Source organism: Patiria miniata, unplaced genomic scaffold (genome assembly GCF_015706575.1).
Source record: "Patiria miniata isolate m_02_andy unplaced genomic scaffold, ASM1570657v1 HiC_scaffold_7, whole genome shotgun sequence".
Classification (NCBI taxonomy): Eukaryota; Metazoa; Echinodermata; class Asteroidea; order Valvatida; family Asterinidae; genus Patiria; species Patiria miniata.
The window spans coordinates 36977809-37121987 of NW_024037074.1; the positions used below are offsets into that span (position 1 = coordinate 36977809).

General features: G+C 40.2%; 4 protein-coding genes and 1 long non-coding RNA gene across 6 annotated transcripts in view; 4 read left to right on the forward strand and 1 right to left on the reverse strand.

The window, feature by feature from the left end:
* The first annotated feature begins 246 nt into the window (after window positions 1–246).
* On the forward strand, window positions 247–88900 carry LOC119744270 (C-myc promoter-binding protein-like). The gene is made up of 30 exons (XM_038220131.1): window positions 247–514; window positions 26589–26782; window positions 27508–27644; window positions 30973–31171; window positions 31977–32106; window positions 35811–35980; window positions 38069–38310; window positions 44725–44791; window positions 46154–46354; window positions 46986–47161; window positions 48333–48375; window positions 49125–49265; window positions 50039–50180; window positions 50864–51009; window positions 51847–51968; window positions 52651–52860; window positions 53557–53701; window positions 55226–55354; window positions 56203–56476; window positions 58944–59189; window positions 60938–61162; window positions 62180–63484; window positions 63884–64058; window positions 67189–67478; window positions 67614–67824; window positions 73818–74106; window positions 74412–74495; window positions 75161–75336; window positions 82133–82305; window positions 84328–88900. Exons 2-30 carry the CDS (start codon window positions 26612–26614, stop codon window positions 84471–84473), a joined length of 6165 nt encoding a protein of 2054 aa, XP_038076059.1. The 5' UTR covers window positions 247–514; window positions 26589–26611; the 3' UTR covers window positions 84474–88900.
* A 6146-nt stretch (window positions 88901–95046) lies between these two features.
* On the forward strand, window positions 95047–109852 carry LOC119745672. Its single transcript, XM_038222201.1, has 5 exons — window positions 95047–95616; window positions 100405–100479; window positions 105314–105367; window positions 106615–106727; window positions 107317–109852. The coding sequence occupies exons 1-5, from the start codon at window positions 95523–95525 to the stop codon at window positions 107326–107328; spliced, it is 348 nt and encodes a 115-aa protein (XP_038078129.1). The 5' UTR covers window positions 95047–95522; the 3' UTR covers window positions 107329–109852.
* A 1905-nt stretch (window positions 109853–111757) lies between these two features.
* On the forward strand, window positions 111758–117345 carry LOC119745673. 2 transcript variants are annotated; one of them, XM_038222202.1, is made up of 4 exons: window positions 111758–111912; window positions 112155–112217; window positions 113369–113566; window positions 115638–117345. In XM_038222202.1, exons 1-4 carry the CDS (start codon window positions 111906–111908, stop codon window positions 115916–115918), a joined length of 549 nt encoding a protein of 182 aa, XP_038078130.1. In that variant the 5' UTR covers window positions 111758–111905; the 3' UTR covers window positions 115919–117345. The 2 variants fall into 2 exon arrangements, with proteins under 2 accessions (XP_038078130.1, XP_038078131.1); XM_038222203.1 differs by lacking the exons at window positions 111758–111912; window positions 112155–112217 and adding an exon at window positions 112258–112400.
* A 970-nt stretch (window positions 117346–118315) lies between these two features.
* LOC119745674 lies at window positions 118316–129649 on the reverse strand. Its single transcript, XR_005273644.1, has 3 exons — window positions 129636–129649; window positions 128907–128909; window positions 118316–118405 (listed from the first exon to the last, which is right to left on the reverse strand). It is a non-coding gene; the product is annotated as an uncharacterized LOC119745674 (long non-coding RNA).
* Window positions 129650–134238: 4589 nt separating this feature from the next.
* LOC119745265 overlaps window positions 134239–144179 on the forward strand; it is an 11776-nt gene continuing 1835 nt past the window's right edge. Inside the window, exons 1-2 of the mRNA XM_038221501.1 lie at window positions 134239–134621; window positions 140532–144179. The exon at window positions 140532–144179 is cut by the window's right edge and continues 1835 nt beyond it. Of these exons, the coding sequence (XP_038077429.1) occupies window positions 140926–144179 (3254 nt within the window). The 5' untranslated portion in view covers window positions 134239–134621; window positions 140532–140925. The remainder of the gene's footprint in view (window positions 134622–140531) is intronic.

The window sequence follows — 144179 nt, forward strand, 5'->3', positions numbered from 1 at the left end:
TCATAAACAGCGACCTCTCTAGACCACAAATAGCCAGTTCAAAATGCGGATTGATATCAGATTTTCTAATTAATTAAACAAAATGAGAGAAATAATCTCACTAGTATTAAAAATATACATTTGCAAGTGAAACATTTTCATCAAATACTTATTAGAAAATTGAATTTATTATTTAAATGATACAAAGCTGGATTCCAGAATTTAGCGATGTTTTGGAAGTGACATAGTCGGGCTCAGCTAGGGCGTGATTGTTGGGTGTGATTCGTCCTGTTGATTTCCAACGTGATATCGACATGCATGATCGATTTCCCAACCTACGTTATGTGTAATACGGATATGCATGGATAAATGTCATTAGAAAATGTACACAAATGGATGACTGAACTAAAGTGGTCATTACGGAGAAATTGCTGCAGCCGAAAATGTGCATTGCGATAGAGTAACACGTGTGAACAACATTTTGCTTCGAGAGCCATCGGAAAATAGAGAGAAAATTTCGACGAGAGCCCAAAACGTGAGTTAATGATGAAATTTGTGTGGTGAATTTGTCAATGTTTTTGTTTAAAAATGAGTCGGCGATCATAATCGTGACAATGTAATGTGTGTATACTCCGTAAGTAGGATGCCAACGTTGACTAACTTAGGACAACTCGCCCCTGCTATAGACACGAGTTCACAAGCATAATGAAGCATGCCTAGTCGAAAAGCATTCTTAATCTTATTGCCTGGATCGTAATTCGTATGCAGTGCAGTGGCGAGCATGGTGAGAGGCGGAATTTTCTTCTCGAGTTCACGCCTTGACAAAAATACTAGCGAGTAGGGCCTAGCTAGCTTGAGTAACTCCAGCTGACATGCTCCATATTCATTCACATGTAAATGAATATGGAGCATGTCAGCTGGAGTTACTCAAGCTAGCGAGTAGCGGGGTCATGCATTTTAATTTTTATCAAGAATATTAAAGGCCTGTGTACACGTGTACGTGTATTAGAATGCAGCCCACTGCACTGGGGAGGGGGGGGGGGGAATGATTATAGGCCAATAACATGATTATGACTATAGGGCCTACATGTTGTATCTGTCTAATAACATAATGATGGCCTATAATTTCATTTGGTGGTAGCTGCCGCCAAGCACATCAATTTTCACCTCACCTTGTGATTTCATTGAAGACAAATCCATGAGGCTTCGGCAATGCGAATTCCTGTTTTATGAAAAATGTGTTTTTAGACACATTTTATATCTTAGAGCTCATTTTAAGTGCACACATCTGTGTTATTATATCTTAGAGCTCATTTTAAGTGCACACATCTGTTCGGACAGCAGACGGTCTAGGCAGCCATTTTTACAATGACTGAATAGTTTGGAAGTCTGCGGTGCACATGACAACGCACAAACCAATAACACTGCAATACGTCATGTGGAATATGTGGAAAATTTATTTAGTTTATTAAATATTCAATAGTCTTATTTCAATGGATACATGTATCCAAAGACAATCTACACCAACAAGCGCTCGTGCGGCCTAGCGGTTAAGGCTGGTGTGTTTATAATGAACACAGTCCGAGGTTCAATTCCCCATGGATCTCTGTGAAGTAAGCAAGTGATTAACCCTAACATCCCTAAATCCATCAAAATCCATATCCCTGTTTTGGAGTAAAAACACGAGTTGCCAGACGCGACCGCAAATTGGAATGAAAGCAGGACGACTTGGAAGCGCAAAAGTTTTTGATTGACGTGTGTTCTCAGCAACGCGTGTTCTTTTTGCCCTGTGAACACGATGGCGCATATTACCGTGAAAGTGCTAATTTATATCGAGTGATGCATGGAATTTGAAAAGGGCTTACTTTTTTTGCCAATATAAAAGTGCTTGTTAATGTTACACTTGACTTTTTTCATTAGTCTGCTGTTGTGGCATTAGTAATTTTGTTGGGAATATTTTCAGTCCACAAGTAAAAATATATACAAAGTGGCCTAAATAAAAAAAATTGAAAATTTTAAGTATTGTTTTTTTCATTGTACTATTTATTATTATTTGTAAGGTGATCATCAGTGTGGCTTCGAACTGGTGAAATGAGAATTAAGACTGCAGCCTTAATTTATTATTTATTATATTTAGTTGTTATGATTTATTATTCTTTTTCCCAGTGGCCATAACATTTTTCCTGCTTTTTGGAAGACAAAACGTCACCAAAACGCTGTTTTTTTTAAGGACAGAATATTGGTACCTGAAGCCACTTTTTTACTTCATATCATCTCAATAAAGGTCAGTCATTGCAAAAATGTTGAAAAGACATGAATCTGGGACTGAGAAACATTTCCAATTTTGTTAGGAAGTACTTAAAAAAAAATTCTTGACTCTCCATAAACTCTTTCCATTCTTTATGTCAAACCTTATTATTTTGGGAAAATTCATTCATAGTCTTTATTAGTCTTTATTAGAGTAACCAGAAGTTACAACTGTATTCAACCTGCATATTGTTGGGAAGCATTGTAAATTACAAGGAAATCTGCAAATTTGTCTTTTTATTATTGCCAACTTTTAATTTGCCGAAGTCCTCAGGCACAGTGCGGCGTGTGCTGTTAATTTCATTGCTTCTTTGCTCTCTGTAATTTTGTGTAGCATGTGTTTTTCGGTACCTGCAGATTCACTACACAAACACACTGCTCTCAACTACCTGTGGATATTTTCTCTCTTGAATTAGGTAAAAAAGAGAGAAACTGTTTAAGACATGCAGTGTTCCCCTTCAGGGCATTCGGAGAGATAATACAATCAACCGTCCAGTCCGGATGCAGTTGGCGCTTAATTCAACACGGTGAAGAATTTAACACAAAAACACTTCGTGTGCCATTATCCATTTTCTGTTCAGTCGGTATTGTGTTAAAGTCTTAAAATCTTGGTTTGGCTCCAGTTTCTGCGTGGTTCTCCCGTTGTGAATGTAAAAAAATTGGTGAAGTCTTTTTTCTAAGGTGATTTTAATGATTCACAGTAAATTTAATGTCCAGTTTGCACCAATTTCATGGAGATCTGTTTAGCACTATACATTTGCAAAGCACAAAAAAATTCAAATTAATCAGTCAACATTTCATGAGATTTATATTGCATGTGACTGGTTCGCCGCCAATTTTTGATTCGCATATGAATTTGCTATAAAAGCGATATATTTCTTGCTTGGTACATGTACATTAGCTCCACGAAATTGGGACCTGATCAGTTTAAGGATGCCCAATATTCTTGCAGTTGTTGCAAAAGCATTGCACATTGCCTTTCAAATGATACACGTGTACATTTTTGCGTCAATGGATACCATTTTGTGCATGTTGTCATCATATGACAAAGGGTTCGTATTTCCCCCTAATAGATGACTGTCACCCATTATATTGATGAGGACACCAGCTCAACAGTGACTCATCTAATTCTGAGTGACCTTTGACCTTTGCTGACACCCCCCCCCCCCAGCTTAATGCGTGCAACTACATGTAGACTGTAATTACATGTGGGTGGATATAACTAAATCAATTAAACACACAAAGGTGTATAATCCTATGCATGAGTTGGCCCGGCCAATTGGCCTGGGTCGGACAGATGTTGGTACAATGGGGAACAAAAGGGTCACAATTCTTTCTTGGTCTAGCTTTTTCTGGTTAAGCCTTTGTGTCTTGATGAATGTTGGTTTTTGAAACATTGTGTTTGTCAGCTGTTGAGTTGAATGGGAAATTCACAGTCAAAAGATTTTTACACCTGTCATCAATTATAATAATTGTTTCCTGTTGTCACATACAAATTGTATGTTGGTGAAGACTACCAGTAGATATGAAACAGAGATGCCACTTTTCAGGTTTTAACCTGAATTCAGGTTTTTTTTCATAAAATGTGACAAATTAAAAGTGCTTGATTTGGTCTGAAACATCCAGAAAACACATTTTTGAAAGGGGGCAAGGGTAGTTTCAGGTTTTTTAGTAGTGTTTCAGGCTTTTTATTGATATATTGGTGGCATCTCTGATGAAAAGACATTGGATATTTTAAGTAACATCCAAACCACACAATTGGAGCTTTCAGACATTGGATCAGTTTGATTGTTATCACATTCCCAACCCTTCATCCAAGACAATTATCATTTTTCCTTGTAAGTTGTGCCTTTTTTTACCCTTTAGAATCTTCCCATCCTTCAAAATACACCTGGAGCTTGTGAGAGATTTTCTTGAATTTGAGAGGGTAAAAGCCGAGTCATTGATAATGATACGTTCTCTTACGTGTGGGGATTGATGCTCATTGAAAGTTGGTTTCCTAGCTGCACAGAAGAAGCCAAGTGAACTCGCCAAGCTTACTTAGGCATGGTGCCTCCCCTCACCAAACTGTGGCTGTAAATATTGAGAAATCTCCCAATTTGACAAAAAAAATGATGCAACTCTCTTTAAATTTTGTATGCCATACAAAAAAGTATTCATTGTAGCTTTCCCCACCCTTATACTTATAGAAAGATCCTCTGTCATTAACTTTGTCTAAAAACCATCAATTTAAATTTCTCCCATCATGAATGAAAATCCATGTGAGACCTCAGACTATACAGAATTGTGCTGGATTCGGGACATTCTGTAGGCACATATTTCCGGAGTTATGTATAATGTACTGGTAACGTTAATATGTGAATTTTTTGCAGATTATAAGTGAAATTCCATAGACTGTACATGTACACTGGTACATGCAGTACATAACAGTTGTTATTGACCTTGTCCTCACAGGACGGCTACAGATAGCCAGCTCCAGATCTGTACACAGGTGATGTCTTTCCCAAACACCAGACCATGGAGCTACGAACAGACCAGACCAAAACAAAATGTGTTTTTTTGATTGCATGCACCTCCATAGTTTAACACTAGCAGCGGTGACTCCATGGGAACACTGTGGTGACTGTATGCCTTGGCATGGCCATGATGTACATTACATGTGTATGTGACCCTGTTATTGTGACTGACCTACATCCAACCTAGAGATTGTCACCTACATTGCACGTGTAAGGTCAGGGCATGTTCCCATACCTTGGAATTTTGGGATCTTCTATCCCAGACCCTGAACCTAAAATGTTGAAATAAGGAGGAGGGGGGGGGGGAGGGAGGAATTGGAGTTTGGACATTTCTAACCTTTTATCATGTTTGTAATTCCCAGAGTTACTTAGGCAAATTGGCATTATTTTGAAAAAAAAATTACAAATAAAATCCTTCATCATTTTAATCCATTGTAACCGCAAAATACCGTGTCTGCCTTTTACCGTGTCAGCAGAATTTAAAGTGTCCATGAATGATTTTTTCTTAGGAACACATTTGTGCAACTTTTCTACTCCTCTTAAATGTTTGAAAACTATTTGACATGTCCTTTTTGGTTAATTTTATTCAAAAGTGAACTTCTTTAAACATTTTAAATTTTCCATACTTCTCAGGACAACTGAGGGCGCTGTTGCTGTGATGTCATTTCAGGAAGACAAGTACTGTTCAGTTTAGGGCTTTTCTGTTCTAATGTGAACCCAAAAATCTGCTCATTGAAAACATTTGTGAGTAAAGTTTGCTCATTGGCTTACTGCCGTGTACTAACACAACAACGAATCACCAAAGAAAAGAAACTTTACACACAGCAAAATATCAAAAATTCTGGTACCTTTTTTTGCTGATATACAGCGGTTTCTGCCGGAAATGACATCACACTTTTGCTCATGAATATGGAAACCATTAGCATAAAAACCAAAAAGGCACCAAAATACAATACCCTTGAAAATGGCAAAATGAAAATTGAAAATAAGGTTAAATGTGACACAGAGGTACATTTTCAAGGATTGCATTAAAAAAATTATGCATTGCATGGGCCCTTTAAGAGTTAGTGAGCAAAGTCCTTAAGACACGAAGATTGTGATTGGCAGGAAACTGCATTTGTCTAAATTCATGCATTTTCAACATTTTAGAATTGAAATACTTGTATTTATGTAAATAAATAGATTCAGTTTGTACAGGTCATGGGAAGTCCCACATATCTAAATGTAGACTTGGCATTGATCGATTGAGTTGTTTACAAAAATATATGTATAGAACTCGTGGAGATACACCTGAGCAGAAAATACAACCCTGCTATTGATTAATTCACAGTAAGGGAAAATCCGCAAAACACGTCACCGTGTATGACGTGGACATGATACTGGACAATAACGCGCACTGCTATGGTCTCCCACCATTGCTTTTTAATCATGACACATCATTTCACTTCGTTGGGTCTAGCCTCACTTAAAACTCAAACTCTTTAATTCTCATTGGCAGAAGGGGCCTTGAATCAGGTCAAATGCCCTTGTGAGGGACTCTGTGTGTCGGTGACCTCCGAATTGAGCCTCAGAATCGGGTCACTGATTCTTTTGTAGTTTGGACAAAATTCAGAGAAAATTGAATTAAGGTCAGTGTTTTGATGAGACAACCACAGGTTTATCAGCTACCACTTGCAAGTCCCGGCGGTGGGATAATATTGGAAATATAAAGGCCGGTTTACAGTAAACCTGAAAGCAAAAGCAATGCAAATTTTCATGACGTCAACATTTGAACTTTCATTTTGACGTCTGCCGTTATGTACCTAAGGACTTTGCTTTTGGCTGAAATTTGTGTGAAGTATGAACAAGATTTAAGTCTCGATTACAGCCTGCACTTTGTCCTTTCATAAATACCTCATGAAGTTTTAATGCAAAGAATATACAGTTGTGACTGTTTATTTACATACGTGTATGTATGCAGTGTTACCATCAACCTTGGGCTACCAGTACCAGCAGAATTAAAACAAAAATCGTAAAAATATTCCTTGAAATACAGGTAGAGTGTGTAAATATTGCGACTTAACGTTCTTTTTTATGTGAATTTCTGCGATGGACTTATCTTGGAAGCTTTATTTATCTTGGAAATAAAGTCACAATGTCATCAACATTTTCCAAGTTTTTTTTCCGCAAATGTATGCTGAGCCCAACCAGAGTACAAAATACACACACGTGTAAATGCACTTCCAAAATAAATGACAGAAAAAATGAAATAAATAAATAAATGAAATAAAATAATGCGCTGCACAATTCATGCATGGTGTAGACGCTACAGAGCTGAAAAATTTCTGATGTGGCTGGAAGTTCTGAATTCTCACAAAAAATTTACATTTTTGCGAGAATCTTACATTTTTTGGTGTGTGTTGGTTTTTATCTTTTTCAGTCGAAGGGCACTTTATGTTGTACATAAGTCAAAAAATGTTACATGCATGTGAATGGATGAAATCTTCAACAATTTTCACACTTCTCCTCAACATCCATATTTTACAAATGATCAGGCGAACGCGCATAATATGCACAACTCCCCAAAAGCAAGTTTATTTTTACCCGTTTTCATCAGAAGGCCCTGTTTCCGAGCCATCATGTGAGCTTGACGAGCTACCTTGTTCAAATGTCCCCCGGGTGCTTTAAGCTAGCGCAAGTACAGTGTACCGCCAGGCCAGGGTAGCGCTTGATGGCCGACGATAGGCCTAATATTAGATGCATCGGTTTCCCCTGGGGTAACCTTACACCTGTGATGGTGGTTTATAAGGACCCCAAGCCAGCGTCTCGTACCCTGGCGCATGTTGACACTGCACTCGGGCGGACCGTCGGCGTCATGTCGAGGCAATTATCATGCGTTCCCCTCTAAAAACAGCTAGCAAATGTCTTATTTATGTACGTGTACTTCTGCGTATGCATGCACATCTAGGCGTACGTGTGTCAGAATACGCACACGTACATTTGCATTTGAGGACTGCTCACATGTTCCTATGTCAGAATACATGTATAAGTACATGTACTAATATGAATTTTGCATTAGAGGACTGCTTACATACATGTACATACATGTAGGTCATTTGCCTTTGCAGGGCATGCAGTGCACAGCATGTGGCTTTTGAGTTCCCAGGGACGCTTTATTTTGCATAATAAATGTACATGTACATGTACATGTAGTTATGCATGCACCGACTTGCCCCATACTGGCTCTTGTGAAGAAGTACAGAGTGTTTGTTGGATCAGTGTACAAAATGACATTCATGTGTACAGGAGTTGTAATATTACACCATTTCAATTTGTGCGCTGTTAAAGAGTTAGTGTTGCTGGTCATGGGGAATGTGCAATAAACATACACATGCGCATTTACGTACATACACAATGTAGTACTGAAGTACATGTAGTGTAAACATGCACTCACAGGTAAGTGTGTACAACACACAAATTAAGTTTGTCTACATTTGTGAGTACATTACTCATTTACTGTACATTATGTACAAGGGTACATTCATGTACAAATATGCTATCATTAATTTTGAATGCTCATTCACCTAATTAAGTTTGTGGGATGTACATGTATGTATCCGTGTCTGTCATGCACATAGCATCACACATGGAATGCATATAGAGTAGTGAATACATACATGTACATGTACGGTACATGAGTGGTTGTAGAGGAAGTCGTAAAAAGCTGAAGAAATTCACTGAAAAGAGTTTTAAATTTCGCTTTTGTTTTGATACCATGTACATGCACAGTACTTTTCACAAGTACGGTACATTTTTTATATGTATTGTCGGGTTTGTTACTTACGCATTGTATATTATGAAAATTTATTTGTGATAACAAAGTAAAACACAGGTTTGTATGATAGAGAAGTGTGTGTCGATGCATACCACACAGTAGAACGCCACTATAACGAACACGGGTGGGGTCCATAAAAATGTTCCTTATACTATAGTGGTCGTTCGTTATAGTGATTGTGCATTATAATAGAATTTACTTTTTCGGGAGCCAAAGGGAATGTTCCTTATAGCCAGATGTTCGTTATAGTGGTGTTCGTTATAGTGGCATTTCACTGTATATTGATTAAAGTATTTAAAGCATGGGTTCTACCATCGTCCATGTATATTTGTACACCAACGATTGACTAATAACTCCAGACTCCTCTATTGTGCAGTTTACAATGGTGTCTCATGTGAATGTAAATGTTATTGTTGGGCTTTGCCTGGAAGACTGTCAATGATAATTTCCAGTCAGCATTAACTGTCAGTGACCCGCAACCAGAATGACTCATTTTGGCAGCGATATCATCGGGCATTCAGGGGTCCTTGGCCATGTTGGCACATTATGTGTAAGTTCAGCACACCGACCTACATACATGTACATGTACGTATATGCTCAAAATTCATCATATGTACATGTACATACAATTTGTACTTCATACATTTTTGGTTTCTGATTATTGTACATGTCTGATGTACCGGTAGATAGTACTGAGCCAAATTCTCATTATGTGGACTCTTGAACTGTAGCCTATGTTAACAATTAGAGGTTTATATTTGGATAACCAGCATTGCGTACGTACGTTGTACACATGTATGTATGTACCGGTACATTATAAGTTATCCCGCAAGCGTGAGTGGAACATGGAATAATACACAGTGGGACACAGACACACTACATTTTCCGTGTTCCACGAACGGGAACGGGATAACGAATTTATCTTCAAGCAAACTTGACGCACAGTAAAGATGGAACACGCATGCTGTACACAAACTTTTCAGCGGTTATCCTATTGCACGTGCGTGTTGTACGGAATGGTGCTCTTAGAATAGCGCAATACGTGAAGTGCGGTATTGACTGAGGCCGTGCTACATGGTTATATGTAGCACGGCTTGTTGCCATGGATCGACCAATCAGGATCGAGGATTCAAGTTTACTTGAAGATAATGACATACATTACCCACACTGTGCTTGTACATGTACTAATGCATGGTTCGCTGAATTGCCCTGAGATTGTTGGAATTTTTTTAGAGTTTTTTCTTTGCAAGTCAACCAAAACAATTCAAGCGCTGTGACTACAGTCCGTGTACAATGTACGTATTAGCACCTACTGATTCCAAGTAAAGCATAGTGGGCGAATTCTATCACTGTATGCCCTGGCATGGGGGGACAAATTTTGGCCAATTGTGTCGCACACTGGGTCGCTAACTTCTAAAGACTCTTTTGTGTCGTGGGTGGGAGTAAAGTGGACTCATTCAAAAACGAAAACTACTCGGGGGATTATCCTGGAAACACACCTTCACAATCGTTATTGATTTCTCATTGCCATCTGATTGAATGTACACAAAATAATCCTGATTTTTTTTTTAATCGGGGATTTATATTCATGTCGGCGCAGGGTAAATAGTGAGGAATAGAGTTCACAAGGTTGTCTGGGGCAGTGCCTGTGAGGAAGATTGCTAATGTGTATTTTGCACAGTTGATGTTGGTTTTCTATCGGGTAAATGCGAATGGGGAGTTGACGTGCACAGTTGCGTAAACTGGAGTACATGTATTATGTGTATACAGCCATGGAGCTATAAAGTTATAGCTCCATGATACAGCATAGATAGGCCTGTCATTGTAATATCAGTGCATATGGTTTGCATCGTGTACAATCATTTTCAGTACGGAGGTACCGGGTATGTATGCCAAACTCTGCAGAGATACCAGTTCTTAGTTTCTTATAAGTAAATGAGCAAGGTATATAGTATCATAGTTGTCAGTTTATGCCTGTTTAGACTGGCTTTCCACAGTTGTGCCCAATTTTTTTTTTGAATGACTTCGGTCGACCCAAATATTGGTATCAAACAGCTAGGGAAACTTTCTGTATGAATTTATTTTTATAAGACTCTGGAGTTGTTCCCAGTGACTGCAACAGTCAATCTTTTGCTTCTTGTGATGACTTGGCTTGAACTTGATGAACTTTAAAATATTGAAATTAATTGAGAATAATTGGAATAATTGTGTTCAGCACAACTCCGGCATGCCTGGCTGAAACAGGTGCACATGTAGATGTACAATGTACCGGTCGCTCCACGGTTTGTAGCATTTCCTGTGTGCATCCTGCCTTACTGTTACCAGGAAAATCTGATAATTAATTCTAAGGACCCATATATGTCATGGTTGATTCCATTATCTGGAGTTCACTGGTTCCAAAAAGTACACATGTGCATGTAATGGCCATATATGTACATCTTATTGATAGAAATTAGGAAAGGGATACTTCATTGTTAACCCTAACTCCCAAGCATAATTTACTAGGAACCTATAGGGCAAATTCCAACACCATGGCATGCACACACATATTTCTGACTTCGATTCTGGAGGTGTGCCAACCCAATGTAAAAGACTGTCAGTTTACGGGTACTAGTACCCATCCTGACAGATTCCAACAAAACATGCCGTTGGGGTTTGATTAATTTAGGGTTAATGCTTTTAGTGTTTGAAGGTTTAATTACGAAAAGAAAACAGGTAGTGAACAGATGTCCTGTGGGCATGTACATTTAATGTACATACATGTACATTACATGCACATACACAAAAAAATACAAAAATGTTTGCACACCTTCACACAGTGTTAATGACATAAGTACATTGTACACGTTGTACATGTAATTTTACATGTAGTAAATTCACATTAAATATTTTTAATGAAACAAATTTATGGCGGCTGCTGAGCCTGACAATAATTTAAAACATGTAAGAAAAATTTGCTTAACAGCAGTACCTCCAGAAAATGGCAATTTTTCAACTAAAAACACAAACACTGCATTGTAGTGTGACAATGCAAAGTTGCAAATTTACGGCCATACACGTAATATTAACAGACTGTCACAAATGTGTATTTCCCCCAGAAATTGTGTTGTCAGTGGACATGTACATGTAAGTGCACTATTCATGTAAAAAAATCCTCTTGGAAAAACCCTAAACTAGTCTAATTAATTTTACATATTTAAGAAATACATGTATGTGCACTGTACAATGTCCACATTGTACACGTGTTCAGGTACTTGTATGTTTAATTGTTCACAATTTATAAACAAAAACAATACAAACAGGAAATACCCCACGAGACGTAACTGAGTCATTCTAAATTTCAGGGAAATTCCAACGTGTTCGAAGCAGCTGCTTGGATCCCCGGGGCAAAGTCACAATTTCACAACAACCACTGAGTGCATTTTGTCCACCATTCCCTATCTGATTTGTCTGGATTTGTCTGGATTTGTCAAGTGCTATTTAACCTCTCACACGCATCATAAACAAACGAACGCATGCCATGTATGCTGTTTTACGGGGTATCTCGAAGAATGGAGTACGTACAATGTACGTAAAATTGTAAATGTTGTGAAATGACCATGAGTAATGTATTCACGTTTTTAGGAATTTGTGCTGTTTTGATAATGTAGGTCACAATCAAATACTATCTATCAGGAGACTGATTTTAATCTACATGTACAAGGTGGTATGAGTGGATTTTGCAACATTTTAGAAATTGAGATTAAAGGTCATTTTTATACAAATTGATTTGTGCAGTGCGATGTCTATAAGAGCAAATACATGTATTAAATTTTGGCACAATTTGATCGCTGGTGGGTACATGTATGATAGTTCATCATTTAAAAAGCTATCCAAGGATTGGATTATTAGTGTGTATGATAGTGAAAATAGAAGGCTACATCAGGTTAGAGTGCAAACAGTAGCGATATCATCAGCGAAAAGAAATAACAGCATTTCTGTGAGTATTCATATTTGTTGTCAAAATGCTAGCATTTTGCAAAATGCGAGACAAATTTTGCAAAATGCAAGACAAATTTTTAAGTTTTCACTTTTCAAACATTTCAGAGATAACTGATTAATTACAGATGTGTTTCTTTTGCTTTCAAAATGAAAAGCTCATGGCCGTTTGCTGCGCATTTTTATTAAAGCTGAACAAAATTCTTGTCTGAACACCCATTAAAAAGAGGGTTTGTGCTTGGCCATGAACATGACACAGCTCTGTAAAAATAATGTACATGATATTTATGTGTACTACTTCTATTACTGATATAATTTGTCATCGGCATCTCTGGAGGGGGGTGGCACGGTTAATAAATTCCCGGGCCGGAAATGAGGACGGCAGAAAATAGCATCTGCTCAGAATGCCCTTGAGGGCAGAACCTTCGGAAGTTGAGCATGAGTGAGTGCATGCAGTCTGCTTCAAGACATCCGTGAAATCCCAGAATGACTGCTGCAGAAATTGTTGCAATGCAGCTGCCTTGTCTGGCTGGTTCATTACCAAGGTCGTCTGGGGTACGAGTTCAGAGGTCAACACAGTCATGTGCTCTGGGGTTGGTTTTGTTGTTGGTTTGCTGTAGGAGGTTGAAATGAAGACCAAGCGATTTCATCATCTTGCTGTTGGGTTTTGCCCCTCACAAATGTAATTTTCAACCGTACTGTACGTGTATATATACTCGGTGCTGCCTGAGAGCCTGTCAGAGAAAATTCACAAGCTGGCTTGGACGGGATTCGAACCTGGGACCTCTTGCTTACTACATGTAGTGCAGACATCTAAACTGCTCGACATCCTAACTCCCTGGAGTGTGTGGTTGGCTTGCCATTTCAAATCTAAAGTACATGTACAATGTAGTTGGTTCTGCGTTTGAAACTCGAAATTACTTACAAGACTTTAAAAGAATTTTACAGGTAAGGTTGTTGGAGGTTAAATTATTGTCAGATATTGGACATTTACTAACTACATAATGATTTTGCTCTAAGCGTGTCTGATTTATTGAAAATTGATCGTGAGATGGCAAAAGAAGGTCCATTTTGTCCATGCATTTTTTATTGTGTCAAATTTTACCCACTGGTTTTACATGAGGATAACATGACCAAATCTCCAGATCTCCCGGTACTGTACATGTACATGTGTACAATGTAAGTTGAAATCTGTTTTTCCATATAGTACATGGTAATGACATTACATGTACATTGACAAGTACATGTTTTGACGGCTGATGTTTTCATCCCATTGGTACCCGAAGACCTGTCTTGCGCATCCTTGCAGCAGCTCAATCAAGTGCTTCACGGACTCATCACAGGATGCCCATCCCTGTCCCGTTAATGGAGTCTTGGCAAAGACAAGAAGTCTTGAAGGAGATTTGTACCGGAGTGTAATCTGATACTGCAACGAATGCGAGAGGATGATTTTTTTCCATCCTCGAAATCTCCCGCAGACAGTAACAGCCGGTTGGCCTCGGTCGATTTGTTTGGTTCGTGGTCTTTTGACTTGTGGAGGCGGCCCGGTGACATCCATCGTATGTTTTGGTATGTGGTCCTGCAGTGAGACTCTGTGTTAATTTCCAGGAGAGCAGATCTTCTTGGGATGAAAAACACGTACATAAACATTCCCCCGGATTACTAGGAATAGGATCCATAATGTGCATGTAAATGCTTGTACCCTAGTAATGCGGTTTGGATTTGGCAAGATGCCACAGTCTTATTATACACAGTTCTTTTTTTGGTTCAGTATACAATTTCTTGAGTTGAATATTTTGAGTTGTCTTATAAAACTTTTATCCAAATAATTCACCATCACTTGGAATTAGCAAGATGTACCAGTACTCTACACTCGTAGATTGAACATTGCTTTTGTGTTGTGATTTTTAATTCATAGGTGTACATTTTGAGTTGACGCATTGATTTACATGTATATCGGAAGAATATGCCATCAAACTTTTTTTTAAATTTCAATCCTTGGCCTTTTTTCCCCTTTGTGATTTTTTTCTTTCTTTCAGATTTTCAGTATGTGCCTTGCATTGTTACCTATTGCACGTTTGTATTTTGTGAGTGAATAGAAGTGTACACACACACACACGAGCAAACTTTATGTGCAGAGACATCTTTTATTTTATTGATATACAGGTCCCCAGTTATGCTAATAATTGTACTAAATCTGGATGTCTTCACAAGGACAGCAAATTTCAATAAAATTTGCCATGGGAAAACAGCAAAGGAATCCACCAGCCATCAGAAGTCAAAATTTAAAATGACTAATAGTCACAGCCTGGCACAGGCAGAGCTAAGCACAGTATTAAGAGGGAAAGTGTAAAATCCTGCATGCATCATTATGGGATGTACATGTACATGTACATGTGCAATGTACATGTAGGGGCCTTACATTTACAATGTACATGTACAATGTTGCACATGTTCATGTGGAAAGCTATTTATAACTTTATTTCCAGAGAGTCATTTCCTCTGTGGCTAGAATTGTTCCACAATAACTTCCTCGTTTTGTAAACTCAGGGAAAAAATAGTGAAAGTATCTGCAGATGGTGTCGTTCGTGAACTTTGACACTTCCCAGATCCGTAAAAATGTAAAAATTCAGGAAGAGGTTTTTTGAGTATTTCGCAGGATTGAGGAAGGTAAAGGGGCAATTGAGTATTAGTTTACATGTTTTTTGATGCCCCTTGAAGGTTTTAGTGAAAAGAAAGTGCCACTGGTTTCCGGCGCAGTCGAGGGTTTAGGATGGTTGAGGAAGATTTTCAGAGGAAGATTTTCAGAGGAAGATTTCATATCATAAATACCCCGGGAGTGTTTGTGTGCTCACTGTGCTGTGTTCGGTAATAAAGAAAAAAGTGGTTTTATTACCTGTGTATTTTTTTTTTAATTTGCCAACTTTTTAGGAAATCTCCCAGAAACAAGATCAAGCATAGTACATACATGTACATGCACATATATCTATAGACACAATATTGTAGAAAAAGTTGGCTTTACTACTACGTGTACATGTACTTGTATGTAATTATTCATTGATGACAAGTTGTCATTGATAAACAGTATGACAAGGACACTGTACACTGGTCTAAATTCCTCTTTATCTACAGGACAGTGAATCTAAACACTGTGTTGAACAATGTTGTGGAATGCAAGTGTTGTCACACCTTGTCACTGCAATGTTATGGGTATTTGCTTGTGAACAAGTGTTGTGTACATGTACAGGGTTTCAACTGATGTACACAGTATGTAAGTTTTGCAAAAGAACACAGTACTGTACACAGTATGTCTTTCTGTCATAATTAGTACAAGGACAGTGATTACCCAACATCTCCATACAGGAACCTGGTGCAATACTGACATTTTGGGCACTACTGTCACACTCCTTTCAGAATCCAACACAGGTGTGGCACTCTATGGGTAAAATCTAACTCTCGTCTGAACCAAGGCAGCGGCTTAGCTAAGGGGGGGGGGGGGGGTGGACACACGCCCCCTACAAATAAAAAATCGCCCCCCTCCCCCCGGCCTTGCAGTTGTTGCCCCCACTGGAAATTTGCTAGTCCTTTTTCACGAGTGCACTTTTTTCACAAGTGCCTCTTTTTTCAGTGCCCCTTCTTATAACGTGCGAACGTCTTCAGTTGTGCCGGCATGAAGAGCGCCACCTATTGTCCGAGAGTGCCCGCTTTGAAGGGCGCTCCTATAGAAAGATGGTGTCCAGAAATTGCCCCCCCCCCCCCCCCTGTAACATCATAGCCCCCCACTCACTCCCCTATGGTGAGAACGCTTCTTACGATGCTGGACCAGGGTTGAGAAGCTCTACCAGGGTAAAAAATCCAAGTCCATGGTTAAAACTAGTGTTCAAATTGGTGTGAGTGTGAACGGTATGCCCTGTCAATCCTGTTTGATTGGACCTGGTTCCACTCATGGTGGACCCATGTTGAATTCAATGGGGGTCAAGCGAGTGGTAGGCCATTATGTACAGTCTATCCCTTAGTTCAACCACAGCACCATATAATTTACCTGGTTCTCACCTGTCTTGTTTACATTGGTGACCCAACAGGCACCTCACAGTATCACATTCTTGGTGGCTAACACCAGGTAAGAACCACAACAATACAGTAACCTGAGTGGCTTTTTGTGAAACCCAAACTTACTTTAAATTACGTTGTGATAACAGGCAAGCTACAGTCCCGTTTCACACCTTGCGGGTGCAGCTCAGTAAACTTTTTGGTCCTTTACTAAAGAAAAACGTATTATTTCTGTCATTGTTTGTGGGACAGTTTGGTCCCATTTGGACCTTCCATTATTCGGCAGTGAAGTTCTAGGTGTTGGGGTCGAAAGAGCATTGTGTCCTGTGACTTTGAATTTTTGTTCCAATTGTCCATGTATTCAGAGGGCATTTAACAATTTCTAGTGTACATTCAATTCTTGAGTTTAAATAAATAGGTAAGTGAGAATTACCGTAAAGCTGTGTTCACATTGGACTTTTTTGGGGTAAAACTTATAGATGTAAATATGTGATTGAATGTGTGACTTCACGAAACTTTTTGTATGTGTGCAATGTCATCAAAACCCCACTTGCACCGCATTTTATTGCATAATTATAAAGTCGGACAACATTTTACATTGCGCAACATTTCAATTATGATACAGTTGTTGTATCTTTTATCTCGTTGCAAGCAAGCAACATATATACAAAAAAATGCACAATACATTTGCTGCATAAATCTAAAGCATAAAAAAACATGTAGTATTTATGCAACGTTTCATGAAGTCGTCTGTACCAGTGCGTAGAGTACCAGTTGTTATTCAGTTTTTTTTTCAAAAGTCTCTTGCAAAAGGCTTTCACAAATTTAGGCAGACCGTATGGGCTGAAATACAGACAACTGTATGCCTATGCGTGTGATACAAATCAGCATGACAAATCTATTTAAAAGCCCACGTGTAGGTGGAAACGCTTGCAAACATGAAACCATTGAATCACCAGACACTGTGGAAATGCAAACACGATTTTTCCGTTTGTTGTGTTTGCATAAAGAGTGAATGCCTCGCGTTCAACACAACGTGTGCGTGCACTCGTCATAATACCCCCTCACAAACCCAACCCATAACCCATTGTACTTCAGAAGTACAAGTACAACTGCTAGGTCACTTGTCTAACCTTGATTTTTTTTGTCACAAGACTTTTGGCGGGCTTTGTGATAAAGAAAGCACGTGTGGACCGAAGTGTCGCCAGTACAATTATACAGGAAAGGTTGATAATTTTTATACCATGTGCTTAACCAGGAACAAATGGCAAATAGCCACATCTAAGTTCTTATACTCTGAAACAAAGTGTTTGCTGTATCCTGTATCCATATACGGTACGCCTGGTGTACGATGTACATGTAATTTGTGTACTTTGTTCTAGAGTATTAAAATTGAAAAAGTGCATTTTATTGCTAATTTTGAATCCGTACATGTAAGCCTGTTCGATATCCATTTATTTTTAAATCGGCAAATCGTGAAAAAAATATCGGATATCGCGATATTATCGTGATGACGTCATTTTTCCATTCGTGGAACAATGGAATAACAAAAAAAACAAAAACAAAAAAAACACACGACCGAAGTCACGATCCACTGCCGCGAAAAAACCCCAATATGTCCTGAACAAAATCGTCAATTTTATTTGACTAGAGTCTCATTTACTTTGCCAATTTAGGTAGAAAACAAATTCCACATTCAAATATCGAAAACAAAATTACCTTGAAATGTTGGATAAAAATGTGCAAATAGAAATCCATATCGAGGAAAGAACGAAGCACTAGCACGCAATGCACGCCGCACTGATCCCCACGTGCAGACCGTGTACAGCCCACACCATTTGCAGTCAAGGGTGTGCTTCCTTGAAAACAATTTACCAGTATTTCCACTTTTTCAGAATTACAAATATTTTTTTTAATGGAGTCCGAAATATTTCCTGGTTCAGAAAAAGTTCTTCATCGTTACAAACTAACAAAATATTTTTTTTTCTAAAGATTTATTTCGAAAAACGATGTTAACTCCAAAATGAGGGTGAAGCACCCCTTTACAAAAATTAATGGATCAGTCCAATTTCTTGCGACGCATTTTCTGCTCTGTGAACGAAATAAAAGGCACGACTGAACAGTTGGTTTTCGATGTTTTTTGTTGCTAAAAATATGAACAGATTTCATAAGTTTGGGACAGTTTTGGCAGTAAGCAAGTGTACATAGTAAGTGCCCAGGCACAACCACGGAAGAGAAGGAACGAGTCAGGAAAATACGTGCAGGAAAATTTCATCTAGTTCGCCTACGCGGAGTCGGCCCAGCCCAGCGGCGATTTTTTCTCTCCCTAACGATATCCGCAAATACTCTATGGCGTTTTGGACTATACTTTTCTAAAAACATGAGAAGAAAATCACAAATATAAATATATGAAATTCGGGCTTTAATTCCCTTTTTAAAAAAAATCCTCCCAAGCCTTAGGTTAGAAAATAAAAAATATAACATGCACTACCGTGATTCGAACCCGCGACCTCGCGGTTCTAAATCCAATGTACTATCAACTGAGCTGTCACACTGCTCGCTTCAAAGTTGGAAAACTAATGAATATAATGTCCCCGTGTCATAAAAGTATCGTAGAGGGTGCTTAACATGCGTATGCGGATGTCATTTGGGCTGGAAAGAGAAAATTTGCGGGCACGGCGTGGTCTCCTCTGGCCGCGTGCCGAAACGAAACATCACTTCTCAACATCGTAATCTACAATTCAAGTACATGTATTTGTGGTGTTTTGTCTGTACAACTTCACATTTCCGTCAGAACAAAACAGGCACCGTATTTTCTTTGCAAAATGTCAGAGACTTTGTTTCCCTTCGGTTAACTCCACGCACGTGATTACGATTTTGGCACTTGGTATGTGGGGTGAAACTGGGTGTTTGTACTGCCACGTGCAGCGTGCGTGGAAGACGCAAAATAGTCAGTTGGTTCCGCCCCTGAATAGGGAAGACCTCGCGGTACAATGCCATAACAGTGAATTTGTGGTTAGCGGTTTTTCATGGGAGCGCTTTAGCGACAGTTTCAAGCCTTAAGGGATTGACTTTGGTTACAAAAGCGGTACCTCAAAAGAATATCGCGATATTTTTCGGCATATCGAATTTCACGATGTGCCGATTTTTTTTTATGAGATCGATACGATTTCCGATATGAAAATTTAATCGAAATATCGTGAAATATCGTCATACCGAACAGGCTTGCGTACATGTTATGTACATGTACATGTACATGTACATGTACATGTACATTTTGTACATGTACATACGTACAAACAAACAAACAAAGCAAAACAAACAAACAAACATGTACAAACAAACAAACAAAGCAAAACAAAACAAAACAATCCAAAACAAAACAAAGCAAAGCAAAGCAAAGCAAAGCAAAACAAAACAAAACAAAACAAAACAAAACAAAACAAAACAAAACAAAACAAAACAAAACAAAACAAAACAAAACTAATCAAAACAAAACAAAACAAAACAAAACAAAACAAAACAAAACAAAACAAAACAAAAAACACCAAAAAACAAACAAAAAAAACAAAACCAAAAAAAACCCCCAAAAAACAAAAACAAATACAAAACAAAACAACAACGGATAATGTACAACTACAGGTGCACATTCGTGTACAAATTTATATTCTTTTTCAGATGTAGCAATAATTTCCCAAATAGCAATGCAAGTTGTGATAAAAACTAATATTTTTGGCAAAATAGAGTAGATGGTTTCATTTCATTGGACGTACATTTGTATACGTACCAGTACCTGTACATGTATAGTACATGACAGTACATGTACATGTACATGTATGTACATGTACATTTTGTACATGTCTGTAGTGATGAAACTAAAAGTTGTACTCACTGACTCTGACACGCAATGTTTGCCAAATTTGTAATAGGACATTGGTGTGAAAATGGATAGATTCCTATTATAAGAGTGATTTTTTTCAACTTTCACTCGGGAGGTAACACACTGAGTATACAGTGTTTAAAACGTCGGTGAAGGGCAAAACCTAATTTGATGGATAGATTCCTGTAAATAATTAATGTACTACTACATAGTACATGTACTCACATGCAAATGTATGTACCGGGTATTGCTTACTATTTGAGTACAGAATTAATTACCTTTTAATATTAGATTAAATCAAACCATGTGCTATAATGTCATAATGGACATACTGTAGGTCACTGTGTCCAGTGGGTGATATTTTGAGCTGATCAGATATTTGTCTTTCGGCAAAGAATTTTGCTAAAAAAAAGGAAAAACAAAAAGCATTTTAGGAAACAAACTCATTCATTAAGTACTTGTACAGTACCAAAAGTTCAAAATCAATGGCATACTGGTGCCCCGTGACACTGGTGTCCAAGGCTTTGTGGCACGCAGTCTCTGTAGCTTGTTAGATTGTCTGCCGTCATTAAGACGAAATTCACGATTAAATTGCCATTGGTTGGGCAGATGGACTCCAGGGAATCATTTACCATTATTGAGATGGAATCGTTGATTAAAAAATGGTCAATCTCCTGGGTCCAATGAAGTAAGCTGGAAATCTAGCGACTGCAGGTATCTTGTTCTGTGTAGAGTGTTTATAGATGTCTAGGTTGATGGATGAGGGATTGTCCTGAGGAGAGCAGCCTCCGCCAGGAATGATGAGAGGGATTGTTCAGAGCACAGACATTGCGACAGGTACTGATTGGGATTTGTGCTTGCTGTACTTGCTTCATGTGTTGCACTGCAATGACACTCAACCAAAACGCTCAAGACGAAAACGCTCAAGACGTTTCTCATTGCAACCTTCTGCTTCCGGAATCTTTCAAAATCCACTATTATGTAGGAGCTCAGTGGCAGAGTATTTGCCCTGGAACTTTCAAAGGAGCATCATGCACAACGTAATAGTAGCTGAGCTCAACAATCCTGCAAAACCTGGGTTAAATCACGGACCAGTTACAAAACTCAACCCTGCTCCAGACCAGGATTGAGATTTTCAACCTGGGTTGAAACTCTCGCCAGGGTTCAAAACAGTAGTAACTCAGCGAAACAATACTTGGTTTGCACGAAACAAGTGTGAACAGGGATGAATGCAGGGTTGAAAAATACAAAAACTCAACCTGCGGCGGCACTGGGTTCGCCCAGGGTTAAGTTCAACCTGGGTTGAGTGGCTCTAGTGTGAAAAGGCCTGTAGATTCTGGACACTACATGTATATGCACCATAATACATGTACATTGTACATGTGTGCATAGATCCCTTGCTTTATGTTAACATAAATTTGTAATGGGGCAAGCTGTCCCAATTCTGTTGCAACCTGACGTGCATACAGTATACATGTACATGTATGTACATGAACATGTACTTGTACAGTGGGTACAATATACATGTACATGTTATTAACACCTGAGTACCGTAGTTAGTTGTAAAGACCTCACTAGTTAGTTGATTACCTAGTTACTCAAATAGCTCGTAACTAACTGGAGGTTCGGTGTGAACGACCATGTACTGTATGCACATGTACATGTACATGTACTGTAGGCTTTGCTGAGCAGACTGTCCCCAGCATTCATTATAATCATGTAAACCCTGGCAATAACATCAATCTTACTGAGCAATCAAATCCAGAATCAAATTTATGATTTTCCGAATTCAATGCATCATGCCCCCTGGTGGTACACAATGCACGTGTAGGGGGTCTTCCCACATCTAAACGATGAGACTGTGGAATGGAGGCTACGTGTAGTTCAACACCAAACCGCTGAATTAAAATAAGGAAAATTGAATGTACAAAGTACTGCAGCTGCTGTTGTTCACGCCTTGCTGGTTCTGTATTGAGCCGTACATGCCGTGCCACCGGGCAGCGATTAAAAGTGCAGATGCTGTCTGGCGCATGATCAGATTTGCAGGTTGTTCTTCTGGTTTGATGGTTCAGCCATGAGGGAGGCCAAGTGGGAATTCTGACAAACAACGCAAGCAAATCGTTGGGAAAACCATGTCTTTTGGTGTATTTTTTTTCAATGTTTTTTTTATGTACATTTGTGAATTTTGCTCTCATGCGTGCGTGCAGGATTCATGTGTGATGCTTGACGCGCGTCCAAATCCACCAACTGCACGCAAATCGTGACCTTTCTGGGATTGACATTTTTCTTGAGTTGACTCTTAACATTCAGTTACTTTCCAGCTTGATGCGTTGCGCTGGCGATCGTTGAAGTGTTTTCCTTTTCTTGAAAGTACTTTTATTTCCCGAGAAGTCTTTCAAGTCATTTGAAATGAAACAGTCTTTAAAAACATACACAGGCTCTCAGTGTTTTAGCCAATGCTTTTTTTGTTTGAAAGTGTCTGTTTCGTTGTTTCAAATGTATCTGTAACCACACAAGTTGCACAAATGTCATGTCATGTGGAACGGATACAAATGACTCATAGGCACAAGTACAGTACATCTAATGTTTTGTATAATTTACAGCTTTTTATAAATTGGACATTTATCCTGTGAGCCAGAAATTGTTCTACTGGTATTTTCCTAGTGTACAGGTACATGTACACATCTGATATGGATACATGTGCCATATTTGCAGTACAACTTACAAATCAGTAGTATGAATGTCAACCCAATAGTCATTGAAGCGTTTACACTCGTATTGATTAATGAACAGTCGTTTTATTTAAACTACAACAAGTGTTATTGATGAGCACTGTAGTGCATTTGTAATTATCTCAGTACAGGTGCATGTACATGTACATGGATATATGTACTGTCCATGCAATTAAATACGGGTATTGCACACTTATACAATATTATGTTACTTAATTAATACAAAGCAAGCCAAATTTTATGAGTGATTTTACAGAAGCTGTAGTATACCGGTACATGTATGTGCGTGTAGACAGTGCGTGACGATAGATACATTTTCAAATGTACATGTACATGTACCCGGTACATGTTCATGGATATTACAATACATACATGTATGAATGCACCGTGTCAGAATATGTGCATGTACGTACATGTATACGTGATCTGTTACACGGTATCCTGTTGAGACATGGGTTTAATATGGAACAAAAGAATGAATACGTCTCCACAGCAATTTCTATAGGTGAATACATCTCCACAAGGTTGTCACAAAATATGGATTTTACTCAAAAACTAGGAATTTCCAAGGTGTGTTGATCTGTCGCAAATTGGAGTATTTTAGGGATATTAATTCCGAATTTCAGCCCAGGAAAGTAATTCTGGTTATAAAAATAGGAGCATTTTGAAACTTTCAGAACTTTCAAACTCGAAAACGTAGTACACGAGAACAAAGATATGACTCCTCAAGGATACAAATTCCAGTATACCAACTTGTAATCAGTTGATAACTTGATAGCAATTCTTGCATCATCTTGTTGCGTGATTTCATTAATAGTTCATAGAAACAATGACAGGTGCATAATATTGCATCATCATCATAATGTAACTACTGGTAGGCATGTACCATTGACACTGCCCCAGAATAGTTGTTTTGAAATAAGTGGCAACATTTTACTTTGGAATAAATGCATTTATTGGACATAATTAAAACAGTGTGCTGTAGCTTGTCTTCACAGTTGGCACCATTTAGAGCTGATGGTATATTGGCTTGCTGTACAAACAGAGTTCAACATCAAAATAGCGCATCTGAATTGTAGACGTGTACACACTGTTCTTTTTCCACACTTACATTGCAGTCTTATCTGTGTAAGTTTAAAAAAGGGCTCTTGTTGTGTGCGTTGCGTTTCATTATGAGTTCAAAATTTTACACATTTATTGTGCATCATCATTGTCACATCAATCTTTTATGGTCTTATCGTCATGTTAATTCTCACCATTATTTTCACGCTTGTCTGCTGTCAAGCTGTTTAACAAAACCATCCAGCCGTTGATATAATTAGAAAGCGCACTCCTGATTCTCACAGAGCACATATTTTAGGTCCTGAGCGTCTGAATTTATCATTCACATGTACGTATATCATGCCAATTAGGAGTGCAGTTTCCCAGTCTTTAACTAATCACCTTCTAGAGGTTCCTTCCTCCCTTGTGCTTCCGAAAAACATCTCCCCCTCGCCTCTTGAAATATTTATCATCGTCTTTACGACCGACTGTCTCTGAAAGCAAGTCCAGACTTGACAGCTGATAATTGAGAACTCTCAGTAATGTGTAAATTGCTGGAGAAAAACGTCTCTCTGCTTCTACTGTAAGGGGCTTCCCTATCAATACTGAGATCAGATGGGGGGGGGGGGGGGAGCACGTACAAAAAATAAATTTTAAAAACCTTCCAATATGTCCCTTGTGTTTTTTTCTGATTTATAAAATTGCTCTTCACATCGTTCATTGTGACTGGCTGTCAATTCCCTAAATCATAAACCTAGTCCTCCAAAATCAAGCAGGCGGTTTTGGAGGATTTTGGAGGTTTTTGGAGGATTGAGGTTGTATGATGTTGCTTGATTGTGTAGGATGTATTGTCTCATGGTCTTAAGCTGTACCCTGCATTACGTTAACAATGAACATTGTATGTTCAGCCATATGGAATTGAGGCCGAGATTATACTGGACATCATCTGAACTGCTTCTGGATATCAACTGCACTGCCTCAGTGATTGTTGGAGGATTTTATAGGATTGAGGCAGTGGTCTCCCTTCCACGGAACAAATTCAAGAAATAGGGAAATGATTTGCGGGGATCGATACTGTATTCAATCTTTACATGGTGGCAGTTGGCCTAAGTGCTTGGGGTTTAAAACCATTTTTTGTAACGTATAGTTTGCATTGAAAATTGTCTTCTGTGCTGGAACCTGGCGATGAAATTACTGCTCATGGTCAAGTTAACCACAAGCTGAGATATACAGAACGATAACCATAAATCCTTTCTTTCTGACCTCCATTTTGTTATAATATACACGTGTAGCGCAAAGATAAAAAAATGTACTGCGCAATGTCGTTTGCAGTGTTTTTGTTAATCAGATAAATGTCATCTGACTTTACCAAATGTCAGGGACTCAAAGGCCAAAAAAATTGATGACCTTTTTCTTTTGTTGACATTTTCAAAGTTTATCTTAAAATTATTTAGACTGTGGGGAATGTGGACAGAACGCCTTGACCTGCATGTAGGACATTTATGTTATTAATAAACATTAATATTAAGATAAAATTTGTCCATGAAGTGACCTTTCTCCAGATTCCCAAAAACCCTAAGCCGTGATACCATGATACCATACATGTATCAGTTTTTTGGTGACTCTCATTGTATTTAAACTATGCGTGCATACTGCATAATTCCACAAATTAACTTGATGGCAAGTGCATTGTACCTTGATGCCACATTACAATTCAGCTTAGTTTATGCAGCTCCTGGTGTGATTGCACTGCAAGGTGCCAGACTACAGCAGTAGTGATATACCGTTTCAATATTACGCAAAATACTGCAGTTTTCCACATCAGTGATACTATTATGCGATGCTGAAGACTTAATGATCCTAATAGAGTAAGCTGAGATATTTAATATCTGATATTGGCTGTAATAGCTGACAGGTTGAATAGCCATCCTTACTGACTAAATCAAATTTTATTCTCATTATTGGAGATTGAATTTGTCTCTGTTAGTGCAAGTGTCGCATGGTGTCTCTGCAGGCTTCTGCTCAATCCTGGCTTTCAAGTAACGAATATTTTCTTTGCAGAGCGTGAAATAAATCGCAAAAGAAACTTAGACAAAATGAATTAACACTTTTGAATTTAACCTACCTGTATCAAAGCTAGAGACTCCCATTCCATTGCTAACTTCCAATGCACTTACAAAATCATTTGAGCCCGTGAGTCTTTAGTTCAGACATAACGGGGTAAGGTATAAAACATGTCCAATGTCCGACAAAATTTTCAAAGTTTCCTTGTTTTTATTTTGGTTACCCAGAATCCTTAGCAAGGCAGCCAGTCATGGAGGACCATGGCGGTCCGCGAGTGGCCAACTATTTCGTGGTGGCTGGCATGACCAAGGACTCCCGCCCTCTAGAGGAGGAGATTCAGAGTGAGGGCCAGCGCAAGCCGCCGCGATCGTTGGCGCCGATCACGGACGTGGCTATCATCATCCGGGGCCAAGGAGAAAAGGTGATACACTACACAGGTTACACTAAAAAAAAGAAAATGTTCTTGACAGGCTTTCCAAACCTGAACACAAGAACCGTTTTTTTCCTCAAGATTTGAAAGATATAAAGAATTTGAGGTCTGAAACAGTTTGGAGTGACTGCATTGAGAGATCGAATGTTGCAGTTGTTCAGAGTCTGGTCAATGCAACTATACATTCTTGCCTTTCTTAAACTAAAAATCTATTTGGGTAAAACTGGGGCACAATTCTGAAACACCAGACTGAAATGTGTCAGGTTTGTGTCCTATATATGTACATGCAAAAAAGTCCAGCACAGCTGAAAGGAGAACCCTGCTGACACAAACACAATGAGTTTTGTACACAGCTCTTGGCAGTCATGAAAATGTTATTCTGCTGGTGACTATGGCACAGCTAGAAAGGAATGTTTCGGCTGGCAGAGGGACTACGAAAGTCTCGTTAAATTACCAACACACAAAAATCCTCGTACCTAATTTCTCATGTTTTCATCCTTTTTTTGGAACCATTTGTATTTTGTTATCAAATTTAAATTTTGGTAAAACTTTAACAGGATAAATGAAGGATCCTTAGCAAAATGCCTTGAGAGTTTGGGTTAAAACTTCATTTTGCCTATGGGTTGCAACCAAAGTCAAAGTAGAGATTGGTTCCCTAGGATATATCCGTTCATTTACACTAATGTATTTTCTCTTCCTATTTGTGGTTTTTCCAGCCCCCGCCAGGCTTCACAGTCATAGAGAACACACCCTCTGGCTTTGTAGCCGATCTCAACCATGGCAGTATTGGCAGCTCCTCCATCTTCCTGTGCTACAAGCGGGGATTTGACAAGCTTCCTCTCACCGACATAGGGTAGGCATTTGCAATTATTCAGATTTTTTTTCAAAAAGGGAAAGGTACTATTACCATTTGAATCAGTGTACGATTGAACCTAGAAAATGACAAGTGTAATTTTAACCTACAACCTCCAAACTGTTGTGCTGTGGTGCACTGTTGTTCAATGGCTACGATATCCAACTCATGTGCAACATGCGCAGTGGTGCATGGGTTCGAACCCTGATGGGGAACATAGTGTTTGTGTTCTTGGGCTGGACACTTTACTATCATTGCCTCTCACTGCCCAAGAGTAGAATTGTGCACATGTGATGTAAAGACCAGATTACGCTGACCGAATTGCGCTGATTGAGCTGCTGCATAAAAGTCCTCTAATATATTGAAGAAAGGGGATAGTTATTGTGAAGCACAAAGTCTACATTAGTATTTAAAGCAATACGTAAAAATCCCATAATGTACCCATGCTCTGCAAAGTGAACTGTTCAGTGCTGGTTTACTCTCAAAATAGGTCCAACAAATTCAGGGGTCCTGAAGAAAACCAAAAATCATCCGTGGGCAATATTTGCTTTTCAACTCTTATAATCTGTCAAGTTTAAGGCCCATACATGTTCAAGCATAATACAAGAATTTCAGGTATTGTGGTAACTTCTCAAGTGTCAAGAAAACATGTCCTACTTACGATCCTAAACAACTCTGTTGTTTACCGATGGATTCAACCAAGATTTTCGATCACGTAAACAAGGATGACAAATTTTATGGAGCGAGTATCATCAGGAGGTCGTGGGTTCGAGTCCCATCCGAGTGATTTTTTCCAACTTTCACTCGGGAGGTAACACACTGAGTATACAGTGTTTAAACGTCGGTGAAGGGCAAAAACCTAATTTGATTTATATCACCCCGACGCAAAATTCCATCTTATAAGAGTATCATCAGCTTTGTGCAAGAGGTCGAAATTTAAACGCCAAAAAACCCCCAAATTCTCACTTTCGGAATGTCCATATATAGCTAGTGGAAGGTGCGTGCTGCTGCTGAAAGCATCTGAAGGAATGCAGCATCACCCCTGATGTCATTGCACCCCTCTTCGATCGTATAATGCTCCAAACGATCAAGAAGGTGTGCAATGACATCAGGGTGGATCCTGCATTCCTTCAGAAGCTATTGGCCGCATCAAACACCTTCTGCCACCGTCTCCAGCACTGTATCTACATCAGAGGACACCCAGACAAAAGTAGCAGATTCTGAGAGTGAGTATTGTTTTTCGTATGGCGTTTACACACTCCCGCCTTACACAAAGCTGATGAAAATCGCTTCATAGAATTTGTCATGCTCTGTTTTCATGATCTGAAATTTTGGTTTAATTCCATTGGTAAACAACAGAGTTATTTAAGATCAAAAGTAGGACATGTTTTTTTTTATTTGACATGTAGTACACGTGTATATCCTCAAGGCTACAGGCCTGACAACAGAATTGGACTTCTGCTTCTTTTACCCCAATGATCAAGGGGAGGAAATCCTGGCCTTTCCTGTCCGGAATAACCCTCGGCTAGGCAGGCCGCCGCGTTTTTGTTGTGGTCAATTGACTGACTGTTCAGAGTCAAGGGAAGAATGGCTTGATACACTTGCATATTTGCACATCAGATAAGCATAGGATCATGAGCGTATCCATTACCCATAGAAACTGGACTGCCAGGTGCAACTTAAGCCTTTCTTAAAGAGCGGAAAGATTTTTTCGACATGTAATTTTGTCATTCCCTGGCCCAAGTATGTATGCTACTTGATTTTAATCCATTTTTGCTTTTTGGAACGCACGATTTCCGAAAATCCTCAAGCATTCTTCAGAATGGAAATCCTGATTTGTGAAATTCCTAGAATTTTTTTGCAATCTGGAAGTCTCCTGGCTACGTAGTCACTCAATTCCGCTGTTTGAATTTTTTTGGGAGCAGTTAGTGACTGTTACGATCTGACCATGTTTCATGTACAGTAGCAGGATGTGGGTTTCTGTATCTGTCGGTGCCAACTTCTGGTCAAAAATGATTTGTTTAGCCTGTTTCCCTGAGGGTGCTGATCTATTTATAGATCAATGGTGATAATTAAGGCAGTTGTCTTTATTTTGTTGTTATTAAGATATCTTCAATCCACTTTGCCCCAACCCAGCACCCTCTGTAAAACAACCTTACATTTTCCACAAAATCTGAAATTTTCATTACATTTTCTTGTTAGTATTCAAAATGAAACCCAGGTATTACAAATGCTTTTATAAAGTTTTACAGTCAAATCGTGGAAAATTAGTCAGGCCCCTTCCCCCCTGCAATGGTAAATTGCAACAAAATTACTTGCTTTTACCTTTAATTTGAAAAAAAAAAATTCCGAAATGACTCTTAACCCTTACATCTTACAAGTATAGGTCTCTCTCGAATGACGTCATTTCCTACAGACCAGCCATGTGCATTGGCATTTTGAGCGTCAACTTGCATAACGCGCATCGGCTGCGTCGTATTTTGAATGCATTTCGAGCAACAAGCGCGCGTGTTTGAAACATTTTCAACACTGCACAATGCGTGCAATGCGTGCAGCTATGTTCTTCTTTGAGAGAGACCTACATGTATAATGTACCGGTATATGAATACATCCCTTCTGAATTGAAAGTGACCTTGGATCTCTAAGTGCTGGTTGTCATTGTGATCAATAGACCATTAGGGTAGAGGCCATAATTGAAATGGTAAATTGACTTGAGTCATTTACTAAGTGGGGCCATTCTGGGAAAACAGATCACTCAACACAGATATGACTTTGAGAAAAAGGGATCTGTGTGTCATAAGCACATCTGATATTGTATTCTTCTGTTCCATTGTGTGCATTTATTTCTTTATTTATTGTTTTATTACATGTAGATAGTATTTCAGGCAACATTAAAATACATGTACATGACAATTAAAATATACAATATTACAAACATTACATTAAAATTACAAATCACATCAATGCAACTGAGCAAAAGGACAAGCTTATATAAAGGGCTAAGATTCATGTACAAGAAACTAAAATACAAGAAACATAAAATTGTACCATAGCAGGCCTGCAGGATTGCCTAAAAGCTATAAAAAATAACAATTATTAATGTGTTTGAATGTCTTTCCAAGTTGTCTCCCCCAACTCTCCTTTCCTTACCGTTGAAGGGGTACTTGTACACAATACCCATTGAGGACAGGAAGTGATGATCTGCCAATTTGTGGTGCATTGAAAATACGCTGTCTGTCACTTTTTGATGCGTTGAAACCATCACTTCTTTCAAAAAGTCTCAACCCTAAAATTTCAGACTTATATTATTTTTCTTCTCCCCTCTCAGTATCCTCCACGAAGGGAAGGAGAGAGTCATGCCAGGCTGTGAGATAGTCAGCACCACGCCTAACGGCAACCCGGCCAACGTGAACACTAGGATAGGCGTCGGCAGCCAGAGGGCCTATCTGACCTACCGGCGAGCCTCAGAGACATCCCCCCACAACTCACTGGCCGTTATCGACATCTGTGTCATCCTCACAAACAAGGTCAGAATTTGTTATTAGATATTAGGTTTTGCCAATCACCAATTTTTATAAGCACTGAACACATCGGTAAAGGGCAAAACCAATTAATAACCAGACTTGTCTTGCATAGCCAAGCTGGACCTGAGAGTTTCAGTGCAGGATATTGTTTATACTCAGTGACTCAGTCGGTCAGTCAATCAGTCAGTAAGAAGACAGTAGGCTCGCTCTTCGGGTCCAGCAAAAATGTACATCCTACCGAAATAAATATGCCCTCCAACAAGTGGTTAAGACATCTGCACTAGTAAGCAAGAGGTCCTGAGCTTGAGTCCCACCCCAGTAGTCTTGTTAAGATTTTCTCGCCAACTCTCGGACTGCACTGTGTATATAGACATTACAAAAATGAATGTTGATGAATGACAAAACCCACGATTAAATATGCACTGTATTCTTAGTGTTGTCAGAGAGCTTGCGATAAATATTTGAAAGCCTGCTTACTAGTGCAAACATCTTGGCTTGCCTGACTGGCCTATTCCAATCCAATTTGACATTGAGTATTGCATCGTTGGTTTTTAATAGAATTTATCATGTCTGTCACAAAGAAAATGTAAGTTTAATATTGGGCTTTGCCCTTCCCTGACAAAATTGCTTTCTGGGGGCTTGTGTGGAAAACTTCACAAGATTACATGAGCGCTGCTCAAACAAACCCAAAACCTGTGGCTTACTAGTGTAGTGTGGATGATGCTCAGCGATTGATTCTGGAAAGGACCATAAAGTCGTTTTGCATTAGCATCATCAATAATAGAAGTTAATTTTGTTTCTCATGAAGGGGGAGACGCCGCCTCATGCCTTCTGCCTGATCAACAAGAACCTGAACAAAGGTAGCATGGTGGGCTCGGACGTCTACCTCTGCTACAAGAAGTCTGCAGTGAGAGGCAACTCGTTGGCCTACCAGTCAGGTATGCTCTAAGGATTGTGACTAGGGAGTTTAGGAAAACCCTGGCTTCAGTTTCATCTCTAGCTTAAGATTCAGAAGAATCCTGCCACATGGAAAAGTTTTATGATTTGGTGTCTTTGCAGCAGAGAATGGACCAATATTGCTGTGGTGTCCATCTAGTTGGGAGGCTTAAATCACAAAGCCAGAGACTGAAGCCAAGATTTTGTAAACTGCTAGGCAGCATGATTGCTGTGAACCTTGCTGAACCGAAGCGCGTGCCAGCGTTGACACGACACACACGCGCGCGTAGTTGCTTTAATTTGTCGGATCATGCGTGACATCTGATCGCGTAGCTGCAATCGGCTCATTGAGAACGTGTCTCGGATGCTGAATTCAGGTTCAAATCAAAACATGATTCAGCAACTTTTGATTTGAAATTGAGATCCTAGAATGTTGTTTTTCTTGAATATACTTCTTCAGGTTAGTTGTTCAGCACCTTTCTTTAGATTTTGAGCACTTTTGTTGCTTCAAAGGAACAAAATACACAAATTACAAATGATGGACTATACCTTTAAAGGTGCGTAGCACAAACAGATTGGCTTTGCAAGCAGAACGACTCCCAGTCGGTACATTACTGATGCTGGCGAGAACCAGCCTACCCTGCAAAAAATGCAATCATTGTCTGGCAGCCAATAATTCAAAATTGTAAAGTAATAATTCAATAACTAGATATGGGCCGATTTTTGTTGGTCGATATCTCATTAAAAAGTGAAAAACTGCTGTATTGCTAGAAAAATAGCAATTTAGAAAAGGAATCTATTTTTCGGGATGAAAGTCGAAAATAGCACGGGGAACTCAACTTTAATGTGTTCTTTCAAAGGCTTTAATTTGAACATGTGTTTGATACTCTTGCAAACATTGAGATGGCTTCTGAAATAAACACATGATATCTTTTAAGTTGTTTTCTTTCCCTGAGGGCCCAGCAATATAAACGGTGTCATTATCGGAGAGCCCTGTTTATCTGTCCTAATGGCCTAAGGGTTCATGGTTCCAGTGAGATAATGCAATATCTAAATGCCATATCAACTTGTTAAAGGACCATGCAGTAGGATTTTTTTCAAAATGAAGAGTTGCATTAAACCTTTTTGTCCTGTTCATTTAAATTTTTGGTCTTTTTGGTTTTTATGCAGATGTAAATTTCTTATATTCATAAAAATAATTATGCCATCTTAAGCAGAAGTTTATTTTGTTAAAGAATGGGATCCAAATTTGAGCTTTCTTTGTTTATTTCTGCAATAAGCCATTTGTGAGTAACCTATACCCTTTGGGATTTACATTTGAAAAACATCTAGTACACTGACTTGCTCAGAATGCTTGGCACATTTTAACTTTGAACCAAAGACACTCTTGCTAAAGACACTCTTGCTAATCACATGATTCGGGGCAAGCTCCTGCATAGTTACGTAAGAGATGCTCAGCACCAAGACATTGTTCACAATGGGTGAGAATGGCACAAAGACACCAAACCATGCCGGAGCTGATGGTTGCTTGCCCCGAATCACGTGATATAGTAACAGTCTTTTTGGTCAGGAGAATGCAAAGTTAAAACGTGTAAAGCATTGGATTAAGTCGGCATTCCAGATTTTATTCAAATTTCACTCGCAAATGGCTTATTCCAGCGTTATGTACATGTAATGTCCGTGACAGAGCTTTTAAGAGCTCAGTGAATAAACCTAAAAATGCATTTTTTCAAATCTAATACATCCATCATCTAGTGATGGTCAAGGAGATTACAGACTAGGAGTTTTGGATCATTTCTCTAAATCATTCATTAGATATCATGGTTAATCGGCTCTGGCATGGACATTACACTGCCTTTCATAACATTGGAATTGCTTAATCAAGGTTTTGTAGTAGATTACCAAGTCTGGTGAGCAACATTTCAGATCATTTTAGCCTCCTAATCTCTTGAAACAGGAATGGTTTAAAAATGTTGACATTACTACTTATACTGGTTAATGTGGACCAAGTAACATGCAAAAGATGCTTCCATGTTTGGGTTGGGTCTAGATACGTGCAGCAGTGTCAGATGTCAGGGAGTAGCTTGGACACTGTATCAGTAAATAAGGGGGAAAATACACTTAAAAAAAGAAGAAGTTTAAACTGAAAAATTGCCCTGTTTATATTTCATACTGGCACAGTTGTATATTTGCGCAGATTGTGGTTTAGTGTGAAATTAATCTCATAGCCCCTTTAAGCTTTGTACGTTGCACTACCGCTTTCACTGATAACAGCACAGACACCAGCAAGGTCTTGCCAGTACATAGTTTCTGTTCCAGTTAGAGTTTGCATTGCGTGATTTGTGTATTTCCTTGTGCCACGCGCATGTATTTTTAGCAGTTTTATTTATTGTTGAAACTTGTCCTGGGACATCTTCTTCCTCATTGATGTCACTACTTATGTCGCATCCTGCTGATAAGGGTGGCAATAGAAAAAAAATAATACTGAATTGGTTCTGATTAGAAAAGAAATGGCTTTGATTGATTGAGATAGGAAAGGGATTAGCATTGAACGATTCTGTTTGGGAAATGGATACCATTTAAATGGGGTTGATATTAGCATCCAGTTTATCAAAGATAGAACTGGGAAATTGTATTGATTTCTCCTGAGATAATGGCAAAGTGTCTTTAGTCGGCAGAATATATGAGTATTACAAATTAAAAATGCAGGTACATGTGTACGTATGTAATTTGTAATAATTTACATTGCAGATTGGGAAAAAGGTGTAATGGCCTTGACACCTATAAATTACCCTGATGGAGAAAGAAATATGGTACATGTATGTGATAGGACTTGATGAATTGGTTTCATGACGAAACGTTACATCTAGTCAGGCTCTTGTTTCAGATCACAACATGAAAAGTAACCACATTTGAAATCTTTCATGAAATAAACAAGTGCTTGCGATTTTGAAAAGATTCGCTAAAGGACTCTAAATGACCCCAAAGTTGATGGGTTAATGTTAAAAAGGACATTAAAAAAAATGACAGTGCATACAAGGAGTTCACTTCTAGAGATTGAAGGCAAATGTTTGGTGGCCCATGCTACATATAATTATTGCCAATAGCACTAATTAAGAACACATGTATACCCTTAGCTGTAATTTCACCTCTCCGATTGGCATTAGCACCAAAATACAAGAAGACCCCACAACAGGACCATCTTCTTTGGCAGTATACTGGGTATCACAAAGGCCAATAAATACATGTACGTGTACCTGTTCTGACAAATTACGTTTTTCTGAAAAAACAGTCTGTGCAATTATTTTACTTTCCTCATATTGATTTGTGTTTTACACTAACCCCTCCCTCTCTGGCCGGCAAATTCAGCTTCACCATCACAGCAGTCAAAATCGTTCAAGCGACTGTTTTTATCAGTTTAGGAATTGCCTTGTTAATTTGATAGTGCCATGCTTTGACTGCAGGTGATTGATATGCCAGCTGTACATGTACCAACCAGTTACCTCTTTTGTCTGTTGATGGAATTTGACGGGTCACAGAATGTGATCTGACTGTTTTTTTTTTACTAGCCTGTACACAAATGCATGGCAGAGGAAGTGGAAGATAGGTTTGACTGTCTGTGACTGATCAAACAATACGAATAGTCACTAAGTACCAACGAACCCTTATCCAACTGTTTACATCTACTGCTTGTCACTACCCTCAGGTATCCTAAATCGCTACCCCTTGGTAGACGATGAGGAGTTTCCCCTTCCAGAGTCCATCGCGCGTTTCTGCATGCCGCTGGGTGCCACCATCGAGTGCTGGTCCACCGCCCGCCACCACCCGCTGCCGGTCTTCTCCACGTTTGTCTTGACGGACAGCACCGGAGGAAAGGTAGGCTACCCTCCCAAGTCTTTTTATAAGAACGTCGATATTACAGTATAAGACTTTCGTGGGGAAAGGAATATCATTGGTTGAAGCTTATTTGAAGTGCTGATCACTTGTCTTGAGACTTGATAACTAGTGACTTGACAATGGACTTTGTGCATCAGTAGATGCTTTGGAGGGCTCTACATGCGCACACTGGTGTATGTGCATAAGCGTGGAGTACGCCTGACATATTTGATTGTAAAAGAGCACAAAGCAGCAGTGTCTTTGCGTGAGTGTCAGTCGGCAATGCATTAATGACTTTCCCTTCATTTTTCTTTGTTACGGCTGAAAGTGAAAGGGTAATTGTGCACTGAGTCTAACCATCAAAGATATCAATTAAGTGCACATAATTGATACGCTTAAAGGGAAAATACAACATTTGCAAACATCAAAAAATAAAACTACCAAATCATTTTGAAATACCTTGCTGGACTGTTAGTGAATGACAGTGTAAAGCATCCTGTAAAATCATGGCACCTGGTATACTGTCATTTTCTAGAAAAGTGGTATTTTTGTATCAATTTCCAACGCTGGTCGGCCGACCAGCGTTGGAAAACACTGTTTTTTTTCCAAATACTGGCCCCAATTGACCATCGCACTTGTTTGCAATCGATTACACACCTATGAACGGGTACAAGCCAGCTAGACTGGTTCCCTGACCTTACAATTCCCCAGTGTATGTAAACTGCTCTGTTTCTTCTTATATGGAGTCAGGGAACCAGTCTACAGGAAAATGATTGTTTTTCTTGGTTTTTATAGCATTTTCGAGCCCAACACCTAAAAAAAGTCAGTGTAACTATATTTGCTATATATTTCCAACCCCCCAATTCCATCCATTTCTGAAAATTACAGCAAAAGCAAATGATGTATATTCCCTTTAAGCAGTGTTGTAGTTGGTTCCATAACAGTTCTATCACAAGTCCATCGCAAGTCCATCCCAAGTCCATCACAAGTCCTTTACAAGTCCATCACAAGTCCATAACAAGTCCATAACAAGCCCATAACAAGTCCTTTACAAATCCATCACAAGTCCATCACAAGTCCATCACAAGTCCATCACAAGTCCATCACAAGTCCATCACAAGTCCTTCATAAGTCCATTACAAGTCCATGACAAGTCCTTCACAAGTCCTTCACAAGTCCTTCACAAGTTCATGACAAGTCCTTCACAAGTCCTTCACAAGTCCATCACAAGTCCATCACAAGTCCATCACAAGTCCATCACAAGTCCATCACAAGTCCATCACAAGTCCATCACAAGTCCTTCACAAGTCCATCACAAGTCCTTCATAAGTCCATTACAAGTCCATGACAAGTCCTTCACAAGTCCTTCACAAGTCCTTCACAAGTTCATGACAAGTCCTTCACAAGTCCTTCACAAGTCCATCACAAGTCCATCACAAGTCCATCACAAGTCCATCACAAGTCCATCACAAGTCCATCACAAGTCCATCACAAGTCCATCACAAGTCCATCACAAGTCCATTACAAGTCCATCACAAGTCCATCACAAGTCCATCACAAGTCCATCACAAGTCCATCACAAGTCCTTCACAAGTCCTTCACAAGTCCATTACAAGTCCATCACAAGTCCATCTGGTACCAAGTCAAGTTGGAAGCTGTTCTCAAAAAACTGACGAAAGCATTCCTTTGTTATTGTTGATCTAAAGCCGGCCTCCTGCGATTTGCTTGCACCGTGACAGAACAAGGCTTGGTCAAGGCATTCATCGTTACTGTCCCTGATGGCATCTACAAAATGCTTTTCGTTCTTTGCCAGCAAGTGATGAATGCCTTGAGCAAGGGTAGCTCCGTCACGGTGCAAGCAAATTGCAGGTCGACATGAGGCTGGCTGAAATGCACAAGTCCTCACAAGTCAATCACAAGTCATCCATTCAGAAACTCTTCAAATGAACTGTTTCAAAGGCATTCCTTTGTTATTGTTCATCACCTGTTACTTCGAGACCAGACTTTCAGTGGACAGTTTGACTACAACACTGTGATAAAGTGATTCTCGCTAGCAAAGGTTAATTATTTTGAATTCCTGCCCGACAGTTTTACGGCGCCGCGGTCGCCTTCTACGAAGGCTACCCTGAGGAGAAACTTACCCCTCAACAACAAAAGGACCTGGGCCTCAAGCCGTTCAAGAAGAATAACACCAAGCTGACCTACAGCGTCCACACCAACAAGTGCGTCTGCCTCCTGTCCAGGTGGCCCTTCTTTGATGCCTTCAAGAAGTTCCTGACATTCATCTACAGGTTGTCGCTCTCCGGCCCACACACGATACCCATAGAACGGTAAGTTTTGGGTTGTTACTTGGTCTCATTTTTAGCTGTGGAAAGCAGCTCAACAAATGCTCATGTCTCTCTAAACGTCAGCCACAGCCTTGCAATGCGATCAATCACCTCGTCACTCAGGCCCTTAAAGGGAAAATACAACATTTGCAAACATCAAAAAATAAAACTACCAAATCATTTTGAAATACCTTGCTGGACTGTTAGTGAATGACAGTGTAAAGCATCCTGTAAAATCATGGCACCTGGTATACTGTCATTTTCAAGAAAAGTGGTATTTTTGTATCAATTTCCAACGCTGATCGGCCGATCAGCGTTGGAAAAAACTGGCTTTTTTTCAAATACTGGCCCTAGTTGACCATCGCACTTGTTTACAATCAATTACACACCTATGAACGAGTACAAACCAGCTAGACTGGTTCCCTGACCTTACAATTCCCCAATATATGTAAACTGCTCTGTTTCTTCTTAAATGGAGTCTGGGAACCAGACTACAGGAAAATGATTGTTTTTCTTGGTTTTTATAGCATTTTTGAACCCAAAACCTTAAAAAAGTCAGTGTAACTATGTTTGCTATATATTTCCAACCCCCCAATTCCATCCATTTCTGAAAATTACAGCAAAAGCAAATGATGTATATTCCCTTTAATGGGTCTGCACTGACTGCCTACCAATTCATGCAGTACTGGAAAAGCGGGTCACTAGGGTCCAAATCCTGATGTTTATACTGAAAACACTACTCCTTCCAGAAATTACATGGCACATCACGTCACACATGCACGAACACAAATGCATTGGCCCGCAGCTTCCGAGAACATTTCGAGATGGAGAAAAAGAAAAAAGAAATACGGAAATAAGAAAATCGTGATTAATGACTAGAGTAATATTTCAGTGATTGAACACTTGACAGTAACCTTTGATAATCTGTTGCATTTTTGTGGCAAAACTGTCTCGTTGAGGCAGTACTTTAATTTTATGTTTTTTTTCAGGATCTGACAGAATGGGGAACCTCTGTTGTTGAAATTGTTGAACAATGTTCAAGGCTGTGTCCGAATTACTTGGTTTCGGCTTGAAATCACACAAGCGCCTATGGTAGTGGCTGCAGCCACTTCCCATAGATCTGTGTGTTATTTCCAGCCGCATCCAAGTAATTTGGACACAGTCTAATACACAAAATGTATGAAAATACATGGAATATGTCAGTGTACTCAATTTCCTGAAGCTGCTAAGCAGAAAATAACTGCTTAACAAATTAGTGTGCTAAGCAAAAATCAGCAGAGAACCAGTCACAGGCAATATTTACAGCAGCACATTTTGGTCGGTTGCCCGTTTTGGCTAAGCAGATATTTTCCATGCTTAGCAAGTTTCTGTGCTTAACGATTCTGTGAAATTGTCCCCTGCTGGCCTTGGACCACACTTTCACAATCTACAGTAATATTTTTTTTCGTAGCACATACCACACCTGCATGTACATGTCAGGCATGCAACTTTTCCTTGGGTCTGCTGAATTCCTCGTTTTTGACTACCCAAGTATGCCATTACAAATGGAAAAACACTGTACAAAGTCTGGTGTGGTTTGGAATTTCCTTGGTTTTTTCCTCTTGATTCCCAGTTGCATGCCTGACATGTACATGTGTACATAAGGAACGTGACAAGATCACGGTTTGTCAGTGTTGGTCTCGGAGCAAAACAATGTTTAGACAAGGTTATTTGGCAACATCGCCAAGAGAGCTCGACTCATCGTCGTGTAGAACTTGGCAATCTTCCAGGCCAACAGACATTCTCCCTCCTAGCTTAAAGATGTATACCCGGTGCTCTTCAAAGAACTGATTTTTTTTTCTCCTTATAAAATTTAAATTTGTAGGCCTATATTTTGTTTCAACCAAAAAAACCCCAAGTGTATTAAGATTTTTGGCATCTACAGCCCGCTGCAAAGGGCTTTCATTTTGCACACAAATGAACCCGCCTTGCGAGAGCAACTATTGTCTGGCCGCCAGTAATTCCAAGAAATAATTGAAGAAATAATTTAAAGAAATGATTCAATAACTAAACCTCGGTGGATTCTTTCGTTCGATATCTCATTCAAAATTTACAAACTTATATATTTCTAGGAATATAGCAATTGAAAAAAAACAAATGTATTTTTTTAATGTGAAACTTGAAAAAAGCATGGGGGAACGCGTCTTTAAAGGGAAAATACAACAATTGCAAACATCAAAAAATAAAACTACCAAATCATCTTGAAATACCTTGCTGGACTGTTAGTGAATGACAGTGTAAAGCATCCTGTAAAATCATGGCACCTGGTATACTGTCATTTTCAAGAAAAGTGGTATTTTTGTATCAATTTCCAACGCTGATCGGCCGACCAGCGTTGGAAAAAACTGGCTTTTTTTCAAATACTGGCCCCAATTGACCATCGCACTTGTTTGCAATCGATTACACACCTATGAACGGGTACAAGCCAGCTAGACTGGTTCCCTGACCTTACAATTCCCCAATGTATATAAACTGCTCTGTTTCTTCTTAAATGGAGTCTGGGAACCAGACTACAGGAAAATGATTGTTTTCCCGGTTTTTATAGCATTTTTGAACCCAAAACCTCAAAAAAGTCAGTGTAACTATATTTGCTATATATTTCCAACCCCCCAATTCCATCCATTTCTGAAAATTACAGCAAAAGCAAATGATGTACACGTATATTCCCTTTAATACACATCAGCTCTACATGTATTTTTACAAGCCTGGTCTTGTTAGCCAAAGATCCTTCAGAAAGCCACTCCAGGGAATGGTTGGTGTATCGTACCTCGCTGATTGCAAACACTAGTTTGGAGGACATCCATATGCATGCGTATCTCTCGGACCCAAATTGCCAATCCAAACACATTGTCAATGTTGATTGAGATCCATCGCGCCTGATGGGTAGGCCGTGGGATGTGGATATTACATGGGCTGATACTGGCGACAGCTTAAGGGGAATTTCAGCAAATCAAAAAAAAGAAGAAGACAACTTAAGAAAAAACAACAACTTAAAACATTCATATCATATGCAAACTACTTAACCCTCAAGATGGAACAATCTCGGCACACAGTATTTCCAAGATTGACATCTGTGGCGCTTTTTCATTGGTTTCAACGGGCGACTGATACTTGGCTGCGCAGGTTAGGCGAAAAAAAAAAAGTCTCCGGTTTCTGGTATGCGCGCACGTCGCCGTAACCATGCGCGTCGGCAAAATGAAAAAGTTTTTTTTCAATGAAAGATGATGTCTCAAAACCACCAAACTCACTGATTTGACTGGAATCCTGCTGCTTCACAATTTTAACGTATGTTTAGATGGGGTGATGATCGAGAATAAGCTTTATGTGGCCTCTCTGGACTCCCGTATATTTGCGCTAATAAAAAAAGCCGCGTCGCCGCACCACTTTTTGGGCAAGCTCCATACCAGAAACCGGAGACTTATTTTTTTTGGCCTTAGATAAAGTTGGACCAATTTTTGGTTCCTTGGACATGTTGGAAAAAGCAAAATACCGGTAGCACTGTTCTTAGTAAGTCAAACAAGCTAATGTTGCAGAACTTTAGCACTGAAGTATGTGAACTCATACTACATGTAGCCTATGTTTTCAAAAAAGAAAAGAAATTTTGCTTTGCTTAATATCACCCCAGAATAAGCTAGTTCGGTATCTCGATGAAATAGACCATGTCAAAGGTCACTCGGGATAAAATCGCTGACGTGATGATACGCGATGTTACGCGGACTCCCATTCTGCTTGTCATTAACACTCGAGCGTCGTGCGACCGTCTCCCTGCACGTTCACGCGCCTTCGATGAGCGTTTGATTAGCCCGAATGACAGAAAAAAGAAATAACAGCCGGAAAATTGACCTGGCAGCTGATGTTTTTTGGAGTGATTCAGTATGTCAAAAAGGAAAAAACAAATCTTACCGAAACAATAGAATTAACACTTTTGAGAGTGAAAAAAAAAAAAAAAAATTATAAGAAAAAAGCAGAAAATTTAACTCAAAATCTTATCACCCAAAGCACTGAAATAATTTAGATTCCAATTATTTAAATACAATTTTTGAAACTGTTCAAAACAGTTTTTGTCATAAACGTCTGTCAACAACACTGCTAAGTTTGTTTGTATAATAATTATTATATTTAAAATGGATAAAAGCAAAGAGCACATTAAAGAATGGAAAATGTCTGAGCCTCGGTTATCTAAATGCGTTTTATTGTACTTTTAGGTAGATTATTTGTAGATGTAGCCAAAAGATGCCTAGGTTCCTTTATTTGGCCCCACCGGTTGAATATCAGCCGACATCGATCACGGTGCTCTGATGAACGATGCTACCCAAATCCCCCCTCAGCCTAGCGCTACGATCGATAAACTCAGAATGCCTTGATCCAATTACAGAAAAGGCTACAACCAAAATGCCCTGGTGCCTAAACCCCTAACCTGCTTCCCCCCCCCCCCATCCCCATCTCACAGTGTACACATCCTATATCCAACTCGCCTGCTATACAGAGCACGCAGTAGCCAGTTCAGCCAGAGGCTTACGATCAGTGGCGAAATCCACTTACATGTAATTGTTTTGAAAGGTTAAAGTTTGACTCGTGTATAAATCTTGATTTGTTCAGCTCGATGTTCCCTTGTTACCATGTAGAAAACCTCTTGAGATGTATATTATGTAATCTAACGTCGGGCCGAATGAATCGGTCGTCATGGATGAGATTCAATAAAAAGAAATACCAATCCATACTTTACAAGAATGGCAATGCGAGTTCAAAGTAAACTTGACGTCATTCAACATGAATAATATTCAATATTCAGCAACGTTTACTGCCAAACTCTCTGCTTAAGTTCAAGTCATGCAACGGATACAGACAAATCAGATGACACATCAGTAGAAGCTGTGCCTCATAACATTTGGTCAGAAAAGCTAACAAAGTACATGTAGTTTTCATTACAACTGATCATGTTCTTGGAATTCCCAGTCCATACATTATCGATAGTGTTTGAGGGGTTGGAACCAGCCTACCCCGTGAGAATGCATTTATTGTCTGGCAGCCAACAAATCGAAATTGTAAAGTAATATTCAACAACTAAACATGGACCAATTTTTCCAGTTGATGTCTCTTTCAAAAGTGAATATCTTTCTCCATTGCTAGAAAAATAGCAATTCAGAAAAGGAATCTGTTTTTTGGGATGAAACTCAAAAAAAGCATGGGGAACGCTTCTTTAGGGATGTAGTCATTAGAGGTTTCAAACTCTACAAAGTCCATGGAATTGGGGATACAGGAACTCAAAAATGGGCAAGACAAAAATTCAACGTACACGTCTTTTCCGAAAGTCTCTTGAAAAGTCGCCTTCCTTTAAAAAAAAAAAAAAAAATACAATGTAGATTTTTTTTGAAGTATGCTGAGTGTTATAATATGCACCTGTTACACTCTGGCACACAGTTTTAAATGTCAGAATAACAAGCCAGCCTGCTTTGATGATGCTAGTCATGTCCCTCGTAGCTCCCAAAGCGTGTTGCCCCATTAGCGCCGGGTCTCCTGGCTGATGTTGGCTTGACACACAAACACTGAATATTAAGTTGGACATGTACGTGATGCTGCCAAAGGCTACGAAAAACACTCATGGTTGAAGTGTTCTGTTTAGACATTTTTACAAATGTACATTGATCGAAAAAAATGTTTTGTTGTATTAGAATTTCCGTTCACACATACTGAAATGGGTCACCTGTGAGTATGTTCCATATGTCACAAGTTTTTTTTTACGCATGCATAAATTCCTGTTACATGTATGCATAATTACAATATGTTGTCTGAATGTCATATAATTAGTATTACCGTACTGCGCATAGCAAGTGATACAATTAATACAAATGCCTCCAGGAAAGGTACATGTAGTATCTGTAGTATCAAAAGTCATGAGATTTCTTTCCAATCTTGCATTTCATGTTATTTTTTTGACGAGTTGGGTAAAATTGTGTATTAATTCTATCGTGTCCTTTCATTTTTCAATGACAGTATAACAGTCTTGTGCGTTGGTCAATCTATAAATTTGTGGTCCAAAGTGTGACATTTTACCTGTCCCTGTTACCGGTACTTTACAATGGTTTATTTGCTGGGTTGGTTACAAGTTTGCTATTCATAGTCACTCTTGGAGGACGACTACACTAAGGCGTGCATCAGAATTATAAAATCATAGATGTCAGATGTAACAGGGACAGGAAAAAAAGTGGACCCCAAATTTATAGAATGACAGTATGTGTAAGTCACTAAATCCCTACGCATGCCAGATTGTCACATTTAGAGTCAATGGTCCTGTCTGTCAGCCTTGGAACTTTTTTAATTGAACATGTATCCCATCAATATATGTGTTGACTTTCCTCCATTTTTCTGTCATTTCAGACACATCGCTCACTTCATGAGCGAAGTCCCCTTCCCCACCGTGCAGCGGCCAAGAATTCTCATGGAGGTAAGCATCTGCTCTAGCTCTCTGGATCTAACTTAGTTCCTCACTTCGCGTTATCAATGAACGGTTGAAACGAATCTGTCATCGCTGTTTGCTTTTGAGGCTAGGCTGTCTTTGCACGACAATTACTGGGTGTGCAGAAATGCCAGTGGTCCAGAAAAACCTGTCACATTGTGTCTAATGCTTCAACATTGACATTGCTTTAGACATTACTTTCGGAGGTTGGGGTGAGGTGGATAAACAGTATGGGACGCGTGTATGAAAACGACTGAAGAAGACATAACATACGAAATAGTTAGCAGTTTGGAATTTGGATAATATAGCATCTGATGGCTCAACTTTGTTGTTTTCTTTATCACCCGTTACAACATGGCATCATTTAAATGTACTGGTTCGCCTTGTGTATTTTGTTTATCATCACAAATTGTCTTTTTTTGTCAATATTCAGCCTGCTTTGGCAAATAAGATATTTAACACTCCTATGCAAAATGCACATTCTGTGTCAAGCTGTCCTTTTCAGTCAAAATCAATCAAGTGATTGTTTTTACAGTTAACAGCTCCCAGCCTTTATATACATGTAGCAGGATTGACTGGCTGTGACTGTTTATGTAAATTGATACAGCTGTGCTTTGTCTAGTAGTGGAGGTGATGAGCCAGCTGTGCAACCACTTGCCTGCTTCTCTTGGTTGCCTGAATTTGACTAGTCACAGTGCTTGCTTGAAATATGATCTGACTGTTGGTGACTAGCCTGTGTAAAAGGCATGGCAGGGAAAAAGGATTGTTGTTTTTGACTGTTTGTGACTGTTCAGACAGCAGGAGGATTAAAATATTTAAAAATTAAAAAGCCCACAATATATTCTGATGTTTTCTGTTGGATTATTTCAATATAACCAAACTCCAGTCCACGTATGATGGATATCCTTTTTCATATATCCAATAATAATTAAACTCGCTTTTGATTTCAAATACAATGCTTATTAAGATTATTTAACAGAGACCTGAATCGACATGCATTTTACTTTTTTTCTGGTATGGATAAATTGATTTGATCATATTTTCATATTGTCTGAGTTGAGGGGACTTGAATACCATAATGGCAGTCTACCAAGTGAGCTATCCCACCCTTCATTGGCTGTCTCAGAATTTGTAAAATTTCTTTGATCAGGGTACTATTCAGAAGCCATAAACCGGTATATGCCATACAGCCAGGGATCACACTCGAAAGTTACATTGTATGATGCTAGCAACAGTAGCAATGCTGCAAACTTAAGAATTTGCGGGGATCACGCAGAGAGAATGCATCTGTTTGTATGAAATCACGAAATCATCGTGAAATAATTCCTGTCTTTTTTTTGTACCTCTTAGCTTGGTCACGACTCCCTGATCCTAGCCCAGCCCCAGACCTCTCCCATGCCCCTCAGCGGTGCCTCCTTCTGTGCCATGCTGCGCAACCTGGCCCCAGAGAACAGCATGAACATGCTGGCGTTTGTGCTGCTGGAACACAAGTTGCTGCTGCATTCACTCCGGCCGGCCTTACTCACGGGGGTGGCCGAAGCAGTGGCCGCGGTAGGTTTGCCTGTGAACATGTTCAACATTTGTTTATATTTTTGGTGTCCCCCATTTTGCAGTCAGAGCATTGAACAGACTTCCAGGTGAGGAAGGGGGAGGGGGAGGGGAGGTGGTAATAGTTAATGTTCGTGACTCATGATCACGGGGTTCAAATCCAGCTGCTTGCCGTATGTTTTGTCCTTAATCAAGGCACTTAATCCACACCTGCCTCTCTCCACCCAGGACTATAAATGGGTACCGGCATTAATTGGGGAGTAAGCTGTGATACACTGGCATCCCATCCAGGGGGAATAGAAATATTCTCAGTCATTTTACACCAAACAAACCTGAGATAAACACCAGCCTAATGGCCCATATGGGCTCAGGACAGACTTTGGAAAGAATTCCATACTGGGCCACCACTCAGACCTCCTGCACTAAGCCTATGGGCCATGACAGATAAAGTTAAAGAATTTGAAGAATGTTTGCACTCCTTAAATAGTCTTTCTTCATCAGATTCACAACTTTTGGTACTTTTTAGATCACATGAGGGAATATGAGTGGTGGCCCAGTATGGAACTCTTTCCCAGACTTTATTTTCCGCTAACCCTATCCATAATTTTTTTTTTCGTGCGTCTCTCCTATCCAGATGATCTTCCCCTTCATGTGGCAGTGTCCCTACATTCCCCTCTGCCCACTCAGCCTGTCGGCTGTCATCAGCGCCCCGTTACCTGTCATCATCGGCGTAGATTCACGCTACTTTGACATGTACGAGCCTCCGACAGATGCCACGTGCCTGGATATCGACACAAACAGCATACTGCAGTAAGTCTTATGGTTGCACACTCTTAAACGACTGATTTCTCAATCCGTGGTCCCCTTTCTCGCTTTCTGTATTATATTACAATTGTCCTTTTCTGTTTTATTTTGTTTTATTTTGTTTTATTTATTTTGACGTGCGAAGTACATTTTCTTAATGCCTTTTGAAAAGAATTTAGTTAAACCTACATTATCCTTCACTATTCTTGTCACATTTTGTTTTGAGTATGGCTTCAAGGAAGGTGAAAGTAAACCTGAAAACTGTTTGAACAAAAATGACTGAAGGCAATAAAAACTTGAGCTGTCTTTTGCTTTATTAATGCTCTTGCAGTCTAATTTATTGCCATTGGCTGAATGTAATTTTACACCTCTTTTTTTTTTTTTTTTTTGTTCTCATATTTCATTGTCACATTTCATTCTGTGTTCATTTTATTCCCTCCAAGTCATAAACTGCCCATGGAATCATCAGTGTATGTATTTGCCGGCTAAAAGTCTCTTTTTTTTATATTAAGAATCTGTAATCATATAAGATAATGCCATAGTTTTGGTGGGATGCTTTTGTGATGCGAAAAAGAACTTGCAAAAGCTTGATAGTGGAATTGGGCGATCACAAAGTTTGCCATCATAAAAATTATTGTATTGCGATTTTAAGGTTGCTGAATTGAAATTCAGTTTTCGGGTTGCTAGGTCACAGAGTGTACTGAAGTCTATCTCAAGTCAAATCACAAGCCCCGTTACATATCAGATGGCACCTTAGTCAGAAGTGAATAGGGTTGAAAAATGTCAAGGAATGCCTTCGCCATTATTGATTTTTGTGGCTTGTGGCGTGACTTGGGATAGGATGGCTTGTGATAGACTTGCGAGGGACTCTTGTCAAACTTTCTGTAAATGACCAGTGGGTAGAATGACACCTACATTTGTATCTTATCACTCTTTAATTGCCAAACACTTTACTGCTCTAGGCCGTTCACATTCTGCAAATGGCATGACAGTCTTCCCAGGTGTCTGTAGATTGGGGCTGGTGTCGGTGTTCTGATGCTCTGATCAAACTTCTCGGTAACGGAGGTGATGGTTTAGTAGTCTGTAGCTGGAAGGGTGTTTTTTTCCTTGGCAAACCTTAAAATATCAAGAGGACAGCAATTGTAAAATCTCATTTCTTTGTTTTCTTCTAATTCAGATCTGAAGAGAGGAAGCCTGTAACGTGGAAAATCTTGCCAAAGGTAAGGTTTCAATTTGCATTTCAAGTTTAAACAATTCATGGAAATGGACCTTAAAAGCCAAAAAACAGTCTGGAAGTGTGGAATACATATTGTGTAGGACTTATAGGTCTCGTTCAAATGACGTAATTTCCTACATACCATCCACGTGCATCGGCATTTTGAGCGTCAACTTGCATAACGCGCATCGGCTGCGTCGTATTTCGAACACATTTCAAGCAACAAGCGCGCGTGTTTGGAACATTTTGAACACTGCACAATGCTTGCTTGATTGCGTAAAATACGCAGTTGCAGTTCTCCTACATAAATGGCCGTCATTGAGCGAGCCCTATTATTATTTTTTTTAACACTAATCACCCCATCACTTCAAAATCCAACTGCGTGTTTGGTTTGATTCTGGAGTGAGTACTGCTCTAGTTCATTTATTGTGCTTTACATGGGGTTAGGCATACCACCATAATCAGAGTCCAACAGTTTGGGTGGTTGAGTTTACCATATGGTGTTTGATTTTGCAAGGGTGAGGAAGGTTCCTAGTAAATCACTCAAGGGGTTTAGGTTCAAGGATCAGAGTTACACCATCGCTAGTGTTCTCTCTATGAATTCATTTTTTTTACAGCAAGCGTTTGGTTCAAATTTGATGAAACTAGGTTTACATGTACCCATAACGGAGTGTGTCTTTCGGAGATCAGTTCTCAAGTAAGATCACATTTTTTAATTTCGAATTTTATCGTTTTGTATTTTAAAATTAACAGAAGCCAGCTAAGCGTCTGCACAGCATGCTGAACAAGCTGTATTATGAGCTGTGTGAGTCCGGCATCGGCGACGGCGTGTCCGACGAACAAGCCGTGGAAGTGGCTCCCTTAGAGGCAGACTTCAACCGCAAGAAGAAACAGGTATGTGATACAGGGTACCAGACAGAGTAATGTTTGTGATATTGGCTGTCAAACTGGGCCCACACTAAACAGTTAACCCAAACCCTCCAGGGTATTTTGGCTAGAAACCCTGCCAGATGCAGCAACATGCAATACTTGATTAAAATGACAAGCCTGCAATGCGCAGCAAGATCCATCAGGCCAAGAGTCTCCAAGGCCAAACTGCCTCAGAGTCTGCGGTCACCGAATGCAGCAGGATACAACCGTGGCATTGTTCAATGGGACTAGCTCTCATTGTCACAGAAGCGGCTGTTTATGCACTGGTGTTGGTAGCTGAAGTGCATAAGTGTTTGGCTTTAAAGGGGAGATGTAATGAATGTGTGCATTCATAGGGTTCGTTGAACTGTACCACTTATAATTATGCACAGCGCCCTCTATTGTCTAGTGCACATAACCATGTGAGTGTGATGTCCATGTAGGCAGCCATCTGGTAGACATACAATACATAGCCGGTAGCTGGCTCAAACTACTTGAGTGTTCTCTTTATTAAATCCAATCCGTCTGATCGTTACATGGTGTCAGAAGTGGGATGCCACAAAATTAAGGACGTTTCTTCTCTCTGCCATAAATTGTTTTTTTCGTTCCTTCTCATTCAATGATTGCAAAAGGAGCACAGGATTCAGGAGGCATTCCCGACCTTCATATCAATGTTAAATATAAAACAACATCTCCCCAATGCAAGAATTCATTGTCATCAAAATTAATATTTTGGAGTAATTCTCATATTTTGACAGCTGCAAATGGAGCACAGGATTCAGGAGGCTTTCCTGACCTTCATGTCCTCCATGCTGAAGGGTTACAGCCATAACCTGCTGCCCATCACCCAGCAGCCTAACCACAGGGTGACTGATGCCAGCGCTCGCTTTGATCACCCTGGTAAGTTCATCATTGTCACACTGACAAAATAATTATCTTATTTGACAACTTACAACGACGAACAGAAAACATAAAAGAACCCTGTACTTTACTTTTGGCATGTATAAGTAATTATACCAGTAAATAATTTGTAAACACTGCATTTCTGTTTGGCTGCTTTATAAATAGTATTTTGGCTAAAACAGTATATTCTTTCCTCCTTATCTTGTGGATATTAAGATTAAGATATATATATTAAGATTGTTGTGGTCTGAACTAAGTTTCTTGATGCCAACCAATGTTTTCATGCTAAACCGAAACAACCAGGACATCTCCTATTTTGATATAAATTTTGAACATGCTGTATGGAGTTAGGGTTAATCTACGTTAATTCTATTGATTTATTATCAGATACTATATCTGTAGAAAAATTAGCAATTGTAATTTGGATGTGTGATTTTTAATATATTGCCAATTTTGGCGTACTGAATTTGACTCTTGAAGACAGACCGAGGAAACTGTCTAAAACTTTGAATGAACGTGTTCTGTTCAGGACCACACAATCTTCACAAAAGGGATACGCATATAGGGTGCTCTTGCTAATACATCACTTATTGACCGTCCACCATGCAAACCTTCAAGTCTGACTGACTCTGAATTTGCTTGATGATGATATCATTTTCCCCTGGTTCCTTATACTACAGGCTTCATGAAGACGCGGGAGAAGACGTCCCATCCTTTCTTCAAGCAGTTCCTGAAGACGCAGATGTTCTACAAGTTCATCGAGGAGCGGTCCTTCATCTCGGGCAACGATGAGCGATTTGCCTTCTTTGATGAATGCATTGATAAGGTAGGGAGGGGCTTCCCTTGCACTTGCGAATCTCATTCGCTACAAATTGACCGTTCTTGGGATCTGTGCGCAAGAAGTCCCTCTACGGTTACAAAGTAGAGAGAGATATAAAAGACACTTGCTGGAGTTTGTTCACATCCACACGGAGATTAGTCATGGCATATTTTTCGTCAAGAAAAAAAATATTGGAAACAAATTCTTAAAGTCCACTTGTGAAATGCATTTGCAGCGGTACCTCATTAAGCCTAACTCCCCAGCATGATTTACTAGGAACCATACCCATCCTGGCAAATTCCAACACCATATTGGAAACTGCACCCACATATTTCTGACTTTGATTCTGGAGGTGTGCCAACCCAATGTAAAAGACTGTCAGTTTAGGGGTACTGTACCCATCCTGACAGATTCCAACAAAACATGCCGCTGGGGTTTGATGGGTTGAGTTCTGTTAGAGTTAAGAGGTGTATTTGCTCTCCTAATTTTCCCACCGAACAGTGGCATTACTTTGGGGGCACATTCCCCCACATGAAATCTGGAAACAACCCCCCCCCCCCCCCACCCCTCCCCCTCTCCCCCTCTCCCCCTGTGCTGCCTGATCCAAATTCGGGGAACGGAATAATGAGATTTTAGGGGGTGTGCAAAATCGTATTAAAATTGGAGGATTCAGGATTGTTAAGGTTAAACTCAATGAACTCCCCCACAAAATAAGCCCCCTCCCCCTCATAGGAGTGGAGTCATGATTCTGATTCTGAAAGATTCTTTTCAATTCTGATGCAGAATCACACCAAAAATATTATGACTATTGTAACTAAAGCGATTTGTTTTTCTTAACCGCAGCTTGACAATAATGACGGTCGTGAGGAGGTCCAAATGATTGATGCAGAGGACCAACAGGGCAGCGAGCACACAGTATTCGTCACCCCTCCTGATGCTAATGGCTTCGGAAATGAAGAATACCTGTAGGCATTACCCCCCTAAATGTTTTTTTTATTAACATATTATTAACATTGTTGCTGTAGGGTTTTGTAAGACTTTGTCCAAAGTACTTGGCTACGGCTAACAATTGCACATGGGTCTATGGAAGCTGCTGAAGCCGCTTACCATTGAAACGTGTTACTGCTAGCCATAACCAAGTGATTTGGCACAGCCGAAGATATTACTAAGTGTTACTAATGTGCAAGCAAAATCGTTTTTTTTTTAAGGATAAATTTGATATATCATTCTTAGTCATATCGGGGCATTTTATGGTCATATGTTTCATACATGAAGGAGAATTATGAATCAAATTTGATTTACATCACCCCGACGCAAAAATTCCATCTTATGAAAAGAGAATTATGAATGCCAGAATTTGTGATAAAACTCCATGAGTTCAGGAGCCAATTTTGTGGATGAGCTAAGTTGAGATGTGTTTTTGAGCAAAAAACAAAAATTGCTTATTAAAATGAGATAACCAGGTGAATGGTAAAGCTAAGTTTGCTTGTGAGAGGTTCTCTAGTGGAATTATACTTGGCAGATAAATTTGCAGATTATATTCATGAAATTAGGCCCTGGTTCAGCGTCCCTCTAGAAATCGGAGTGTTCTTTGTTTTGGAGCAGTTTGGTGGAGTGTTTTTGAGTAATGTGTCTATATTCCAACAGATATGATAAGTTCCCACTTCTGAGACCGGAGCTGTTTGACCCCACCACGGCAGGCCGTGTGAAGCAACCCATCAAGACCCCACTCAGCGCCAGAGGCCTGCGAGGCAGCGGGCAGCAGAGCAGCCCATTCCCCAGGAGGACCAAGCATGAGATCAGGAACTCCCAGAGGATGGCCAAACAGCAGGCTGCGTCACCTGAGCAATGGGCAAGGTGGGTAGTAAACTGGGCGTAAATGGGTAGTGGGTAATTAAGTGGGCGTAAACAGGTAGTGAGTTTTTTGGGAGTAGTAATCAGGGCATGAGTGGTAGGTTATGGGCGACTGGGTGTGCTGACTGGGTATCAGGGACTCCCAGAGGATGGCCAAGCAGCAGGCTGCATCGCCTGAGCAATGGGCAAGGTGGGTTAGAGGGGTAGTAACCTGGGCGTAAATGGTGGGTTAGAGGGGTAGTAAACTGGGCGTAAATGGATTGTGGGTAGGGGGTTTGTAAACTTGGCATTAACAGGTAGTGAGTTGGGGGTAGTAATCTGGGCGTGAATGAATGGTGGGTTGTGGGTACTGGGTGTGCTGATTGGGTATCAGGATCTTCTGATGCCTGAACAATAGGCTAGGCGGATTCTGGAGGGTGGTAAGTTCGGTGTAATGGGTAGTGGGTTGAGGGTGGGTAATAAACTGGGCATGAATGGTTGGTAATGGGTACTAGGTGTGCTGATTGGGTATCAGAAACTCCCAGAGGATGGCCACGCAGGAGGCTGCGTTGCCAGAACAATGGGCAAAGTGGGTTAGGAAGGGGGTAGTAAATTGGGTGTGGATGGTGGGCTATGGGTACTGGGTGTGGGCTGACTGGGTGTTGGGAAAACCCAGATTATAAATAAATATTTTTCTGAATGTGATTTGTGTCTTTCCAGTTTCCTATTGGGCCAGTGTTACGCTCTCTGGTTCCTCCATCTACCCTCCTACGTCAAGGCCACCCGTTCAAAGACTAGGGCTCTAAGGACGGCCTTTGAGGTGCTGAAGAGGATGCAGGCACAGGAGCTACAGCTAGCTGATGAGGTGAGGTTAAGCTGCTTCTAAACACTGCCTTAAAGCCTCTCACTCAGATATACAGTCCGACATCAGCCAGGGTGTCAGTGGCCCAATGACCTTTGAAGCAAGGTCAACTCATTGAACTGGGCCAATTAGACTACAATGAAAGCAGCTTTGTCAATGTCCGAAGCTTTGAGTGTATTACCTGTCCTCATACATTTGTGTGATATTAGGTCACATCTCCAGTCTGGTAACTGATCTGCTTGAAAAGTTGAAAGGGCGGCACCTTTTGACAGATTTTTTTTCACGCAGTCCCTGTAGCTTAGTGTTACAATTGCCAAACATAGAATCAGTGTCAAGCAAAGAGAAACTGCTTAAAAGCAAAAGACACATTGGCAATTCCAGCGTTATGAAAGGAAGTGTAATGTCGGTGACAAATCTAATTAACCTTGATATCAAATGAACGATTCAGAGAAATGATCCAAAACTCCTAGTCTGTAATCTCCTTGACTATTACTAGATGATGGATGTGTCAGATTGGAAACAAATACATTTTCAGGTTTAACCAGTTCAAGAAAGGAACGAGGCTTGGGATTACTTTCACTTTACTTCAAGCCAGGCGGGTTGAAGCCATCACCCTTGGGCAGCACACTTATATATCCGGCCTCGCCTGCTGCGAGCGGGTCACTGACAGATATTTTCCGGCCTCGCTCCCTTCGCGTGTATCCGCCATCAGTTCCGAGTACCGTAAAACCTTTGCGGGTATACACGTCATCCGTCGCGAACTGGTTAATGACTGAGCTCTTAAATGCTCTGTCATGGACATTACATGTACATAACACTGAAATTGCCCTTAGAAGCTACGTGTAATGTGGCCTTTTTTGTGTTATCATGGACACTTCTGTATTGTTCAGTGGGATATTGATTTAGACTAACTAGTCAATGATCTGAGTCATGGGAACTTTAAGTGACCTCAAGGCTTCACTGATTGTTTGATTGATTAAAGATATAGTCCATCATTTGTAATTTGTGCATTTTGTTCGTTTGAAGCAACAAAAGTGTTCAAAATCTAATGAAGGGTACTGAACAACTAACCTGATGAAGTTTCAGCTAAGCTTCAGCTGTATATTCCGAGAAAAAACAGCATTCTAGGATCTCAATTTCAAATCAAAAGTTACTGAATCGTGTTTTGAATTGTTTTGAATTGCAGCTATATGCGACGTCGCGCACTGATCCGACGAATTATAGCACCTGCGCGTGCGTGTGCATCGTGCCAATGCTTGCGCGCGCTTCGCAGAATAACAAAATGAACTACTAATTTAAATTTTCCTACGGTGCGTCTTAAGACGCACCGTTGGAAAGGCCTTCTTTCGTTGATTACTTCAAAATGACAGCTTCCCAGAAAGAATAATTTCACAGGGAGTTTAGTTCCCTTACTATCTTTCAACCAAGTTTGTTTTTTCAACAATAATTACGCCAGCTCCTTTTCTGATGGCTGCAAATGATGGACTATAGCTTTTATGAATTGATTGATTGTTTTTTGGTTTTTAGGTTTGCTATCGGGTTCTGATGCAGCTGTGTGGTCAGTACAGCCAGCCGGTCCTAGCCGTCCAGGTCTACATGGAGATGAAGCGACGAGGCATCGAGCCCAACGCAATCACCTATGGCTTCTACAACATGGTAAGTTGACCTCTTCGCATAAAACTTGTTTTTGGCCAAAACTGTTAACGTTTCAATCATACCTGTGATGCCATGCCGACAGATAACTGACAGGCAGAACAAACACCCTGTTATTATTAGAAATAAATGTCAACACTTTTAAACCGCATGTATTTCAAGAGATATACATGGCACATGCAGTTCAGAACAAAACAGTTTGCTGAAATTTACTATCACATGACTACAACATCCAATTTTGTAAATATTTATGTCTCAGGATTTTGAGGCTTGCAAGGTTACTCGTCCTAGTTGTTCTGTACTATGATATCTTTGTCAAAATATCCCAACTCCCCTTTTTATTTCACTTGAGCTAATTTCATGGAGGTAGTAAACAGTGTGATGTGCAGTGGAATATGTTTGCCTTGTGGGTCCAAATTCTAAGGTAATTGCTTAGGAGCTAAATTTGTCAAGCAGTCTTGAACAGGGTTGACAGCTTCATTTAATCTGTCCCTGGTGAGGTTTTGTTAAACTTTACCAGCAGTACCAGCAGTGTTTATGCAGTACATGTAGATCCCAAAAAAACTTGTGGAGAAAAGTTCCCCGATCGGGTTTATTTCATCTGATAAAAACTGTTCATTACTTCGGGGAATCATACACGTAAACTTCATCAGCTACTGCTAGACTGAGCGGGACTGTTTACTTAAAGCGCCTTGATATCGCCGGCTGAGATACAATCAGGAAATTTGGGGAAAATTCAACTTTTCCAGGAGCAACTTTTCCAGGATTATTACTTAGATGACTATTTACTGTTCGAGATGCTTTTAATTTTGCCCAATCATTGCACATGGTTTCAAACATTTCTTACACAGGCTGTATTGGAGAGCACGTGGCCGGCGTCCGGCTTCAGCGGTTACCAGCAGTGGGTCAAGCTACGCAACGCCCTCCGTGCCGTCACGCTGTTCCGCCGCGGCCTGAACCACCGGCGCAGCATCTACTCGGACACCAGCAGCGAGGTGGACGTTGGCAGCGGCACCAGCGGGGACAGCGGGTCGTCAGATCCGTTGCCGGACAGCAAGGAGGATCTGATACAACTGATGTCATCGCAGGCCGCCAACCTGACCAGAGAGGAGAAGAGTAGTACCGGTTAGTATTTGCTGTACCGCCCCAAACTGCCCTGCCTGTACTGCCCCAAAGCGCCCCAGCACTGTATGGTTTTATGGATTCTTCAGGGAATAAATACAACTTAATACAGTGAAGTTCTGAAAAAAAATTGGGGAAAATGGGAAACTCTTTAGAGTAGTACCGGTCAGTAGTTGCTGTACCGCCCCAAACTGCCCTGCCTGTACTGCCCCAAACCGCCCCGAACTGCCCCAGCACTCTATTGTTCTATGGATTCATCAGGGAATAAATACAGTGTAATACAGTGAAGTTCTGGAAAAAAGTGGGGAAAATGGGAAACACTTTATAGTAGTACTGGTCAGTAGTTGCTGTACCGCCCCAAACTGCCCTGCCTGTACTGCCCAAAACCGCCCCAGCACAGTATGGTTTTATGGATTCATCAGGGAATAAATACAATGTAATACAGTGAAGTTCTTGAAAAAAATTTGGGAAAATGGGAAACACTTTAGAGTAGTACCGGTCAGTAGTTGCTGTACCGCCCCAAACTGCCCTGCCTGTACTGCCCCAAACTGCCCCGAACTGCCCCAGCACTCTATTGTTCTATGGATTCATCAGGGAATAAATACAGTGTAATACAGTGAAGTTCTGGAAAAAAGTGGGGAAAATGGGAAACACTTTATAGTAGTACTGGTCAGTAGTTGCTGTACCGCCCCAAACTGCCCTGCCTGTACTGCCCAAAACCGCCCCAGCACAGTATGGTTTTATGGATTCATCAGGGAATAAATACAATGTAATACAGTGAAGTTCTTGAAAAAAATTTGGGAAAATGGGAAACACTTTAGAGTAGTACCGGTCAGTAGTTGCTGTACCGCCCAAAACTGCCCTCCCTGTACTGCCCCAAATTGCCCTCCCTGTACTTCCCCAAACCGCCCCAGCACTGTGTGGTATTATGAATTCATCAGGGAATAAATGCAACGTAATACAGTGAAGTTCTGGTAAAAAATGGGGAAAATGGGAATCACTGTAGAGGAGTAGGGAAGGGAACATGCTGGTTTGGGGAACAATTTGACCCTTGAAAATATGTAGGCTTTGAAAGAAGTTCGAATAAAATGGACAATTTGCCTATTTGTTCAAATTTTTGCATGTAGCGTTGGCAATCCGTTCAGATAAGCTAAATATCACAGCTTCATGTTCATGTACTAATTGACCTCATTCATGCTGATTGACATATTTGCGTTAATTCACCAAGTAATCCAAGTTCGAATATCATTTCTAATTCGTTTTCCACAGCCATGTGCAGTATTAACTTTCCCATTTGTTATTTTTTGGGTCATAAGCACAATATTGACAGAAATGAAATTAAGAAGGTCTTCTTGGTTTTTTTCTGAATTCTGTGAAATTGAACACATTTCCAAATTTGTTGAAAACTGCAAGTGATTTTTTTTTTTCAATAAAAATTCAGGAAGAGTTACGGACGGCTTAACTATTTGTTCTCCCTTGTACTTGTTCATGCACAAACCGTTCATTCTCTGGTTACTTTTAAGTCATGCGACATTCATTAGTTCGCTGTAGTCTCTTTGTAGAGCAATCCATGTTTCTCATCGAAGAGGGGCTGTTACCAATGAACGTTCGTTAGCAGAATATTTAGCAGAGTAGTTAGCTTTGTAAATTGGTTGGGGCAGGTTAGCTAATTTAATTTTTGCTTAAACACATCATTTTGCATATTAAGGCCAGGTAAACAAATAAAATAGTTTCTCGTCAGGGCTTTTGGAAAAGGGAAGAGGCAGCCATTTTTTTTTCTTTCTGGATGGCGGATTTTCCAACTTGGATTTCCCCATTTTCATGACTCTTGCTGATACATTTGTGTCTAAAGGAGCTGTAACCCTTTATTATTCTAAGGTTGCATACATAGCTTCAATTTTGCTGGAAGCACATCAAAGAAAAAATACATTGCAAATGTATGATTTGGAAAAAAAAGGAGGCAGCCGGGAAAACGGGAAGCGTGCGGGGACGAGAAACTGGTTTACTTTTTTACTTGGCCTAATAGGGGCCTATCTCATGGCACTGCTTGACATTTCGCAGAAGAGTTGTGCTTAACCATAGCAAACAAATTGCACTTGTTAAGCATGGTAAGCACACTGCACAACCTGGGCTTGTAATGGGTGCGTGCGCGTAGAGATCTCAGCTTTTTGTGTGTTGTTAGCAAGTTCTGCCTCTATAGTTAGCGAGCCATTTGGTGTGCTTACTACTTACTGTGGCCGTGAAATAGAGTACATGTAGTTTCTTTAAAACAGCTTTGTCTCCCAAATTTCTAGAAGTTCCACAAAGCGCAGTTACATTGCCTTAAACTTGCAGTGCAAATCAAGGGAAAATTGCTCAAGGCTCTGAAAATTGTGTGCTTAGTATTAGTCAGCAGTGCCGTGAAATTGGACTTAGCGCATTCATGCAAAATAACAGGCCTTTGCCCCTCCCCACTTACTACGCTTTGCAGGCAACTCAGACATGGGTTACAGCTCAATGATCCTAGACGAATCGGCACCCAACGAGGTTCTGGCCTCGCCTGAGCTCTCCCCCATCCGCTTCGGCGCGGAGAAGAGCGCCACCAGCAGCAGCTGCGACAGTGACGCGAAGGACGCCACGGACGGTGAGGAGAAGGATGACGTAGAGGACGGAGAACATTCCCAGGACACACTGAAACGGAAAGACCGCAGCGAGGCCGTCGATCTCATTAAACAGGGTCAGCTGCTTTTGGCATTGCATGAAACTCTATTCAAAAGGCTAATTTGAAAATTCTCTTTTTTTACTATCTGCAGCTGTACATTTTTAGCTTCAGTCTTTTGCTGTCATTATTTTGCTGTCTGTTTATTCCACCCACTTTTGGCGAAACAATGGCGAGAGCAGAGTAGAGCAGATTTGTTAGGCGTTATGGCAAAGTGAGACAGAACCGGGCAGAGGTCGTAATGAGGGTTTGCATGTACATGTATTAGGAAAGAAAATAAAATTATCCTTGCAGTATTGGTTGTTGCACTTCAACTGGACATTCTGTTGACAAGTTATGGCTTTTAAAGTTTGCATTTATTGATATATCAAAAAAGTATAGTACTGTGAAAAAGGCCTTAAAGTTTTGAGTGTGTAGTCGTGAGAATGAAAGATGCCAGTTGTTTTTCCTTTAAAACAACTTTTATTCCACAATGTTTATTGTATTGCTTTAAAATATGTGTAGTAGGTATATCAAATATTTATCATTATTCATCATCGTCATGTCCATTTAACGTCCATTTTGCCCACGTTGTGGGATGAGACGTTGTCTTTCCTCAATGACCCTGTTCCACGCAGTCCGATTTCTGACATCCACAGTGGCGAGTTTTGACAGTCTTGAGGTCTTCTGCCAGTGTCTCATCCCAGGTCTTCCGTGGCCTGCCTCGTGGTCTCGGAACTACTATTTATGAATCTGAAAATCTCAAAAACTCTCCTCCTTTCGGTTTTTTGCATTTTTCTCTGCTATAGCCTGTGCCCAATTCTGTCTCTTTTTGCCAGAATGCCTCACATTTGAGCAACTTTAACCCACTTTTTTTTCCAAACTGAATCCATCTCAATAGTTATGTAGAAGTTTTGAATCAGGGTAATGTAGATTTTGTATTAGGTGTTGCCCCAGCCGTTCAGTAATATTATGACTTGAGGTCAAAATAGGGCAAAGCCCATGATTAAAAATTGAATCCATCTTGGTCCGGTTCCCAAGTGTCAGCTTGGTTAACCATACAGTTGATTGTAACATCATAATGGGCACCACCCTGCCTACCGGTATTTGTGATAGTTGCCTAAACAGTGCTGGCTGTTACGCTTATGAGCATTCTTTTGCCAAAAGCTTTTGCATGACTTCCAAAAAGCAGAGTTTGTATCATTTGCATTGCCTTTGATTGATATCAAAGAGGTTTTGTTCCTTTTTTTTGGGGGGGGGACTGGCATGGGGCAGAAATATCATTTCTTATCAAAAGTCAGTTTCTGATACCTGATTCCTTGTCATCCATAAAATATGTAGACCTTTATTTTATCTACAAACATAGAATGATATTTTCTATGGGCGTCCATCAAATTCTGTGAATTACATCTGTGGTTGATAACTTTTAATAGTGAATTGTTATTTTTCTGTGAATTGTAATTTTTTCATGAAATGTGTTTATTGAAATATAGCTGCCTGTTGACGTCATGCCGACACGCAATTGCTGGGCAACCCAAACATTTTAGCATCTTTTGCATGTTTTGCGGCCCACATTCAGCAGTTTATGTCAACACTTTTAAACCCTTCATATTTCAAGACATGTACATTACAGTGCAGAAGGGAACCACTTGCTGAAAGTTGGCAACACGTGACCATGACATCAAATGATCAAATTTTGTGAGCAAATTTCACATGGTCTACAGTTTGCTACATTGTGGTTGGAACTGAAGCTGTACCAATTTGTAAAGTTTTCTTGACTACCACAGATGTTGCGGAAGTTGTCGGCCCCAGCAGTGCCAACTCAACTCCAGTAAACCACAGCCTGGACTCGCCAATCGATGGCGGCGGTAGCAGCAGTAAATCAAACAGTAACAAGCCCGCCGACCAACCGGACGCCAAGGGCACCAAGGAATCGGGTACCAGCATCGTCCGTCACTCCAGGAGCAGCGTTGGCAGCACGGGGAGCATGGGCACGTTGCGAGACAGCACAGGTCAGAAAAAAAAAAAAAAATAATAATAATAAAAATGAACAACTTCAATATACCATGTAACCAGAAGAAAAAACTTACATTTACCATGCAGGACCCCACCCACCTAATTAGTCATCTGGTTACTTTGCAAAAATATGGCAGAATCCGGCCTCTGCGTACAAATACACAGCATTTTAGAAGATCGTTCTTGCCAAATTATTGTCATTCTTTTATTTCAAGTTTTAAAAAGAGAATTTTTAAAACATGGTTATATTATAGGGTATTAGCTATATATTACATGTATGTGTTTTTATGTGATTGTAAGCTGTTTTCGATTTATTTGTTCGTGGTTGTTTAGTCTTTAAACTATTTCTTATACAGTGTCATTTAAAAGTTTGTGTCATTGTTTTTAACCCACGGGATGCAGAATTTCATATTGTATCATCAGGATGAATAATAATTGAATTCTAATAATTGAATTCAATTCAATTTCAATGTAATGTCCCTGGAGGGCGATATGTCAGATTCATGGGCCTTGACATCTGTCTAGGTTGATTTGTTAGCTTATATTCATCAATAGAGGGAGCTGTTTAGTTTGCCTTGATTGTGCAGATATATTGACCAATCTGGGCCGGAGATGATAGTGTAGTCAGGGAACTTGTCAGTATTGTGGCAATTATGGTATCCTATAACTGCCTCGTGATGGTGTGCTGTAACTGCCCTGTATTAGCAGAAACCAAATAAACATGGTCCAGTACTTGAGTATACCCATCTTTAGACACTCTGGATTCTTGCTGATTTGTAACTTTTTTTGGCTGTATGTCTTATTAACAATATTTGCAACAATGGTTTAGTCATAGAAATTTGCTGTGTACCAGTTCATGTCCATAATGGGGAATTTACCCCAAGAACACAGCATGTCCAGTTTTGATACATTTAATGTCTGACTTTGATCTGTAAAAGATGTTTCATAACTTTTTCATTGTTCGTCAGAAATTATTTTATTTTCTAAACCCCCGTTTTAACTATTAACATCAGGGAGTTCAGCAGGGGTGGTTTTAAGTGGTCTCATTTCCTTGGAGAACTCGGTGGATGAGAGCGTGTTTGAAGGAGTAGACACTAAGGAACCAGCCGCGGACTCCAGCGAGAAGCGACGGCACCGCAGTGCTGATCACTCAGTCACCATCCCCATGCACGGCTCACTTCACAAGCGCAACAAGAGCGGGGACACCAACTCCCCTTTCGGACTCAGCTTGTCTAGCCAGGGAAGCAGCATTGACCGGGAGAGCAGTGTCTCAATGGAGCTCTTCGGGAGCGACGCCAAGATCCTCGCCGGCATCGCGGATGAGGAGTCTTCAATCGCAACCTCCCCCTTAGGAGGTAGAACTAACAGTATTCACTGCCGACCTTCACCGACATTAGTTGAGGTCACCCATGCCACACGGTCTTACTCGGTTGGAAGTAGACCGAATTTTACCTTCAGGACTCCAAACGGGAGCATTTCGAATAAGGAGCTCTCCGATCAAACAAAGACGGTGCACAGTGAAAGAACTTCATTTCCAGCACCTGCCAAAGATTGCAAGAAGGACCTGCTGATTTCTTTCGAGGAGGAAAACTCGGAGGAGGCGGAGAGCAAGACTGGAGCCCTAACGAACCATGACAGGTCAGGCTCAGATGACCAAGGCAGTGCCGACCTGCTAGATCTAGGATTGGATACCGTCAGGGATCCTAGTGGTAGTGCACAAGAGAAAGATCTAGTGGATCTGAGGACAGACTGGAATGATACCATCGAAGAAGAGAACAGCGAGGAGGTGGCTGCTGAGGATGCCTTGAGCCCCAGGACGACAGAGCACGAAGTAGAAGAAGGTCCTCTAGAAGAGAATCCCTCCTCTCCCATCTTCCAAGGCGACAATTTAGACTCCAACAGCTCCAAGTCAGGCTCAAGGGACAGCCTGGACTCCAACAAGGACAAGACAACGCCCCGCAAGGGCAGCCTGTTCTCAGGCATCCTCAACACAGGTTTAACGCCGCGCCTGAATCGGCAGTCCCTGACCAAGACCCTCAGCAACGCCTCCAGTCAGATGGAGACATTTGGCACAGCTTTCAAGGCCCGGACTATGGGCTTTGCCACCAAGATCGGAGAGTACACACGGTCTTTCTCCTCCCCAGCAGCTCCTAAGACTATCCCCTCTAGGAACTCGGCCATGGGAAGCCTGAACAGTCTAGAAGGCATGACACTGGTAGATGAAACCACCGAGATGGCCGGCTCCTGGAACGACTCGGCCATGGACAATATATCTCTGGGAAATATGGGTATCCACCTCCAGGGAACCTCATTAGAAGGTGAGTTCTTGCAGTTCTGACTAACATTGTCCTTGTCTTGATCACAAGTCCACTCACGAGTGGAGCAGAAGTCTATTCACAAGTCCGGTCACAACTAACAGGGAATTAATAATAACAAAAGAATGCCATTGTCACAGTTCATTGGAATAGGTTGTGACTTGGGACTAGATTACTTGTGAGGGACTTGTGAGGAAGTTTAGGATTTATAATGGACTTGACTCATACACCAGTTTGGACCTCAAAACCTAATGTTCCCAGAACCTACAAAACCCAGGTGTGCATGTAGTTATGCTAAGCAGCAACAAGCAGGCGACTTGGCACCATTGGTTGACAACAGTCTGTTTAAAAAAAAAAGGTGTATCCTTTAATTTGTTTGACTGTTTGACCGTTGACCCTCAGGGAGCTGTCAGTCATTAAACCAGCCAGGTCAGGACTCGGAAGATGCTGGGATACGTCGTCATGCCATCGAGGTCCACATCACCAGCTGCCACCAGTGCTTCAGCTGCCAAGCCCTGCTGTACGACGAGGCCGTCATGGCTGGCTGGTCTGCCGATGAGTCCAACCTGAAAACAAGGTAGGACAAGTTTGGAAACACCGGCTCCATGCACAAGTGGCCAATGGTGACAAACGGATATGTGACAGACATTTCTTGCCATTGTTGCCAGCACCCTCGCACCGACTACCCTCTGTACATAAAGACAAATACGGACACATGATCACTGTACACTCATGATGCTCCCGTTAATGGAAAAAAACATCGTGCCACTATTGTACAAAGCAAATGCCCCGTGACGGATTATCTAAAAAAAAGCTAGAACAGTGTTTTCGCCATTAGAGGGGGCCATCATGATAGAGTGGATGGCGTGTCCGGATCGGTCTGTAGGTAGTTATGGAATACCACTGTTGTAGACCTTTACTTCTATTATGTTCCCTTTCTTTCTATCGAAATCTCAAACTCATAGAGTTTCACTTCAATATGGGGTACTGAGTTTTCTCAAGATTGTACTTGCGGGGTGCCATCATCCCTATTGTGACTCTTTGTTCCTGGTATCCCATGAGGACACAAATGTATGGGATCGGTGTGTGTCCCATAGAATGGGACACACCGCATGTGCGTATTAATTTGCGCGCATATAGCAGAAGTATGCACGACTAATTTTATGCTGAATGTGCACAGACTCATAGCGTCTTCGCGTGAGCGTCGGGCGTTGTCGGCAATGCGTTCGAATGTCTCTCCAAGTGGCCTCCCCCAACTCTCTTTTTTTTAACTGTTGAGGGGGTACTTGTGCATGAAGCCCATAAATGCAAGGGCTCGTGCTCATACAGAGGAGACACGTCATGCATTACTCTGTGCTTTATACATGCAAATCTGTACACCCATGTGAAGTGTCTGCACCCTGGAGCTTTCTTGAGTTCAGATTCAGAGAGCGCCCTCTATTGTCCCTGTACGGAGTCCAAAGGAGACAGTGCTGTGTGCTCTCAATGAGACCCATTATTGAAGATCTCAGTATGTCAGGGCGCTGAATCTCGCGCATACACTGCAAAGTGAGACCAACTTATGTTATTTAAGTGTTCACAAAACTGAGGCATCTTGGCATGAGCGTCGGGCATGTAGTGGCAATAGCATGCAAGTGTCTGTCGTAATGTACCCCTCTTTTTGTCACTGTTGCAAGGTACTTCTGCATGGAGGCCATTGAACCACAGTGGTATTTATGCAAGTCAGCTCAGAATTTATCTGAAAATACAATTTATCTGAAAAAAAACCACCAAACCAATCATAAAGAGGGATTTGCGGTGCTTTTCACCTCAAAGCGTTTGCTTCAGTGAATCAGCGGTCGTTAATTGCTCCGCACAATTACCAATGCATTCAGAAGCCTATTAAATATAAAAGCCTTATTATTCATAGAAAAAATCCAACTTAAATCGCACATATCCAGACAGAAAACGTTTTGAGTTCTTGTTCCCTCATGCAAACTAAATACCGTTTGGCAATGTTTAAAATTACGTTGACTTTTTCCTTGATGCACTGCTGGTAAGGAGGGATTTTGTCCCTCCCCCCCCCAACAACTTTTGCTTTAACTTGATTTTCTTGTATTGCTATATCACAATGTAAGTTATATTTCCACACCATTATAACAGCCAGTTATGCACATTTGAAATTCAGTATCAATCTTCTAGCCTGTCTCAAATATTGAAGGCTTTTTTCCCCTGATAGCTTCATAAATTATTTATAAATTATTTATTATATCCTGAGCCAAAAGTGTAGTTTAAAAAAAAAAATCATCCAAAAAGGGAAAAGAAATGCTGCCAAAAATCAGAACAAGAGATGATGAGCTTTATTGGGGTACATGAGATACAGGAAATACAGTCGTTCTGATTTGAAAATCACAGGTGTGTGGAAACAGGCACAAGTGAAATTTTCTAGGCATGTGGTTTTTCTAGGTGTGTGATTTTCTAGGTGTGTGATTCTGTGGTCCAGGGCCATTCAGGCGTGTGATTATTCACACTTCTTTGGAAACTTTTAGGTGTGCGATGGCGTGGGGGTGCAATCGCACGCCTCAAATCAGAAGGACTGGAAATACTCATAAATTGGTTTTCCCTCGGCAAAAAAAAACTTGTGAAGGCTCTGGCTGGCAAGTTTCTTTGTATGTGTGGGGGAAAAATCCCCAAGGTTTTTTGTTCGGGGAAAGCTTTGCAGGGGCTTTGCTACCTAATCAGTGTAGTACCCTTTTAGGATAGGATCTGTATTCCCAAAGGGGTGAAATTCAAGTTGATAAAACTTGTCTTAAAACCTGACTTTAAAAAAAGGGGTTTCTAAGGAGGATATGGATTTCGATCCTGCCAACAAAACAGTGTGAAGTAATTTCATCTGGGTATGCAGTGAAGCATATTAATGTTAGGGGAGGTTTTCTTTGAAATCAAATGGGAGGTTTGACATACATGTATGTTGTAAATGTGACACCGGGGGGATCGGTGTCGAAATGGGAATGAGGGACGGCTGAAGCAAATTCTCTGATGATATCTCTGTTGTTTTATTTCTGTAAAATGAAAAGAGGAGTAAACCAAATGTTGTCTCCTCAAATACAGAAGATGGAGTGCGGCGGGCCGTGAATAAGAAATAGTCCGGAAAATAAAAAAGGGGGGGGGTATATTTTAAACCGTCACATGTAGTTCCCGGGATGGGAATGAAGCATCAGAATTGGATGATATAGCCTACATGTGCGATAGTCAGAGTGCTGAATTGGCAGCAGAATAAGAATTGTCATGTCCCCCCAAAACAGTGGACATTTCCTACCTGTATATACACATGCAATTTTATTGATGTGGTATTGGCACAGCTATACTTTGCTGCTTAATAAACATGTACAATAGTATAGCAAATGTTGATATGTTGCCCTTGTGACTTCAACACACTGCAAATGATTAATTTCTACCAATTAAAATGCATTCGGGATGTCTTTTACATTTCGGCACTTTTAAAAGGTGTTTACTGTTTCGGGCAAAACATTTTAATCGGATTGACAATTGTTTATGTGTGTGAAACCCATACTCACCGAGTCTGGTACTCTGACTCCCTTCTCCAGGCAACTGTTTCTGCAGTGGAAATTCTATTATTACACAGTACCTTACCACCATCTTGCTTTGTCTTTGTTGTATAATCTCTGTATTGACTGAGTATGGTATCCCGACTCCATCCCACCCAGGTGCTGTTTCTGCAGTGCCCAGCTGGTGCCCTTCCTCAACATCGCCATGCGAGACTTCCGCAACGAGGCCGCCATGCCGGTCTGCACCATCACGCCTAGCCCGTCGTCAGAGAGCGTGCAGAGCATCCACTCGGCACCACTGATCAAGCGCAAGGATAGCGCCCAGACAGGGGAGGAGTCCGAGGAGGTTAAAAAAGGGGCGGAGTCAAACCCCAGCGTGGATAACCTCTCTCTGGAGGAGGAAGATGAAGAGGAGGAAGAAGAGGAAGAATCTGGCGAAGCCGAGCAAGGTCAGTGAACTTTTGTTTTTTTGTTACTTGGAGGATCGAGGATGGATGCAAACAAAAAGGGGCTTAGGCGGTTAGGTTAAAATGTCTGACAATATCCTTGACCACTACACCTTGCTCTCCCGTTTGTTTCCACAGATGAGAAAGATGGCAACCTCCCGTCCCGCATCAAGTCGGACAAGCAAGAGTCCATAACCAAACTCCCGGTGACCCCTAGCCTGTCGGCCGGAGAGGTCACTCTCAGAGGGGAGCTGCGGTCAGCCAGGTTGTCCCCAACGTCCACTCGGCGACGGTCGTCCAGCGAGTGTATGACCGTGACGGACCTAGCCGCCAAGGGCCATGCAAACGGGTAAGAAGACATTGCTGTCATTAAAGATGTGATGTCAGTGCTATAGATGAGTTTTGTCCCGAAAAATAGATTGTTTTTTTTTTTAAATTGCTATTCTGCTAGTATTGCAAGAGTCATGAACAAAAAAATCTGCCCGTGTATAGATATGAAAAACTGGCAATGTACTTGACAAATGTGGGATTAAATGTGGCCCGACCATTTTTCAGTTCACACAGGGTAGACTGGTTCCTGCCCCTTATAAACATTGATACTGAAGGGACCGGGAACCAGTCTCGTTGTGCACATAAGCAACCTCCTTTTTACAGAAGGTTGTTTTTGGTTAAAAAAAATAAATAAATAAAACATACAAAGTTGGAAAGCGCATGGAAAAGATATCTTTAAACCTGAATTGGAGATAATAACCTAGTAACTTTTGGGAGGTATGATTTACATTGCATAATACCATTAAGGATTTCCTGCATATACAAAAAAAGGGGGAAAAACAATCAACTGTTGTCTTGATTCAGTGCAACAGTTTTTCCAAGGAATTAATACGGTAATAAATTGGTAATTTGAGGAATTCACGCCCCAAGGGTCGCACTAATTGAATTTAGACTGAAGCGGTTGTTTCCCAAGACTCCAAGGATGGATTGCGTGCACCGACCAGGCGATCTTTAATCAGTTCTTAATCAGCTAATGCGCGTTGTTCCTACATGCTTGGGGAGGGCTCAGGTTGCATTACCTTCTCCCCATCCTACCGACACGCGATGGTGTAGTCGGCTCAATTCATTAGCGTTCAATTTGCAATATCAAGGGGATGGCCTTTTTTCCCCTTGCCATCGTGGTGTCATGGAGTGTCAATTCCTCCCGTATTTATTTCACGGTAATCCCTTGGAGCACTCAGCTGACAAAGTGAAATAATTAGGTCTTATATTATATGACATAAACAATGTTTGTATTTTAGGCTTCTCCCGTATGGATGATGATTATAATTATGATTTTAATGGGGGGGGGGGGGGTGTTCCAGATTAGTACAGTTCACCTTTTCAAGTTTATTCAGTGAACCCGACATGTGGTAAAGAGGTTTCAAAAACTGGTTTGCACAATCGCAAAATTGAAATACAACCAAAATGTAATGTGTGAAATTCTAAAAAAAAAAATTTAATAAAACCTTATACATCCTCAATTGTCCATGGAATTGACGTCGTCATTTCGTTATCAAAACTTTTTGCCCTTCACTCTGAGTGAGAAAATTTGCATTTAAACACCTTATTATTTCCACTTTTGCGGTCGGAAGCTGTTGCCGAAATATCTAAATATGGCATATAATGCAAAGAAATTGCGTCGAATCCAATTTCTGTAAAAGTCTACCCTGCAGGGCTAAACCAGGGCAGAGCGTGGGAAAACTAAACCCTCGACTTCCCCCGCAGGATAAAAATGCAATATCACTCCCCCATTCCATCAAAGCACCAAAATCCGGGATTTGTAGATGACTTTTGTGACTGAAATGCCTCTCCTAATAGACAAAGCATGTTACGCCTGACAAGTAATTGTTTTTAGAAATTTGACATGAATTTTATTTCATTTTGTTGTGGTTGCAAACATTCAGTAGTCTGACCCAGAAAGCACTGCGCACGTGGGCAGTTAACACGTGGTCCTCTCCAATGCCACAACTGCATGTTCCAGACGCACATACGCGCACACACTCTTGTTTTACCTTACTCTCGAGGGCAATGCTTTGTGTTTTCCTTTGTCCCTGTAATATAACACTCTCCCATAGACTAAGCACACAAACTTACTACAGAGGACCGTTTTGAACAAAAGACCCGACTCCCGAGGACTGAAAGGATCTGTTGTTCTCCCTTTGTGTGTCGGTCCTCAGGGGGGTTATGTAGAACACGTACACATGCACCGCTGTGATCGGTTAGAACTCAAATGGTGCAGGGCTTAACCCTAACCTTCCTCAATCCTCCAAAATCCTCATTGTGGTTTTGGAGGATTTTGGAGGATTGAGGCTGAATGGTATTTTTTTAAATAAGGATTTTGGAGGATTGAGGCTGAATGGTATTTTTTCTGAAAAGGATTTTGGAGGATTAAGGCTGAATGGTATTTTTTCAGAAAAGGATTTTGGAGGATTGAGGCTGAATGGTATTTTGAGGCAGGACTGTCTGACGATTTTGAAGGATTGAGGGGCTGGGTACCCTTCATTTGAACATTTTTGGATCAGGAGGATTTTGAAGGATTGAGGATGAATGCATTTTGAGGCAGGACTGTCTGAAAATTTTCTGAAAATTTTGCAAAATTAGGGGGATTTTGGAGGATTGAGGATGGTTCCCAGCAAAAAGGGCTAGGGGGTTAGGGTTAAATAGATCGGTCTATTGATAGGTATTGGTATGTTGTTTATCAAATACATAAAAAATATACAAAAACATAAAAATAAAAAATAAAATTTCAAGAGTTACTTTGATTCCTGTTAATGTACCCTTAAGGAGACATTTTTTCATCATTAGTTATACCTAAGGGAAACATCAGACATTAGGGAGACATTTCAGTGTGTCTCCCTCATGTCACAACTCCCATTTAGAGGCAGCATTCTATTGTCGCAACTAGGCTAGAGGGACTGCTCGTGGTCCAAAACATAAATATACTAGAATTTGTTGGGGTAGGATAAGGGAAAATTTGGGTTAGGGGTCATTAATTAAAGTGGGAAAAACCCTGTAGAGTACCAAAGTGAATACGTCACGCGCACAAAATGTGTGTGAAAGACATTAGCGCGTGATTCAGCCTGTGAACCAACTCGCGCGCGTACTCCATTCATTTGCACTACCGTTCTGGTTCTACACGACGTCACACTTCGGTACTCCATGGGGATGTCACCCTACGGTACCATTTCCCGTAATGTTTATTATTATTATTATTTATTCGGCCAACAAATGAAACAAGCACATTGACAAAGCAATGATGTTAATACTGGAATTACCTTCTTTCCGTTAAGAGCTACATGTATTTATTAAATGATTCAACAAAAAATAGAGAGATCAGTCTAATACATTTTTATCTGGAGTTTGTGGAGGGAAAAATTAGGTGAGTTTTGGTACAATTGGATAATGCTTCTTTTTGAACACAGTTTTGTGACATGTTTCTAACCACCGCAACATTGCTATCTTGAATCTTCAACTAAACTGGCATGTTTTTCTCGATCGAGGAACTATCTAGGGAACTTTTGTGGCCATGTAAAATATTCAATTTGAAAGAGAATTGAAGACAACTTTTGTAACTGTTTGGTAAAGGAATCCTGCCTTTTTGACTGTTAAAAACAGCAGAGGAAAAGCAAAAATGGTGAAAACGTGTCGAAGTTGCGCCATATCAAATTTCCATGGGGATTTCCAGTTGACATATTCCATGCATTAAATTGTGCAACCTGTAAACTTGTGTGGCTCGGACGTAATTGAAGAAATTCATGAAATTTCTGTTTGAAGTAAAGAAGGGGACCTGGGAATCGTTTTACCAAGCTGTTCCAAAGGGGATAACGGCACCCGTGAACCAGATCTCTTTTTGTCGTTGTTTTATGTAAACTCTTTAAGGTCGGTGGACAAACTCTATAGACAATTTCAAATAATATGTAGTCGGTGGGATACAAAATCTATGAATCTGTTTTACGTTCAATGACTGGTAACCCTACTGCATTAACAATTACATGAATTTTTGTGTGAAATTTGGGGGAAAAAACAAGTCACAGAATTTAAAACACCCAAAATACATTGTAGGCTTGAGATACATTTACACAGATCAGGTTGTATATAATGACTACAGGGTTTTCCTATTTTTTTCTTCTGAGGAAACCAAATCAGGTTTTTTTGGTAAAAACTTTAGCATGACATGATAGTGTCTCACAACCCTTGACAGGAGTTTTGTTCTGTGTGATTTGGACCTTTTGTTTAAAAGTTATGGCAAAGCTTGTAAAGACTGTCAAAATCTGTTTGGGCCACTTTTCTCACCATCCTAGTATGTAAATGCTTTTCATTAGATAGCAAGTGGCCCAACTTGGAATTCAGGTCCTTTCATTTAATTAGCTGTATCTCTGGACTGGGGTGTCCAAGTGAGATGGGATAAAGACCATTGTGTAGAGTGCTAACTACACCTTCAGACTCTATAGATAAGTTTTGCAAAAAGAGAGTGCTGATATATTTAATATTTATGGATTGATTGCTACATTTTTTGGACACACATCTTTTTGGATAAGGTTTCAAAAGCACCCCTAAATTTCAGGCTTTTTGACCCAGCAAGTGACTGTATTACAGATGGAAAAGAGGCTAGCCCAGCACTCACTGTTTATCCTCATATATCTATTGCACTAGTCTCATTGCAGTGCAAAATTCTTTGTGTAAACTTGTTAAAAGTCAAAGTGTAGAATTGTTTAAATTTTTGAATAACGGCGTGTAACATTTCATGGAAGTGGGTTTTCTGTTCGCTATATTTTGTGCTACGGGGTACGCCTCTCACCTCAGCTCAAATTGCAAAGGCACCTGTCGGTATACGCGGTCACATTGGACTGGCTTATAAAAGGCATTATGTTACACAGTACTCGTATCAATCATGATAACCACAAGATGAGGAGAAAAGTAGATTTTGAGCTTCATGTAATTTCAAAACTGTAGCAAAACATCTATAAATTGTGTACTGATATCATTGAATATGGAATTTTTGTAACAAAAATAACCCTCAAAGTCAAATTGAGACGAGTTAGCACTATATGTGGCTCTTTAAAGAATGACTTATTGCTTTTCCTGGCTCCCGTTAAGTAGTCTCCGCAGTAACACAAGCAGTTCCTCATCACCCCAAGGCGCCAAATGGAACATTAAAATGCTTCTGGGAAATGGGGGGAAAAAAAGGGGAAAACAGCACAGGACAAAAATGAAAGTATGTTGACCTGGATTTAAAAACAGGATTCATGACCTGTCTGCAAGAGGGTCATGAATTTCTTAAGGTGTTTGTTGGGAATGGTTGCCCCACCTGTCTGTCTATAATTCAATCTTTATAGACCCATATCACTCTTCCTCATTCTTAAATGTCCCCCACATTTACACTGTGAACCTACGGTCTCGTAGCTGGCTTCCCTAATGCACTTTACACTGAGTTTTTCTACAGTTGATCATTTAGGAAGTTAGAGATGTGACATACAGTGTTGAAAATTGCTCTTCCCGTGCTTTTCAACAAATCAGATTTGTTTTCTCTTTATGAAGCTTTAATTTGGAGTGAATAAATTAGAAACTACTTGTTGATTTTGGCATCCCTTTCTCTGAAAAGGGTTGTTACTGTTGTGCCTCTAATCCAGAAAACAGTGTGCCTGAATACTTGCTAGTATTTATACCATGCCTAAACCTGGGTAGAGTTTTCCATTCGATGTCTCATTCAATATTGAATAACTTATGCATTTCTATAATTAATTTTAAAAATTATTTTTATTTGTTTACCCTGGGTAAAATCAGATCAGTACATAATTACTGTTTTCCACTGATGCCTAGCAAAGTTTACAAAAGTTAACAAAATTGCATGCAAGGGTTGAATAATAGTTGCTACCGTATTAAGACAAGACCAGGCAAGCCCCAGTAAAGCATGTAAAAACGAGTACTTGTTCAAGCACGTATTACGTGAATACACAGGGTTTATTACATTTCTGAATGTGCATAGACCAATGGCGTTTGTGTATGAGTGCCAGACGCCATCAGGAATGCGTTCTCCTAATCCTCCCAGAGGTATTCCCAACTCTGCCATTGTAACCATTACTGGGGTGCATGTGCGTGGAGTCTAAGGACTGTCCCCTCTGGGATGAGCCTAAATAATCTTTTATTGTGGAGGGGGGGGGGGGTGTTTAAGTGTAAAAGTTAATACAGGAAATTGATACTGAAGTGGAACTCTGTTATTGAAAACGATATCCGTGCACAGAGTTCATGGAGAGGCGCTCTTACTGACAGAAATCTCATTTTCTTTTGCTCTCGCTTTCCTTGCTCCAGTGGACGTGCCATGACCCTGCCCCGCTGCAAACCCATCGAGGAGTTCAAGGACCTCCAGCAGGGCCTCCTCCCGGGCGCCTCGGCTGGATCGCTATCCTCCAGCGTCCGCAACTCCCTGGAGTTCATGCCCCCGCCCAGCAAGGAGTGCAAGGTGGGGCCCATCTCGGTGCCTTACCTCAGCCCCTTGGTCCTGCGCAAGGAGGTGGAGAACGTGATTGAGAACGAAGGGGAGGCGTGCCTGAGGGCCCCTAGCTTCGTGGTCCAACATCCCATCATCTTCTGGAACTTGGTGAGTAAAAGAGGCTCTGAATAGCTTGTGACTGGACATGAGACTGACTCACCCGTGAATAACTTGTGATTGACATGTTAGCACTTGACGAGAACGCTTTGAAACGTTCCGCGGTCCATTCCTTGCCTGGGATTGTTATGTGACTTCAATTTTGAAAAAACATGTACATCTCTAGCCTGTTCATGTCTTGACTTAACTTTGAAAATACACAACAATGCCCCCTTCTATCCTGTTGTAACAGTAACATTTGGCAGTGCATACACAATCCCAATCTAGAGATTCAAATTGTTTGGTTTGTCTTCCAGGTTTGGTACTTCCAACGATTGAATTTCCCCAACTACCTTCAAGGGGTGCTGCTGGCAGCATACAGTGAGAGCCGAGATAATTCCGTGAGTCAGCAACTTATTTTTGTTTAATTCTGTGCACATCCTGCAAACTGCTCTACAATAGCACTCCGCACAAAGGATAAAAATACAAGCAAGTACCCGGATCTCAGACAGGCATGCTGTACAAACTTCTCCTGTCAAGATTACGCACAGGCTTGCAACACCGTTTCTATGGGAATGTAGGCGGCCAGATGTACATGCATGTGCGCGCGGGATTGTTCGAAAGTTTGGCTCACATCAGAGGTATGCGCGCGTACGGCCAGGAGCAAAATTGACGTCATTAGTGCGGAGTGCTATTGTTAGTCATCACTTCTCAAAGTGTTGGTTAAACAAATAAAATCTAATTTTTGTGTTTTTTATTAGTTTTGTCTAAAAAATTACAATAAAAAAAATCTATGTTTACATTTCATTTCAGTTGAACATGTATGTCAAACAGATTGAAAATTCTGTTACTTTGTTAGTTAATAAAATACTTCTTTTTTAATCCAACAATGGAATTTTTGTTTTATTTTTTAATGGGAGCACAGACATACCAGCTTTATTACAGTTTTAAAGTAACTGCTAACAGAATTCCCAAGTACGGAATTATTAAAGCAACAATTTAAATTGTGTCACGTGATCCAAAATGGCTGGCTAATATGGCCGACTTTTGGCAACCTCCTCCCCAGGACTATGTTCAGTGGTTGTCCTCAGACTCGCGCTACGTCAAGATCAGCGTGCTGTGGGACAACGTCAAACTGTACGACGACAGCATGCTTCCCATGTACCTGCTGTGGGGGGCGCAGGGCACTCCCTCACTGGACCCCCTCATCAAGGACCAGCAGATACATGTATTCTCCAAACCGTAAGTAGACCCATACCTCTCTGAACCTCAGCTGTGATTTGTTGAAGAAAACATTTCAAATTAATGGCGTTTTAGGGGCCATTCAGAATTTTCAATGTTTTAAAATTTCGACTATTTTTCCAAATTGTGGGTGGGTGGGTCAAGCTAAATAATTGAAAATCGAAATTCACTTTTCATGGAAAAAAAGAGCCAAAAAAAAAGAAGAAAAAAATTACATCTTTTGACTTTTGTTTGTTGTTGAAAAGTTGCAAAGAGACAGCTTTTGCCTCCGCCCAGCACTCAGCAGCAATGGATTTTTTTCCGAAAGGACACGCAACCCACACAGGCCCGCCAGTGGGATGCAATGATGTACATGCAAGTGCATACATGTACATGTTCATGTTTTGTTTTTTAATACTGCGTAACAAATCAGTTTTTTATAAATCAAAATTAGGGGTGGGTGGGTGGGTCAAAATAATTTGGAAAAAAAGTTGAAATTTTAAAACATTGAAAATTCTGAATGGCCCCTTACAACATTTGCACATATTCAAAAATGAAACTGTCATGAAATATCCTACGCCTAGTATGCTCTCATTTTTTAGACAAGAGGAATTACCGTCATTTCCTCTCAGTGGTTAGAATCAAATCAGCGCGCTTTCAACTGAAACTTATGCTTTTGTGTAAAAAAAAGTGAAGATGCCTTTCATGGTTTTCTTACATATTATACACTCAACCAAAAAAGAAAGTCCCCCCTTCCAATATTTTTTTGTCTAACTCAAAAACTACTGAGCACCTCTCGCTCAAATAACAACTAATCAGTACAGAAATTCCTTAGCAATCCAGCCATACTCTTTATTTGGCCCAAAACATTGATAATGTGTACGAAATTATGCAATTTATGACAAACGATACCGAAAACAGTTGCACTTTTGTATACGTGCAAGTTGTGGTTCACACTCACCTTGCACTCATATACAAATGTGCAACTTTTTTTCCGGTAGCATTTGTCATCAATAGCGTAATTTTGTACACATTTTCACTGTTTTGGGCCAAACAAAGAGTATGGCTGGATTGCTAAGGAATTTCTGTACTGATCAGTCGTAATTTGAGCAAGATGTGCCCAGTAGTTTTTGAGTTAGACACAAAGTATTAAGGGGAACTTTTTTTTTGGTTGAGTGTAACTGCTGAGTTGAAATATTGACAGGTTAGTTTTCAACAACCTGCTTCATATTTTTTGTATTGTTCCTTGAATCATAAAAAACATCTTTTTTCCAGCTGGTGTCCATTACCTATAAACTAGGCATAGCCCACGACTGAGAAAATTGCAAAACCGATCAGGACTGATTTTTATTAGTTTTTTTAATCGCATGCCATTTTCTATCCAAATTTGCAATATTGTTTTCAGAGTTTTACTGTCCAAGAAGAAAGTAGAAAATCAAATATTTTGCCCCTGTCAAAATTTTTTTTATTAAGTGGTCCTTTTCTCAGTATCATTAATTATTACATCAATAATAAATCCTGTACTTTGAAAATTAATTACTCTGCAATGTAATGTCAAATTAAAAAGAATTGATTCTTCAGGACCGCCATAAAATGATAAACACTCCCACCCAACTTCATTCTTGTGAAAATATTTATCTCTCTGCATATTTTTCTGCAGTTGCTTTTTAGAATTTGGTCCAGCCTTTCCCACATGAACATGTATCTTCCTACTGTAAAAAATGTTTGATTTGGCATTTTAATTCAAGAATTATAATATGGAGGAATAAAAACTTAGATTTGTCTTAGAAATATGGAGCAACTGTTTGCGAAGCCCCGTGTGTAGGCAGCATCGCTATGAATTAAATATAGAAATCACTCATTCACCATTTGTTGTTTGTGTGCAAACATCAAGCCGGGATTGATTTTCACACCAATATCACACTTTCCGCATGAAAGACAGTTATACCTGTAATCGTGTAGATGGATTGGAGAATAATAGTGCAGCTGCTTTTTACTCGCTAACATTTCAGCATGTGTGTTTTCCTCAAAATTATAGATTAAAACCTGAACTTGTACTGTTCATCATTATTATTTTGCCATGGATTTTAAAAGTGGAATTCAGGGAACTTTTAATTTTTACGAATTATTTGATTACTTTTAATTTTTTCTTTGGTCATGGATTGAATTATTTTTATACTAAAATTGATTTATTAAAGGAGTACTTGTTTAAAATCAGCCAAGCACATATTGATTCCCATTCATAAATACCTTTTGGTCGAAAAGTCAAAGCAAGTCAAAAGTTCATGAATTTCCATCGATTTTGTTCAACGACTTCACTTCGTGTCCTCTCAGTCTCTGGCCGTGTCTATGGTATGTGCCTCAGTAATGCTTTGAGTTTTTATGACTGAATTTATTTATTGTCCTTGACTCGATGAACCTAGTAAGGAAACAGTAAATTAAGCTCTTAAATACGATATCCTCGGAAGTCAGGTACATATAATACTGCAAAAATCTCGCCACGATTTTTACGGTCGACCTGCACACTCTATTCCCTGAAAGTGAAATTACCCTGACCTTGGACATCGTTGCCATATTCCTTCAAAATTTCTCCAAAAAAAAGAGAGTCGGTTTTCTGTAGAGTTGATTATTCAATGGGTCAGCTACGTTCAGCAGAACCTTGGACATGTCAGTGATGTATGTCTCTGCCATAATTTTGTCAATATCGTCAATAATTTACCGGGGTTTGTGTCGTTGCATTCATCAATGACAATTTTGTTTTTACTAAATATTCATCATTGTTTATAGAGGAAATAGACCATCTTTATTGTAGGGGGATAATTGTGACCTGCTGAGGTTGTAAGCACTTCCTCAGGAGTGATTCATGCTTTTTTTATGTAATAGAATGCCATTGCCTATAAATTAGAAATAAGTTCTAACATTTGATGATTAAATTTAGGGGAGTCTGGTTGGCGCAGTGGTTCTTTCCTCGCCTTCCGCCTCTGTGGCTCAGGTTCGATTCCTGCCCTGGTCCACATGTGGATTGGGTTTCCAGTCCTTACCTGAGTCCGTGGGTTTTTCCCGGAAAATTCTTCTGGGGTTTTCCTCTCACCTCTTAAACTTTAATTGCTTCAGTGTCTTCTCTTCAGGCTCGCAAGCTACAGTGCCTAGAAATAAAATAATGATACAATTTGAGAATTCAAACTGAGGAAAGTATAAAAAATAAATAAAAAAAATTGGCAGATGCTTTGAAGCAAGTTCTCTGCACAAATGTTATTGCAAGTTATTGCTTTCTAAATAAAAAAGAAAAAAAGTAATAACAACAACAACAACAACAACAACAACAACAACAACAACAACAACAACAACAACAACAACAACAACAACAGAATATGTAGGTAAAATAATGGTTTTGAGGATGAGACAATCCCATTCCAAGTACCAAAGCCCTTGATCAGGATGTCCAGGAAAAATCAGAAACCAATTTTTTTTCTTCTGTATCAATCTCAAATTTCTTTATTCCCAAAATAACATTTAGATAAAAAGGACAGGCCCTTAAACAAAATAGATATATACGCATCTGGAGTGGTAGTTTTAAAAGACTGCCCGCGAGCTACATGTACATTTACACTGTACAGATTTATTATGAGTCTTCCGTGTTCAATTCCTTGTGGATCCATCACATCATGGAACCCTGCCCGGTGTTAAAAAATCTGCATTGCCTACAGTCACGGATAAGCAAGATTGAAAATGCTACACTTAGGTCGAGACTATTATTGATGTGTACCGTACACACAGTTTTCTACACACTGTTTTTACTGTGAAACATTGGAGTGCCCATAGGCAGAAGTTTTACGATTTAAACAAGATTAGGCTTCCCTCGTCGAGCTCAGTTTAGGACATTTTACAGATCATTTGTCCCGTGACATCATGCCGACAGGCACATTTCAGCATCTTGTGCGCATTATTTGGCCCACATTAAACGGAATATGTCAGCACTTTTAAACCATTCATATTTCAAGAGATACTACATTCATTGCAGGAAGGGAAGCATTTGCTGCAAGTTTGCATCACTTTGACATTAAAGGGAATATACATCATTTGCTTTTGCTGTAATTTTCAGAAATGGATGGATTTGGGGGGTTGGTAATGTATAGCAAATATTGTTACACTGCTTTTTTGGACGTTTTGGGTTCGTCTGTTCGTAGTGCTGTAAAAACCAAGAAAAACAATCATTTTCCTGTAGTCTGGTAAGATGAAACGGAGCAATTTATAGATGTTGGGGAATTGTAAGGTCCAGGAACCAGTCTAGCTGGCTTGTACCCTTTCCTAGGTGTTTAATCGATTGCAAACAAATTCGGACTAACTAAATATGGTCAATTCGGCCAGTATTTGAAAAAAGGCCAGTATTTTCCAACGCTGGTTGGCCGACCAGCATTGGAAATTGATACGAAAATACAACTTTTCTTGAAAATTACAGTTTATCAGGTGTCCTGATTTTACAGGATGCTTTAGACTGTCATTCACTAACAGTCCAGCAAGGTATTTCAAAATAAATTGGTGGTTTTATTTTTTGATGTTTGGAAATGTTGTATTTTCCCGTTTACATGCAGTTTTTGTCGTATGGTCTATACTCAGTAACTCATCAGTTTAGTCAGTCAGTCAGAGAACAGTAGGTGGTTCAGGTTCAGCAACGATCATACAGCCTAATCACTTGACAAAAGGAATTTACAAACTATGCCGGTCCTTTCCAAATCTGCTACATAAAGTTCTACTAATCTATTTGCATATTATTGATCTCATACTTCATTCATTCATTGCTGCCGTCTTCAAAACTGAGGGTGACTGTAGTGGACCACCAACGAACCCTTTCCTGTGCCCTCTGGGTACGCTCACACAAAGTTCGGTCGGTCCACTCTTTGATGTCGTCATTAATTGATCCAACTTCTAAGCCTCCCTCCCTGGCCGGCAATTTCAACAAGGCCAGCCCAGCAGCACAGTCAAAATAAATCAAGTGACTGTTTTTAACAGTTGGATGCTCCCTGCCTTCATAAAGCGGGATTGACTGGCTGTGATTGTTATGAAGCCTGATATAGCTATGCTTTGACTGTAGGAGATTGATAAGCCAGCTGTGCCTACCAGTCACCTGCTTTTGTCTGTTGATGGAATTTGACTGTCACAGTGCCTACAAGAAATATGATCCGACTAGCCTGTGTAAAAGGCATGGCAGGGAGCAGGATTGAATTGTTGATTGTCTGTAACTGATCAAACAAAAGGAGGGTTAACAAAAACCTTTTTTCTTCTTCAGTTTTTCAGCATTAAGATTCACTGTCAGCTTCATTTATTTTGGTGCACCTGTAGTGAAGATCAAAAATGACTTTGGATAATTCTATTTATACAAATCTTTTGTGCGTTTATGATGCCGTCGGCAACATGGGAGGAAGGGAGAAAAAAGAAGAAGATAAACATGATACTATGGTAACGGCACCCAGATCAGACATAATTGCTCCTGCGGGTGGGCTCAAAACAAACAAAGCTGACAGCTAATATCACTCTCCAAATTAAATAATTAGTTTCCTTTCAAACTGACAAAATCTGTCTCGCTTCATGTCACTATGCGCAAATTTTATGAAGCCGGACAGCCATAAATCTCACTCACCTGAGTGAAATGTGTGGATAAGAAAATGTACATGTATGATCATGACTCTATTGCAGGCAGAGTGATATGTGAAGTAGGGAGGGTTTATTTTAAAGGTAATATACAACATTTGCAAACATAAAAAACAAAAATTCCAAATAATTATGAAAAGCCTTACTTGACTGTATGTGAATAATAGTCTCAAGCATCCTGTGAAATCATGGCACCTAGTGTGCTGTCATTTACAAGAAAAGTAGAATTTTTTGTATCAATTTTCAACGATGGTCGGCCGGCCATCGTTGGAAAAAAAACTGACTTTAAATATACATGCATACTAATAAAATAAGCTGAGAACCAGGCCAAGTAAAACTTGTATAAAAACGCGAGCTCTTCAATAAATTTGATTTTATTTTTATTTATAAATTTTCAACTAGTATGTTTTCTGCTAACAAGAGAAAGCCTCCTTCTTCCCTTGTGTGAACGTCCGCAAACGTCTGGGAAAAGAGGGCACAAACATCCGCTCTGCGAGCAGACTGGCTCCCGGTCCTTACATTATCGAAACTAATTGTGGGGCGGGAACCAGCCTTCCCTGCGAAAGCGGGAATTATTGTCTGGAAGCCAATAATTCGAAATTGCAAAGTAATAATTCAATTAGTAAACATGGGCCGTTTTTTTGGGGGTCGATGTCTCATTCAAAAGTGAATAAGTTTTGTAATGGCTTTTTCGGGATGAAACTCGAAAATAGCACGGGGAATGGATCTTTAGGCAAATATTTTCTGTTCCTTGCAAGTTTCTGTTCGTCACAGCTCCATGGAATTTGGCTTAAAATTATATCTCGTAACAAGATCGCAGATTTTTGCTTAACAGCCCTCTGAAACTATCCAAACAGCAATAAGTTTAATCAGACATTTTACTATCAGTCAACTCTGGTATATGTTGGATGCATCACGGTGTGATGAACCTGTAAAATCCCCACCTTAAGTTCCACAGTTTTACATCTTACGAAATACCTGTTGATGACCCTGGCAAGTGGTCAAAGTTAAACAGGAGATCATGGCTTCAAGTTCCACCTGAGTAAGCTTTTGAATTTTTCCTGTAGGCTGTCAGAGTATTCAATGCTGAATATCCTTGAATGGCAGAACCAAATTTGAAACGTTTTTCTAAACCCCGTTTTTCTCCCTATGTATTTTCGCGAGGTAGGTTCATGGTGCAACTGGTCAAGTACATCCGCTACAACAACGTCTATCAGCCCATTGTTCTCCTGCTGGAAGAACTCAAGAAGCTCGGCGACAACACCGCGGGCCGGCGCAGTATCTACAGGGAGCTTCTCTTCCTGTCCTTTGTGGCTATGGGCCGGGAAAACATCGATCAAGGTAAGCAAACATGTCTTCTTGTATTTGTTCAAAACACAGTCTTGGTAATAATGTTATTCTTAAGTTCTATTAATCACGTATAAATATCTGCCACTGTTTGCGCACAAGTTGCTACATCATTACAACACCTGCCCGTTAAACCATAAATTATCTATCTCGGCTCCTTGGGGAGTGAACAGTTTGATTTTTTTTTTTTAATTTGACTAAAATTGTGGTTTGGAGGGGGAAGAACAGAAAAAGTTGATGTATCCATCAAGAGATTCTAAAAGAAATTTATCTTGTAAAAAAATTGAGGGCGCCATGACAATCAATTATTGAAATATCCTGGACATCTGCTACATTTAATAAGTTCTGTGTTTTTCTGAGGTTTTTTGTGTGTGGTTTTGTTGGGGGGGGGGGGGGGGGGGTTGGGCAGGGGAGGGGGCTCATCCTGATATGCAAAATAACTCATGTAACTTTCTATTTCCTATGTTCTTATTTATACCTATGAGTATGCTTGGAAATGAAATGACTATCAGTGGTTTGAATTGTCAAGTCTTGCAGTAATCAACATTTACCTCAAAAGCTAAGAGTTTTCACACCGTATCGAAACGAGGCTTTTACCAAAACCTGTCGAAGTGCTAATTTAAAAAAAAAGAGCAACTTGAGAAGAACAACGCTGTGCTCAATTATCGTGAAACGTTTATTTAAATACCAGAAATTTACACCTCTGTCAACCTTGTTGCCTTGATGACGCATTTAAAGCTTACGTCTTGGTTGAAGCTTTCATCTTGGTTGCCTTGCAACGCATCATTGTTCGAGGGTGACGTGAAGTGACAGGCTTTTTTTGTTGTCGAGGCTGTCACACAGTGATGACACTGGTAGCCTTCCGAGGTTGTGTACGTGTTTTGTTGTGAATGCCCAATTGCGTCAAGACTTGATAGTGTTTTGCATTAATTAGCTCTAGCCATTGCCGTGGACAGCAGGTTACTAAAGATGGTTTCGTTAATGTACCAGTCCTTCTGATTTGAAAACCACAGGCGTGTAGAAAAAGACACACCTTGATTTTTCTAGGCGTGTGATTTTTCTAGGCGTGTGATTTTTCTAGGCGTGTGATTTTTCTAGGCGTGTGATTCTGTGGTCCAAACTGGTACTGAACAATCTAGTCCTTTCTTTATAATGTTCATCTTGGTTCCATTTCAAGAGCTCACAGAAGTATAATTATGCTGTAAATGTATGCCGAGGTGTGCGGTACTGAGGGATTCAGGCGTGCAATTATTCGCACTTCTCGGGAAGCTTTTAGGCGTGCGATGGCGTGGGGGTGCGATCGCACGCCTCAAATCAGAAGGACTGATGTACATGTATGCAATTGATTTTAAAGATTAATAAGAAGAAAGAATGAGATTAAGAATTCGTAATTTTGTTTGGGGGGGGGGGAGGGGAGGGGAGGAGGGGGAGAAAATGTAAGCCATAGGCTCATTGGAATTACTTTAGAATGCCCCGTTTTGAATTTGAACCATTTTTTGCCCAGTATCGAAAAGAGAGATTTTCTTTTGTTAAAAATATGAAAAAAGTTTTGTATGGATTTGGCTTGGAATTCAACTTTAATAACGAAAAAATTGATGGTAATCTCTTTTGATGCTTTCTGTTTGTTTTATGGCATTGGGGAAATATTTTTAAAGATCTTAGAAGACAAATTTGAACAAGAAATGGAGGGAAAAGGCCTGAATCTGTTCAGTGCTGATTGTATTCACTCGTACCTTTACAGGAATTTAATTTTCTTAAGAAAGTGCATGTCAGATACAGAACACACTTTGTTATATCAACAACAAAAAATGTTAAAAAGGGAAAAGAAGGGAAAAGCACTTCTCACGTTGTCCTGATGAAAATCGTGTGCAAAATTCACGGTGACAAGTCCCAGGCAGATCATAAAATACACAGGATGTCATTCTGTATTTTTCCTCCTCACCTCTTTCCAAATGACGTCGCTTCCCTGATTGATCTTGACTCCTCTCTCTTTTCTTCTCGCGTTGTTTCCGACAGATGCTTTTGACCAGCAGTACCGCCAGGCATTCTACAAACTGGAGAAAGAGAACGGGCCTTTTGGCAAGCTGCTCATCAATGACGACAAGCCGCCTCCGCTGGCCGTCCAGATGTGCAGGAAGGCGTTCGGCGACTTGATGCTGTAGCAACCAAACTCTTTGAATGAACACTTCGAAACAAAACCTTGCCTTTGTTTGTCATGGTATTAAACTTCTCTTCTAAAACGGGGTTGTTACAATTTTGGGTGAAATACAAAAAGCTCAGGCCCTCGAGGAACAGTCTTTGACAGATTTGAGGATAATATTTTCAGTGCGGTGTTCCCTTATTAGTTGTCGTTTTTAAAAGCTTTTTATGATGATCGAAGTTGCATTTCCATGAATTGGAGATAAATTGAGGTTTGATGGACAAGGATGTCATGTTTATGGCAGACGGAGGAACGAGCTTCTCATTTGTTCCAAGGGTATAGGGACTGAGGCTTATGATAAATCTCTTGAGCACCAAACGGCACATGCCGCCAACGGCAAGATTCAAACTGTGAAAAAAAAAAATAAGAAGTGATGCGCTTTATTATGCATTGGTCATCTTTTGGTCTTTTGGCTGTATCTTGTTCATTTCGTGTCGGGCTCATAGCGGCTCACATGCCCAGAAGAAATTGCAATACAATTCCTCCGTATTAAGAAGACACAGCAAGCAAGAGAGAGATTTCTGATCAGGTGTTTGTACCGAAAGGTGTAGGCAGAAACCTTCCCCTTTGACAAGTTAAGACTCAATCCCTTGGGGGAAGCCTTCCGAATGAAGACAAGTACTCTAATCGTCAAAGATTGGCATCTTTTTTTTCCCGGGCGACTCAGTTTTGTAAAGGGGTGTCTGCCCCCTGTGCTATGACTTGTATAAGCTTACCCCACAAATTGTGCCAATTTTCTGTGCTGTTTTGCATGATTGACCACTCTCTGATTATTTCTGAGCATTTTCCAATCAGGGGAGTTACATGCAGATGGGAGATTTTTATTTATGCATTGAAAGCCTTTGTATGAGTATTTTTTTAATGTCAATAGTACAACTCGCAAAGATAGTATTATAAACTCCTCAAGGGATTGTATTATTTTGCCCAGAAAGGCAAACAGATTTAGGATAACACCAAAACAGTTTTTTTTTTTGTACTTGGAGGGTGACGCTAAAACCACAATCTGATGGATCTGTTGATATCTAGGACGGAAAAAAAAATGAGGATTTTGGTCAGAAAGATTTGGAAACTGATTTCAAATTCTGTGAAGCGTCAAACGTGGGGGGAACACTGCCCGGGGGATGTTCTCTCCTGTGATTGGCTGTACTCTGTGGTTTATGATTGATACTACGTTGTGATTGGACGATTGATAGTAGAATGAAATGCCACAGGATTGCAGGATCTTCTTCAACAAGTGCACTGAAAAAATTTGCATTGATTCTTCCCTTTTGTGTACAAATATTTCAATTTTCGTGTGTGTAAATAATGTCTGAGGAATGTGTCAAACAGTATCGAAAAGATTGCCCTTTTTCTGTTTTTTTTTGTTGGGAGGGAGGCGGGGGTTGTTTTTGATTTTGTTTTTCTTCATAATTCAGTCGTATGATGCACAGTATTGATTAGTAAAATTTAAAAAAATGATCCTTATTTTTTGCCTTTTGTTGAGTTACCAAAGTCACAATCTGGGATGAAGTTTTGATAATTCTGCTGCTTGATACGATGTGTGTTTTACCAAAAAAAGAGGCGGTATTTCTGTCTCCATTTCCATTGACAAAAGAAGACCGGAAAATCATCTAAAAATTGAAAGAAATTAAGATCGCCATAGTCACGCTTAAACCCCCCCAGGACAAAACAAAATCCGCCAAATAGGAGCTGATAGTACAAGCGTGTTGTTGTCGTTTTTAATCTGCAAAAGATATTAACGGAGCCGAGGGGGTAAACCGAGGTTTTGCGAATTAACCGAATAATTCAAACGGGCAAGTGTGCCGCATCAATCAATTAAAGGAAACCACGCAACTGGGTTACAGCAGGTGTGATTGTAAGGCCTTGGGGGAAAATACAGAAAACTGACCGGGAAGATGAGTTTTGAACCGACGCCTCCTGATTGATCTATGAAAGATGGGGACGGGTTAATGACATGGGACAGATTTTCTGGGGAGGGGGACGGGCGACAGGGTGGGGGTTGTGGAGAGAATTGATGGGGAGCGTTTGGGGAGTGTGGGGCAGGATTTGGGGCAGAGCTCGTAGTTAATGATGGGTCATGGTGGGATTTATGTCGGATAGTGGGATTTTGGAAGGCAGTGAATACAGCAAAACAAACTATTGGGAGAAAAGGCCTGCGGGGTGGAAGGTTTGGTTGGATGGACTGCACTGCCAGCTTGGGTTAGTTTAGAATGAGTGTCTAGCAAATAGCTTACAAGCCTGCTTTTGTAACGAGGCGATTTTGTTTTGTTTTGCAGTTTCAGACTTCGGTTCATTCGAGTCACAAAGAGCGAATAAAAGCATATCACAACTCACAATAATATTCCAACTACTAAATCTAAAACAAACAAAATCTAAAATAAGATCCCAGCTCGATGATCTTTTTTTTGTTTAAGTTGTTACAAATAATTACCTGTTTGTGAAGGTTTTGAAAAGTATTCTTAAGAGTGAACACACGCATCTCTGAAAAAGTTTGAAGATTTTTGTTTTTTAATTGTTAACTAGGTTGCGCTCGTTAATGCATGATTGTCTCACATGGAAAGGCAATTAACAATTTGAGCACGGAACCGATTGAGAACGCCATACTTTGTCTAGTTCGTCATGATTCGCAATTCTCAGGTTGTGGACCGTAGAATTTCATCCCTTTTGTTTTGGCTGTCCGTGTGCATGCTTTGTTAATTGTCTTTTCTGAAAAAGAGAAAAGTCGGTTAAACTTTGAGAGATAATGAAGTTTTTAATCTTAAGTGGTTTTTTTTTTTAATTCTAATTTATGTTGAGATCTGCAAATTAATTTGTGGAACGAAAATGCTTCCAGTTGAATGTGCCAATCAACTTAGTAAGTCGATTAGCAAGTAATTGTAATTTAACCTTATTTTGCTTATATTGAAAAAAAAATGCAATTGGATCAGTTCTAAACAATAATATTTTTTGTATAGTATCTCCGACACACGATCATAAATACCGCATATATAGGTTGCATTACACGTTATCAAACTTTGATCGAATTGAGGGTTGATATAAACGCACCTTTTAAGTCTCGTTTTTAATGATCTCGTTTGTGGAAATTGATTGGTTTTATAGCCCGTAATTCTTCGACGGGTTCGGGGGCGTGTGGGGAAGGCCTAGCAGGAATTTGTCAACGTTTGGTAATAACCAAATTAATAAGCCTCTGTACTGATGACGTCACGTTTTGTTTACACGTGTGCTTTCTTATGGGAGCCTAGTGGGGACGACGGTTTCGTAGCCCCATAGAAAAGCGCACACGTAAACACAGTGTGACGTCATCAGTACACAGGCTTATTTATTGAGACTCTCCATCCCTTTTCTGAATTCCCCAGTCGACCGTTTTCCGATGTAAAAATCGATAACTTTATCAAATGTTTGGAAAGTCGACAAACACAGATTATGCGTTTAAAAGTCTACTTCGGGTACTTTTTGGTTTAGAACTTATCAACCGATTTCGGCGAGGTTTTTGCAGTTACGATGATAAATGATTTTGAGGAATTGTCATATTTATGTGCAATTAACTAACAGGTGGCCGATATTAATTAATCACTTTACGAAACAGAGGCCGGGTAATTGGTTCTTCGTTTTTTTTCTTTTATACCGGTTCCCTTATAATAAACAAATCGGTTATTTCTCGATGAACAAGACACGGTTGTATAAAAACGATTGTAACATATTCATGTCATTGATCTTCCTTTTCAAAATGCTTTGTAATAATAATAATGAACGTCATTGTGATAATTATGCTTAAATGAAATTTAAATTTGTAATTTTTTTTTTTAATTTGGTTGTATATTGAGGGATAAGATGCAAATAATAATTGTTGTTTTTTCTTGCCGAGTGTTTCCACCAAAATTGCGAAACACCAAGCCTTGGTGGTGATTGAAACTGTTTTTGATTATTCTGAAATTTGCGAAACAAGGAAGACTGTAAATTGTTGCAATTTTTGTTCTCAGCTCAAACTGCCACACCGTGTACATTTTTGTTGTGTAAATAAAGTAACCTCACTATAAAACTGATTTGCTAGCAATTAATGTAACTGAAGATGAACATACTTTGGGAAAACAAACAAAATCTGCTGTATATATCGATGTTTCTTTAAGCCATACTAAGTATCAACACTAGTTAATATGTACATTTTATCCGTAATGGTATTGTTATTACTAAGTTACGTCTTTAATCGCTTTTTCTGGACTGTAGTTACGTTGTCTCGTAGACTCCGTTACCAGCCGTTTATGTAACTCAACTTGTGAATTGTCTCGCCCTTCGTCTTTGTAAATGAATTAAGAAAAGCCTCTGTGATGTCAGCCAACCAACAAGAATGGCGAGATAGATGAAATAAAGGCTAAGGATATCACAAACTCATTTTTTTTGTGTGTTTAATGTTCACGTTACGTTTATTATGGCGTTCGAGTGGGTTCAACAGAGCACTTGTGGCTGTTGGTACTGAGTTTAAACGAAATTTCCCAAAAGTATAAAAGGGGTTAAAATTCTTTATTCGGAGCTCTGGAAGTGCCATCAAAGATGCTGTGATCATGATATCCTTTATCACGGATTACGACATCTTACACGTAAGGTGACGACTGAAAAGTGGAATGTCGACATCCTGAGATAAACGGGTTGACGACATCCTAAAAGTGGAATGTCGACATCCTGAGATATACGGGTTGACGACATCTTAAAAGTGGAATGTCGACATCCTGAGATAAATGGTTTGACGACATCTTAAAAGTGGAATGTCGACATCCTGAGATAAACGGGTTGACGACATCTTAAAAGTGGAATGTCGACATCCTGAGATAAACGGGTTGACGACATCCTAAAAGTGGAATGTCGACATCCTGAGATAAACGGTTTGACGACATCCTAAAAGTGGAATGTCGACATCCTGAGATAAACGGGTTGACGACATCCTAAAAGTAGGATGTCGACATCCTAAGATATTTTACCAAGGGATGACGGCATTCTAAAAGGAGGATGTCGACATCTTACGTGGGATGTCGTCATGCCGCGATGAAATACATCAAGAGGTCGGCATCGTACTTTGAGGATGTTGTCATCCCGTGATAAATTATATACCAGATGTTGTTGGGATCCTATAGAGCTCCGTAAATTTGTGTTGAATTTCTCATGGTTTGAAAAATGGAGGGTTTTAATTCTAAAAGAAAATCCAGGCAATGTAGCTCTATAGCCTGAAGAAAGAAGACGACGACGAAGAAAGGTTCAGTTTGTAGAGGTGGGAGAAAAAGGGTGCATGCTTATGTTCCCCAATACCGATGTTCCCTAACCTTAACCCTAACCCTAAGGATTTTGGGGAACATCGGTATTGGGGAACATAATTATTAAGGAACATCGGGCAGACATCGGGTGATCACATTCGAGATGAGCACCATGGAAAATTCAAGTTCCGTCGTAGCCTAGGTAGGATTCAAACCTGGGTCACAGATACGGAGAGCTAGAGGCACTTAGAATGCTTCGAAAAGAAGTGTACACCCCTTGTCAGTGCTTCACTCAGTTGCCTAGTGTGTTCTCAATGCGCTTCTTGGTTAGTGGTAATCTGTTCCTAGAGCCCGTAAGAAAATTCGAGACAGGTAAGTCGGTCACACAAACTGACACAAAATATGGAAATATCTCCATATACCCACACCCAATTTGCTAACATAATCACAGGTGGAATGCGATATGCATTAGCATAGTCCTCTATACAGCCGCTTGCACTGGTAAGCTGCGATACTGATATTCCGAAACGAATTTCGCTGAAGGGAATGTATCGAGTGATTGGTATCGCGCCTAGATTCGGTCTGATCCTTGGTCCCATCCAAGCCCTGCGGTGCGTTCCACTTAACGCGAACAACGCAAACGTTGCCAACAGTTTCCCGTGATGGCACAAAGAAAAACATCGCGAACGTTGGCAGTGTTTTGCTTGAGTGGAACGCAGCTCTGGTGCAGCCTAAATGCTTTTTTTGGTGCAATAGGCCTACTAGTAAAATGATGTTGCATTATTGTGGGATCCCTGGGCATCTTCAGTTTGCATGAATCTAGTGCATATTCTGTAGGGGCATTCTGACATCGGGATATCAGATTTTAAGTTCTTTCCTTTTCCATTGTTCCTTTTGTCGATCGATGTTTGTGAAGATGGCCCAATAAACGTGTAGTTGCAGCACGTATCTACATTACCAGCACTTCCACTACACCCCCTAGCGCTTGAATTTGACACCTTGAAAAGCCAAGTCTCTCAAACCGACACAAAAAAATGCAGTTCATATTAGACCGTATCAGTGCTTAATAAGATGTCATATCTAGTTTCAGGCGTTTCACAAGATCGCTGATATCGCAGTCACGTATAAGTATGCGCCCCCGCGGCCCACCAAACACCGATGCATAACATTTCTTTGAATTGTATTGGAACAGTAGTAGGCCTATTTTGCAACGTGAATTTTTAGAAAGTGAGGGAATTACTGCCATTTTAAGACGTTAAGTTCGTTTGACGATGTCTTTAAGAGCATTTGCATCATCTTTGTCGTCATCGACATCGTCATCAACCCCTTCCCCTAGTGAGTTTATACCACGGATGTCACTAAGACTTCCACCGGTTGATCGGCGTTTCCCCTCCGGGGGCGTTTCTTCTCTTAAACCGGTCAGTTTGCGGAAGACGGTCACAACCCTCAATGCGAAATCATGCAAAAGAGGCAATTTTCCCTCCGTTTTTCACACTATATCCAGCGATTTTTGAGCTCATTTCTGTAAAACCAAACGCCCCAGGAGACACAGTAGTACGAGAAAGCTGGGGATAATAGATTTTGTTTTTCGATGTTTGGCTATGGTCCAGTGGTGGGGGCACATCAGATCTAATTTTCGCCCACCACCACTCGGGACATGACCGACTAGGATTTCCTTTACGTGTCGGTAATTCCAATCTCATCGTAAATCTGCCCTCAGATTCCCCTGGGTACATATTTTGAGCAGCGTAGCTACAAGGCGATCCGCGCCTGGCCACCTCGTCGCTGTGCCCCCTCAAACATGTTGATTTTCACGCCCGATTCCCTCTGCTAAATCGGTTCGTCGGGAAACGACCATCAGACATCGAGTCTTGCAGCCTAAAAGGCTTGGTGCAGTGATTGCTAATTAGCGAATAACCTGGTTTGAAATGGTCTGGGGACAAAATTTGCCGCCTTTCCAGGACATAAATTACATCTGCAACACTCAACTTGAATTCAATAAATGTCAATTTCTTTTGTTAGATCCAGAACTAAACAGTTTACACCTTTTAATCGATGAAATGCTACGTCAGGATCTATTTTTTTTGCCACGTAAAAAAAATTATGAATTTAAGATAACATTGGAAATAAAAGTCTATTTCTAACTTCTTGTAGCAAAACAACAGTAACTAAATTGAGTGTGCTTGGCAAAATGCCAAGCTGTAATAGTCTTTTTTTTTTCTCCTGTTGCATTCAATTTATTTTTGCCAGAGCAAAACAAGATGTGAAATATTTTAACATTTTCTCTCGAAAACAAAACAAAACCGCCGGCCACTCACTTCTAAAGTGTGACCTTCACGCTGAATCACAACTTACGTTCCAATTGAAACTGACTCCAGGGAGGGATTACAAACAATTTTTACATATCGAACTCGAGAAAAGGTCATGAAAACCTGAAACATGCAGTTGCTGAGATTTTACTTGACTGCCACGGGCTATCTTTGTGTCCGGATGATGGAAAGTGATACCTCTCCCCTCCAGATTGTTTGAAGTTCCTAGTGTTTGTGATCCCCCTCTCTGTTGAAATGCGGAAAACGTATCGGAAAGCACTGAGCAAACACATAGATTTATCAAGGAGGGCAAAAGGCCACATGGAAATGCACGTCACCTGGAGGAAACATTTCCACCAGAACTCTCTGCTCGCTGCTGTATCGAATTTGAACTAGCCGTTCAGGTAAAAATGCAGGATTTTTCGCATTATTATATCATACCCTAGTCTGTAAAGTAAGACTGCGAACACTGGCGAGCTCGGTTGTTCATTTTATGTGCAATGGTGGATCTCTACCCCCCCCCCCCCCCCCGACCGCAAGAAATAGTAAAATCATGCAGACAATTAACACTTGCCTTCTAATACCCCCTCTCCCTCCCCTGACAGCTAAACCCCCTCTTAAGCCAAACCTGGATCCGCCCCTGGTGTGGTAATACGTTTGCATTAGCATGAAGAAAACAAGGCAAGCATATAGTGAATCTGATCCCAAAGCTCACAAATTCTATTCAATCGATTCAGTATGGCTTTTCACTAGAAGTCTGGTTCATGCATCTGGTCTAGTCCGTCGGCCGGATTTAGCCCATGGCGTTACGGGGTAATCCTATAGGATAGCACTGCCCGGCACTCAAGATCACCAGTCTACAAGCAGTCTAAATCACAAGCGACAGTCAGTCAGTCAGTCAGTCAAATAGGTACAAAGAAGACACTAGGCTGGCCCTCTGAGAGCAGCAAAAATGTCGAGGGATCGCGTCTCATCCGGGTACACTTGTAGACTCTTTCTGGCCATGGCCTCTTGCAAGCACTGAGCAAGCTTGTGACATCACGTCGGTAGACTGCAAAACCAAATATTAAAATGTACATCTCCGGCCAACGCTAAATTCCGCCAAAATTCATAACACTATCGACAGCAAATGTATTAAGTCCGAATAATACGGAACCTACTTGACATTTTTAACAACAACAAAACGGTAAGTGGTAAGACGTCTGCACTGGTAAGCAGGAGGTCGTGGGTTCGATTCCCACCGAGTAGTTTGTGATTTTTTTCTTCTCACAATCGCTCGGGGAAACACTGAGTATACAGTGTTTATATACCCAAAACACAATATTGAATTAACATCACCCAAACTCTAATTCCATCTTATGAAGAAAAAAATCCCGATAGTGGCTTTAGAAATGAAATATCCGCAACGATTTGTTATTTTAAAAACGACTCCGGGGCAGAGATCCAGAGGGAACTTTAGAGTCACTCAAACGGGCAGTGTTTTTTTTTTAATTGCTTTAGATAAAAAAATACATGAAATTGTTAACGGCTGCTATTAAGGCAAGTTATACTCAAGTGAAGTCTCAAGGTCGATTATTCTGGAGCGCGTGCCTGCGCTTCTTATGGATATAGGCCACATGAAGGTCTAGTTTTTTTTTATGAATGGACTTACGTCATCGCCGGTCTGCGTCTGCTTACGTCATCGTTCGACACACCAAACAAATGACATTGATTGGTCGTAGGGATTTTCTAAGGGCCCTTAATTGCTATTAATAGATGAAATCAATGAAAGGGCCTTTTTGCAATAAAGTGGTTTCTCTGCAATTCACCCACGATGCCATTTTTGCAAACATGATATTCTCCACTGAACACGGAACTTGAATTTTACGTGACATCTTAGCCTAATAGTAACAAAATAATCTAACATTTTTATAGGCCAAGGTTTTACTTATGAAATAACTTGCAGTTTTTTCTTCGTTATTAAAATTTTGAATTTAGAATATAGCGTCTTGATAGCCGTCGTCTTTAGCAATTTTGGGGATTTCAAGATGCTGGAGAAAAAAGAAAGAAATGTAGTTAATTGTAGGGAAAATTGTCTTCCAATTCGCATTTCTTGTAATATGCATGCAATATTCTCAGTGCTTTTTCACATGCGAAAAAAAAGACGGTAAAGAAATACACCTTTTTTTTAAATCGGAGAGGAAAAGTTTGGACATCGAGTCGGAGCCAATTATGACAATAAATCTCGAAGCCTATTTTAATGCTTTAATTTTCTGGAATCGCATTTCACATTTTGGTGCCTTATTTTCAAATAAGGTTTTTTTAATGGAACTTTGTTCAATTAAAGAAAATAATTGGCGCAAATGTCCAAGATATGATCCCGTTAATAACACATCTTTACATGTTTCCAATCAACCCTTGTGGCATGTCGAGTAAGGAAGAAGAGGGTTGGAGGTCAAGGTGGGTCATCACATTGATCCAAGGGGGTCGATCTTCTCATGTCACTCCCGCCCTACCCCCACACCTCACCCGACACTCAAATGTGAAAGGGTGAGTACGAAAAATGTTAAGAACTTGGTCAACCGCCGATTATTTATATGTTATGCACGTGTTTGTAAAATAATTTTGGTATCAAAATTAATGCATGATGTCCAGTGCTGTACGTCTCATCCCCTATCCCACTTTATGAATATATAATTCCGGTAAGCGGCCCTAACTTCCTCATCATCAAAATTTGTCGTTACGCAACACTTTGTCAAGCGACAATATATATGAAATTCTAGCACCGAATCAACTTCAGCGGTATTTAACAAAAGTCGAGGAGATACATAGGCGGATCCAACGGGGGTGGCTGGGGTGGTTGGGTGGCTATTTATGAACCACCCGCTTCAGACTGACCGACGATAATTCAGTAACGTCATAGACAGAAATGTCCTGTTATGTTCCTTGAATGGCGGTCAAGCTAATTGCAGCTGCCGTATACGTACACTGATGACCAGTTTTGTCATCTGCCCAAGTCGTCAGCTCGGTCGCGCCCACATGCCAACACGCACAAACCGATGACACAAACAAGACGATAACTTCGTTATAAAAGGGGATAAAGTCATCCAACATTGTCTGGTTCCTGATATTATTCCTGATCTCCATGGCAACGTATTGCTAGCCTACATCAGTGATCATCCGTCGGCCAGTCGTGTTGTCTGCGCAGAGGGAGAACGCGTTCATTTCGAACCCACCGAGTGAACAATGAAGTACGGAGAGCTGGAGGCACCTGCACGCTTCGCATAAAAGTATCAATTTCTGTGGACGATTTCTTTTGAACAAAAGTGTTTTTGTTTTCTTTAAAAAAAAAAACAACTCGGGATCTATTTGGAGGCAGGGTTCATCTCTTAACGGACTTCATCTGCAGTGTACATTGACTGAGGAGTGCCAAGTTCTTTCCGCTTTTATTTTGGGAACCTTTTTTTTCCCGGTTTAAAGATGTCTGGATTATTCCTGACGATGGTTTGCCTGATCTTAAGTGTTCTTGTTTTGACCATGGGCCCGCTGTCGGCAGAGTCGTCGAGGATAGGAGGTAAGAGACTTTAAGGAACCAACGGGGAATTAGATAAAGGGAGGGGTTCCTGACACTAAAAGTCAAGGTCCAACTTTGCGACATTAGGACTCTTTGATACAAAAACAACGTGGCTTGAGAAAAGTTGGCGGACAGCATTTTGGGCTGATATTGTGGCTGATGCGCTCGCAGGTTCGAAATCCACCCACCAGAAACGGACAAGACACACTTGTGTTTCTGCATTTTTTTTTATCATTGATTACTAAAAAATATGCTGGCATAATAAAGGCCTAATGAAACCAAGGATTTTTCAAATGTGCATCGGCACTGTAGCTTGCAAGCCTTAAGAATTGAGTCCTAAGCCTTCAAAGCTGCTATGTTCAAAAGTTGCTTCAAAATGTGTATAGCTTACTACATTACCGGGTGGTATAGTCTAGTTCTTTTCTGTTTTCAAAACAAGAAATCGGGGAAAAACACCGGCCGCGACGTTCGGTTGAGCCGTTCAAGTTCTTAAAGTCTTTACCGACATATTTAAGGGACCAGGTGTTTGTATTGTTTGTTCGGCCTTCAACCATAAACTGAAGCGCTCGATAATTATTCGTAGAGGCATCAAAGACGGCAGTCCAATTGTGAGATTATTTTCACCTCCAGAGGAAAACAAATCGAAATCTTCGACGCGAAATACTTGCAAGGGTTTGGAATAAATTCATTCTTAAGTATGCTTACACACTGATTGCGCGTTCGATTTCCCCCTTGACATTAAGAATTGACACTCGTCTTTTCATATCTGTAGAGAAAGGGTGACTTTTTGTTTGCGATTGGTTTTTGTTCGAGTGAACTGGCAAGGTTTTCGGCTACTTGAATGATGGATTTTTACGTAATAGCTATGGTAATCATAATCGGCCCCGGGTGTCTGATGTGTGGAATGGTGACCGACTGCATGGGCCATTACGAAGCATATTTAAAGCCAGAGTCCATCATTTGCAGCTATTCCAAAAGTAACTGGCGTAATTATTGTTGAAAAACATACTTGGTTGAAAGATAGTAAGGGGACTAAACTCCCTGTGAAATTATTCTTTCTGGCAAGCTGTCATTTTGAAGAAATCAACGAAAGAAGGCCTTTTCCAACGGTGCGTCTTAAGAAGCACCGTTGGAAATTTCCGTTTTGGCCAAAAAAAAAAGTCTCCGGTTTCTGGTATGCGCGCACGTCGCCGTAGCCATGCGCTACGGCAAAATGAAAAAGTTTTTTTTTCAATACAAGATGATGTCTCAAAACCGCCAAACTCACTGGTTTGACTAGAACCCTGCTGCTGCACAATTTTAACGTGTTTTTAGATGGGGTTACGATCGAGAATAAGCTTTATGTGGCCTCTCTGGACTCCCATATATTTGCACTAAGTTTAGTCGGGCACCATTTGCAGTCATCAGCCGACATTTGAAGCCAAAAAAAAAAACCAGGTAAAAAAAAAAAAAAAAAAGCCGCGTCGCCGCACCACTTTTGGGGCAAGCTCCATACCAGAAACCATACCAGAAACCGGAGACTTTTTTTTTTGGCCTTAGTAGTTCGTTTTTTATTCAGCGAAGCGCGCGCAAGCGTTGACCCGACGCACACGCGCGCCCAGTTGCTATGATTCGTCGGATCAGTGCACGACATCGCGTAGCTGCAATCGGCTCAGTGAGAACGTGTCTCGGACGCTGAATTCAGGCCCAATTCAAAACAAGATTCAGCTACTTTTGATTTGAAATCGAGATCCTAGAATGTTGTTTTTCTCGAAATATACAGGTGAAAAACTTCATCAGGTTAGTTGTTCAGCACCCTTCTTTAGATTTTGAGCACTTTTGTTGCTTCAAACGAACAAAATGCACAAATTACAAATGATGGACTACAGCATGAAAATTGTGTTGGAAAGGGACTCTTTGGGGGCAAAAATCCAAAATGGCTGCCGCGCCATATATTAATGCAATCATTTCGGTACATTAAAAAAAAGGAAAACTGTATTTTAAGGATTCAATTTACATAATTATTCTTACTTACAAAACATTTTCTAAGGCGTCGGGCTATAAGTAACTGGATAATTATGAGGACATAATGAGAGATCCAAAATGGCTGCCGTTGTCCACTAAAATAGCGTACATTTACCTTTCCCCTAGAAATCACCATCATGGGAAACGTATTATTGTCCGAGCTTCAAATTCACAAAGTTACCTACAGGCACAGTTACCCAACTAAAAGTATGTGGGAAAATCATGTGAACAATGATAGCATCACGGGTATGCAGCCCAAAAAGCTATACCAAAAATAGGAGGAAAAAGGGGGGGGGGGAGGAGGTTTCAGGAAATTGGGTTAAAAATTAGGCGAAGAGTTGCCTAATGATGGGGACTTGAACAAGTTCTAAGAACCCCTCCTCAAATAAGAGATTAAATTTGTTAATAACATTGCAATGTCAAAAGGTTTTACAGTAAACTTGGGCAAACCTTGGTCCTTTTTTAGCCAAATTTACGGACACCTCTTTTCCCCGCGTTTTTTTTTTTTTTTTTGGGGGGGGGCTAAATATCATGATACTTTCATTGTTCACATGATTTCCCACATGTCGTTCTATTAGAGTAACTGTGTCAGTAGGTAACTGAGTGAATATTAAGCTCTTCAATAGTGAGTTTGTCGAGACAACTTTAGGGTTTAGCCATATTGAATATTTTGTATGTCCTTATAAGGAAATATATGTAAATATAATCCGCACGATATACTTTTCAAAAAATAAATATAATGAAAATGTACCAAAATTTGTCAATAAATATATAACGCTGCGATCGTAACCCCATCTTAAAACACGTTAAAAATTGAGCAGCAGCAGGATTCCAGTCAAACCAGTGAGTTTGGCGGTTTGAGACATCATCTGAAATTGAAAAAAAAAAAACTTTTTAATTTTGCCTACGCGCATGGCTAAGGCGATCATGCGCGTGCAGACCAGAAACCGGAGACCTTTTTTTTTGGCCTAATAAGGGACGTATTTTCCAGGACATGACAGCAATAAGTCTCACGCCCGCACACGGATTTAACCTGCAAATTTGTTCCAAAACTATCCAAACTGCGGCACATGATTCGTGAAAACATCTAGGTATAATTATTACATTGCAGCATGTCTCGGGACAGTATGAGCTTGGCATTTAATCCGACTAGAGGTCTATGCACCTGCAATGGGGAGACGTATGTTGCCCCCAAACAAGTTCCCCAAAGCAAACAAGATCCGCCACAAATATCTGGGTTTTCCTTCTGGGTTTGCTTGTGATTGTATCTCATCAATTTACGGACATTTATGACTGTACAGCAAACATTGAACTTAAGGCCATTAACCTTTCGAGAGGGCCCCATCATAGGAACTGAATTTTGACAATCTGATGGTTTTAAGATGTTTATCCCGTTACCCGATATACTTTACATCACCCACCTGGGAACATTAACGGAGATACCCTGAGAGTAATCGGATTTTATTCCTTTCTCAAAATGCCAGAAGTCCCATTATGATTAGTGGCGTCTACGATATGTTTGTATGGTCTGAGTGATCGTGACAAACAGATCACTTATGGGCTTTCTTTCCAAGTAAGAGAATGTTTGCTGGCCGTTGTCCTTGAAAAAAAAAATACCCGGAGACTCACGTGCATTATACGATATCGGCGATAGTGTGACTGGTCTGCGATAACATCTGATTGTTCTATGGTATACCGACCATTTGCCAAGGGCGGATCCAGAACACAATTTTTTTGGGGGCCAAAAAAAATTTGGTCCCCCCCAAAAAAGTGGGTCTCAAAAATTACGGCGTGGGGTTCGGGGCCCGTGAGGGCCCCGAAAAATGTTTGGATTCTAGATGCTCTGTGGTGCGATCTGAGGCAATTTCTGACCACTTTAACCAATTTTTTTTTAAGGAAAAGATGGTGGTGTACTCATTGCCTGCCTTTATTGCGATGTCACATTAAAAAAAAAAAAAAATGGTTTCGTTTTATGGCCCCCTTTGGCCCCCCCCCCCCCGGATCCGCCCTTGCCATTTGCACGGTTGATATTGCTACTTGCACTGATAGTCCCGTAATAGATGAGCAACGGCCATAATGACGACGCGAAGGTTTTTTTTATGCACGGGTAGCCTCAACTTCGATCCAAGATGGCCGCTCAGAGAGAAAATAAGCTCACACACCTGCGGTCGGTATGAGTTAGATCATATGTTCATCTACGACAAATATGTCGTCGCCGTGGCTATGCCGCTGACATAGCAAACATGATCATGCGTCCGTGTTCTTTTGGTCTGACGATTAATTTGGACCCTCTACTTGTTTTTAAGCTCCTAATTGTTTCTGTCAGTGATGCAACTCGTTTCTGCCTAAGTTCAGATACCCCTAGGCGTTTGTCAGACGACGAACGTGATCAAATCACACAAGCTACCAAACTAAATGTCACTGTCTCCCTCAATGGTTGGGAACTTTCAAGGGATATTATATTGCATGCAATTCTCTACAACAAACAAATTATGTGCACTTCTAGCTGTCTAGGCCAATTTGACAACAAAAGTTACCTTATTGCAAGGCGCATGCGCACTGCATTTACTTTCTCCTTAAAAACAACACCGCCTACGCGAAACTTTTTTACAATGACTCCATTAGCCTTTTTGAGATAGGGTGGACACAATCGAAAAAAACCCCACTTTTTAGTTTGGTTAAACTCTTATGTACCCAAATCTTTCAAAAAGGCAAATGTAACTGTCGTCGACAAAGTATAACTTAGTTCACAAGTATTTTCATTTTCATCTTTTTTATCCTTAGGGATTAACAGAGAATATCTAATGAAGAAAAGAAGTTGCAGCCAAGAAGATGGCCAGGCAGCGCTTGCAGAATGTGGTAGGTAGACTGAAGGCCCACGGTGGTTTGAGGGGTTGGCACGGGATTAAGGACTCCATGACTTAGCGGTGGCTCCCTCCACCACTCCCCCATTAGGGAAACATTGTACACATGTCTTACTACCCCGTAGTTTCCTTGTTGTGTCACGGTACAGAGACCAATCCGTGCACAATGGTTTCTCCATTGAACTTGGTGGGAGGGGCCGCATGAGTCGAGTGCACAGTGATCACGTTCCATGATTCGTCTATTTAGACCAAATACCAAGCTACCCACTTTTTATAATTACTGGACTGGCTTTCCGCCATTACTGGGACGCTCCAAAGCTCCCTACAATTACGCGCCAACTTAAAGGGGCATTTCGGCATGAAATCCCCGAAAATGTTACGTTTTGGATTGTTTACTCATCCTATTTCAAAGGTCTGATTGAAAGCAAACTAACCTAATGTCATACAGTTCCCGAGAAAAGACGGGAAAAAAAAACATTCTTTACATCGGACGCGGCAGGCACTTTGTGGCATACACATACGTTTTCCATGCGTTTCCATTCAATGTACGGTACACGTTGTGTAGGTGTACACAAATGTACAATACACAAATGTTGTTTCTCGCAAGTCCGCAAAATGCGATGTACTGTGCGGCAGGATTCACAACTAGCACTCAACTCTTAATTTTCGAGAGTCAAAATTTTGACCCTCGAAATTCGTTCTCGCATGGTTCTCCCACCACTACCTGGTATTGGATCATTTGCATATCCAAAAAATTTGTATACGTATGCAAATGAGGAATAGTCTGGTGCCTCCCTGTTCTTTACATCAGCGTTTGTTTCGAATGTGGTGTCTGGGGTAAAAAAAACCCATCTAATTCGCCGCGGCATGAGTGACGAAAACACGATTTGGTTTCAAAGTTAAAATGTTACAATCTTATCAAGCCAATAAATTATGCAGTATCACATTTCATATTGATACATGTATGAGCAAATTGGAAAGGAAAGGATTATTTTTAAGAAACACGTTATACACTTTGGATATAACAACACCAAGTACACGATATAAATCCATTACCTGCTAATTGCTCAATCAGGATACAGGAAGCAAGGTCCCATCCCAGGGCTTACTTTTGGAAACGAGGTTGAAATTAAAGTAACCTCCGGGGACGAGGTTGCCCTTTAAATGACTTGTCCAGAACTAGCTATAGACCTTTCTATCGCCAAACTATGGAAGGTCCAACACTACAAAAGAAAAAAAAGGTTATTAATGGTTACAAAAATATTTTTTGATGGTTGAAAATACAAAATTATCAACAAACGCAACAAATTCCTAAACATGCCCTTTTTACGTAATATGTTGCCAACCACGGCTTCAAAAGACCAACGACATTCGAAAAAAATGAAGACTTCTATCAGAATAGGAGGCTTGTGGACATTAATTCCAGTCTGACATAAATTTCAGTGTAAACTTTCAACCCACACAATGAGACACATTTATACTAGACCTATACTGAAATGGGCCTCTCAGCCGAGCGGTTAGAGCGTGGAGCTACGAAGTTGGCGGTTCGAATCCCATTCGGACCAAAAACTGGAAAACTCTCTCTGACGACCAACAGTGAAAAAAATGGGTACGTGATTCGTTCAGGGAAGGTAAGACGGCGAGAGGAGAGGACTCGACCGGGCACCGCTCTCATATGCCGCGCCCAAGACATAGTGGACCTCTAACATCCCACTTTTTGCACTGCCCTACGGCCAGTATAATGGCTATGGGACCCCTACCAGTCCTTTATCTTATACTGAAACGGGACTCATCATTAATTATACAGGGTGTCCCCAAAAAAGTTGTGCAGGCAGATATCCTTTATTTTATCACAAACTACTTAACATGAGTATGTCATCTTGATGGAGCATATTAATTATACTCTTGTGTATAATCAGTGAAAAGGCCATGGAAATCCGCTCATGCAAACCAGAGATCTGACGGATTGTAAAAGGCTATGGATTCTCCACCAATTCCAATGGGATTTACACAGTTTACGATTATCATTACATCAGAAAGTCATGGGCCTTTTCGGTCCGAGTGATGTAAATTAAGTTAACTGTGCACATTTCATCCCATTGGAATGAGTGAAAAACTAATAGCTTTTTATAATCTGTTAGATCTCTGGTTACACCAGGGGCGTAAATCCGGGGGGGGGGGGGATGGCGGGTATATATCCCCCCTCCACTTTTTTACCGGGGGATGGGTTATTGAATCATCCCCCACTTGTTCGTGATGAGAATAAGAAAATGCGGATTTCGAGGTATTTTTCAAACATCCCAACAACCAAAATGTATTCAATAGCATAGAAAAATGGTGTAATATGGTGCCCCCCCCCCCCCCCTGCTGTTCAAATTGCCACGGCCGGGCAATTTTTGTCTTTTGGTCATCCCCATACCCCCACCCCCCACTCGCCGGCACAGATTTACGCCACTGGGTTACATGAACGGATTCCCACGGCATTTTACTGAATACACACAAGAGTATATTATTGATATGCTCCATCAAGATGAAATACTCATTAAGTAGTTTGATGAGAAATTGAAGGATATTTGCTTGCCCAACTTCCGGGACACCCTGTAGACCTACATAAAATGAGGTTTTCATTCAATAGTTAAAGTTTGACTTAATTGGTTCTATAAATTGACAAGTGGGCGGTTGGAATTAGCAAGATTTTAGACCGAATAAACAGTGAAAGTACACAAATCACGGTAACCGACAACGTCAACGACTTTGTGAATCACCCCGATGTATCCTGCTATGATGAACATGACAAACAATTATCCGGGTGGTTTCTCTGTCAGAATACCGTATTATTTGAATTGCAACTTGAGAACATTAATGACTTTTTCATTGAAATGAAGGATCATTTGCATCGTCACGGCCCAGTTAACCGCCGTGATAATCTTTTCCCGATGAATTTAGTGGATGATTTAGCGGCGTTGCCGTGGTAGACATGCCGGCGCGGATACCTGGATAGGACGGCGCAAAGAAAGAAAGGGAAAATCCGTGGAAATGTGCGGCACTTAATTTTACTCCCCCGCTTTGAAGGGTGTCTTCAGATCTGTACGTCTTAAAGGAGACTTTGAACCTCTGTGTCTACAGAGGGCGCTATTGCGACATGAGGGTGTTTGGGCTCGGAACGCCAATTTTTTTTATTCATGGAAAACATTCTGTAATGACATTTTGGGGTTTTATTTTATTGTCAGTGATAATGACAGAAAATGAACAAATTGTTGACTGTGTGCAAAAGTCCCAAAGCGTTTGTTACGGACGTGCACTAATAAGGGGCCGTGCATAAAAGTACGTATACGCACAAAGGGGGCCGAGTGGTGTGTTATTGTTGTTAACATTGCGTACACCATGTGTACGGGGGGGGGGTTCCAAGCCAATGCGTACATACACACAGTGGTAATTTCTTTTAAATAAGTTGTCATAAAATCAATGTTCTTTCTCATATTTAATACGCACTGGGACCAAAGTCGGCATTTCCCGCGTAGTCATACGTACTATGGATGGCCGCTCAGCGAGCTGAGTTTAATTAAAAAAAAATGCAACTCTCTACTATAGATACGTCTCTGTGTTGAAGATGGCGTCACCTATTTGAGTCATTTTACAAAATTTGAACGAATAGGCTACATGTGTGCAACATAATCAGCGAACGAACATGCGCCTTGTCTGTGCTGCCTACAGGGGGCGCCATTGATGCCGTTGAAGATGACGCGACCTATTCACAGCCAGATTTTATTTAAAAATTGGTTCAAAACGTGCGCAAGACATCAGCTCGCAATCTTGAGATCAGTGAAAGAAACAAACTACGTTTATATCAGAAAAAAAAAAATATGTAGCGGGTGGGGTGGGAAACGATTCATTCCGGCTCCTTTTGGGTCGTTCAGCCCTAACGATGCCAGGCCGAATATGATTAAGGATCCAAGGGATCCGTACTCAGTTCGTAGATGTACCGCCGTCATAGAGCTGTATAATAGACCGCCGTACACAGCTTTTATGCTTCCCATTTTTTTCCTCCAGTCGTTGTTTTTTTCCTATTGCACCTGCTCGTTAGTACGGTGGCGAGGCCCTTGGAAAATCCATGATTAATGTGATGCATTTGGCGAGGATACATTTAGCTTCCATTATACTCTCTGTCCTTTCATAATGACCGTCGATTTCGTTCTGGTTTCTCCAGAAAAGAAAAGAAATGAGGTTTACCCGGAAAGCATCATTCTCACATTAATGGACAGCTTCCGCTCTGCGTCGACATTGAGGGATGTCGCACAATTAATTGTAGGCGTATTTTCGAGTTCAATTTCCCGGTTAGTCTCGTGGTTTTTTTGGTTCACGATCAGGCCTCATCATTGTCTCGATTAAATTCTCTAATTCCTGCACTTTGTGGTTATTTGAATATATATGTATTAACTGTTAACAATATCATTTTTATGTGGAAGGAATTATTCCGGGGGGGGGGGGGGAGCTGGGAGAGGCCTCTAGCCCCTTCACCCCACCCCACCTTATAAGACCTCGGAACTGGACTCGCAGGGGCGTAAATCCCGGGGGATGGGGGTGTATAACCTCCTCCCCCACTTTTTGACGGGGGATGGGCCATTGAATCATCCCCACCAAATTCAATAGCACTGAAAAGTGGACAAAGTACAAAAGCTTTTAAAATGCGCCGTTTCGATGTAAGCGCGAGTATACATAGCCGGGAAATTTTTGGATTTTGGTCATCCCCCATTATACCAGCCACTCGCCGGCACAGATCTCTTTCCTCTAACTGATTTTATTTTTGTCTTTCAAATATAATATTACAGGTTCAAATGCACGGTGCATAAGCAGGGTGGATAGAGCAATAGCTAGGAATTGCGGTGAGTATTGATGTAATGCCCCTGCTAATGACTCAGTGTCAAATTGGATTCAGTGCCATGTGCAAAAATGTGAGCAATTCATGATTTTGTCCTAATATGTTGACCAATAAATAAATGAATACCAAAGCCCTCTGACATTGACATTTGTTTATTGACACTAAGTATGAATTATGACTTTTCCCATTGCGTGGCCAAACGTACAGATTCTTTTTTACTACCCACCGTTTCTGGCATTTCGTATCAAAGTGGTCAAAATCGATTCGTTTTTATGAAGAGTCGCGGTCGAGTGATAGCCATAGGAGGCCTAGCTACATTTCCATAGTAACTGTCCACGATGCACGCATGCAAATTTCCTGGCTGGTTGACCGCACTGAATGACGCATCTTATACCTAAATGACAAACGATCACAATAATTCGAATCGTTTGTCTATTTGGACTTTCCTTTCACCGTTTACCACGGAGAAGGTCGAAACCCGCCCTCTATTGATACATTTATTGACTGTATTATTCTGCTTACCTATTCATTTATTGACTGTATTGTTCTGATTACCTAATTAGTGTCTTGCAATGATTCCATCGAAACTCCTGAATTATTTATGAAAAAAATGGCTTCACCCACTTATGGGAAAAACATATCTGAACTCATAACACACGTCTGTGTTCAAACTACCAATATCCTTCTTTTGGGGTAAATGAGGGCGCTGTATAAGACTCCAATAGGAGGTAGAAACAGATCCGAAACACATACATCTAATATTGACGTAAGTTGACACATTGATATGCTACAGCTCAAACATTACATTAGTAAGGGGGTTTCCCAGTGGTTGCATATCGCATCCGGATGATGGCGTCCTCGATTTCTGAATAATTATGACCTATACTCCACATCTCATGTGAACAATAAGTTGTGGGACAACGTTTTGGATAAACAAACCCATGCACGTGATGCTGTAAAGCTGTCTATCGGAATAGGATCGCGTTTTGTTTATCCAAAAGACCAGAAGACCAGAAGACCACTTATGATCCGTTTCAAATTCGAAGAGCATCTCTTTGATCTCCCAACGTTTTAACGTTATTCCACCTGTCGGCCTATAAAATTGTTTAGGAAAGTAGAGGAGAATGGTAATAAAAACCCCGAAGAATAAAAAAGCAACGATAAATATACCAACGATAACGAAAGAAAAGATATTTAATACATTAAGAATTTTTTTTATTAAATATATATTCCCCTGTGCTTGGTCAATAGGAGCGAAAAAGAGAGCGTTTGATGCTGAGTCAGAAGAATCGTCAGTCTCGGCCGGTAGGGGGCAGTCTCAACCACCTGATGGACTACACAGAATTCGCTTCAGTAAACGCATGGTATGTTTGCCTTCGTAACACACTGAGATCGATGTGAATAAAACCATCGCAAGTGTAACACAGTTGCTGACTTATCTTACCTTCAAAAACAGCTTGGAAGTTCAAAACTCATTCTCGCGCTTATTTAATAACATGGCTAAGTTTCAAAGATAAGTTATAAGTTTACCAAAGTTAGTCGGTCCACATTTTGTTTTGCAATCGTTTACACATAATCCGTGAACTGGTGCAAGCCAGCAAGTCTGGTTCCCTGACCTGACATTCCCAGACGTCTGTAAGTTGCATGAAGTAGGGTCCGGGAACCAGACTATATACACGAACAATATTTTTTTCTTGAGTTTTTTTTCCAGCTTCTATAATACAAAACTTAAAACAGGTCAGTGTAACAATATTTGCTATACTACCGATAACCCCCAAATCCATCCATTTCTGAAAATTACAGCAATGCGTAGGCAACTGTTGTTTATTACCTTTCACTTGGGCCACTTTAGACCAAGGCGCCATAGGGCGATATTTTCCCTATAACCTCATGAATATATCTTACCTGTTGTCGTCAAATTATTCTTTCGACTGTCTTTTTCTCTCTTTAAAGGATTGGCGGTGATTGGACAAAAAGTGGCCTTAACGCGCAGATACTGAATGGACAAATGACGTCAGGCAACCCAATTGGCTGAATTGTGAACAATAAATGAATATTTTTGTTTTATATTAATTCGGTGATGAACTATCTTAAACTTTTCCGCCCGAATTGCTTTGTTATGGACCACGGAGTTGTTATAAAAAAATGTAATTCGGGAAGGGAAAGTATATATTTTGTTAATTTCGTTTTCATATCTGGGATTTTAAATGAAAATCAGCATTGATAAATATTCATAATATACGCCGATATTAACAATGAACACCATAGTAAAAGGTTGCTTTTTTATTTAATACACCGGCTAGACCAACATGTACAATACAGAAATGTATTCTGTGAACTACAGAGGAGTTGCTTCAAAGTTACATTATTCCCATATTAATCTCGTACTAAATGGGGGTACAAATGGGGTATTTGTCAGAATACTTTCGATATATTTCCAGAATAGTTGGCCGACGAATAGTTTTTTTTTCCAAATTAGAATAGAGGGTGAGTTAATGTGCTATATCTTTCGCAGTTTTATTTATTATTACCATTATTATTATGTTTGCTTCTTTTTACGGGTCAAACGTAAAGCTTAAAAAACAATAACGCAGAACGGACTATTCGAATTAAAAAAAAACGTTTGAATTTTCAGGAAAATAGAAAACTAATATTAGGCCTATTTAAAACGTGTAGTATAGGAATAAATAGTTCGCTCTCTGTCTCGCAACAGATTTGGAAAACGTACTGAACATTTGTATAGTTGTAAAATGATAACAACGCACAAAATCACAATATGTCACGGAAGAAAACTCCGTTTTTAAAATAACAATATTGTTTGTGCTTGTGGTGGATTTAATTAAAGGCCTAATGCGACATAAAGATAAATTTCAATCCTCACTTTCTATCTATAATCACATTTATTCATGTAAATGTATCATTAGGGAGACACGTTATCATCAAACGTTGTGCCTTGGGGAGACAAGGTATATAATGTCTCCCTGATGTTTCAACTCCTATTTCTTGGCAAACATTTCTTGTCGAAAATAGGCTAAATCGATTCTTCGTGATGCAAAACATAAATGAGAAAGTTTGGTGGGAGTATAGGCTCATAAAGGCAAGGTTAGGGTTACGGGTCATTAAAGTTTGTTTGTGCACGAGTCTATGAGAATGTCTCCCTTAGCTATGATTTCCCGTAATTATTATTAGGTGTTCATGTTTCAAAAAAAGAAGAAAAAAAGACGGATGACAGATGAGACGTTTAACTTGTTCATTTTTTTCCTGCCCGGAAATGCAAGCATTAGCAAAGATGAACCTTACCAAGCAACTTTGTGAGGTTATTTCATTCATAGATTATTTATAAAAATGAACAGTTACCATGTCAGTGACATGGCTGTCTTCCCAACCAAGGGACGTATGTCACGTGAAATGGGCACGCCAGTATATAACAGTTAATGAATTCTGCGAGCAATATTGTGGGTTCATAAGTTGTACTTGACATGAATTTTACACTGAAATAGTTTCTTTGTGTGCAAATATTCATTTATCTCAACCGTGTAAAAATAATGAAACACCTATTTTGTAAAGTTCTTTTTTTTAATATGTTAAATGTCCCAGACCTGACAACTGAGGGCGCTGTTGCTTAATGTCGATGTCAAGTCAGGCTCTCACTTTACAGTTTCCCACAAATTAGGAAACAAATTTTATGTCATGGGAAATATTCGTGCATACTTAATAGAAAGTTTGCATACAGCCAAAAATTTGCATCAAAACTAAAAAGGCCCCCTGACCTTCAAACTGCCGATACGACGATTGAAAATTAACTTCTGGAAAACAGGGACGTATGCCAAGAAAAAAACAAATGTTGAGCATATTAATTTACGTAAACTATGTCACATTTTGTTTTAAGAAATTGACCACTCCAGACATATGAAACTGCAGTATCCACGTCTCATCTGTTGCTATTTTCTGAGTCTGAGCACGATCGTAAATTGCCTTGTATTTGGAAACCGTTCTGTTACATTCAGTGGTATCTCTCGATTATATTTATTGCTTTTCGCTACAGATTATTTATTACCATTTCTGGTTTATATAAACACGTAATTTGAAGCTCAAAGGATATATTGCAACACATTATAAATGGTCTTCTTTATACAGACACTTATTGAATCGAAAAGAAAATTTTGCATTTCATTAAAAAGAATAACAATTGAAACAAACAAGTAATTGTTACTGTAATTACGCAAACGAAATAAACATAAACGAAGTACTAATGAGCTTTCAGATTTACGCGATGTTGTGTGTTTTGATTGAGGAGCCCACACTTTCAGAGCTTACTATGACAGTGTGTTGTTATTATTAGCATAAAGACTCAATCTTTGCAGTTGTTATGTTCGGATTTTAGTGATTGTACAAAAACTTGACACACGGGAAAATTCTGTATATTAATCATGATTAATGAACTGGACGAATAGTCTGAATAAAATGAGCTTCAAAAACTGGAAAAAAATCGTTCAGCATGGATTCTTTTTGCTGCTTTGAGGCTATTTGTATTAAAGTAAACCATTCAGTTTCTTTTTCAAACCTCTCTCTGTTTGTTGGGACGAAAATTCCGTTTTAGATGGTATTTGAAGAGTGCCCTCATTGTTCAAATGGCAATAATTTTTTTTTTGCTTGTGAAAAATTAATCCACATAGGGGGAGAGTTGGGGATATGAGCGTTGGACAGTTTGTCGTTCAAAGGGTTAACACGTGACTTGGATGCGTCACTAAAACTGATCTCTATCAAACATGGAAATGTGGTCACTAACGAATGCCTAACCAGCACCATTTTGTAGTTTGCTGCGCCGTCGAGGGCGCTCTCCAATGAAATGATGAGGTATAGATCTAAATCTCCGCGAACCGAGCATAAAAAATGTCCACTTAACTATTTAACTTAAAAAGAGGGCAAACTTTAGTGAATTCAGCAGCAAAAATATTGTAAATGCTCTGCTGTCACACGGCGCAACGGGATATCAATTATTGCGAATTAATCTCTGAAATTTGATAACATTGATACAACTAAGTGGAGAACCGACATAAAACTAGCCAGCTGGTGGCTGTCTTATCTCAATTACGATACTTGAGAACCAAAACAGATGGATTTCGGGTCATTTTTCATCAACCGCCATCTATATAGTTTATAACCGGTAAACGATAGCCGTATTGCGATATTGGGCCATATATATCAAACGCAGTTGTTCCCGATATCAAATGTCACGACGCCCTTTGGATTAGCATATATGGACTAACTAAACGTATTCAAGTCTCCTATTTGGTCCCTGGGGCGTAACTTAATGCTCATTTTTGAGTTGTATCAAAGTTTAAAAATGAAGATGAGTTTTATATTAACTGACATCAGATGAGTCTAGAACAACAGGGTAACCTCGAGCTCTATGTTGGCATAAACATGAGAGCATTGGGAAGGGTGCAAACTCGACAGTTTCGGGACGCTGGAGAATAGAAAAGCAGGACAAACAGCAGCTGATACTTCATAGATGGCGCTGTTCACAATGATTCTGTACTAGGGGCCTATATGATTATGCGTGCAAATTATTCAAAACAACATTGCGTCTTGACCTCTAGATTCTGAATTTCAGCGCGAGCCTTCTTTCGTGTCTTTGGTGACCGATGTCATATGAGAAAAAGATGGCAGCTGTTGACCAATCAACAGCTTTGGCCAGATTTCATCTCTAAATGACGTCACAACTTCTAAAGGCGGCTCCGATTGGTTGTTGCGCGGGGCCGCCGCAATGTGCATGCTCGCACACGTGAAGGTCTGATCCTCAGGCTAACCCCATGACAGATCATCTGAACAAAAACCAGTAATATACTTTCGCCATTGAAGGGGGCCTTCGTGATAGATGTGATTGCGTGCCCGGATTGGTCTATACTGTGCAGATATACTTATGTATTTGGCTTCTTAGACCCGATATATCAGGAGGAACAAAAAATATATCAAGTGTAGAACAATATTTGACGGAAATGTCACTTACAGACTCTGCAAGGCATTGATAAAAGTTTGCTTTCATAGTGTATAACAAGTGCTAGACAAATTACATGTACTCTTGAAATGAGGATTGGCAGTCTCTTGTACTCAAACTTTGGAAATTAGCAACTCAATTTTGATAATTTTAGGGATGCCACACCTAAAAAAAAAAAACACCGGCAAACACACCGACTTTTAAGTACTTTTTGGTAGGCTATAAATATAGTTTTTGAATATTTTCCTTTTTTCCTCTGAAACGTTCACTTGCACAGTCCTAGTGCAATTACATTTACATCCGTTTGTGCGCCATTGCCCAACTCCACTCTTGTGTAATACGATGGAGCTATGATATCACGTGCGCAGTGGTTGGTGTGCGTGTGGTTACACCATGCCGGAAATGAAAGGAAAATAAATGTTATATCAGTTGTGTCGGTGTTGGTCACACAAATATTTTGCGTTTCCTTCCTCCATGGTTTATTAAGCCTGGAGGTCATACAGAGTTCCACAAGCTACCAGCATAGCAGTCTGGTCGAAATATGAAGGGTAAGTCTAGCCTAAAATCATAATCCTGTTTATCTTTCAAACTTCTGACTGATGTTAGACATTTCGTCTACTTCGTCTCCACTAGTTATTACTCAGCTCCAAACCATTTACCATCCAGAATACTCGTATCAACTAGACTACACGTGTACTTGTCACTCATAGGCACTATTACATGCAGTGTGAAATGCACCATTGTTGGACTTGTAGACGCTCAGGAATTTTTTACTTTTTTCAATTCACAGATCCAGTCATTTCCTGTAGCCTGGGGCTCCTAGTAGTACTGGCATATCTACAGATACACGTTGGTAAGTGCATTGACTCTGTGTTGTTGTTCCGGTCGGGTGCCATTTTACGGTTCCCATGAGTTTCAGTTCAGGTTAATTGTTCGAGTCAAGGCATAATGCTTACATTTTTTTGTTACATATAAATGACGATGGATAAAGGTATTCATAATGTGTGGGAAGTCGCCGGGGATCCACGTCAAACAGGTGAACTACCTACATTGTATACAATGCATAAAATCTTCTGCCGGCAGTTGGCGCACTGTACGCCACTGTCCCCATACAGCTCTGCACTACGTTTCGAACTGGAAAGTTTATTCACGCAACATACAGTGGAACTCGAAGAACGTGTCCGTTTATTTTAAATCAACGTCTTTGACGCCTCGAAATGTAATACAGGAAGTACAGTGATATTTTACTTGAGACCGTGAGAGAAATAATAACGAGGATTTCAATATATCGAAAATGTTTTTGTTTTCTAAAATATTTCACAAAATAATACTTGATTGCCTACAACTCTGATTCATTACGGAAGCGTGAAAGGGACATAATACAAACTAAAAAAAGAAGAAGTCAGTCATAATTATGACTTATATCTCATAATTATGACTTATTATTAAGTCATTGTTATGACTTATATCTAATAGTAATGACTTAGTATTAAGTCATAATTATGACACGTCTCATAATTACGACTTAGTAATTGTTAAATCATAATTATGACTTACATCTCATAATTATGACTTATTATTAAGTCATATTTATGACTTATATGTTATAATAATGACTTAGTAGAAGTCGTAAATATAATATATAAGTCATAAATATGAGATATAAGTCATAATTATGATTTAACAATTACTAAGTCGTAATGATGAGATATATATCATAATTATGACTTAATATTAAGTCATTATTATAAGATATAAATCATAACTATGACTTAATAGTAAGTCATAATTATGACTTATTTTTAATTTTTTTAGTTTGTATTATGGCCCTTCAACGCTTCCGTAGATTCATACCAAAATGTACGCAAGAAAATTTTATTTGGGAAACATATCTTGATCATATAGCGGCCATACATGTAGGCCTGGCTATCAAATGAACTTCAAAGTTAAAAGAGCCAATCTTGTCAATCAGAGTTTTAATCTTCTGCCACTTATATCTCACAGTTTCAACATTGAAATGCTACACGTGCACCAACTTGGTAGCCAGCAACAACAACTTAGGAGTTTTGCAATCGAACGACGCATGCGCAGGTGCGACCTTTGACCCAGACAACGTTGGCCAGAAAGAGTGTGGAACCAACTTCGGGCAGACAGCCATGTGCGAGAAGTGGGAAGGGAAGTTCACTGTTAACGTTCCTCTTGGTGAGTTGATGATTTCTATCTTAGTGAAGGGAAAGTTCGATCGGGAACTACACAGGGTGTTTAAAAAAAAAAGGTAATCCAGTAATCCTACTTCAAACTCTTCTTCAATTCTTTTCACGCTCTTATGCTCTTTCATGTCGAATGTCCTCCGGCAAATTGCGCCGATTTTGTTCGACATGAAAGTGAACCAACCCCAATTTTGCACCACATTTTCAAGACAATGGTGCTCAATGATGCGTGACCCTGAAGGTTTACCAAGGTATCACTGGAAAGCACGTAGCTTTAGCTTTAAGATGATACCCTGCTTTTTACTGGTAAATGTATAGTCTGGCCATATAAACCCTTTTAAGTAGTATTACCTTTTTTAAACACCCTGTATTAGTTGCCTAGTGGTTGACTCGTGACAGTACAGGGTGAGTCAAAAAAGTAAAGAATTTCTGCGTGTAGCGCTTTCCAGATCTAGGATTATTTTGAAAGCCCAATTAATAAGCCTTCTTTTAGTGAAAGAATCATTCAAATCGCTCATGTTCTTTTCCAGTTATGGAATTTTTGAAAACAAACACCGTTTGTTAACCATGTCCACGGATCACATAATTTAAGGTACGTGATATTTTAGTAAAAATGAAATCGTGTCTTATCCTGAAAATGATACCAAAATAATGAAATAAGTCTCCGGGGTAGCAAAGTAAAAGGCAGAGCAAGACTATAAACTCTTGACACTATAAAGCTTGTTATTTTAACTTTGGAAGCAGCGGGTTTTTAAATAAATGTTATGATAAGTGTTATATCATGGTTATGAGAGTGTTCTGATGTTTTATTTTGTTATGTGAATAGTTTTCGTTTTGATGAAAGCACTTACTTTTACGGTGTTTGTGTTCAAAATTCCATAACTGGAAAAGTGCATGAGCGATTTGAATGATTCTTTCACTAAAATAAAGCTTATTAATGGGGCTTTCATATCCTAGATCTGGAAAGCGCTACATGCAGAACTTCTGTTAAAAAATTGGGGGCACCATTTGGGTTTCCTTATTTTTGTGACTCACCCTGTATGTTGCGCCTGCGCGATCAGATTAAAGCGTGAACAGCTCTTGTCAAGCGTCGACCTGAAACTTCACGGTCCTATCCTGGCCCCCTGGCCCTGCAGTAAATCATGAGGCACGTGGCTATTGTAACCAGCGATGGCACTCAGACCTCCGATTCGACGGACTGATCTGAAACAGTAGAACGTTGTCGGCTAATGCGTTGTTTCGAGTGAAGTTATTCGAACTATGGCTAACAATATAAAGATGTATTCACGCTGAATCTTTCTCCTTAGTTTAGCTTTCAGCGGTGAAAATGCGTACAGTGCTTGAGGTTGCAAGCAAAGGGCATTCACATCTGTGGCTTGGTCCTCTATAGATCCTTTGCATTAAACAATTGCTCAGAGCTGGCTGCTTTTTGATATCACGGTCTCTAGTTATTTAGGGATGTTCTTTTGTGCGTGATTTTCATGATAACGTTGAGGTCGTACCTTTTTTCTTAAGCCCGGTTCATACTCGGCGCGAAAGCGAACGCGAATTTGTGACGTGATGGCAATATTCGCGCTACGAATTCGTAAAGCCCGGTTCATTCTCCACGCGAATGCGATGCGAAGCGAATTTGACGTCATGAAACATTCGCTACGAAATTCGCCCAAGTTGAAATATGTTCAACTTTTACGAATTCGCAGCGCGAATTCTCGCCGTGACGTCACAAATTCGCGTTCGCTTTCGCTTTCGCGCCGAGTATGAACCGGGCTTAAAAGTTGAACATGTTTCAACTCGGGCGAATTTCGCAGCGAATGTTTCATGACGTCAAATTCGCTTCGCATTCGCATTCGCATGGGGTATGAAGCCCGGTTCATACTCTATGCGAATGCGAAGCGAATTTGACGTCATGAAACATTCGCTGCCAAATTCGCCCGAGTTGAAACATGTTCAACTTTTACGAATTCGCAGCGCGAATACTTGCCATCACGTCACAAATTCGCGTTCGCTTTCGCTTTCGCGCTGAGTATGAACCAGGCTTAAACCAGGTTTTATGCTTCCAACAGTTGGGAATACCGAAATCAGCGGCCAGGTTCGAGGGTGCTCCATTGTCCCAATCGGTGAATTGGTAGATGGCTGCGCTAAGTCCACAGAGCTGAAAGATGTTGCCAAGACAGCCGTGGGATTCATTACATCATTGTTCAGTGTCGATGGGGTGGAGGGGACGTACTGCTCCTGTGAAGGCCGAGACTACTGCAATTTGGCCCCCGGTTTGTCCAGTGCTGGCACAATGCTAGTTGTGATCAGTCTTGTGTTTCATCAAGCCTTTATGTCACTTGTACTGTAAATATGTTAAGTGTAACATCCTTAGTGATTAGAAACGTCCGATATTACGTCAACAGAATGTTTTTATACATTTTGGTTTGCCACGAGTGGCTTGCCAAGTTTACATTCCGTTGTCTATAATGCAGCCGTGCACGCGTTCCATTTACCATTTTGTAAAAAATTTCTATATATAATCAAAGGTATGCAGCGATTTGAATGTTTGATACTTCTTCATTTTTGATACTTCCCTCATGCCAGGGTTTTCAACTACATACATTTTTTACCTGATTATTAGTGGCTCAGCGGCGTACGGCAAACGTACAGCTGCAAGGACACTCGTTTCGAGCCTTGTTTAAAAGTCTATGACAGAAGTAGAGAAGATGAGACAAAAATCAGTTTAAACGGTTGAACTGACTGCATGCCTGCGTGAAAAAAAGTTCCTCTATTAAAAGACGTGTCTCAAATGCGACACTGGTAAAAAGTTTAGTTCATAACGGCAAAAAAGTTGAATATAACTCCGCTCACTTGAAAGGATAAGTTCAAGTATTTTGTTTTCTTTCTTGATAATCATCCTGTGTGTACCATACACTTACCATTAAATGTTCCAAGCAGCAACCTCACAATTTTTGTTCACACGCTCGTGAGTGATTGTGTATGGGTATGGATGCTCGCTCCCATACTCTGGAAATATACTCAAATTTGACTAGAAAACAGTCGAACTTCTCCCCAGATACCTGTAGCATCTGTATAGACAGCTGACTACAGACAGTCTTCTGGTCAAATCTACACTGTGAAAAACACATAGGCCTATAGTTAGATTCGACCAAAAAACATTCAAACTTGTAGGCGCTATGCAGCTGACTACAGCTTGGGTTAGCTGGGTGTAACTTTGACTTGTCAAATTTAACTAGAGTGTTTTCATAACAGAGTGATATAGGCTTTTCGTTTTAGTGCAAGACTTTGTTTTGAGATTTTTTGAGAACTTCGCACGTGTGTGTGGAGAAGTTCGTTTTTCAAGATTTGTCATGTTAATAAGGGGCCAGCACCGGAAGTTTTCAAACGGCCGTGACAGTTAGAATAGCGGGGTGGTTGAGGTGTTAACCTCAGGGGTCGCTGCTCATAATGTGCGCTTTGAAAATCCGCATCCCCCCCCCCTCCGTCACCTTCTTTCTGGCAGTTAATATTGAGAAGCTTATGCTTAATCACCAAAATCATAAATAGCCTACCTGAGGCAGTTCGCTCATTCCTAATAGTACATGGTCGAGAGCCAGTCAGTGAGGTGGTTTTAATCACTCTTCACGCAATCGGCGATGATATTAAAACCGGCCCTTGAAAAATGACAATATATTTCTGCTTTGCAGAATTGTTTGAAGTTTTGGGGAAGTTAGTAGTTGATAAAACAACTTATTTTACGTCGGACCATTATCGGCGACCACGCCCCAAACCGGTTTTAAACCAGACGTTTAAAACCACACTAAGACACTGTAATTCCTTTATTGCAAGATTGCTCGCGACGGTCACCGTAAAATATGGTGGGCGAAGCTACTGGAACACTCCACTCATTGTCTATAGGCATATGTATCCTACATTCACTATATTATACCTCTGAAAACAGTGTTCACGTCATCTGTGACGTCATGCCCGGTACCTGTTTGTAACAGGCAATGACGTCATTCAAGTTGGTCACCGACACGCAAAACAACCACCTTAGTATCTTTCTTGTATTACTCCCCCATATTGTATAGTTCAATTCAATTCAATTCAAAGTAACGTTTATTTCCACATAATCATAAATAAAGGACAATAAATATAAACAGATGTGGAGGCACGTTCCAAAAAAGCGGGGCTTGTCAAGGAACAGCCTGTTTACAAAAAACAAAACAAAGTAACAGCTTCACAATAAACGAATAAACATAACAACACCTATAACAAGAACACAAACTGTGTACATGTATACGTGTACGACGACTAAAATAAGAAAAGATATGATTCAATAAGAAAAAAATAATAAACCAAGATCAGAAAAGTAAAGTAAGTGGGGCTTACTGAGGTGACTGGTGGATTAACAAAGACTTCAGTTTGTGTTTGAAAAAAGCGAGTGATTTACATTCAGAAAGTGGTAAGGGAAGACTATTCCAGTTTTTCAGAAATATATCAGTTTTTAGTAAATGTTATTGCGTTTTAAAACACCCGTATTTTTTTTAGTGATGTATGTGCAATACAGAATCGAACAGTTTAGGCCTACTGAAAGTTGACATCACAATTACCACAATATCAATATTTGCACACATGTCAAGTGTGACATGGTCTAGATAGAGTATTATTTTTTTCGAACGTCTTGTTCAGCACCTTGAATAGATACCTCTGAAGATTAATGCCGTCAACACTGCTGGACTTGTTTGACATTTCTAAACTCGTTTGCCAATTGCTTCCTTCCACAAAACCCTAAAGCTAATTGCACATCTCACTAATTACAATGGCCCTTTTAGTCGAGGTGTAGCAACTACTACTAGCAACTACTTTGCCACTTGTGATCATGCTTTCATTTGCATGTCGAAAGTGTGGCACTTATCTGACCGTGAAGCTACGCCACCCCCCCCCCCCAAACCCCACATGTTAATGACACCCTGACTTTGCATTTGTAATGCGTAACCTGATCTAACTGGTACATGGTCCTGGATAAGTAACAAGTTGTGACTACCGTTTTCCATGTAACACTAGTACTCGTAACTTGGAGGAGGTTACATTAACATAACTCGCCAAATTTTCTGAATTGCACCATAACATTTTAATTGAAAGTGTCTAATGATGCTCTTGTTTTGTTTTGTCATTGTTTTTCTTGTCGTTTTTTTTTTCGGACCGTCGGATCGCCAACAGTAACTTAGAAACTTACTTGGCAAAATGCCAAAAAACCTCCCCAAAAAACCCAGAGTTAAGACTCGACCGGAATAAAACAAACTAAACCTGTGAATTTTGTTAAACATTTTGTCATTGAAAACAAACCTTATTGTAGGTATTCTGAAGCTTTGCTTCGGTTTCTTTGGTCCCAAATTTTGGATAAATACTAAAGAGGTTTACCTATACCATGAGCGCCTTCCTATTCATAATTATCTTAAAAATGCTTATCGGTGTGCCACTTGTTCATTGGCACATCTTCTGCTTCTGGAACATTAAATGCTTTAATACCAGGTCAGCGTTTTCGATTTAATTCTATACATGTATTTGATTTGGATATTTCGGGCTTCCAACTCACTCCGGAGCCACATGTGAAGCCACAGCTCGAAAAGAATCCTGGATTTGAGAAATCAGGCTGGTACATCCTTTCTTTGATTAATTGAAACTTTCAATGAGGAACAAGCCAGTTCGAATTACCAAATACACTATTGAGCCCATCTGTTTGCCCCTTCGGTTGCAGTATTTTGAGAATGTGAAGGTATTTTCAAAGGATGATGATATTTCCTACTGATGGATATAGCTTTTCTTTGTCCGTTACTGCACTTGTCCACGTCATATGGCAAAACGAAAGCCAAGTTAAAACAAATAGTGGCCTTCATTTCCCTACTGTGTACGTGAGTAATCACTGTAAATTTTCCCCCTGAGTTTGTTCACACACAATTCAATATGTGAGGCAGATTATGTGACTCAGAAATGAGGCCAGTGTGCATTGTGTGTACGCGCGATGCTTCGTTGGCTTTTTAAGCTCAAACATCCTTATAATTATTAATAGGCAGCGGCTACTGCTGTCTGTGATATCGAAATCGTGATGGCGTGTGCAAAGCCCATTGGCTATCAGCTGCCGGCAGCTTGTTCGCCACTACCACAATCATACTGTGCACAGCATTGTTGATGAACGCGTGGATAGGTCATGCGCGTGGTATCTCACGTGTGATGCACATCACACAGCCTTCATCACTTATCTACCGTAGACAGGTATATGCTAATGGACCAACGTGGGCATTTTGTGTACCGGTGTAACTTATCTCGTACCTCCATGGCATCGGGGCTTGTACTTGGGATTTAGTCCATTGATTCAAGCTCAGGATCTCAGATCTCAAAATGTACATTTTGAAGGTAAGTGAATTCATGATTATAAACTGACTATACTGGAGTCTGATAAAAAAAAAACACCTCGAACTCTGGCATAACAGCTTTTTTTTTTTTTAAAGAGGTTTCCACCTAACGCATGCATTTTAACGGGTTATCTCGCCAAGCCATCAGATAAAAAGGTTTCGATGCATGTGGCATTGTCTGCTTTATGGTTTCAAGTCTTTTACAAGTGGTTGGATAGGCCTAATGCGGTAATAATACAGCGCACATCCATGCATGTGATCACGCGGCGTGCAAACTTCTGACGGGAGTTAGGTTTAATACGAGTAAAGAACAGACTCCAAAGTAGCTCGGATAAAGCAAAAGATAATTAAAACCAAAGGGAAAAAACAGACACAGAATCTTTTTTTAGGTGTACATCGATTCCTCTTGTGAAAGCCCCCCCCCCCAAAAAAAAAAAATTACTGACTTTTTTCAAATCCAGAAAACAATTAGATGATTCTGCATTGTTTCATCAAAGTTTCCACTGGTTATATACAAAGATCAATGTCTTTGCCAAATAAGGTGCTCGGTATATATTTTTAAAAAACCTACTCTCTGGGGATTTTCATTTTAATTTAGCGCAATTTTAATGATACCTTTGTTTATTTGTGTGTTGCCATTCGGCAGTTGTGTCTCTCAATGCTGATGTATTTTTACCAATTATTTATAATGACTGTGGCTGACAACAATCCAAAAAGACATCATTGAATCTGCTCAGAAAAGATCGACGCAAAGCATGCACGCAAAACACAAAGGCACTTTGTTTCATAAAAGATTTCTACGTCAGTGTACGAAACAGAAAAATGTCTTTTCCCCTTCAAATTATTTATTAAGACACCAGGAAAGGACGTGACGCAAGAACATTAACTCAGAAAAATTGAACGAGACAGAAAAAAACCCACTTCAGGGAGTATAGTGGTTGAAATTTAAGGGAATGAAACCCTAGTAGGCCTATTTAATTATATTTTGTTCTATTTTCCGAGAAATTTGTTTTTATTCCTTGTCAAACGCAGGATAGGACTCAATTAAAAAGCATTGTCAACTTGATGTTATAAAGCGCTGAAGAGTCATTCAGTCACGTAACGCCTTCATTGATTTATTGATATTTCGCAGCTACCGCACGCGGTTTCAACAATGGCCCTCCGGGCTGTTGTCAAAAGCCTATTGAATAATCGACAAACCTAAATGTCCGTGAAGTTGAACAATAAACAGAGCTTGAAAATTAATCAACAGAGGAACGCGGGGGGAAATTTTCTGGGGTAAACATTGAGCCTCTGTACTGATGACGTCACACTTTGCTTACACGTGTGCTTTCGTATGGGACCTGGTGAGGATGACGGTTTCGTAGCGCAATAGAAAAGTGTTCGCATAAACAAAGTGTGACGTCATTAGTACAGAGGCTTTTTGAACCTGTTCCGTGTGTTTTTTTTAATACAGAAAAACAGTTTGACAAAGCGGTTTGTTGAAGTATAGTAAGTAATTTTTCGGTGTTTTTTTTACAACAGTTATCTGATTCGCATTGGCCCTAGCTGCCATATTGCTTCATACCAATGGTTTACAATATATTGTGTTGGTATATTTCTCCTAAATTGTAACGTCGCCAGTTGATGACAATTTTCCAAACGTGAAATTAGAGACCATCGCTCAGTAGCGGCTTTTTTTGCTGCTTAATCAGTGAAGCATTTACAAAAAGGTCAATATGGTGCGTGATTGTTCACATCTTTGTTTTTGCTGAAAAAAAAACAAGCTTGAAAACTGACACGTGGGTACTGTGTTATAGGTCAATACTGAAAGATGTTTTTCCGTAGCTTTTTTTTGGAGTTTCATCCCGAAAACTCCTTTTTTTCTAATTTGCCATTTTTAGCAACACATAATTTATTCATTTTGAAAAAAAACAACAACAATCGCCTCACGCTGAGTTTGTTTGTAGTCAGTACTTTAACGAACTCCTATAAATTCAAGCATATGGCTGAGATGAATCTAAAGACTCGCCCAGCATTCACGAAAATACATTACACCTTGTGTATCTCACTATTTATCGACATGGAAGTTGATTGGCAGTCACGGAGGCCCTTTTATTTTTAGTATCCCTCTCTTGCGGTCCCTTTAATTCATTTTGGGACGGAATCATAGTAACCCGGGCAAACTAACTGCATTGCTTGTACAAATTCAATCAAATGTGAAGATCGGGAATTGAGTCTCACCGGGAAGAATGGAGTAATCACGCGAGGATGGGAAGAGGCTCCAACGTCGTGTTTGTAGCGCAAGACGTCGCTCGCTCTTGTCCCTTATCTAAATCTTCGGATATAATTTTGTAAAAAAGTGAGGAAAATGCATTCTTTTGTTCCGTTATGCAATAAAAGTGTATATTTTAAGTCCGATTTAATTTGGAATCCGGCGTGAAGGCAATTCGCGATTTGATTCTTCCATGTCCGTTATTTTTATTCACTGAACATTTGAGCAATGTTCTGTTCCACGTGTATTTATGTCATGTTACTTCAATATATTTTGTAACATGTCAACAAAAAATAAGAGAGCCAATTGATAATTGATAGAGTTATCGAAGATCTAAACGGATTACATAGTACAGAAAACGCAAAACTAGCTACAGTCGGGTTGTATAAATCATAAGTTTTTTGTTGTTGGTGTAACTCTGTTTTTTTTCCAATCCTTAAACGTTTATTGTAATTTGTTTATTCCTAAAATCCATAAAGGTGCTAGTGCTAAGTGATAAGGTGTGTCAATGTACGTTGAGTCTTCTGTCCATCGTAGATTTCAGGAACAATCATTACCCTATAAAAGCAGACAATTTCTAAGAATTTTTTTCTGTGACAATCATTCCGTGACCAATCAATTCGATGTGGGATTTTTTTTTTATTACGCTTTCGTACAGCGAACGACCAGATATAAACGGGAACATGGCGAATGATTACAGGCGAATTACAACCGATTATAAATCTTATCGCTTCGCGTTTAGCGATAATACTGGAATATTTATGGGCTGCATTTCTAAATAATTAATCAATTTGTGCACAATTAGTCACAAATGAACTCTATACCACCGGCACAGTGTCACTTATCTACACCGTTGGCATGGTCACTCGATAAAACTCATAATTTATGTAGGTTATCGAACAGAAACAAAACCTGGTATAGTGGGCTGATCAACAGATGGTCAACGCCGAATTTCTAGGCGTCAGCCCAACCCCACGTCTCCGTTTTATTAATAAGCTATAGTCTTTTTGTATACGTCCGTTATTATAAATGGTATTATTTGTTTTTTATTTGGTGCACCATATTTCGGTTCACGAAGGTTCATGAGGTGGACGAGGAGAGACTGTAGGTTTGCATCAACATATTTTGCGCTTCGTCTTTAATTTTCGTGAGATTGACAGACTGAATGATTCCATCAGAATTAACTTATTCTGAACTTAAAAGTTCAGGGATCAAACGGGATCAAGGGAACGAAAGAAAAAGCAAATTTATGAGATGATTTAAGTTTAGTGAAAAAAAAGAAGACAGAAAGAAAAGAAAAGGCAAATATCCAGTTGTCTTATACTTTGTGAAGATCTTGGGACCGATTTGGCAAGGGCTGTATGCTCTGCAATGACGGGCACGTATATGGAACAATTTGCTTTAACCATTCTTAAAGGTAAATGGAACTTATTTGGTGCTTTATTTTGGTTTAGAAGGGTGAAGGGTGCACAACAAGTAACTTGTTGAAGTTTCAGCTCAGTGGATACTGTACATAAAAAGAGAAAACGTAAGTTGGACTATTGGGGTCTCGTAAGTGGATTCGGTTGCTAACTTACGTAAGAAATATGCCGGCGGGCACATTTTCTTTAACCGCCTATATTAAAGACTCTTTTCTTCCGAATACTTTTCAGGCGGAATAATTACATAGGGTATTTGGTACCAAGTCTTATCTCCACTTTGAGCAAGAATTTTCTCGTTAAAACAGTATAGGTACGTTTCCGGGTATAATATCAAATGTTCCTACGTATCTTTAACAATTATAGCCTGAAGGGACCGAAAATAATTGAAACACCCGGAACCTTACTTAGCTTCAGCCTACTATTTATAAAAACCAGACAAACATGATTACGTTCATCCAAAACCTCGTTCACAGGGTCTACTCTCAACCTCGAGATGATAGTAGACCATGGGAGGGACGGCTGTCTCCTTTATTCTGATTCGATCACGCAATAGCAAGTTAATGGATTTAGATCGTGTACTTGGTGATTTGATTGTCAACGTGTATAACGTGTTTTAAAGGGAATATACAACATTTGGTTTTGCTGCAATTTTTAGAAATAAATGGATTTGGAGGATTAGTATGTTATAGCAAATATTGTTAAACTGACTTGTTTCACGCCGGTTTTGGGCTTGTTTATGCTGGAAAAACCAGGAAAACCAATCATTTTCTTGTAGTCTAGTTCCCCAACCCCACTTAAGATGAAACGGAGAAACGTAAAGATTTTGGGGAATTGTAAGGACAAAGAATCACTCTAGCAGGTTTGTACCCCTTCGCAGGTGTGTAATCTATCGCGAAGAAAATGCGGAATAACCAAATAAGAAAAATAGGAGCCGTTTTTGAAAAAAAGCCAGTTTTTCCAGCGCTGGTCGGCCGACCAGCGTTGGAAAAATACAGTTTTTCTTGAAAATGTCAGCACACCAGGAGCCACGATTTTACAGGATGCTTTAAACTGTCAATACCTAACAATTCAGTAAGGTATTTGTGATAATTTGATCATTTCGTTTTTTGATGTTTGCAAATGTTGTATCTTCCCTTTAAAGTTCATTGTGAATCATCACGTCCAATCCTCAAAACAATCCCCACTTTTCCATTTTGCTGAAAATCGTATTTAAGTGTAAGACTACATCTTTGATGGGTTACATTTAAACAACTTTGAAATAAGGCATTTGTTTTCTGATTTCACACAAAAAACACCACCAAACAAACAAAACAAAACACAAAACAAAACAAAAACTAAAAGAACTTAAACCGTTAATCGATTACTCGCTTTCTATATCGTGTTGACGAAGCGGGGATCGCTTCGTCTGAAATGGAAAGTGTATTATGTTTGTTTGATTCTTTCACTTTCACAATGGCGGCGGCCGGCAAAAACAAAAAAAGGCAGCAGTAGCAAAAGTGGAAGTTTGAATTGCGTCAGAATTCGCTGCCAAACAATGATTGACAAAATAAAAGCGAAAGTTGCATTTCAAATTGTGTTTACGTAAACTTTTTGAATACCAAATGACGGGTTTTAACATCTGTTGCTTCACCCGTATAGTTCAACGAGAAAACGGTATATAAATAACACGCATACCAAAGGTATAGTGTGTCCAATCTCCGCTTTAAGCTCGGGCCTTTCAGCTAAGGTAAAAGGTTTACCCTGCAGATTTTAGTCTCGAACTTTTACATCTTAATGGGGGCAGGAAATGACGCTGTACAGGGTTAGTAAAAAACCCACCGAAACCCAAATGTCGGGAGAATTGTTTTAGTGAAATTCTGCATGTAGCACTTTCAAAATCTGGGACATGAAAGCCTAACTCATAAGCTTGCTTTTAGTACAAGAATCATTCAAGTCACTTATGTAATTTTTAAGTTACGGAATTTTAAACACAACCACCATTTTTAAGTTCTGTCCACGGATCACAAAAGGAAAGAACGCACACCAAAGTTTCTGATCCGTGGACAGAACTTTAAAACGGTGGTTGTGTTTAAAATTCATTAATTTAAAAAGTACATGAGTGATTTGAGTGATTCTTGTACTAAAAAAAAGCTTATGAATTGGACTTTTATAGCCAAGATTTTGAAAGTGTTTCATGCAGAACTTCACTAAAACAATAGTCCCGACATCTGCGTTTCGTTGTTTTATTACTCACCCTGTTCTGGATTATATCGGCGGTTCCAGAACTAAATTTTCGAAGGGGGTGGGGGGGGGGGGGAGTGGCCGACCGGCAATGGCAGATGAGAACGCGAGAGGGGGAACGGGTGGACATAATGTTATATGGACGCTCTTTTCCCATTGTTTTCTTTCATTCTGTTAATATTTCACCAAATCGAAAAGGGAAAGGGATGAGTGGTATCGATTTAAAACACTGCTTTTCACATCTCTTCTGGTTTAAAGGGAATGTACAACGTTTGCTATTGCTGTAATTGTCAGAAATAAATGGATTTGGAGGAATAACATGTTAAAGCAAATATGTTTACACTATCTTGTTTCACGTTTTGGGTTCGTAGATGCTGGAGACACCAAGAAAACCAATCATGTTCTTGTAGTCTAGTTCCCTGACACGAAGCAATTTATTGACGTTGGGGAATTATAAGGTCAGAGAATAAGCCTAGCTGGATTGTATCCCTTCAATTACATAGAAAATGCGGAATAATTAAATATGAAAAATAAGGAGCAGATATTGAAAAAACCCCAGTTTTCTCCAACATCGGGTCGGCCGACCAGCGTTGGAAATCGATACAAAATACCACTTTACTTAAAAATGTCAGCACATCAGGAGCCATGATTGTACGGGATGCTTTAGACTGTCCTTCCCTAGCAGTTCAGCAAAGAATTTCGTAGTAATTTGATAAAAAAAAATTTATGTCTGCAAATGTTGTATCTTCCCTTTAATAATGATAATATAACACATTGACACCGGCTTGCGGGGGAGGGGGCGGAGGCGGATGGCCCCGTTACGCTCCCTCCCTCTGGACCCGCCAGAGAGGTCAAGGTGGTCCAAGGAAGGGGTAAGAACAACTCTTCTTCCTATTTTAGTTCACAAAAGAAAAGCGTTTATACCGATGCCATTGACTGTAATTGACTGAATGTATTATTGGGGGTTACGTGATTGGGGATTCGGGGGTTCGATGACCCCTATAGTGATGAAAGTACGGTCAACTGTTGGTCCGAGAACAACAAAAAACCAATCAATTTTTTTCGCTAGAGTCGCTTAAAAATAATTGCTGATTGTACCAACGGATATAAAACAAGGGAGCGTTGGTATTTCACAGCCAAACAAATTGCTTTCGTACAGGAGTGCAAGCGGGTACGTGTATTTGTTGGTGGCGGTAATTGCACTATAGACGTCATTGTAGGTGTGTATTATTATGGAGATAAAATTTGGGCACGCATCGCGTGCATCTTTGAAGCAACTGGTTCTTTCTGAAGTCGTGTACCCTGACTGCAAAATGCCACCTAGCACGTCAGCTTAGTATGCATGGTGCAACAGATGAGTACCTTTCATGTTGTGATCACACACAAAAAAGGTTTATCGAATCCATTTTGGTTAAATTTCGGAAGTTATCACCCATGTTTTCGATGGTTGGTTTGTTTTTCGCGCCTACAATGATTGTATTTTGACAACAAAATCAGTGCGGGTCATGAATTGTGATCAGAAAAGACATTTTTAGGGTGGAATGTGTAGATTATAGAATGATATGCGACATCAATCATGTTTGGTTCTAGACGTATTGGATCACTAATGGATTTCAGCTTTGTGAACAAATTGATGAATTCGGCTTTAAGTATATTGATAATCTTCATTATCAAAATATTGTGTCAATCGATTATCCGATTGACAAAATGATTGATATTATTAATTCGAAAGATTGATGGAGTTTTTATATATTTGTTTCACTCTAACTTTTATATCTTTTTCAACGTTGTAATACACTATTCTGTTGATGTATACATGTATTTCCACCTGCTAGAGCCATTACAATGTTCCGGCTCTATATAACTACAATCGACTTCATGGTTTGTAGTGGACATTGTAGACGGACAAGCGTTGTTCTGATTATGCCCAAGCGTTGTTCTGATTATGCCCAGAGTGTCTCGTCTCTGGCCATTTTATACTAATCAGGACGTGAAAAACACAATTAGTGTTATTGCGACGGGAAAATCGACCGTTTCGAAATGTCAGTGCTTTAAAAAGAACCAAAAGACAAAATGAACCGCTATATGTCTCTATATATTTTTTTTAATGAGCAAGACAGTTCAACACGGAATCACACCTGGCCTTGCCAGAAATAAAAATGAAGCAAAAAGGGACAAATATCAAGCGATTTCCTTTCGTTCTTAATAATCAGATTGTTCTAGCGAGCACGCGGCTGTCATAATTACTCGGCAAACTCGTTAGGCTCCATTCTCTATACAGGTGGGAATAAAAGTTGTTTCCTCTGAAAAACAAGCTCTGTCTGAAATATCAACGAAATCGTTCGTTTGTTTATGATGTAAATCGAGGACGCACACGTGCAACATCATGGGTGAATCGAGGACAGGAACCAAATCGAGGACGACCTCGGTTTACGTGTACAAAACCAATGAGAGCTGTTGCGAAAAAGTTAAACAAACAGAAAAAAAGGGAAGAGGAACAAAAGAAAATACTCAATTTACACCATAAGCAAACGAGTGTGTTCATGCATGAGTGATTGTGCCATGTAATTTCTAGAAGGAGTAGTGTTTTTAGTAAAACAAAATTCCGGTTTTTGACCTCAGTGACCCCGTGACGACCTTTGACCCTACTTTGGTCACGTTGGGGCTGGGCTACTGATACTTATGACAAAGGTTGGTTGAAATCGGTCAAAATATGTAGGAGCAATAGACAATGTCAACGTTTGTAACGAACTACTAACCAACGGACTAACGGAGAGGACACGATGAATTGTTGAGTTGATATCCCGCAGCTATAAAACACTAAAATCAATTGTTCTTTTCTTGAACCAAAACTTTTCATTGTTAATGGGTGTGGTTAGCCTCGTTTCAAGTCCTTAAACTCTTTGCAGTATCACAATATAGCTGATTTGAGATTTGGCTCTGATAATATACCTAATTAGGCCCTCCCTATCGTCTAAAGCATGTAAATTACACAGAAAAATAAGAACACGAACTTTCTCTTTAAACAAGCGCGAAGGGTTAGACAGCCTCAAAAATAATGACCCGTCTTGTACACTTGATAATGTTTTTTTTTTACAAGCGAGACTGCCGAATAATGGTAGTTCAGTTCATTTTGCTCAGTTCCTTTGTTGGTAAGATTCATTAGAGCAGCCTTGCATGTTCATTTTGTTTCCCTGGAAAATAAGAGGATTAAAATAACAGAACTCGAATCCGAGTTTAGTATAGAGTCATCAGACAGGATATTCTCGGATCGCTGCCTGTAATTTACTACGAGGACATGTAACTACATCAAAACACCAAATGCCACATTTTGCTTACGGTTGAAAAAAAGTTATGCCTAGCTAGTCAACGATCAAATCTGATCATTTTGTCTAAAAATGAAAATAGATGACTCCCATGTGTGCGTTTATGCTGGAAGCTTGGATTAGGGATTCCGAATGGGGAATATAAGACTTGGCCAAGTTAAAAAAAAACCAAGAATGTAAACTAGTAAAGCTCGAAACCGGTGAAGCTGACGACGGGCAGAGCATACTGTGCGAAACGTTGAGTCCCTCCGGTTCTTTTCAGAACCACAAATACTCACAAAAGAGATTTATTCACATGGTGCTACCGCAAACTTATCTTGTCTAAGCCACGATAAACTCTTTTATTTTTTACTCGGCCTTAGTCCCAACCAGATTATAGGAATAGATAGACCTGCACTGGCACGGGCGTAAATCACGGCTGGTGAGAGTACATAATCCCCCTCCCCACACACAATTTTATTTTGATCAGGGTTTTAAGGCTTTGGCAACCTCGTCCCCAGTGCCCGCTTTATTTCCAACCCCGTTTCCAATAGTAAGCCCTGAATATGAAACTTTCCTCCTGTATCCTGATTCGATACCGAATTTGGCTAGTAATGGATGTATATGTGTACTTGGTGTTGTTATTTCCAATGTGCATTACGTGCTTTCACGATCATTGTAATAATATTATAACGTCCGCGCCTTCTCAAAAATACTCTTTTCCTTTCAAATTTGCTCATATTAATACGAAATGTGATACTGCATATTGGCAGGATAAGATTGTAACATTTTTACTTCGAAAACAATCGTATTTTCGTAACTCACGACACGACGAATTGATGCTGTTTTCACCCCAGACACCGAATACTAAAACAAACGCCAATGTAACACACATGCAGGCACCAGACTATTCCTCATTTACATACGTGTTCAACAATCGTGGCTGGGCTTTTGGATTATATCCCCGGGCCCCGGCCCCCATAATTATGTTTGTGCTTGACAAACAAGTTGTAGTTGTGTGAAGAAAAAAACACCTTGTAAATGAAGACAAGAGGAACAGCCAAGCCAGTTATAAATTCAAGTACAATTTCAAAGTAACTGTAAAATTTCCAGTAATGCACTGTATACAAGGGTCTATTATGAACAGCGCCACCAATCGTTAAATGGTGTCCACCCCGATACATTTGAAAAGCAGCAGCCTGGTGTCGCATTGTGAGACGTGAATGGACCTTAATTCCGTGTAATTTGCACATACCAAGGACATTAAAGTTCTCTCCAAAGTTTCCAATAGTGCAATGGCACGGTGCAATAAAACGGTTCGTAGATTCTATTCGAACAATCGCTTGGATAAGCTTTTATGGCCATGGGTTTTAAATAACTGGGAATTTACATGCGCAACGAGCACCGGTTAAATTAATCACATGCAAATTTGCTTCATTATCAGATTCTAACGGAGACAGTGCTTTTGTAATATGCAAAGGACGGCAGTAAAACTGTATTTGCAATTCAAGTCACGAAAATGTTAATTGTGGCTAAAAGAAGACAACTCTCTAAAACTGTGCTTAGCAATTCACTTTGTAAACATGCCTTGAAGCTAAACATTACGTGCTTAAATCCTAAATAGTAATGTTCAACCACCAAAAACTATCCATCAATACTCTAACGATATAGAGTATTTAAACATATTTACAAACTGATAGCAAGAAAGTGTTTTATTGCTAAACATTTTGCAGTGAGTGGTATTGGTGAAGGTCTAGTATATTGTCAGACATGCAAAACTCATTCTGGAAATTTAGAATGATTCTCGACAGACGATTATTTTGGCATTATAAAGACAGTCCTTTCAGACAATGGCAGGTTTCCTTATTTTAACTTACAACATTGGTGTCTGGATATTGCAAAATAATTAATGGTGGCCATGATATGGGTGGAAGGACTGAATGAGGGATTCTTAACGTGCGTTACACTCAAAAGAAGTCCTAACTTCATCTAAAAGGAATTTGTTTTAAACGGAATACAATCTATATTTTGGCGGGATTATTGTAACACATCATTTTTACTGAAATGAAGGGGTGGCATGTTGAAAACAAAATGTTGAGTACTGGTTCACGTGCGCGTCCTCACACAGGGCATTTGAGAAAAAAATGGGGTTAGTAGGGAAGGGCTTTGCAGCAGAAGCATTGAAACATATAGCCGAACCCTATACGTCAGGCTACGTGCAATGATGTGTGTAATTCTAATGGTCTGCCGCTATAGATCTCTCCAACCGGCGAGTCACACTTTTGTGAATATAGGCTGCATTTGACCCTTGGACAGCGATTTTTTTTCCACAACTAGGTATATCTCGATTGTTGTGTATCCTAGTGGAACAAAAGCACACACCTCAGAGATGGCTGCAGTGCAAACCATCTGGAGAGCTTAATGCGCACGCGTGAGGAGAAATCACATGGTTAAAGATGGATCACGTGCTTGAAGCTTTAACACGTGACGAATAGTTGAAAGCTTTGATGTTTGGTCAACTTGGCTTTGATTCTCACGATCGTTTTTCCCTTCGCCTTTTTGGTTCCCTGAAACAATGAAATCATCGTGTTTATTTGAAAACGATTTGATAAGGTACGCATGCGCGTGATGGTTTGTGACTACCTGGTTGTTGACAGAAAAAGATAAACTTGCGAACCACACTGAGAGTACAAAATGTACCAGCATGATCGGTCTTTCATTAACCAGTACCCGCATCCAGAAATGGTCTGGGGCTTTCATGATTAATTAAAAAGGTGACCAACAAGGCCAACCACGCTTTACTAAAAACAAGCAATAGCATGTAGACATGATCCCGAAAACTATGATATAAAAGAGCGAAGGAGATTCCGGTCCTGTATTTACAATGTTCAATCCAACACATTGGTTACCCTGGTACAAATAAATTCGAACCCCCCCCCCCCCAAATAAAAGAGCTTTTCTGACATGTTCGGTTCTGGCTGGTTTACAGTAAAACATTCACTGGCTACCTTAATTATATTCTTTAATTTATGAATGGTTAATTATACATGTTATCGGCGCCATACGGCCGACTTGCAAAGTGGTTATTCATTTTAGAGTAGATTAATCCAACACAGCTCATGACGGAGCATACCCAAAACATAAATAAAACCATCAATAAAATAATGATTATGAATTATTTTCAAGAATTCCAAGGAGAAAAATAACTAAATCGAGCACTAGGCAGGGTAGAAAACATGTCATGGAAAGGGTCAACTTTGATGTATAAAATTTTGAAATATAAAATTATAAGACCCAGGTCTGTCTCTATTACCATCCTATAAAATACACATAAACACTAATTTGTTATGGCCCCAAAATATTTGAAATAACTAAAAAGAAATAGAAATAAAAATTAAACAATATTAATTACGAACATGTATACTTTACCATAGAGAAACACCCCGCACAAATCAACGTCAATAATTATTATCACCTGCCTCACGCGCTATTCGTTTTAAATATTACAATGAAAATAAACCTTGGAATTACTTGCCATCATTTACAATATGATTAGAATTATCGGTTCAATTTTGAAAATTTATCAGTTAGCAGATAATTAAGCACATTTGGCTGCCAAATTGATGACGAATCACCCAATTTCGCACGAATTTGAATGTGCGTTCAAATCAACATTCAATTATACCTCAGAAAAATATCGTTCAATTCAAATGTTAAAGCATGCGATTGACTATTTCAATCACGCAATTCCAACAATTGACCCACTTGGATGCATGATGTCAAATCATAAAAACAAAACAACAACCCTATAATAGGCATATTGAACGCTACTTATTCCCTATTTTGTAATGCAAAATTAAGAAATTGTAGAGTGAAGCATGTTTAAGATAAGTGAATTGAGAAATAAAAAGAGCAAGAGAAAAAGAGATTAAAGCATGTAAAACCGACCACAATAAAAAGAGTGGAAAAGATCACCAAAATATGTTTTGTTTTGTCTCCGTGTGACAGTTTGCGTCGTCCCAATCTCACGTTTAATCTCCTTTTGCCATTTCTTTTTTGAATGAAAAAGACGAATACTTAGAAAATCAGCAAAATTATATTGTAAAATGGGGCCAAAAATCATAAATGGAATGCTAAAGTTCCTAAAGTTGTTCTCAAATTATCTTAGAATGCAGTAGAAAGCATCATGGATGTCAAACATTTTCGGTGGGCATGCCCCGGACCCCCCCCCCCCCCTCAGCATCAGGGCGCGCAATCAGCACGCCTTATCACTCAAACAAAAAACCCCTCGTTTTCTGAAAGCTATAGATCCGCCCCTGACATAGGCCTATATAAAGCTCTGAGCAGTATTATGAACATCACCACCTAGTGCCAAAATAGTGTCCACCACCCCCCTACACTTTTCAATTTGCAACGTCGGGGAAAGTTTCAAGATTTTGAGGCGTACCCCCCCCCCCCCCCCCCCCCCTCAGTCGTCGACACAGACTTACGCCACTGAGGATATATACAGCCTGCGATTAACGTTGCGTCGGTCCACGTTTTTTTTACAATTCGTTTATTTTTTCTTAATAAATGTTCAACTTGCATGATATAGCCAACCCCCAAAAAACTCCCCCCCCCCACCCGTTTCCAACCCTCTGACAAAAAAAGGTTTTTGCTTTGAGCACAAACATATCTGTTTTGCGAGCAGACTGGCTCCCAATCTGTACATTATCGATACTGATTGTGGGGCGGAAACCAGCCCACCCCGTGAGAACGGAATTATTGTCTGGCAGCCAACATTCGAAATTTGTGAAGTACTAATTCAATTCCTAAACACTGGCCGATTTTTTTTCCGGTCGATGTCTCATTCAAAAGTGAATACTTATTGTATTGCTGGGGAAAATAGCACAGAGGCCGGGGTTGTGCAACTTTAAGAAGAACAGAATAGGCCCTACAACCAATGGACTTCAACACCAATCAATGATCCAAGGTGTTGGGAGCTGATGAATTGATCTGTTCAGCAACAAAGACTTACATGGGGGGGGGGGGGGGAATTCCCAGCCCGATTATACAGACCGTACCATAGTCAGTTTTGTTGTGCGGTACGGATGAGCAGGCCGGGATCTTTTTGTTCGGCAGACGGTAGGCCGCAGGCTAACCAGCCAGCCGTGTCGCCACCCTCGCATTTGTTTCCAACCCCGCGCCAATCGGCTGTGGTGGCGTGGCCGACAGAAATGAGTATAAATACCCGAGCACTACTCCGGCTGGCGAATTGGATATTGTGCTGGTACTGTTCAGACAAGCCGGTCATGCTGTAGACATTGCGGCGGATCAGCTCCCTCAACACTACATACACAAGTTCATGGCATACGGGAGTGGATTCTTATACGCTAGCCGTAGATCTGGTGAATGATTTCGGCATCTGAAGACACCTGTTGACCACAGACTTTGATACCGACTGTACTAACGCTGAGTAAGTTCTGACATTTAAAAACTAGTTTGTTTGTGACGGGTTCTATATAACGGTGAGGCTTTCTGCGAATACCTATCTGGAAGGGAATATGGGTGATGGTTTGAATGTTAATTCATGCGTAACTCTATGCAGTTTTCCCCACATTTGTTATGTGGTCGTGGCTATACTGATGAAGTTTGCAGGTTATCACTGTGTGACTAATACATCTACGCCACTGATACTTCGCTCACCGTAATTGAACAATCGAATTACTGGAGTGATGGTATCAATTACTGGTATCAATTAAGTTCTTATTCTCTGTCAGCTTATTTTTAGTTATTATCACCAAGAAATTGTTAACGAGATCTAAAAAACAAAATGCGATGTCATCATATTCCTGAACTTACACAATCCGCATGGCGCCGAAATAATACTCGCGCGTAGGAGACTTAGTGATTGCGTGCGGTGATGGACCATTTGCAAAGTGCGCCCTCACTGATGGCACTGGTTTGTTATTACAATTCAATGACAATGACAGTATAAAGTGCCTACTCACGTGTATCATAAATAAACAAAGGCAAGCCCTCGGATGTTACGCCAGATGCAAGGGGTCTATGTGCCCCAAAAAGAAATGCTCTCTGCCTCTTAAATATGTAGAAAAATGACTTTAACATACCAGTAGAAAAGACCTTAACAACGGAAAAGAACATCTGTATAATCTGAAGTTGTTGTGTGTGCATATGCAGTAATCAACTGAACAGATATCAGTAATATCAGGTTTTTGTTTTGTTTTTCGGCACCAGATGTTTAGCTGGTGTATAATGTGCAAAGTACATGGAATGGCGCCTGTTGCAAACGGCCTTAGGGCGCAGACGTACTTTCCACGTGGTGGTATTTGGCTCAAGCCCAACTCGCTCCGCATCGGGAAAAAATGGGACTCGTCGTGGGGGTAATCAGTCTATTTGATGAACAGTTGCAAATTGAAGCATGAAGCCAGCTATGTTCTCGTGAGTCATTATGTGGTTATTAGTTACAGCAGGCTAGGCTTCCTATTCCACACAATGGCATATGTGTAATGCTGGTGCCAATCTTGCGACATGGGAAAAGTTACCAGCGCGTATCTCGTCGCGCACAGCATTCACTGCTTAAAACTTTTGTGTTCACAATTTTTTTTTCACAACACAATTTAGTTGTTTGCAATTATTTAAAATGGCTCTGATGTAGGACATGTGTCTAGACTGTAGCCATAGCCCGGGGAAATGATGCTTCAGTGTTTTCATAATTACTTGATATAGGAGATATAAAATGAATGACTATTTCGTCGACTATTGAGCTATTGGCCTAAGGGCGTCATGCAAACCGAATATTGTCGTATAGCAAACATTTAAGGAGGCCATATGTCACTCCGAGATATCTGCTGTAGTTTCAATTATTTAAATTGAATAATAACTCATGAAATAATACTCATGGAAACCGTTAAATTAATTGTGATGGCTCAATCGGACGCGTTATAGTGTTTTCTTTTTACAGTTACTATACAGGGCGTCCTCAAATTTTTTTTTTTGCTGCAAATGTTTACACCATCTTCATGGTAATAGATTTAGCTTGAGAATACCGTTTGTTTCATTGAGATTGCTTTTGTAAATCCAAAGATATGTTTGAATAACGGCAAAGCCAAGAAACCCATTTTGTGTCACTTTCTGTGAAGCAGTTAAAATCAGTATAGTCCTAGTCTAAAACCGAATCACTTTACTGTTAGTGATTTTAACATTAGGGGACCTATAAGCAGAGTGTGCAATATTTATTTATATTTACTTGAACTCTTGAACCTGTCGGTACTATTAAATTGTTTCAACATAAGAACAAAACCCTATCATGTCGTTTGAATGGAATGTTTGTCTTACAACCATAGGAAAAATCTTATCAAAAGAGCCATACTGGCATTGACTGATCTTTGAAGCACTCGCTTCCTAAAAGTGGCACAGAATGGTGTTTTTTGGCTTTGCGTTTAACCAAACAGATCTCTGGATTTACAAAAACAATCTTAATTAAACAAACAGTATTCTCAAGCTTAATCTGTAACCTTGAAGATCGTGTAAACATTTGCAGTAAATTCCGGTTGTAAGTTGGTGAAAATGGCGGGGTTTACATGCACCATTATTTTCAGGACACCCTGTACATGTTTAATACATGTATTTACCAAACACAATGACTGCATGTGCCATTCCGAATAACGAATGCATTCTCCGGTCATTAAAAATAATTTATTTAAGGAATTGCCATATGTCAACTCTACTCATTCTAGTCCCAGCCATCTCTCATAAATTATCATATTTTTTTTTAAAGTAAATATACATTTGTTTGTCAATCAAGAGGAATTGGTTTCAATCTCCTTGGCTTCTTTGACTGCATTAATTCGGTTAGAAATTTTGCAGAGCATTTAATCTAGTAGATTTGAAATGGGAAAACCTGTTAAAAAAAACACGTTCGGAACGACCCTTGGTGTTGTTCGACCGACTTCGCTTTCAGCATTGATAACGTCATTAAAAGGTCAAGCAGTGATATGCCTTTTGAATAGATACCTTCGCGCTAAAATGCACCCAGGTTTGGGTGAACTTTTCGTGCACTTTTTTGGGTGTGTAAAAAAAGACACCAATATGTGGATTGATTTTCAATCTTGCTCGTGATAGGCCTGTACAGAAAGCCCGATAGCCTTTTTAAAGATATACCGGAAGCAGAGGAGTGGGTTAATTGGGAAAATAAAAGAAAATGTAACGATTCCAAATTGCACCATTCTATTGTGTCCACCATATCACACAAAAAAAACTGGAGAGGCCCCTTGCTTACAATTTTTGTGATGTCCTAACGGGTCGGTGTGTCAGGAATTATCGTTCGCGAGAATACCACAATGATGGTACTGCAGACACGTTTTTCAGTTTCAAACCTACGACGAACCAACTACAGACATTAATGCATCAGAACTGTCTGGATATAATCATGAAATCTAATACCCTGGAATTATGCACCAAATGTAAACTGTGCAACGTAAGCTCTGCCATGTGCATTCACTTTTGACGAGAACTTCGAGATAAAAAAATGCGTCACCTGTTTGTTTTGACGATTAAAAAAAACAACCCAAAAGCCACGTGATGAAGATGTTCAGCCCCGTGACCAGATTTTTAAATTTTTTTTAACAGTTGTATCTTCTGTTCCAAAGCCACAAAATAGATGAGGGTTCAAAGTTTCCGAACAGCTTTTCTTTAGGGGTACAATGGACGCTTTTCTGTCTGAAAAAGAACAACACACAATGGTCTTGTGGGCCTTCTTCAAAGGGCATTCTTGTGTGGAACAATTAACGACAAAATCTACAGATGGAATTAAGGCAGGTTCAACCCTTTCGCCGTTTCAGTTCATTGCACTAATTTTTGACCCCATACCACTTGCCTGGATGTAGTACAAGTCCTGCTTAATCATACAGACTTTGGTACCAGTGGTAACATTATACATGTAGTTAGTAAGTCGGCAAAAGGCGAGAAAGTAAATATCTGTTAGAATTTTGCTAAAATTGAGAAATATACATCTTAACTACATATTGCGACAACTGCAAGGAATATTTTAAATTGTAACCTCATGATAACAAAATTATGAACCACAAAATATGCCCCCGAATGCAGTCTTTTCCTTGTGTGTATCCAAAGTTTGAATTACAATGAAACTTTTAAGTCACGTTAGGTATCTCTGTAGAGGCATGGCCGTGGCAATGATTGCGTCGCTAACAGGTGTTTGATGATACCCCACAAAAAATTGACAGCCAACAAATGATTGAAGTCTGTCCTTGAGGGGGAAATACAGAGTTGCGTTACCCTGGTAACATGGAACTCTAATTGCAAAAGCAGCCGAGGCAGTGGTTCATTATCACGTCCTACTTGGCATTATGAAGCCCCGTTAATGAAACTCTGCTTCGATCGAACGCCTACGGCTGTACAATTTTCAAAATTGGCGTGCTCTCGGCATTTTTATTACAGCATTTATTAGTTTCTTATATTGCCACGTCAATCACATTGACCACCAAACTTGGGCTCCAGCCTTTTGGCTGATTGTATACCAAGCGCGCTTTTGTATTTTTCGCTTTTGTTGTGGTATCTCCTCGTGCGAAAGTAACAAACAACATGAAAAGTCCAATATTGATAGGCAAATATTTCTCCAACGGGCAGAGCAGCAGTAATATCGTAATTTTTCTGTCCACATGTCCTTGCCTTTTGTTGTTTGCAGACAACACTGGAGAACATGCCCAGCAATAAGAAAATAACTGGATTCTTGAGTGACGGGGTATAATGTGTTTTTCTTTGGGTTGCCAAACGCTGTTTACAATTGCTCACGGTCGACGTTTTAATCAAAAGGCCCAGACGCTGGTACAAAATATGAAATAATTGGCAATCGAGTGACGTGTTATTTGTCATCTTGAATAATTGCATCTTCCAAGGCGTCTGATGAACGTTTGGCAAACGAACCCAGATACTGTCTCTTACATAAAACCCTCCGCTAGCGGTCGGAAAAAAAAGTGCAATCGTGGTGCAAACAATATCAATTTCTGCACAGTTCTGTCGGGTCGTTGGTTAATTGGACATGGACAGAATGATATTGAAGAGTTGAGTCATCGTATTAAGTTATGCTTATCAGTTGGACAAAGGGTCACGGTTTCTGGAGACAACTGCAAAAGACCACAGTCCATGTTGAAGGAAAGATTGACCTGTTTTGACCTTGTAATTGATAATAAAACAATGTACTTTCTGCTCTCACAATTTGCTCACTTGCTTTCTTCCAACTGGACGTTTTAATAAAAAATTAAGACGTTGAGATGGCCAGAACGGATTCATTTGTCATCGGGCATACAGTTTAAAAAAGGAAACTTTTAATGGCGGAACATAATAGATGTTTTTCCAAAAAGAATTGATTTGTCCCGAATATCTAGAACATGCTGGAATATACGTAATTAGGTTTCAGACAAACTGTAATAAATGTAATAATAGTAAAAAAATAATGATAGAATCAACCAATGTGTTTTGTATGCATTTGCGAAAATCTTGGTTGCCTTCATTGATTCATGTTTTAATGTAATTGAAACCATTAAATTCAAACGTCAAAATATTAGCCGTTTTCACTCTGCGTCGATGGACAGTTTGGTCTTTTGTCTTTTGGTGATAAACGTGGTTGATTGAAGTCTCTATAGAGGGATGAATGTTTATGGCTGTATTACATGTTATTGTGATCTACAATAGGTGTTTGAACTGCCAGTTATCAGTTTTGTTGACATGAGCCAACAAACAAACAAACAGACAGATGAAAGGCCTACACGGTAATCCGATAGGCAATCGATCAGCCACACCAATCGTTGCTTTCTACGATATAACTATTCTAAATAATCAACATTTTAAAGTTTCCTTTCTGATAGACAAAATCAAGACTCGGTTATCTAATAGAGAAGTGAATGAACGTAAGGGATGAAGGAAGGCGTTAAGGATCTGGGAGAGGACATATTCTGGGTTGACAAATTTAGGTTTTAATATTCAGAGGTTCTGGTAGAAAACTTTTGAAAGACTCTAACCGCCCCATAATAGCCAACTGGAGAATTTACTGGTTCATATAGGTACTCAGCCAAGTATATCTTGCTAACGCATATTCTGAATCCGTACAGCACAGACAAGAAATACCTTTCTTGACAAGAACATGTAAAGTAGATTTAAACAGATAAAGACCTTCCTTCGGCGAAGAAAGTTAGCGAAGGCTTGAAACGAACCTCCCACATTTTATTGTCGGTTCTTAGAATGTCCGTGCGTGATCTTCGATCAAAACTTTTGGTACTGACTCTCCATATAGTTTACGTGTTCATTATGATCCACCTGACGTTTATTTATGCCTTTTCTTTGGCAGAACTGGTGCGATTAGCGTGGGAATCCTGCCAGCCGAGGCCTTCAACATGTATATAAATCGATGCCGAACCGCAAGCTGAGTCAACTTGACCGACACTATCTTAGATAGCCACATTGTCACGCCCACGGACATTGGACCCTGCCATCATGATACACAACAGGCTGCACCCGATTGGTAATTTCGAAAGGACAACATCGAGGCTGTAGATATATACCACCAGACAGAGTTCACACGCTGATATGATACCACATTGGTTTGCTACTATTCTAGGCATGAACAAGCACAGACGAAGAACTGTTTTTCGCTAAATACAATATTTTTGGGTCACAGTAAAGTATCCTTAAAGATTTCCACCAATGAGATAACTTTGATCGTTGACCAACAAAGTGACATTATGGATACCAAAAGCCCATTCAGAAGTTCCCGTATACCACCGCACTTTGATGCCACAACCACACCCTACCTGCGAGCTGCCGCCGGTAACCGTGGAACATCGCAGCCCCTTTCAGCGACAGCCGCATCTCCCCACTTGGATCCCTCTGTTTACCACAACAGACACTACTTCTCAAATGAGCTGATGCAGTACCACGCATCCTTGGCAAATGTCCAAAAAATGCGTCAGCTGAACGCCAGCGCCACGCACTTTAACAAGACAGATGACTGTGTTGGAAGACCAGTGGAAAGCTACCGCCCTAAATCGATTGTTTATGGAAGTGCCTTCTCAGACCCGGAACTGAACTGGAGTCGAGCCATTCAGGAGACAGCTCTGCGAGATATGCGCAACGATATGCTGTCCCCCAACGCTATAGGGATGGGCCAAACAAAACGACCTAAGCATTGCTCCGTCAACTTAACACCAAAGCTGGAAGACCAAAGGGTGGTGCAGTATCACAGGTCAGGTTCCTATAACCAGGGAGTGCCTGCTAATCTCAACCATCTTCAGATGCAAGGCCGACCAGAACCGCAGCCTTTTGCAAATAGGTTTGCATTGCCCGGCATGGAGCGCACTCCCTCTCTGGATCCATCGTGTGGTGGACGAAGAGAGAGTGCCTTTTCCAGGCCGGCATCTCACACAGAGTCACCAGCAGCCTACAGTTCTCTTGATATGGAAATTCGGCGACTTCAAGGAATGATCACGAGGGTGGAGATGTTGAGAGAAAAGTACAAACATCAGGAGGGTACACTGCAATATCCAAGGGCGCATCACAAGACACACGCCCAAGGGATGCACGGTGGACCCTTCTCAGCTGCTCAGCCCAGCAGCTTAATGGCTTGGTACAGTGAAGAACAGATGCAGCAAGCGACTCGCGCAGGGAACAGGTCCAGTTACTTGAGTGGGTATCCATTTCAACAGGATGTTTCTCAGCTCTTTGCTCAGAAATCTGGTCCAGACAAAGATGTCTCAAAGCAGCGTGCCATCCAGCAAGCGAGATGTGCAACTGCACCTGTCAGAGAGTTTCCCAGGGATTACCTCCCTGACAATCATAAAGACGGAATGCCGAGAATCGTAGAGGTTCGGAGCTTGGCCCAAGGAGCAGGGCAACAAGCCATGTACCCAGAGAAGCCCCAGAGACTATATCCAGAAATTTCTCAACCCAAAGTAACATTTACCCCCAAACATAGCATAAGACTATCTTCTGAGTCCTCAAGGAATGAGACGGGAAGTGTGGAATCACTCGACAGCGGCGTTGAATGCATGTCCTCGCCCACTGATGCGCAGTCTCAACGCAACTTAGCTAGTGGGTACGGAAGGTTCAAACAGCTGGAAGACATGTACGTTAAAGACGAGGCGGTTGGTAGACCAGACTCCCATCAGTCGTTACCGTGCCATCCCTTATCCAACCCAATACAGCTATGTACTCCACCTAGCACCTCGCAGCTTGAACGCAGACCCGGCCTTGCCTTATCACCGCCGCTTACAAAGACCAAAAGAAAGCGGGTTATTCCAAACACCATCGTGGAAACTATGGCTAAGAAGCCAAAGTCTGGAATTGTCAACTCCGCAGATGAGACAAAAATGCCTGAAATCGGGCCAGGACATGCGTCCTCTGTGCCCAGGGAGGAAAATAACTACGCACTGGATTTAAGTTTGAAGAAGGGACATACCCAGGACAGGAATAGTCCCAAAGAACCGTTGAAAAGTCTACAGACACAGACTCATTCGGACAATGGAGCAATGAACCTTTCCATACAATATAAAGCAGGCGTTGTGGTCCGCTCGAAGAGTTACCCGGCGGATAACTGTCCTGGGATTCTTCACCATCACGGGAAAGCAGCATCGATGGAGGATCTCGTTGCACTCTCTGTCAAGTTAGCAAACGAGGTTCCCCGAGGGAAGGAAGTCAGGGATCCGAAAGAGAACATGAGTCAAGATCAGCAGCTGGAAACAAGGGGACGCTTCATCTCTAAGCTCATACGGAGGGCTGAAGGCATGCTGTTAGAAGGACCTGGTTCGGCGTCTAGCAGCAGGGGAAACGGAACCCCGGAATCAGCAGCCCCCTCTGATATCAGAGAGTTCAAAAGCACCACTCCTAAAACACCTACGGAGAATGTCGGAGAGGACAGAAACTGGACCACCAACTCGCCTGAAGATCACTCGAGCAAAACACCAGACTCGGCCGAGTCGAATCCCAAGTCGCGCATGCCTGGAACCAAGAACCCTCTATACATTGACGTGATGGTGAATGAAGCTCTGCGCATTTTCATGTCACCGCCCTCGGAGGAGGAGATTGAGAGACATGACATGTCCATATCATTTGATTCTCCGAGCGAGAAGGGGGAGAACCCCGTCTGTAATTCTCCTGGTCCACTGATCATTAGTCAGGATGAGACTGACAACGACAACTGTAATATACCTGCCGCAGCTTCACTCCTAAGGGAGCCTACCAAAACAAGAGAAATGGGAAGCACATGTGCAGCTGTTGTCAGTGAATACACTGGAAATAAGCCATGCCAGTGTATAGAGAAGTCACTATCTGCACAAAACCGTACAGCACAGTCTCCGGTGACATTTCAATCGCAACCTTTACATATCTCTAAACCCCAACCCACTCAGAACTCTCAATTTCAACCCGCCGAGCACTCTAAATCACATCCTACTCAGAAATCAACGACTGCTCCCCAAGCATCCGGGTCCCCGACAAGAAAAATGAAGTTCCCCGACGTCCGCGTAGTGGTGCGCCCGCTGCAATCGATTGCCCCCAAACCGGTCACCAAGATGAGTCCACCAATCCTGATCCAGGCGCTCCCTTGGGTCCAAGCAGATAACGTGACCAAAGTGCCTACCGCGAAACAGGAATCTCCGCCAAGCAAACCAGACGATTCACAAGACAATCTGGAAGGATCGGCCTGCTCCGCCCCTAATTTTCTCATCCCCACGGAAGATGGGTTCCGGCGGATGCAGAAGGTGGACGCCAAGATTCGGGAGATCTACCGGGTGACGGTCCAACCCTTGGAGGTTGTCCAATCTAAGAATCCCCGTAAGCAGGTCCTGAAGGCCTCCTACAGTGTTTACTACCGTGAGATGAACTTCCCCTGCGTGCTGCGTTCGGAGGTGCCCTTCGTACCAACACAGCTTCTGGTCCAGGACCTGTTTCCCGGGATCAAAGCGTCTAGCGTTTGCAAAGCGATGCAGCACTGCAACATCCT

Coding starts and splice junctions, on each gene's coding strand:
- LOC119745672 (XM_038222201.1), top strand. CDS start 95,523: ATGTCTGGATTATTCCTGACGATGGTTTGCCTGATCTTAAGTGTTCTT. Junction 95,617..100,404: donor AGAGTCGTCGAGGATAGGAG/GTAAGAGACTTT, acceptor TTTTATCCTTAG/GGATTAACAGAGAATATCTA. Junction 100,480..105,313: donor GGCAGCGCTTGCAGAATGTG/GTAGGTAGACTG, acceptor ATAATATTACAG/GTTCAAATGCACGGTGCATA.
- LOC119744270 (XM_038220131.1), top strand. CDS start 26,612: ATGGAGGACCATGGCGGTCCGCGAGTGGCCAACTATTTCGTGGTGGCT. Junction 51,010..51,846: donor TTGATGAATGCATTGATAAG/GTAGGGAGGGGC, acceptor TCTTAACCGCAG/CTTGACAATAATGACGGTCG. Junction 74,107..74,411: donor CCATCATCTTCTGGAACTTG/GTGAGTAAAAGA, acceptor TTTGTCTTCCAG/GTTTGGTACTTCCAACGATT.
- LOC119745673 (XM_038222202.1), top strand. Junction 112,218..113,368: donor ATATCTACAGATACACGTTG/GTAAGTGCATTG, acceptor TATATCTCACAG/TTTCAACATTGAAATGCTAC. Junction 113,567..115,637: donor CACTGTTAACGTTCCTCTTG/GTGAGTTGATGA, acceptor TGCTTCCAACAG/TTGGGAATACCGAAATCAGC.